Source organism: Pipistrellus kuhlii, unplaced genomic scaffold, assembly GCF_014108245.1.
Source record: "Pipistrellus kuhlii isolate mPipKuh1 unplaced genomic scaffold, mPipKuh1.p scaffold_m20_p_5, whole genome shotgun sequence".
In the NCBI taxonomy this organism is placed as follows: domain Eukaryota; kingdom Metazoa; phylum Chordata; class Mammalia; order Chiroptera; family Vespertilionidae; genus Pipistrellus; species Pipistrellus kuhlii.
This window is the reverse complement of record NW_023425551.1, coordinates 46,236,851-46,381,029: the sequence shown is the minus strand read 5'-3', so window position 1 is coordinate 46,381,029 and position 144,179 is coordinate 46,236,851. Positions and strand designations below refer to the sequence as shown.

The 144,179-nt window shown below is 41.3% G+C and overlaps 2 protein-coding genes and 1 long non-coding RNA gene across 13 annotated transcripts; 1 reads left to right on the top strand and 2 right to left on the bottom strand.

The window, feature by feature from the left end:
• The first annotated feature begins 26,310 nt into the window (after positions 1-26,310).
• On the top strand, positions 26,311-70,953 carry NT5E (5'-nucleotidase ecto). The gene is made up of 9 exons (XM_036413904.2): positions 26,311-26,721; positions 47,745-47,967; positions 50,485-50,673; positions 60,272-60,469; positions 61,960-62,114; positions 63,644-63,749; positions 64,859-65,008; positions 66,837-67,037; positions 70,508-70,953. Exons 1-9 carry the CDS (start codon positions 26,383-26,385, stop codon positions 70,669-70,671), a joined length of 1,725 nt encoding a protein of 574 aa, XP_036269797.1. The 5' UTR covers positions 26,311-26,382; the 3' UTR covers positions 70,672-70,953.
• Positions 58,698-59,371, bottom strand: LOC123651408. Its single transcript, XR_006740089.1, has 2 exons — positions 59,099-59,371; positions 58,698-59,058 (listed from the first exon to the last, which is right to left on the bottom strand). It is a non-coding gene; the product is annotated as an uncharacterized LOC123651408 (long non-coding RNA).
• A 7,918-nt stretch (positions 70,954-78,871) lies between the features above and the next one.
• On the bottom strand, positions 78,872-139,509 carry SNX14 (sorting nexin 14). 11 transcript variants are annotated; one of them, XM_036413884.2, is made up of 29 exons: positions 139,214-139,509; positions 131,352-131,472; positions 130,169-130,245; positions 130,010-130,088; positions 124,328-124,389; positions 120,988-121,075; positions 118,940-119,024; positions 113,055-113,067; positions 111,259-111,334; positions 110,221-110,265; positions 110,037-110,117; positions 109,827-109,941; positions 108,827-108,982; positions 108,378-108,502; positions 107,258-107,316; positions 104,823-104,849; positions 102,735-102,867; positions 99,998-100,199; positions 96,524-96,607; positions 94,460-94,560; positions 92,262-92,373; positions 86,751-86,791; positions 86,489-86,608; positions 84,317-84,440; positions 83,885-84,049; positions 83,619-83,714; positions 81,417-81,508; positions 80,474-80,530; positions 78,872-79,085 (listed from the first exon to the last, which is right to left on the bottom strand). In XM_036413884.2, exons 1-29 carry the CDS (start codon positions 139,408-139,410, stop codon positions 79,047-79,049), a joined length of 2,772 nt encoding a protein of 923 aa, XP_036269777.1. In that variant the 5' UTR covers positions 139,411-139,509; the 3' UTR covers positions 78,872-79,046. The 11 variants fall into 11 exon arrangements, with proteins under 11 accessions (XP_036269777.1, XP_036269771.1, XP_036269770.1 ...); XM_036413878.2 differs by having other exon boundaries at positions 113,055-113,211; positions 130,169-130,242; XM_036413877.2 differs by having other exon boundaries at positions 113,055-113,211; positions 139,214-139,508.
• Between the last annotated feature and the right edge of the window lie 4,670 nt (positions 139,510-144,179).

The window sequence follows — 144,179 nt, the reverse complement described above, 5'->3', positions numbered from 1 at the left end:
AATGAGTTTGCCCACCACTGGCCTAGATTAAAGGGAGGTAAGAGCAACTAGAAAAGACCCCAGCCCTTTTTTTTTTTCTTTTTTTTTTCAAGTAGCTCAATGGGAGACAGCAAGACCTACGAGACCTATTAGGAAATAGGTGACCAAATAATATTCAGCCAATGAGGAACTGGAGGAGGGTCTAAATAAATAGGCTATGTCCTCTGCCCACCTGAGTGTCATTAAGTCTCATTGTCACCGTGTTTTCTGTTTTCTAGTCCATCACTTGAAATTTGGAGAGGTGAGCTATTTCTTGCAAAAGTTACTAATTATGTGAGAGTTGCACATCAAACCAACAATGAGGTATGACTCACACCTGTCAGAATGGCTATCATCAAAAAATCAACAAACGACAAGTGTTGGTGAGGATGTGGAGAAAAAGGAACCCCCTTGCACTGCTGGTGGGAATGCAGACTGGTGCAGCCACTGTGGGTTATAGTATGGCGTTCCCTCAAAAAAATAAAAATGGGACTCCTATTTGGCCCAGTAATCCCACTTCTAGGAATATATCCCAAGAAAACAGAAACACCAATCAGAAATAACGTATGGACCCCTATGTTAGAGCAATGCACTAAGGGCAACCCCTCTGCACCTGGAAATGCTTCATATCGTATAATTGCTAATTGTATGCTTTCCCAAGCTGGAGCAGAGATTTTGTCTATCGTTGTTTATTTACAGCACCTAGAACATTTCCAGGAACCTAATAGTTCAACAAATATTGTCTGAACGAAGGCAGGAAGAAAGCCTCCTAATCCTTCTTATAATCACTATTAAGTTATATGTACCTCCACGTTAGAGAGGCCAGGGAAATTTGAAACTGAAGCTCACATGGGTCTGTGTCATTTTGCCTTTCAGAAATTTCAAATGCTTCTGTGCTTCTAACTGGCTTGCTATAAATGCTATCGTCAACCTCTTGAACAGGTAGTGGGGAAGTATCCTTGATTCTTCCCTGTTTGCATGCCGATCCTATATTTTGCCATTTCTGCTGTCATATTTTACCCTTCCTCTGAGTCTCTGTTTACCCTGTTCCCCTGCACCCTTCCCCACTCTCATCTCCCTCCTATTCATTTACCCTTTGACGGTTTCCTCAGATCTTACGTCTTCTATCCATTCTCGCTTGTCACCTGACCCCTACCAGGTTTGGGAACATGTTCTAGGCTTTGGGACAAGGTATGGGGAACTTAAATATGCGGGCAAGTTGTAAGGGTAGGGATTCGGGTATGAGAAATAAGGGACCCTTAACACTGAGAGGAGGAGGAATCGCAGGGCAAGGGGTCAAAGAGATCCCAGCAGCAAGTTTGGTTTTCATCTTCTATTCTCATTTATCCATTATAATTTTGACAGCAGTTCTGTGTAAATTTTTTAGTGGTTTCTTTAGAGGTTATAAATGCATTCTTAACTTTTCACAATCTATCTATGAGCAATACTTCGTCACTTCAATTAGAATAGAGAAACCTTAAAAACATAAAGTTCTACTCTAACCTGTTTGGCTCAGTGGATAGAGCATCGGCCTATGGACTGAAGGGTCCCAGGTTTGATTCCAGTCAAGGGCATGTACCTTGGTTGCAGGCACATACCCAGGATGTGCAGGAGGCTGACAATCAATGTTTCTCTCTCATCGATGCTTGACTCTATCCTTCTTCCTTCCTCCGTAAAAATCAATAAAATACATTTTTTAAAACACACACACATAAAGTTTCCCTTACCTTGCCTTTTTTTTTTATGTTAGAGATATTTTTCACATTTATGTATACCAAAAACTTCATCAGACAATATTATGCTTTTGTTTTCAACCATAAGAGATCACTGAGGAGAAGAATAGTCTATTGTAATTACCCCAATATTTACCAATTCTGCTGCTCTTTCTTTATTTTGATGTTCCAGGTTTCTTTCTGGTATTATTTCCCTTTCATTTTAGAATTCCCTTTTGATTTTATCCTATTTTGGGTTTGCTCCACTTCTAAAGTAGGTCTGTTGGGTACAAATTCTCTTAGCTTTTCTTCATTTGAGGATGTTTTTATTTCTGAAAGACATTTTTGCTGTATACAGAATTCTGGGCTGACAGTTCTTTTTTCTTTTTTTTTTTTTTCAAACCTTGAAAAATGTTGTTCTACTTCCTTTTGACCTCTACAGTTTTATTTATTTTTTAATCCTCACCCAAGGAGGTGCTTTAAGAAAGGAAGAAGTCAGGGGAGAGTGAAAGAGAAATATCAATGTGAAAGTTGCAAGAGAGAAACATCATCGGTTGCCTTCCATACATGCCCCAAATGGGGACTGAGCTCACAACCTAGGTATGTGCTCTGACTAGGATTCGAACCAATAACCTTTCAGTGCCTGGGATGACACTCCAACCAATGAAGCCACTCTGGGGGGCTGATCTCTGCAGTTTCTAATGAGAGAATCATTGTCACCAAATCGTTATTTTCCTAAAGACAATGCATTGTTTCTCTCTAACTGTTTCAATAATTTTTCTTTGTCATGGTTTGGAAGTTTGAGTATGATGTGTTTGGGCATGGGTTTATTTTATTTTATCCTATTTGGGGTTTGCTCCACTTCTAAAATTTATAGATATCTGTCTTTCTCCAAAGATGTTGTTTTCAGCTATCATTTTTACAGGTTTTTTCCTAGCATCACCTGCCTTCTTCTCTCCTTCTGGGAGTCTGATGACACAAATATTAGACCTTTAGTCGTCCCATAGGACCTTCAGGTTCTATTATTTTGGGGGGTTTTTTCCCCAATTTTTCTTTTCTCTCTTGTTCAAGTCGAATAATTTCCATTAATCTTGCATCAAGTTTACTATTATTTCTTTTTTTCTGTCATCTTCATTCTGCTATTGAGTCCTTCCAATTAATTTTTCAATTTGGTTAATGTGTTTTGGTAAAATTTCTTTTTTGGTTCATCTTTTTATCTTCTATTTTAACTTTTTATTTTAATCTTATTTCAAAAAAAATATTTATAATTTTTCCTTTGAGGATTTTTGTAATATCTGTTTTAAAGTCTTTGTCAAATAATTCCAACATCTGTGGTCTATCTCATCATTGGCATCTATTGATTATCTTTTGAGAATTTTATAGCTCTTCAAATGCCAAGTAATTTTGGATTGTGTCCTGGAAATTTTGAATATCACTTTATGAGACTTGGGATCTTGTTTAAATCCGAGAGAATGTTTATGTTTTTATCTTAGCCAGCACTTGACCTGGCTAGATTTAAGCAATAAGTTCCAACTCACTTTTTGTGTGCTGTGGTAAACGTCAGTTCAAGTTTCAAAGGCTTTAAATGATGTTCAGATCTGTCCCCTGAGTGTGTCACCTAGTGATAATCTGAGACCTGGTAAGAGGTCTATCTTTTAGCTCAGTTCTATAGTCTTTGGAATGCTAATTAGGAGCAGATCCATCATGATAGGTTCGAGAGTAGCCCAGATGTTCCCAAACAGATTTACAGGATCCATTTCCTAATCTCTTCCTTCTCACCTATCTCCCTGGTACTTTCTGGTTCCTTGGGCCTCCTTTATTCAGTCCATCAGCCCAAACCACTCACTTCAGTGATTAAGTCACATCTGGGGCCCAAATGTTTAATGACAGAAAAAGGGAGGGTGGGAGCTTGGAGAGAGTTGTTTGGCTCTGCCTCTTGGAACTGCAGCTACACCAAATGAAAAATGAAAAATTACCTCAGAATTTTGGCTTCTGTGGTTTTCTTTCTTTCTTTCTTTTTTAAATTATTTTTTTCTTTCTTTTTTTAAAATTTCTTTATCAACTAAGGTGTTACATATTTGTCCTCATCCCCCCATTCCCATCCCAAACCCTCCCCATGCATGCCCCCACCCCCCTGTTGTCTGTGACCACTGGTTAGGTTTATATGTTATATGCATGCATACAAGTCCTTTGGTTGATCTCTCTCCCCCACCCCTCACCCTACCCTACCCTCCTTCTGAGGCCTGACAGTCTGATCGATGCTTCCCTATCTCTGGGTCTGCTAGCTGCTTTGCTGCCACTACTTCCAGCATAAGATCCTAATGTGAAAGTGAATGAAAAAAAGGGAAAGGGAGGGGAATACAAAACCCAGGATGATTCCCTCAATCTCTGAGCTTTAAGAGTTCTCATTTCTGCTCCTCAAGTCAAAACTAAAGGGATTTTTCTGGGTCTCTGTCAGTTTTACAGGGTTGACTTCCAGATTTTGACTATGTTGAGATCAAATTGGAGATATCTGAAGAAGAAAAAATACGGTAAATTCCCTGCTACTTTGGTGGCACTTCAAATTCTGATATTCTTTCCCAATCTGCCTACTACTGCAGTAGCGCCATCTTTTGAAGAAACTAGCTACTTGGTGGCAATTTGATTACTCAATTCCTCCATCCTCAAGGGGGTGGCAATTCTTCCTGATTCTAGCCTTCCTTTTGTAAATCTCCCAGGCGCACAGAACAATCGAATCCTAGAGAAGCTCTCCCCAGAGCATATCAATCAAAGAAAATAGACTCACATAGACCAAGGATAAAATGCAATGTGTGTTGTGATATGCTGCCCAGATCCCCACACTTTGAGACTGTCCTCCGGCTGGCTGCTGGGAGTTTTGATGATGGATGGCTCTCATCTGAATCCCTCTCTAGGAACCACCCTGGAACCACCCTGGACAGGAAGAGCCAAAGACAGCAAACTTGCTCCAGGCCACACGGTCTTCCTGCAGGCAGCTCACATCCAGTGACCGGTCCAGGTGGAGGTGTGAAGCTGGGCAGTCTTAAGACGAGAAAGGACAGCTCTGACAGGGCATCACAGCTCCAGTGTTCCCTATGGAACTGACTACGTTTTTAACTCTGTCCTTTGTCCAGTGCTACCTCCTTCATTCCCCGACAAGTGTGGATTGCAAAGCATTTTCCAATAAACCTCATGCACACAAATTGTCTCAGAGTTTGCTTTCCGGGGAACACACCCTAAGATAACAGGGCCTAAGCATGGCACTCTCCCTGTGGCAGGACATGGTTCAGAAATGGGCAAATGACTCAATTCAGGGCACATGACTTGTTCTGGAAATTTTTCCTGGAACCAAAGAGAACCATAGGAAAAAATGGTCGCTCTTTCAAATTTTTTATAAACCTGAGCAGGACTCCCATGGCTCCAATTGCTACTGACAGGCATATTTTGACCCCCAAGAGCAGCCAGCCTTAAAACAAAGTTCATACTGTGATTAGCAGAACGGTGAGATGGAAAGAACTTGAGTCCCCCATGACATCATCGAATCACAAGAGTAATGCGCCTGAAGGCCACACCGCTTTCAGATTCCTTATGATGGGAGCCAATAAATTTTATCATTTAAAGTGGTCTGGAGGTTTATTTTTTTACTTGTTTCTGCTCCTTGCAGCCAAAACATCTAATACAAATGTGGATCTACTGACTTTTCCTTCACTGCTCCTGAAAAAGACTTTCATAAACATTGGAAAGAGCTTGAAAAAAATCACAATCTAAATAATTGGTCAAAATAATAAACTGTGACTAAGTTTAAGTGGTTGATGATTTTTTTAATCTTTTTCCTTCTTTCCTTTCCTCCTTCCTTTTTATAGGGAACAGAAGATATATTTTTTAACTAAAGAGAGAGAGAGAGAGAGAGAGAGAGAGAGAGAGAGAGAGAGAGAGACCTGTAGAACAAATATATTTTATGTACAAAAATAAAACCACAGCAATGTTTGTAACTTGCTTGAGAAAAATTACCTTAAATTCTATTTTTAAGATCCAAGTACAATCTAGGCCATGATCTGAAATTTGGTATAGTGGGAACTTCTGAAAACTCCCTCTGTAATAGACAGGTTAAGACAGACACCTAGTCATTGCAAGAGTTATTTATATGCCTGTGGAGGAGGAAGAGCGAGATTTTTGCAAAATTACTTCAGAAGGAGAATGCCTGTTTAAAAAAAAAAAAAAAAAAAAAAAAAAAAAAAAAAAAAAAAAAAAAAACCAGTTCCAAAAGTGTTCAGTTTGCAATTTATAAAACAACTAATCCATTACTGCAATCCAAGAAAAAGTTTCCTATCCCCAAACACATAGTGTCTTGACTCAAACTCTGAAGGTCAAAAGCCTATGATTTTGGAAGACCAGAAAGGAAAGAGTTTTTAAGAAACAAAGCACGCGGCCCTTCCACAGAAATTGCCACATTTGTCATGTTGGAAGGTTTAAAGATATGGGAGCAGAACATGCTTCTCATTTCAACACATTGCGGGTGGATCACAAGCATCCTCATGTTTTCATATTACACAGTGTTCCACATAAATGTTAAAGGCACGCCTTAAAATTAAACACCCAATGCATTTTGAAGTTATTTATTACATGTTCTTACAAGCTAATATCTTTTTAAAGCATGATACTTTGTAAAACGTTTTTTGTACTCATTCAATAGAGACTTACCTGGCCACTGGGTAAAGCTAGCAATAACACTTCTGGTTTGCAATGTGTTAACTATGAGAGATTCTCGAATCTGCTGAATTAATCTTCTCCTCCAGCATTCGCCATTTCACACTGTTTTCCCAGGCATCTAAATGCAAAGGCTAGCTGAAACCAGTTTGGCTCAGTGGATAGAGCGTCGGCCTGCGGACTGAAAGGTCCCGGTTCAATTCCGGTCACGGGCATATACCTTGGTTGCGGGCACATCCCCTGTAGGGAGTGTGCAAGAGGCAGCTGATTGATGACTCTCTCTCATCGATGTTTCTAACTCTCTATCCCTCTCTCTCCCTCTCTGTGAAAAATCAATAAAATATATTATTTTTAAAATACTAATAATTAATAAATAAATAAATAAATAAATAAATAAATAAATAAAATGCAAAGGCTAGTGATTCCATATTTGTAGATAACAGAGAAAAACACAGAGCTGAGGACGAGCTTAAGTCTCAGGTCTGCCCACCAACCAGCTGGAGTCATTGGGCAAATCACCTCTCCCTGGGGCTCATTTCCTCATCTGCCAAATGATCCCTCTGCCTCCACCAGTACAGATTCCTGGGGAAATCAGAGGACCTGTGTAAATGCTGGGAGGCTTGTGGCCATGACAGCCCAGTTTCCTGTCCTCTCCACCCACCCAACATTTCACAACTCACAGTCTGAGCCAGCCCTGCTTACAGCCCACAGTGTGAGAATCCGTTACTGTCACGCCAAAGGGGGAGAAAGTTTCCTCACATGTACTTAAGCCAGAAACAACAAATCCTCTTCCACATCTGTGTTCACCCCCTACTGTACCTTCGGTGCCTTGAGAAGGAGCCCACAGTATCACTGCAGATCAAAACTGAATCAAATGCCCCTGTTCCTTTTCTGCTTCACGTTTTAGACATGGTCCAGAGGTCGAGGTGTAGGAAACATGACTGATTTTTGTAGTAAACCTAGGTTAAGGAGGATAGGGAACAGGGTTTGAGTGACCCTGGAGTCCTTTGGAGGCATATCTGTACAAAGACTTAACCTTAGTTCACACCCAGGGCCTTGGACTCATAAGACCCGGGCAAGAAGGGCTGACTAAGAAGTACAACTCAACAAAGAAACGATAACCGAAACAAAGTACCTGCAGGGAGTCTGGCCTAAGCATGTCAAAGATTCTCTAAGGAAGAACACAGGGCCAAGGGGAGGCGGCTACAAAGTCTGTGAAAGAAAAAGCAGACAGCCTGCTGGGTGTGGCTGTGTGGTTGACGGTCAGCCTATGAACCAGGAGGTCACAGTTTGATTCCCGGTCAGGGCAGCGTTGCTGGCTCGATCCCCATTGTGGGATGCGCAAGAGGAAGCCAAAATGATTCTTTCTCATCATTGATGTTCCCTCTCTTTTCCTCTCTGAAATCAATAAAAATATTTTTTTTTAAATACAAACAACAGCAAGCAAGTGTAATGCATTAACCTTGACTCTGACAACATTCTGGAAACAATTTAGAAAATTTACTTATTGACTGTGTGTTGGAAATAAATTATGTTCCCTTGGTTATGGAAATATTAGGATTATTGAATAGGAAAGTGAAAAATGTCTTTGTGCCCTGATGGTGCCCTCAGTGATTAGAGCGTAGGCCTGTGCACCAGAGGTTCTCGGGATTGATTCTCAATTAAGGGCACATACCTTGGTTGCAGGTTTGATCCCTCCCCCTGGTCAGGGTGTGTGTGGGAGGCAACCATTTGATGTGTCTCTCTCCTGTTGATGTTTCTCTCTCCTCTCTATCCCCTCTCCTTTCCACTCTCTCAAAAATTACAATGAAAAAATATTCTAAATATCCTCATTCTTTGGATGAGAATTTTTAAAAATGTCTTTACTTATGCATTATTTAGAATCATATGGAAGTGAAGTGTTGTGATGCCAACATATTATTTGCAGATGGCATATAAAACTAAAGTGTGTGCGTGGCTGAAACCGGTTTGGCTCAGTGGTAGAGTGTCGGTCTGCGGACTGAGAGGTCCCGGGTTCGATTCCAGTCAAGGGCATGTACATTGGTTGTGGGCACATCCCCAGTAGGGGTGTGCAAGAGGCAGCTGGTCGATGTTTCTCTCTCATTGACGTTTCTAGTTCTCTATCTCTCTCCCTCTCTGTAAAAAATCAATAAAATATTTTTTTAAATAAAATTAAATTTAAAAAATAAAATAGTGTGTGTGTGTGTGTGTGTGTGTGTGTGTACGCTCGCATGCACACTAATAGCTGGTGAGTCTGGAAGTACAATATTTGCATGTTAATTATTCTGTTCTTTCAACTTTCCTGAGGTTTGAATTTTTTAATTTAAGAATATGTTCAAAGAACATGGGGCTCCAGGGAGGTCTCTCAGCTACAGGCCCTTGGGATGTTTCCCTTTTCAGGAGCCACGTGGCTTCCTGGGCTGCTAGCAAACATAATCACTGACACTTGTCATGACCAACCACATATGTTACCATTGCTAAGGAAAGGTCCACGGGGGAATATTATAATCCCCATTTAACAACGGAGAAAACTGAAGTGCATTCAAGTTAGTGAACTTATGAGAAGTCACGGCAGCAGCCATACCGACATCCTCCCTAGACTCCTGATTCTGTTTCCTTCCTTCCCAACAGCTCACCTGCAACCTTCCTCAGAAGTCAGCCCTTGGTTACCAACACCCTTCACCTGGATGCCATATCGGAGAGTTTATGTCCCTCCAAGTGACTCATAGCAATGGCCGCCTCATCCATAGCAGGAGACTAGGAATTCCTTCCATTTCAGTTTCATCCCAGAAGGTAAAACCTCCCTTCATTGTGCTATGTACTTATAAAGCTCAACTGCTTATTCCTGAAATCAAACCATTTCCCTCCCAGCATCCTGATATCCCCACACATGCTTGTCATTTCATCCCATGTCCTCTTGGTTGCCATGGAGGAGCAATGCTCCCGGATAAAGGCCCATAATTACAGGCTGACTCTGTATTGAGTTGACTCTCGCAGCCACCAGATGTCTAAACAGAGGCCTTAAGGTAGCACCTGGCTTTATACTTATTTAGCTCCTACGTATTTCATGTGACATACTAGGTATGTGGAAGAATTTGTTATGTTGACTAATTTTTAAATATCATTTGCTTGGAAAGGGCCTTGGAAGTCGTTCAAGTCTGCTTCAAGTGACAGGAAGCTCACACTTCAGCAAGAGAGCTGGGTCCATGGTAATCATCTGTCACGAAGTTCTTCCTTCAGAGGAAAGCGTGTGATCATTGGTGCCTGAACTTCGTGGAATCTGTTCTTGCTGTTCGGAGATTTCTTGTGCTTCCTTCACAGATCTTGGCTGAATTTCAGAACTAAGATTGGCTGGATAACCATGTACTCTCTGAGTTAAGTGCTTTTTTTTTAGGAGGAGGGAGGAGGAGGAGGAGGTAGCAATCAAAATAATGTAATAACTGGCAGGGGTGACCAACTAAGCAGAATGGGTACAGGCAGAGGTACATCAAAGAAGTACTCATCTTCTTTTGTCAGCTATGCCAGGTATGAACCCTGGATTGGGAGAGATCTGGGGGATCTGTTGGCACAGAGGAGCACTCAGGTGGGGTTTGTGGCAACAGTTATTTGTCATCAGATGCAGAGCATTTCTGTATTTGACAATCATCACAGCCATACCTCTGTAGACTGCCTGACCATTCGTTCTGATGGTGTTTTAATGGCAGGAGTAACAAAAAAAAAATTACACTGAACTAGGTAAAGGAGAGTGGGAATGAATGGATGAATGGATGGGTGAACAAATGAATGAATTAATGAATAAATGAATGAATGAAAATAGATTATAGAAGACAGAACCAGCACACAGACATTGTTCTTCCTCTTTCTCTCTCTCCTTCTCTCTCTCACAAACACACACACACACAATCAGAAAACAAGTGAAACTCTACATCCATGGCAACAAGAATTAGTGGTCAAACCCTTTTTGCACTCAGCTTTGAACATCAGTCTCCCCAATTATCTTTTAAAGACTTTCCGTGAAAAGGCTATTTTGGTGCTTTCTAGTTGCTAAGGTTCCTGGCCAGTGAGCCAGGCAATGACCTCAGGAAAATGTGAGACATAGTCAGCAAACAAGGAGGAAACTGGTCAAAGCAGGGAGGGGAGCGCTAAAGACAAGCAATAATATTATTCAGGAGAATTCCCAAGGGAGGAAGCAACCCTGGGCAAGGTAAGCAAGGTGAAATCCAGAGGTCTAAGAGAACACAGCATTCCCGATTCCCGTCCAGGTTATCCAGGCAGTTTTCCGAGTCCTTGGGCCCTAAAATCATCCTTGGTCAACAGAGTCTACGCTGACCAACCCAACACCTTCCTCCTTAGCCAGCAGCTATACAAACAAAGCAGCTCTGAGGGACCAAAAGGAAAAAGGACATAGACTGTGAGAGACAAACTCAATCAAGCTTCTCGATTTCCTCTAATAAAGAGTTGTACGTTGCTGCTCACTCCCAGGGAATTTGAAATCCATTTACAGCGAGAGAGTAGAATGACCTTTCTGGTCTTGAAGTAGAAAATTGCTGCAAATTACAAGCGGAGATTTCTTACCCACTAATCAACACAGAACTCAAACCCAGCCAAGTGGGAAGCTCGAAAATTGCATAGAGTGAGAAAGTTAACTTTTTCCTTCCATGACTCTGCATCACACCATCCATTCGCACGGATTTAAGGTTTATCTCTAACAGAACTTGTCACCAGATATTGTCCTGATTTGCTTATGATGCTAGTAGGATAAATAAATAAATAAATAAATAAATAACTGTTACAAAATATATTTATTTTTCTCAGATGACCTCAGAGGCAGGAAAAATAGCAAGTGCAGATAACAAAATGTGTACTTAGGGTAGATCACATTAACAGAGATGACCCTAAAACAAACTCAACTGACCAGTAGTTACATGTGTCAGTAGACAACCTGGAGAGGATAAGTGTTGGGAAAACAGTCATGGAAATATGATGAAAAGTGGGAGTGCTTAACCTTCTAGCCTTCTCTTCCTTTCAGGAAGGCGAAGTGAAGTTCATGCGTGAGGAAGCAAATCAATTGTCAAATCAAAGCCAATTAAAGCTGGGCTGAGAAGAAGAAAGGGCAAGGCCTTTCAACCTGGGCCAGTCCTATGACGAAGGGGTTGTGCCAAGACTTACACCGACGGGCAAAAGCTGATAATTGGCTTTTGGGGAAACTTCTCACAGCCCTGCTGATAATGAGATCAGACTTTAAATCAGCTATCATAAACACATTCATGGAACCAAAGAAAATCATGTCTAAGAAACTGAAAGAACATGAGAACAATATCTCAACAGATAAGTAATACCAATAATGAGAAATTATTTAAAATAAATAAATGAAAGAACCAAACAGAAATTCTGAAGTTGAAAGGGACAATAACTAAAAAGAAAAGTCAATAGAAATGAATTACAATTATGACCATATATGCCATAAGTACAGAACCTAAAAATTCATGAAGTAAAAACTAACAGAATTGCAAGGAGAAATGGCCAATTCACCAATCACAATTAGAAACTTCTATATTTTGCTTTCAATAATGGATAAAATCACTAGGAAGAAGATTAAAAAAGAAATAGAAGACATGAACAGCACTATAAATTGACTAGCCAAAATAGATATCTAAATAGCATTCCACCCAACTGCTACAGAATATAAATTCTTTTTTAGGTTTATGAATAACATTCTCTAGACAGGCAATTACTAGACCACAAAACAAACAGATTTAAATTATACAAAGATTTAAATTATACAATTATACATTGAATTGGCCATTTCTCCTTACAATTCTGTTAGTTTTTACTTCAGGAATTTTTAGATTCTGTACTTATGGCATATATGGTCATAATTGTAATTCATTTCTATTGATTTTTCTTTTTGATTATTGTCCCTTTCAACTTCAGAATTTCTGTTTGGTTCTTTCATTTATTTATTTTAAATAATCCTATCTAATAAAGAGGGAATATGCTAATTGACTGCACCGCCCTCAAAGATGGTGGTGCCCACAGCCACAGATGGTGGCGTCCAGACCCCTCAACCCAGTTGAGGTGGCAGGCATGCAGCAAGACCAGGCCCACCCCCAGGCGGGCCCAGCTGCTCTATGCACTTGCCTCATGAGTACCCTAGTCCCCTCAGCCTCCCAGCCACCCAGGCCACCTGAAGCACAGGTAACCACAGCCGGCCAAGGCTTGAGCTGTCAGCAGTGGCAACAGCAGAGGTGTGATGGAGCACTGCCTTCCCCTGATCTCCCTGTCACCTCCTGCCCCTGAGAGCTCCCGGATTGTGAGAGGGAGCAGGCCCAGTTGAGGAACCCCTCCTCTAGTGCATGAATTTTCATGCAACAGGCTGCTAATAATGAAATAAAATTAGAAATAAATAAATGAGGAAAATGTGGGGAAATTAACAAATATGTGGAAATCAAGCATTACAGCCTTATAGAAATCACAAGAGAAATTAAAAAGTACTCTGAGATGAATGAAAATGGGACATTCTAAAAATGGGATTAGTAAAAGCTGCATTTAGAGGAAATTATACCTGTAAATGATTGTATTAAGTCAACAATCTAATCTTTCAACTCAAGAAACTAGAAAAATAAGAGCAGACTAAACTTAAAGCAAGCAGAAAAAAGATAATGAAGAGTAGAGTAGAAAGAAATAAAATACAGAATAGAAAGAAAATTGTTCATTGATTCTTTTAAAAAATCAACAAAATTTTCAAACTATTGATCAAGGAAAAAAAGACATATTAAATACTTAAATCTGAAATGAAAGAGGAGACATTACTACCAATCTTCTACCCAAATAAAAGAGAAACATGCAAATTGACAGTACCTTCACTATGCCCACAAGCCACACCCACCAGCCAATCAGGAGTGACTATGCAAATAGACCCAACAAATATGGCAGCAGCCACCGAGCTGGAGTGAGCAGGAAGCTTGGGTTGACCAGACAATGGAAGAAGCCAAGCTTCCCACCCAACCTGGCCAGTGCTGGCCTCTGCTCAAGGCTACAAAGTTTCAATTATAGATAATAAATCCCAGAAACTTTCTTCCAGCAGGCCCTGGCCTCCGCTCAAGGAGGCACTGAAAAAAAGAAAAAGAAAAAAGGAGGGGCTGGGAGCTTGGGTCACCAGGGGTTGATCAGGCCAGGAAGGGATAGCAGTTGTGGGTGATCAGGTTGGTTGGGTAAGCAGACCAGCAGGGGGGCCAGTTGGGGGCAATCAGGACATCAGTGGGGGTCAGTAGGAAGTGATCAGGACAGCGGGGTGGGGCAGTTTGGAGTGAGCAGGCCAGCAGGGGGGCAGTTGTGGGTGAGCAAGCCAGTGGGGAGGAAAGGTGGGGGTGACCAGGCCTGCAGGCAGAATGGTTAGAGATAATCAGGCAGGCAGGCAGGCAGGTGAGCGGCTGGAGCCAGTAATCCCATATTGTGAGAGGGATGTTCGACTGCTGGTTTAGGCCCAATCCCTGTAAACCAGCAGTAGGACATATTTCCAAGGGTCCCAGATCAGAGAGGGTGCAGGCTGGGCTGAGGAAAAATTCCCCTCCCCCCCACCCACCCACCTCCATGCACAAATTTCATGCACTGGGCCACTAGTATAAAAATAAAAGAATTATAAAGGCATACTATGAACAATTTTATGTCAATAAATTAGATACCGAGATGAAATAATAAATTCCTAGTAAGGCACAAACTACTGAAACAAATTCAAGGGGAAAAAAATCTGAATAGACCTATAAGAAATAAAGAGATTGAATTTATAATCCAAAATCTTCACTGGTCAGTTCTACCAAATGTTTAACGGAGGAATTAACAACAAACTCCCACAAACACTTCTAAAAAGTAAAAGAGGGAAGAAGAAAGACTTCTCAGTTCAATCTAAAAGATGGATATCTCAACCAGGCAAAGACATGACAAAATAAGAAAACTGCAAATAAATATCCCTTATGAATATAGACATCAAAATTCTCAACAAAATGCTATCAAAAAGAATCCAAAAAGAATTATGCAGCATGACCCAGTGGGTTGTGTCACACTTTTTTAAGGCCTGAGTTGACAGGAACAATGAAAATATAACTCTTTTGGAGGTTAGTTCTGGGTGAGATTGAAGGTTAAAGGGCTGAGACAATAAAATCAGGTTAACCTCACGTTAGTAATTCTGATGAAAATGGGGTTGCGTTCCTGACCTACTTAAGCTTCTCAACCTGGAAGTCTCTCAGCTAAGTGAAATCCAGGGCTCACAATCCTGTAAAAACACAAAAGCCTATGGAAGTGGTACAAATAGATTAGTGATTAAAAGCAGGATTATTCTTTATCTACCAGCTCTATGATCTTGAGCAAGAAACTTGCACTCTCAAATGTAAAACAAAGACAACAAAAGTATTTACTTTGTAGGGTTGTTGTGATAATTAAATGAGATTTAAAAGATTGGTCTGCAATTCTAGGCACAGGGAAAGGATTTGATGGACACTGGCTGCTACTGGCTGCCCTTGAAGATTCAGTAACTACCAGTACTCTGCAAAGGGAAGGGGCAGCTTGTACATTCTAATGTCAGTCTTCCCTACCTTATCAGTCTGGTGCTCTTTAATGGGAGTGAATGGGCCTCTGCTCCCCGCAGAAATGACCTCCAGTTACTACCTACCACTTACTCTGCCATCCCCCTGTCAATCAGATTGGTTGTGGTTCCCCAGCGCTCCCACTGTCCTACAAGGAAGCACAGGCTTGCATTAGGTGGCCGGTTTGTCTCTGGAACACTGGATTCCTGACCCTGTCTCCAGGACAAGTGGAATTCTTATTTTTCTACAAGAGCTTTGGGCCGACCAAACCTGTGAACTTCTTTTTAAATAATTACTGAGTCTGTTATGGAGAATTTTAAATTTGTTAGGCACCGTCACTACCCACATGTGTTCTTGGAATAGCACAGTACACTGTGACTTGCTGGCTTCTAAAGAACTCATACAATATCCCACCCAGCACGATGACTTAAGCTTTCTGAAATCTCTGTGTGTCCTGGGGAAAAGCCTAGAAACAGTGCTGTCAAACACGTGATGTTGTTCTTTTAAACACTGAAAGCATATCGTTGAGGAACTGGCAACCTCGAGCTTCCCCTTCAGCAGGCAACTGGTAGACACGACAGGCTGTTGCCTTAGCATTGCCATCTCCTTGTTTTGTTCATCCTGTGCTTGCTCATACCAACAGAGAAAAACGCTTACACCTTTTCTCAGTCCTTTTTAAGAACTACAAAAACTGGATTTTTTTTAAAGTATATTTTATTGATTGTTTTTACAGAGAGGAGGAGCTAGAAACGTCGATGAGAGAGAAACATTGACCAGCTGCCTCTTGCACACCCCCTACAGGGGATGTGCCCGCAACCAATGTACATGCCCTTCACCGGAATCGAACCTGGGACCTTTCAGTCCGCAGACCGACGCTCTACCGCTGAGCCAAACCGGTTTCGGAAAAACTGGATTTTTTTAAATGATTTTTTTTTAATAAAGAAAAGAAGAAGAAAAATTGCCCAACAGAACTTTGTCTGAAAAGAAACTCATCTTATTCTCCGCACAGGGAGAAGTCCTGCCTCGCTTTGTCGCACATCTGTGTCTGCGTTCCTGAAGGAACCTCCCTGAGTCAGCATCACTCTTGCTCGCTACACAGATGGCACTGGAACCGAGACTCCTCACCTAACCCTGAACAAGTTTTCCCACAGCCACAGAGGCGGCAGCCTCATCAGAAGCAGATCTCTGGAACATGGCTCTTTTTTTAAAATTTTGGTTTAAAAAAAATTGGAACATCTTGGAGAGTACTTCTCTGCCACTCAGAAGAGGGAAATCTTTGAAAGTACATGGAATTATGAGCAGACTTACTCTCTTAGCAGCTTTCAAATATGCAATACAGTTTTAACTATAGTCACTATGTTGTACATTACATCCTCACGACTTAGTTTATAACTGGAAGTTTGTGCCTTTTGACCCCCTTCGCTCATTTTGCCCAAACCCCCACCCTGCTCCCCTCTGGCAAGGCACCAACTATTCTCTGCGTTTGTGGGCTTGGTTTATTGTTGTTTTTGTTTGTTTTTTAGAGTCCCCATATAAGTAAGATTATACAATATTTTTCTTTCTCTGCCTGACTTATTTCAATTAGCATAATGCCCTCAAGTTTCATCCACATTGTAAAGATTCTTTTTTTTTAATCTTTTTTTTAATATATATTTTATTGATTTTTTACAGAGAGGAGGAGAGAAGGTAGAGAGCTAGAAATGTTGATGAGAGAAAAACATCGACCAGCTGCCTCTTGCACACCCCCTACCGAAGATGTGCCCGCAACCAATGTGCATGCCCTTGACTGGAATCGAACCTGGGACCTTTCAGTCCGCAGACCGACGCTCTACCACTGAGCCAAACCGGTTTCGGCAACATTGTAAAGTTTCGAATGGCAAGACTCTATTCTTCTTATGACTTTCCTTGAGGCCCAGTGCATGAAATTCGTGGATGGAGAGGTGTGTCCCTCAGCCCAGCCTGCAGCCTCTCCAATCTGGGACCCCTCGAGAGATGCCCAACTGCTTACCAGGATAGGGCCTAAAAGGGCAGTTGGACATCCCTCTCACAATCCAGGACTGCTGGCTCCCAACAGCTCGCCTGCCTGCCTACCTGATTGCCCCTAACTGCTTCTGCCTGCCAACCTGATCACTCCCTATCCACTCTCCTGCCAGCCTAATCGACACCTTAACTGCTCCCCTGCAGGCCCAATTGCCCCCAACTGTCCTCCCCTGCCTGCCTGGTTGCCCCTAACTGCCCACCCCTGCTGACCTGGTCACCCCCAACTGCCCTCTCCTATTGGCCATCTTGTAGCAGCCATCTTGTGTCCACATCGGACTTTGGTCAATTTGTATATTACTTCTTTTTTAGATAGGATAATGTTCCATTTACATTTAATGTTGTTTCCATATAGTGGCCATTGTAAATAACATTGCTATGAACATGGGGTACATCTATCTATTTGAATTCATGTTTTCATTTTTTTTTTTAGGTAAATTCCACAGAAGTGGAATTGCTGGATCATATGATAATTCCATGTTTTAAATTTTTCAGGACCTTTCAGACTATTTCCATAGTGGCTGTACCAATTTACATTCCCACTCACAGAACACAAGAGTTTTCTTTTCTTCACATTTTCAGCAACACTTGTTATTTCTTGTCTGTTTTTATGATAGCCATTCCCACAGGTGTAAAGTGACATCTCATTGTTGTTTTGATTTTCATTTCCCTAGTGATTAATGATGTTGAACATCTTTTCCATTGCTTGTTGTTCACCTGTAGAGCTCCTTTGGAAAAATGTCTGTTCAGGTCTTCTGCCCATTTTTTAAATTAAATTATTTGGCTTTTTGCTATTGAGTTGTATGAGCATTTTTAATTACAATTGAAATATCATATTTTATCACATTTGCATAAACTTTAGCTATTTTTATTGTTATTCAGAAATCCAAATTCTTGCCATGCCCCAAGTTCACAATTTTATACTTTGTAATAACTGCATGTATCAGCAGAGTATGAAACACAGAATTATGTTCTTTAAAATCAAGGTAAATCCAAATATTTTCCAGTTTTATTGCATATTTTGAAATTTAAAAGATATTTAATACAAAATTCCAAAATTTAGAAAATATATATTTAGCAAAACTATAAATATCATTTAAAAATGATCACAGCCTTGGCCAGAGTGGCTCAGTGGATTGGAGCATTGTCCTGTGCACCAAAAGGTCAGTGGTCCGATTCCTAGTCGACTCCTGGTCTGAGCACATACCCAGGTTGCAGGTTTGATGCCTTGTTGGGCCAAGTGCGGGAGGCAACAGATCAATGTTTCTCTGTCACATAGATGTTTCTCTCTCTCCCCCTCTCCTTTCCTCTCTCTCAAAAATCAATAAAATAAAAAAAAATATTAAAAATGAGAATATTTTTTAAATGAACATATTACTAAAGAAAAGATTTTTTTGTGGCCCTGGCCATGTAACTCCGTTGATTAGAGAGTCCTCCAGATTAACCAAGGTTGTGGGTTTGATCCCTGGTCAGAGTCAACCAATGAATGCATAAATAAGTGGAACAATAAAAAATCTCTCTCTCTCTCTCCCCCGCCCCCCATTTTCTCTTTCTCTAAGATCAGTGAATAAAAATTAAAAAACAAACACAAAACAGAAAAAGAAAAGATTTGTTCATACTTTCTGCCACTCTCCAGAATCTAGACATTTTGTCCGTGAAAGGCCCTGGCCTCCAGACAAACTTCTTATCAATTCTTTGGCTTCTTCTTATGATCCCAAACACAAATTTCCTTCTTTTTTTATTTTTAATATATTTTATTGATTTTGTACAGAGAGGAAGGGAGAGAGATAGAGAGTTAGAAACATCAATGAGAGAGAGTCATCAATCAGCTGCCTCTTGCACACCGCCTACCGGGGATATGGCCGCAACCAAGGTATCAATACATGCCCTTGTCTGGAATCAAACCCGGGACCATTTAGTCCCCAAGCCGACGCTCTATCCATTGAGCCAAACTGGTTTCGGCACAAATTTCCTTCTTGATCTTTAAACTCAGCTAGTGAAATATTAATAAAAAGAAAGGAAGTATTGCTTTTAACAACAGTTTAAGTCACATAACATTTATAATTTCTTTCACAGACTTTCTGGCTAAAAATCAGCAAGTCCATGAAATCAAAATGGCCCATCCACGGTTTCCATCCCACAGCAGCTCCACGTGGCCTGGGTGGCATCCGGAGCAAACCAGTGGGAGGGCAGCTGGATGAGGCCAAGTGCTCAGCGTGAGAGTCCCCACCGCTAACCTTCACATCCTCCTCCGTACCTTCCCTCTGCTGCCAAGGATCCGAGGCCTTGCTCCAGCTGTAAGGCATTCCAGTTGATGAAGCCTCTATCCTGTCAGGAAAAACAAATTAGGAAAGGGAAGAACGAGTCCCCTTCTATGGTTTAAAAACATAAAAAGAAGCTCTCTGTGCCTGTGCCAGCTGGCGAGGCCTTGGGTCTTGTCTCTCCTTTATCTTCTCCTTACAAGGGCCCATAACAAGGCTTCTGCTCACCCCTTCAGCATCACATACATGTGCCCATACAGCAGGGTCTCAAATAACAGTTTTGCTCAATGTCATTTTGTTAGGATGTTGATGCAGAAGCGGGGCGGGAGTGAGGGTGCGGTGAGAACTGATTCCAGGCTGGGCCACTGTCTATTGAGTTTGCAGGTTCTCCCCAGGTCTGTATGGGTGTTCTCTGGATACTCAGGTCCCAAAGATACCCACGAGAGATGCACTGGCATGGCTTAACTGTCCCCGTCGGAGTGAGTGTGAGTGGGGGTGTGAGTGGTCCTGCGATGGATGGCGGTCTGTACAGGGTGGGTCTCACCTTGAGCCTGAGCTGAGCTGCTCAGAGAAGCTCCAGCCACCCACAACCCTGAACGGAATGAGTGGGTTGGAAAAGAATTATCTTACTTGTTTATATGAACTTTTTTTTAAATGTACGCATAGGTCACATTTATTTCAATGTTTAATATTAAATGTGTTGCTCAGCTGGTTCAGCCTGTGGACTGAAAGGTCTCAGGTTCAATTGTGGTCAAGGTCTGGTCATGACCGGTTGTGGGCTCAATCCCAATAGGGAGCGTGGAGGAAGCAGCCTATCAAGGATTCTCTTTCGTCACTGATGTTTCTATCTTTCTCTCTCCCTATCCCTTCCTCTCTAGAATCAATAAAAGTGTATTAAAATATACATATATTACTAATAAATGTGTTTTAGGTCATTATTTAGAAGTTTGGTGATCATTTTGTGACCAGAAATATGCCAAAGGAACTTCAGTCTTTTATATATATATATATATATATATATATATATATATATATATATATATATATATCAATTAGCCCGTGGTGAAATTGGTCTTATTATACATCACTTTGCTTAAAATCACCTTTTCCAAGAACCTATGGATGACGTCACCCAGCTTTGTGACTGCTTCGTTTTGCCTTCATCTGTTACTTTCCTGGGGCTCTCGTAACAAAATACCACAAACTTGGTGACTTAAATAACAGAAATTTACTGGCTCAGAGGTCTGGGGGCTAGAAGAAGGAGGTTTCAGCAGGGTTAGTTCTAAGGGCTGTGCTGAAATTTTTTGTTTCTCGTTTCTGATGGTTTGCTGGCAATCTTTGGCATTCCTTGATAGCGTTCCTTGATAGCTGCCTTCAAGTGACAGGATGTTCTCCCTGTGTGTGTCTTGTTAAGAAACAAATTCAACTGAGTACATTTCAAAGACCGCAGTGTCTTTATTCAAAGATTCATGATCCAAGCAGCATTCAATCTAGCAGCTAGAAAGGAGCTCAAAGAGATATACAAAGCAAGAGATTTTATACCCAGAAGAGGGCAGGAGTAAAGAAGTTGGCTTAAGAAAAAAAAAAAAGAAAAAAAAAAAGCAAGCAGATTGGTTATTGAAAGGTTACTTCTCTTAAAGGGACTGGCAGGGATCTATCAACAGATTGCCCATCTTATGCTGATCAGGTGATTCTTGATTGACTGGTCTAAGACTGCATTTCTCTTTATGTCTATCTCTGTGTCCAAATTCCCCTTGAGTCATACTGGATGAGGGCATATTCTAATGATTTCACTTTATCTTGATTACCTCTGTAGAGACCCTATTTCCAAATAAGGCCATATTCTGAGGCATCCGGTGTTAGGACTTCAACATATCTTGTTGCTAGGACACAATTCAACCTGTAAACACTTTGGCTTCCTCTTAACGGTAAGAGCTTTAAGGACAGGTCTGTTGTCACCCATTTTAGCCCCAGAGCCTTACTGAATGTCCCCCAGAGAGTAAGTATTCTTTTGAGGAAAATGAGACATTTGAGGGGGGGGGGGGGGGGACTAGCAATCTGAATCTGTGCCAGTAACCTAATGCACATTCTTGTTAGCCTATAGTCTAGTCACTGCCCCTTTAATCATCTGGTCTTGCAAGACTTGTCTACCTAAGTACAACTCCCATTTTAGAGAAGCCATATCAACATTGGCGTCAGGCCAGGCCTTTAGATATGGTCTCACGACCCCCACCCCAACACATAGGGCTTTTTACAAACCCTTTAAAGGTCCGGAAGGCCTGTACCATATTTGGGGGACAAAGAAACCAAAGAGGTATAAAAGGAAAGCTTCCTCCATATTGGCTCACACAGGATTTGAGAGAAACAGCCTCCCCTGAGTCCTCCATTTGTACATGAGAACATCTGAAAATATTGATAAATGGGGTTTTCCTGTATTCCTGAATATTATTAGGTCACCTGGTAAGTTCTAGAACAGTTCAAATATTTGCTTAATAAACGAACATTGATTATTTGCTTAGTAAATATGAACTGTGTACATACTACAGACAAAGCACTAAATGATTTTATTTGTTATTCAATGACGTGAACAATTCTCCCTAATTTTCTTTTAATATATTTTATTAATTTTCCACAGAGAGGAAGAAAGAGGATAGAGAGCTAGAAATGTCGATGAGAGAGAAAAATCGACCAGCTGCCTCCTGCACACCCCCTGCCAGGGATGTGCCCGCAACCAATGTACATGCCCTTGACTGGAATCGAACCTGGGACCTTTCAGTCCGCAGACTGACGCTCTATCCACCGAGCCAAACCGGTTTCAGTAATTCTCCCTAATTCTAAAGCAGAGGGCCTGCATACTTAGGAAACAGACACCAATGTATGTTCAAGAATTTGGAACAAAATATAACTTTTAACTCAGCATGTTAAAGATTTTGTGTGAAAGTAAGCACCTTGGAAGTTTTTCTGAACAGCTAGGGTATTAATATCTAGGGCTCATGGTAAATGGAAACTGCTGAGCAAGAGCAGAGCTTGAGTGCTCCCTGCGAACCAGAGAACAAGGCTCTGGAGTCTCCCCTTTGAGAATCACAGTAGCTCTCTTGTTGACCCTCCAGTAGAAACTGGAGTAAGGACTTACCTAGTTTTCTGTGCATCTTTCTTTTTCTTGCTGGTGGTTGGTGGGATCCAACAGAATAATGTATTTGAATTCTTGGACTTAGAACCCAGCAACATGGCTCCATCGTGTGATGGCAGAAAGGGGTTAGAAGTGACATACAGTAGGTCCTCCTGCCTGTGAGAAGCATCACCATCTCACCTGGAGGGAGGGAGACCCAAATGTCACCCTGATGAGGCTGGGAGGAGGATGGGCCTCCACTGTGTGAAGGGGGCAAGGCCTGATTTGCGTAGATGGGGACATGCTGCTGCTACTGCTGCTGGGTAGTTGAGTGGCTGTGACCCAGGCTGCAGACTGAACTTCTGTCTGCCCCAGGGGCGGAGCAGGTGGGTCTGAGCTGAGGCAGCAGAGTGGATGAGTGGGTAAGAGGACCTGTCTCCACACATTCCATACATTCTACGTGTTCCCACTAACTCAGACCCAACCCTCTCTGTTAGGTTTGGTTTATGAAAGGGGCAGACATACACTGATTTTTCTGCTGTGGTCACAAGAAGACTGTGGCAAAAGTTGTGAGAGAGGATACCAAGCTTCTTGAGTCTCCTCGGAAATCCCCAGACCAAGAACCGCTCCCGTCAAATATGTTAAAATGGCAAGAGGAAGGGCAGCAAGGTGTAAACATTGTGAGTGAGCAGAGAACTTGTGTGAAATATTACATGTGCTCTGACCAGTGTGGCTCAGTTGGTTGGAGCATCGTCCCCTACACCAAAAGGTCGTGGGTTCAATTCCCAGTCAGGGCACATACCCAGGTTACAGGTTCGATCACCAATTTGGTCATGTGAGAGGTGACCAATGTCTCTCTCTCTCTCTCTCTCTCTCTCTCTCTCTCGCTCTCGCTCTCGCTCTCGCTCTCGCTCTCGCTCTCGCTCTTGTCAATTAAGAAAAATGAAGAAAGAAAGAAATATGGTTACATGTATAAAAGAGGGGGAACCTGTTTGCCTGTGAAATCTTGGACAATTAATTTAACACCTGGAACCTCAGTTTTATTACAATAAAAGGGGACTAATAACTTCTACCCCTTTACACTTTCATGAGGACTTAATAATTTAACACGAGTGTTGGGATTCAGTTGTATTCAAAATCTGCCTTCCACTTACCAAGAGTTGAATGCTCTTGGATAAATTACTTAGCCAGGTTAACTATCATGTTAAGTGTTCTCATCAATAAAACAAAAATACACTGTGAACTGGGTAACCCAATTGTGGCAGGATGCCTACGGGCAAATAGATTTCTCCTGTTTTCACCTCAAAGCAGGTCTCAGATTTTTAATTCAGTTCACCTAAATAAGCGTGTTTAAAAAAAAAAAGTATAACATCAGATTTGGCAATGATTTACCAGATATGACACTAAACCATAGGCAACGAGATGAAAATAGATAAATTGCACTTCATCAAAATATAAAGAAGTTTGGGCACACTCTCCTCTTGGGAACACACCTGGCCTTCCCTCCCCTTCATCCCACCAGGGTGTATGACCTTTGCCTTCCTCTCTCCTAAGCTCCGAAGGTCCTTCTTTTGCTTTTGTAACAAATTAAAAAGACAGTTGTACACCATGTTCAAGTAGCATTATTTACAATAGCCAATGCTCACCGATGAACAAACAAGATATGATATATACATACAAAGTAATGTTATTTGGCCTTTAAAAGAAAGGAAAGTCTGCTCTGGCCAAGATTTCAGGTTCAACCCCAGTCAGGGCACAGGCACATACAAGAATCAACCAATGAATACATAAATAAGTAGAACAACAGATCCATTTCTCTCTCTCTCTCTCTCTCTCTCTTTCTATCTATCTATCTCTATCTCTCCTTTCCCACCCTAACTCACTTCTATCAATATATCGATCCAAAAATAAAAATTTCAAAAAACTGCTATTTGAATTAAATAAAAAGTAGGAACTTCTGACATGATACAATGTGGATGAATCTTGAGGACATTATGCAAAGTGAAGACAAATATTGTATGAGGAACCTAAAGTGCTCAAATTCATAGAGACGGAGTACCGTGGTGGCTGCCAAGGTCTGAGGGAAAGGGTGAAGGGGGCGTTATTGTTTAATAGCTACAGAGTTTCAGGCTGGGAAGATGAAAAAGTTCTGGAGATGGATGGTGGTGACGGTTGTAAAACAAAGTGAATAAACTTAACACCACTAAGTTGTCCACTTAAAACTGATTAAAATAGTAAATCTTATGTATATTTCATCCTAAAATGCTTCCTTAAAAAAGCTGGATGCATTTGGACACTTGTAAGGACTACATCTGCTGTTCTGTAAACGATGGGACACCTAGCAGGGACTCCAAACTAATTCCCTTCTTCCCTTCCCACAGTGGCTACATTATATTTTTAATTATAGTTGGTATTCAATATTATATTGATGTTCAACATAGTGACAGTCACTTATATACCTTGTGAAGTAATCACCACGACACACATCTGACACTCTACAGAGTTACTACAATATTATTGACTATATTCCCTATGCTGTGCTCGACATCCCCTCACTGATTTTATAACTGGCAGTTTGCACTTCTTAATCCCCTTCACCTTTTTCACCCACCCACCCCAATCCTGCAACCCAAGCCGCTAGATTGCTGATTGCACAAAGAAATCAATCTGCTCAACAGAGGGGAATACTGCCATTTTTTTAAATATATTTTATTGATTTTTCACAGAGAGGAAGAGAGAGGGATAGAGAGCTAGAAACATCGAGGAGAGAGAATCATCATCAGCTGCCTCCCGCACACCCCCCACTGGGGATGTGCCCTCGACCTAGGTACATGCCCCTGACCGGAACCGGACCCAGGACCCTTCAGTCCGCAGGCCAATGCTCCATCCACTAAGCCAAACCGGCTTCGGCGAATACTGCCCTTTTTAATTCTAGTATAATGATGATTACTTTATTGTACGCATTCCTAGTACTTTCCTTGTCAAAAGCTTTGGCTTAAAACGCGCGCGCGTTCGCCATCCTTAACACATTCAACCCTCACAAGTAGGACAGACAGAGGAAGAATGCCTACAAAAGCAACACAAGGCGGCACCGCTCCCCTCGTGGCTACTAAGGTTTGCTCTGCTCAGGATTAGTTTTAACTGCCAGTCTACTGCACCGCACCGCTGCTGCCGTATCACTAGGGTTTTAATCACACATAACCCCGGACTGGATTCGAATGGTTTCTCAGCTTCTGAGATTGCGCGTCCTGGACTAAGTAGACTCTGAGTTCCCACGGTGACTGGAGAGGGAGCGCCGGGTGTCTCAAAATGCGTCTGTTGTTCCCACGCCCCAGCAAAGCGCTTCTCTCTGCTGCAGCTCGCCCCCTCTTCCCTTCCCCCCACCTCACTCCCCAAGTGCACCTCCTTTCTTTGCACCTCCTTTCTCACCCCTCTTTCCCTTCTTCCAGGGACCAGCTCGCACGGCCACAAGTCCAAAACACACACCGTGCAAGGTCTCTTCAGAAAAACTCGTGCCTCCCAGGAGGCGGGCACCGGCGAGGACGCAGCCGCGGGACGGACGCTCCCGCTCCCCGGGCAGCCGGATCGCTGGCGCCCGGGTTCTGGGTTCGGGCAGGGATCCCGGGATCGAGGCCGGCACTAGCTGCTCCTCGCCCGGAACAGCTTCCCCCTGTTCCTGGCGGAACGGGTGCCAGCCACTAGCGCCGCCCGGGCGCCCGGGAGCTGGGTCGGATCCGGTGACCGAGCGGGCGTGCGCCTGGCCGCGGGGCTGGGCTCCCGGCGGCCAGAGGGCCCGCCCCGTCCCGCCCCTCTCTCCAAAGAGCCTCACTCCGGCGCTCGCCCGCACTCCCGCCGCTCCTCTCCACTCCGATCCTCTCCTCTCCGCTCCTTTCCTCTCCGGGTCTCTCCTCTCCGCCCGCCCGCCCGGCTCGCCCGCGCCCGCTCCCCGCGCCGCAGCCATGTGTCCCCCGGCCGCGCGGGCGCTGGCACCGCGGCTCCTGGCGCTGGGCGCGCTGCTGTGGCCGGCGGCCGGCGCCTGGACGCTCACCATCCTGCACACCAACGACGTGCACAGCCGGCTGGAGCAGACCAGCGAGGACTCCAGCAAGTGTGTGAACGCCAGCCGCTGTGTGGGCGGCGTGGCGCGGCTGTACACCCAGGTGCAGCGCATCCGCAGCGCCGACCCCAACGTGCTGCTGCTCGACGCCGGCGACCAGTACCAGGGCACCATCTGGTTCAGCGTGTACAAGGGGGCGGAGGTGGCACACTTCATGAACGCCCTGGGCTACGACGCCATGGTAAGCGGAGGAGAGGAGTCCGAATCCCGGACCGAGAGGGAAGCCGGGGTGCAGGAGGAGCCCATGGCCTGGCCCCCGGGGTGGGGGTGGGGGGGCCGCCAGCACCTGGGAGCGAGGCGGGGAGAAAGGCCAGCGAGCCAAGTGAATACAGATGCACAGTGTTGATCTGTATGATGCGTCTAAACCTATTGAAGTGGGGGATCCCACCTTGGGATTTGGGTTATTTAGGGGAGCAGGAACCAGCCCTGCCTCTCAGAGGGATAAGCTTGGGGTGCATCCGGAGTTTGGCGACTCTCCAGGGCCAGGGACCCAAGTAGGCCTGTCTCATCCCGCTCATTGACTGCTCCGCTATCATAGAACGCTTTATCTCTGTTTTACTGGGAGGAAAACAGGAGGTCAAAGACGTTGAGTACATTATCCAGAGCACCAGCTCCAAAAGAGGAGACCTGTTATGTGTGGATTCTAGACTCTTTGACCCCAACTTGACCTTGATTACGGGTTAGGTTCTCGGCTCAGCTACCTTAAGTGTGCAAGCTATTGCCTCTATCCGTGCCTCAGTTCTGGCCGCTAGGAAGTGGGGATAAGAACTCTATGTACACAGATAATAATTTAATTTAAAAAAATTTTATAGGAAAAAAAAAGAACTCTATGTACCTCTCATGATTGCCTGGCACGTAGTACACAGGCTTCCATACATGTTAGCTCTTCTTCTTCTTCACTGCTGTGTAAATCTAAGAAGAGAAAGAAACTCCCACAGAGGACCAAAATGCTGAAGACTACTGGGGTTCCAAAGGACTTCAGTAAAATCAGTTTGGCAGCGGAGATGGGGGAAGCATCCAGCTTAAGAGAGGAGGGGCTCCTAGGACACATGCAAGAGCTTAAGGTCAAGTCCAAACCCCAAGTACTATGTTCAAGACGCTGTCTTATTTGTTGGACTGGATTTTGGAGAAGGAGCAGAGAGGGTTACATAGCAGTAAATAAGTATAACCAGTTTGCCTGTTTAAGCAGATCCCTCCCCCGAATTTTAACCCTGTGTAAAATCCTTGGGGGAGGAAGTGGGAACCAGAATGTGAAGAGAAAGAACAGAGGGAGGGTCACAGAAGGAGGGTGGGGCGATCTGTGAAGTCCTGGCTGGGGAAGGGAAGGAGAGGTGTGGACGAGTCTGGAGAACAGAGGCCTCACAAGATACTTTGTGTGAGAAGAGAACAGAGGTTGGCAAAGCACAGTGCTGCATTTTTTCCTGGAAACTTGGGAAAAGGAGGACAGGAAAAGATTAGAAGAGAGCACAATTGTTTCGTTTTGTTTTGCTTTCTCCCACAAGAAAGCTCGTTTTAGAGAGAGGAGAGAAGGGCGGCCAGCTCCTCTCCATTCTGATCACTGGGTTTAAGGTTATCAGAACCTCTCAAAGCAGCAGCAATTCAAAGGGATCCCCAGGCCCCAGAGTTTATGGGGTGCTCAGCCGAAAAATGGTGGGCCCCAAGAACTAACTCTGTGTGGTCTCGGCATTAGCTTCTCCACAACCCAACCTGCTGATGCTTAGGACACAGTAATGGCCGGATAAATATTTATCGAATGGAGTTGTTATTAGCCTACTTCTCCACTTCCCCTCCAGAGGGATAGAATAAACCTTACATGAGTTTGTTTTGATTTCACATATAAACCACAACTTTGTAAACTTTTCTTTCTGTGACACCCCTTTCCCCACAGTTGTGTAAACTCCTTTGGGGGTGGGGTCAAGAATTCCTAGTTTTCCCTAATAACACTCTTTTCCTCTTCAAGTCAGACTGAGCTCCTGGTGTTAACCATCTTATCGAGTGTTTATGACAGGACTCTGGGTGAGGCTGGGGCAGTCTTGCAAGTTCCAACCCATCCCCACCAGGAATGCTTTGAATGCTTTCTAGAACGTTGGATGGGATTATTTTATTTTTAAGTTTCGCTCAAAGTGACTAGGCTGGGGCTTGAGGCTACTGACATTGTTGGCAGGGGGTAGAGGGGAGGGGTGGGGAGAAAATGGGGTGGGGTTGGGGCTGGCTGAAAGCCACCTTCCTGATAGCATCTTATCAGAAGTTTGTGCAGTCCTGGGGTTTGACGAGCGTCATTGTTTGACCTGCATCAAATCCTAGTTCTCGTGGCCAAACACCACCATGTTCTTGTGTTACAGAGATTTTTCACTGTCCTTCTGTTTGTACTGCTCTCCGGGAATTTATGGATATTCCGCTGTAAAGGTTTCCCCGCCCGCCTGCCCGCCACCCTTTTCTTGAATCTCAGGAAGCCGGAGGTTCCGATCAGAGTGGAAAACAGCTGTGGAGGGGCAATCTCCAGTTCTCTAAAAACCAGACCTGGTCCGAGGAGCCACAGATACGGACTCAGGGCTGTGGGTGGCAAAGAGGAAGCTGCTGGAACCCAGCGAAACCCCAGGAGTTCCCTCCAGTAGAGTCTCTGAGCAGGCGTAGGCTTCCTGGACCTGCTGCAGCGGTGAGAGCTGCGGGAGCAGTTCTGAGAGCCCTGCAGGTCCCAGGATGAGACTGCGGACCTCCCCGGACAGGGACTGCTGCTGGCAGATAGCTCTAGAGCACATGTGTCAAACACAAGGCCCGCGGGCCAAATCCGTCCCGCCAGGCCTTGCAATGTGGCCCGCACCGAGCTGTCATCACTGCACTCCGCTGCGTTTCCATCACAATGACAGTTTATGACTGTTCAGTAAACCATTCGGCCCGCGATTTAGGCTGGATTTTAGATTTTGGCCCCTTCTCTGATTGAGTTCGACACCCCTACTCTAGAGGGAGGATGGCAGAGCAGGGGCCTGGTGCCCCCCGCAGCAGGAAGACAACGTGGATGCACTCACTCCCAGTGTGAGCGGAGCCAGGTTACTTTCTCAGGCCTCATGTTCCCTAACTGTAAAGCAGGAGGGCTAACCCCCACCCTGCAGGTGGCATTTTTGTGAACAAAGCATGTGATAAGTGCCATTAACTTCCCCAGTGCTCCATAGAGGTCCATTCCATGGGTTCTAAAAAAAAGAGAGAGCGAGAGCGAGAGCGAGAGCGAGAGCGAGAGAGAGAGAGAGAGAGAGAGAGAGAGAATGGGAAGGCTTGGGTTTTGCTACCATCCTTTTATCTGATTCTGACCACCTGGCACAGTCTACCTCCCTTCTCCATCCCTTCCACCATCTTTTCTTTTCTTTTTACTTTTTTTTTTTTAATATATTTTATTGATTTTGTACAGAGATGAAGGGAGAGAGATAGAGAGTTAGAAACATCGATGAGAGAGAGTCATCGACCAGCTGCCTCTTGCACACCCCTTACTGGGGATATGCCCGCAACCAAGGTACCTGCCCGTGACCGGAATCGAACCCAGGACCTTTCAGTCCCCAAGCCGACGCTCTATCCATTGAGCCAAACCGCTTTCGGCTCCACCATCTTTTCTAAGTCCTGTTGTCTAAACTATCCTTAATGTTTACTCGTTGGGCAAACTTATGAAAATCCCCCCATCCCCAAACACAAAGCTATACGAATTCATCTCTGCAAGTGAGATCATCTCTGCAAGGGAGAATCTGTCTCACCATGGAGGTGGGCGGGCTGTGAGGAAGACAGCTTCTTAGGGAAGGACAGCTTCCTCTCCAGCTGCCCCTGCTTCTTAGGCCTGGCCCCTGAGCCCACTTTCTGCCCCAAAGACTGCGGCCTTAGCCTCAACGAATTGCTCCAAGGAGCCTGAGCCAGCAGCTGGGGTGGCGACCATCTCCCCTGTCTGTAACTCGCCCAGGGGACCACTAGCCAGATACCCATGTCACGGGTAGGCAACCACTCTAATGTGTGAGGTGTTTATGTTTTGTTCCCGTGTGTACTTGCAGAACCTTGATTATTTGAGGTGCTTGTTTTTCTGGTCCTCACTTTTGTCCTAAACTGGCTGTGTGATCTGTCCCTGTCATTCTGTGTCTACTCTGCACATACATATATTGCGCATCATGCTCCACAGAGATCTCCATAGACTTTACCATCCTCCCCACCTCCATCCCACCCCCACCCCACCCCCAGTGATGGGTCCACAGAGATCACGCAAATGATGGTGCAATTCCACAAGTATGCTGCTCCCAGTAGCCTCCTACAAAATATCCGCTGGGAGCATTTCTTTGGGCAAGATTGCTGACCACAGGCACATATATATTGGCTTTGACCAAAGCCTGCTACATTGCTTCCTGAGTGCCAGAGCCCCCTCCCCTCACCCTCTTCCCCAGGAAGTTGTGAAGCCCATACCTTGCAGCGTTGTCCTGCTTTCCAGTAGGTGTCAAGTGACATGGCTGCTTGAGCTTGTATGTTTCTAATAAATAGTGAGTTTGATATATTTATTGATTTGGGGGGGGGGGCTTTCTCTTTCCTAATTGCATATTCACATTTGCTTTTTTTTTTTTTTTTTTTAATTGGGTTTGCTCTGTTTTTCTTGATTTCCAGAAGTTCTAGGTATTGGTCTGTGATCAATTTTAACCATTTGTATGCCATAAGCGTCTATAGGCAAGCAATGGACCTTTTTTAATTAAATTCAAATTATTGTGGCAGTTAACGGGTTATACTTTGAAAATATTTTTTATTATGTTATGTCCATTAACTTTGCCTATAGTGTCTTTAATTGAAGAGAAATCCTTCATTTGGTAAAATCAAATTAACCTTTCCTTTTGCCTTGAGATTTGTGCTTTTGAAAGTTTACATGACTCTATTCATTTGAAGCTTGTTATCCCCGGTACTTATCACCAGAAATTCAAAGCTCAAGTTGGATTATTATCTTTCTGCCTTTTGAGGATAATAATCTATACTCTGGGACTATGTCATTACCTCTCTGAGTCACTTAGTTCCTTATCCTATAAAATAAAAGGCTAACATGCAAATTGTCCCCTGGACAGGAAGTTTGCCTGGGAGTTCAACCAGGGGGCAGGGCCAACTGGTCAACCTCCCCTGTCCCCTTCTCCTGCCTGGCCCGATTGGCCATGATAGGGATGGAATGGCTGGACCCCACCGGTGTACAAGTTCGTGCACTAGGCCTTTACTCCTATATAATAAAAAGTTAATATGCAAATCAACCGAACAGCAGAATGACTGGTTGCTATGATGCACACTGACCACGAGGGGCAGATGTTCAATGCAGGAGCTGACCCCTGGTGGTCAGTGCACTCCCACAGGGGGAACACTGCTCAGCCAGAAACCAGCCTCAAGGCTGGTAAGCACAGCCATGATGGCAGGAGCCTCTCCCACCTACACAACAGCACTAAGGACCCCTAGGGGGATGTCCCCTAGGGAGTGGGCCTAAGCCAGCAGTTGGACATCCCCTAAAGCACTTGTGTCAAACACAAGGCCCGCGGGCCAAATCCGTCCTGCCAGGCCTTGCAATGTGGCCCTCACCGCGCTGTCATCACTGCACTCAGATGCGTTTCCATCACAATGACAGTTTATGACTGTTCAGTAAACCATTCAGCCCGCGATTTAGGCTGGATTTTAGATTTTGGCCCCTTCTCTGATTGAGTTTGACACCCCTACCCTAAAGGGTCCCGAACAGCAAGAGGATACAAGTCAACCTCCCCTGTCCCCTTCTCCTGCCTGGCTGAGGGACACACACACCCCCAGTGCACAAATGTCATGCACTGGGCCTCTAGTTCTATATAATTAAAGCCTAATATGCTAAGTGTCTGATTGACCCATCAGCCATTCAGTCAATCAAAGCATTATTATTAATCATATGTTAAGGTCACATATCAACCATTCTCTGTGATGTGCAGTGACCACCAGAGTGCTGACAGTCGACCAGTCACTATGGCGTGCCTGACCATCAGGGAGCAGATACTCCTATAGATTAGCTTGCTGCTAGGGTCCAGCTGATTGGGACTGAGCAAGATGGGCTGGACACACCGTGGATTCTTCCCTCAGTCCCTCCTGGGCTGACCAATCTCCCACATCTCTCCCCAGCCCTGATCATGCATAATGTGCACCAGTGGGGATCCCTCAGCCTGGCCTGCATCCTCTCACAATCTGGGACCCCTTGGGGGATGTCAGAGAGCCATTTTCAGCCCAATCCCACAGGCCAGGTTGAGGAACCCCACTGGTGCACAAATTCGTGCACCAGGCCTCTAGTATGTAAAATAAAAGATTTGAATCAGCTCATCTCTGAGGTTCCTTATATCTCTAAACAAATAGTGTCCTAAGAAATGTTTTGATTTAGTTAAAGGGCAGGAGGATGAGGCAAAGGGGCAGAGGCAGGAATCTACAAGGTGAACCAGCCTGGACTATGGCGAGTGCCAGCAATTATGAGAGGTGAGGTGCACAGTTTACAGGCATCTTGAAAAGTTTGGGATCACCTCTGTTGTCAGGGGAGCCACTGGAGGTTTCTGAGGAGAGCCTGACAGTAGTCTAATAAAAAAAATATTAAAAAAGAAATATTTGCTCTCTGTCCCAGTTTCTGAGAATGTCTTATATATGCTAATAAGATGACTGATGGCTGGGGACCCTTAGATAGTTTCAGAATGAGGGCTGGTGGCCAGAAAGGCCAATCTATGATTAGAGATTTGGAATTTTCAGCTTCCCTTCAACCTCCTGGGATGGGAGAGGGACCAGAGATTACGCTAGCCACCAAGGGCCAATGATTTAATCAACTGTGCCTTTGTAATGAACCTTCCATTAAAAACCACTAAGTGATGGAGCTCAGAGAGCTGCTGGGTCAGTGAACACATGGTGCTGGAAGGGTGGTGTGCCCGGAAAGGGCATGGAAACCTACACACGCCTCTTCCTCCCGCCATACCTTTCCCCATGCATGTCTCCCATTTGGCTGTTCCTGAGCTGGGTCCTCTGTAATACACCAGTAATAGTAATGAGAGCACTCTCCTGAGTTTCAGGAGTCATTCTAGTGAACTTTCAAACCTGTGGAGGTTTGATAGCTGATTCGTCAGTAGCACAGGTGGCCCAGGACAGGCAACGGGCATTGGAAGTGGGAGAGGGGGGCAGTCTGATAGGCCTGAGCCCCTATCTTATGGGATCCGATGTCTACACCAGGTAGGAAGTATCAGGATTGAACTGTCAAACACCCAGTTGGTATCTGCAGGGAACTGGTGAGAAAAACCTCTGAGCGACATCGAAGAGTCAGCGTTTGGGAAGATGAGCAGACGTGGATGGAAGGAGAAGGCGCCACAGAAGAGGCAGGGGGAAGAGGCAGGGCAGTAGTGTAGGTGTGAGATGCTAAGAACTGAACTCTGGAGATGGGGAAAGGAAGGCTGAATGGAGGAGAGCCAGCCTCGATAGGCCGGCAGCATGGCCTGTGGCTAAAAGGATGAATTCCCTGGTGATTCTGTCTGGAATCAAGTCCTCTCTCTGCCACTTAGAACCTATGGACTGTGAGCGGGTCATTTAATCTCATGACCCCTCCCTGCCACATGTGAAAGGTGGGTGTGGTGATAGTCTTCATTCCAGAGCTGGTTGTGGGGTTTAAAGGAGATGATGACGCATGTTAAGTGCTTTGCACCTTGCCGGCCCAAAGCAAGGGGTCATTAAGTGTTGACCATCTCTTGGCAGGAGTGGCTCAGGAGAGGGTGTGGTCAAGAGATGACTAAGAGGGTTCAAGCCAGGGGCAGCGGGAGAGTCAGCAGACTTTGACTCTACTACACAGGGGCACGGATTCTTCCACTTAAGCTCACCCCTGACAGCTAATGCCTGCTATTTGCAGCCCAGAGATGCGATCTGAAGGCTTTTTCTTGGGCTTACTGGACACGATTGGACACCTATGTGGCTGTGAGAGAGGAGCAGTGAGAAAGGATTTAAATGCCCAGGTTTACGGCAGCCTCTTCCAACTCATTGGTTGTGTGAGTTTGGGCAGCAGGTGGTCTGTTGCATGTCATTCCTCAGCATCTCAGCCCCTGCCTGCCCAGCCCTCTGTCTTGCTTCTAACCTGGCAACATAACGTGGTTTGTGCTGGGATGTCAGTGTGACACACAGGTCTAAGTTTGCTTGACAACTCTCTCATGTCTCCCTCACAGTTACTTCCATGGCAGGTGTTTCCTTGTGGGGAGGTGGTTTGGGTCTTCTCCCATTGCTTCCAGACGAAGAGGGTCCCGGACACTGAATGGAGTGTCAGAGAAAACGATGGCCTGAGGAAGGGGAGGAGGAGGAGGAGCCTAGCTCCAAGCCCAGGGTCCTTGCTGCTCATCTATCCATTCAGCCCGCAAACATTCACTAAGCGCGACCACGTGCCAGGCGCAGGGAGAAGGACTAAGAACAGTGAACAAGACCTGCTAGGGGCCTGGTCGGCAAACTGCGGCTCACGAGCCACATGTGGCCCTTTGGCCCCTTGAGTGTGGCTCTTCCACAAAAATACCACAATCTGGGCAAGTCTATTTTGAAGAAATGGCATTAGAAGTAAGTTTAAGTTTAAAAAATTTGGCTCTCAAAAGAAATTTCAGTCGTTGTACTGTTGATATTTGTCTCTGTTGGCTAATGAGTTTGCCGACCACTGTGCTAGGGCGAAGCTTACTGTTGAGTAGATGGAGGGGGCAGGGCCCACCTTTACCAAATGGAGGCTGCATAGGGCCTCTGAAGGATGGGGGTAAGCAAAGCAAAGCAAACCTGACTGACACTCTGGCACCTGTGCACAGGGATTGCGACAGTGAGCGTTTCCCTCCCCGCCCAGAAAACTAATCCCGAAAGTGAAGAGAAGTCACCTTAGAGTCAATTGCTTGCAAATAAAATTCTTACAAAGGAATGTGATATTGTCATATCAAGGAAACTCTCAGAGTTACTTATCTTCAATAACAACGCTGGGTTTACAGAAGGCCGATTAGCAAATTTTGTTTGGAAAGCCTGAAAGCAAGTGGTATTTTTTAAAAGGCAATGAAGGTTGTTATTGTTTTTAAAGCTCACACCTCAGGAGTTGCAAGTGTCTGGGGGTTATGGGTGCCCAAGCCTCAGTGACGTGATGCTGTATGTGTGGTCTGGGCCCTTGGGCTTCCTCTGTTCCATCCTGAAGTCCACACCAGGGCTGGGCTGGGAGGGGAGAGGGGTGGGGAGGGGATTGGCCTCACGAAAGCAAAAGCAGCCCCGGCCAGGTGGTTCCGTTGGCTGGAGGGCCAGCCCATACCCCAAACGGTTGAGGGTTTGATCCTCGTTTGGGGTTTGTGATGGAGACAACTAATAGATGTTTCTCTCTCTCTCCCTTCCTGTCTCTCTAAAGAACACAACAACAACAACAAAAAACATCGATAAAAACATATCCTCAGGTGAGGATTTAAAAAAAAGAAAGCAGCTCTAGCCGGTTTGGCTCACTGGATAGAGCATCGGCCTGGGGACTGAAGGGTCCCAGGTTCGATTTCGGTCAAGGGCATGTACCTTGGTTGCGGGCACATCACCAGTGGGGGGTGTGCAGGAGGCAGCTGATCGATGTTTCTCTCTCACTGATGTTTCTATTATAACTTTCTATCCCTCTTCCTTCCTCTCTGTAAATAAATAAATAAATAAACAAATAAATATAAAAATAATTTTAAAAAGAAAGCAAAGGCAACTTCTTGTCCTTGTTCTGGCATCTGTGTTTGCTTAACTGAAAATGGGAAAGCCAAACAAATCACAAACCAAATTGGCAGCTTTCCGTACTTCACTCACCAGTTCAGCTGTGTAAATCCCTCCCTCTATTTTCTTCAACCGCATGACTAGAATTTCTCTTGACACTTCTTTTCCCTCACTGGAGTAATTACTTCTGTACATGATACAAACATTAGCTGGAGCCCTCCAGCCCCTTAGAGGTGTAGTTAAACCTGCCTGAACCTCAATTAGTTGAGCAGGTAATTCTAAATGTAACATTGGCATGCATATTTTGCGGGTTATGGAGAGTTTGTAAAATTTCCCATCTGATATGGGAAATGTTGTCTGTTCAGTACTTTTTCATTGATTCATTCAACAAACACTGAAGTGCAGATGAGCTAGATCACATGTGTCAAACACAAGGCCCGCGGGCCAAATCCTTGATAGCATGTGAGTTGGTTAACAGCACTGTTGAGGAAAAGATTGTTCCACTCATTTTAAATTCACATTTCTGGTTAACATTGTCAGTTTATGACTGTTCAGTAAACCATTCGGCCCGCGATTTAGGCTGGATTTTAGATTTTGGCCCCTTCTCTGATTGAGTTCGACACCCCTAAGCTAGATAGAGGCCCCCCAACCCCCAATTATTCCTGCCATTCCACCAGAAGCCACATTGGAGGATGGAGCACACCCCAAAACCAAAAGTGGCCTCAATGCCAGAAACATATCAGCCAAACCAAACAGTTTATAATCCTCCCCTCCTAAGGTTATTGTTGAGTCTTGCTGGGTGATGAGGAACTGAGCCCTAACCCTCAGGTAGACTGCACCCTCCAGCCCTTAACGAGCGAGCTAGCATGCAGATGACTAACTCCTGTGTTGCAGATTTCTGACAAATGTCTTATTGGCATTATTACAATTGGTATCTGTGGATTAAACAAATTCTTTTCTTCTGCATCATGCAAATTGCACTGCTCTTAAATCAATTCTTCTCTCATTTGCTTTCCTTCTGACTTTGCGTTTAAGCCTCTTGTTCTACTTGGGGCATTTTTGACTGCCTTGGCACTCGTGTTTTCATCTCCTCATCTGTTTATACAGGTGATATCATTTGCCTGTGGGCTTCCTCTGATGGCGCAATGGAGGGGACGCTCACACTCTGAGCCCCTGCAGTCCTGAGCGGGCAGGATGTGCCTGCACCGCTGCCGGGCTGTCTCACACACGTCCCCACGCGTTTGATGTAGGCCTGGATGCGTGGATAGATGTGCTGTGTCTTACTCTATCCCTGCCTGCCCTGTCGACTTCCTGAGAACAGGGACCGGGGCCTCGTACTTGGCACTCTCGGACCCTGGAAGAAATGAATTATTGAAGGATCCCTATGCCTGCCCAGTGTTTACATCAGCGGCAGTTTTGCAGAGGGGTGAAGGCCCTGGATGCTGAAACCTCTCTACCCTTGTTCACTACCTTGCTCTGCGCCATGCTAGTGGTGTGAGCCCTATACCTCAGTTTCCCCATCTCTAAAAACAACAGTAGCCCGGCTGGCGTGGCTCAGTGGTTGAGCATCGACCTATGAACCAGGAGGTCACTGTTCAATTCCCGGTCAGGGCACATGCCTGGGTTTCGGGCTCGATACCCAGTGTAGGATGTGCAGGAGGCAGCCGATCAATGGTTCTCTCTCATCATTGATGTTGCTATCTCTCTCTCCCTCTACCTTCTGCTCTAAAACAAATAAAATAATACAATATAATATAAAAAGGAAAAATAATAGCATCTACCTCATTGCATCATAAGAATTAAATGAGTTAATATGTCAACAGGACCTAGCCATGTGGCAGGAAAGTGTTAACTATTAATATTTCTTTTGTCATGGTTGTTTTTCTTTTTTTAAAAAAAAAAGAAAGAAACACCTTCTCTTTCTTGACATTCCCTTATGCCAAGTTCACCGGTAATTTTTAGCAGTGAGACTTCTGGGAACAAAGCTGAGGCTATGACCTGCCCCCTTTCTAATTCAGATATAGGTGTCCTTTGACAGACCGAATAGTTGGTCCCTTAGCAGATTTCCATCAATAAGAGGCTTTCAAAATGTTTCATGTTCTCCCTGCCATCATGAAATCCAAATAATGTTCTCATGTGCACACACAAGACACACACTGAACAGTTCAAACTTTGTTTTTTAAAAATGAACTTATTTCATCCACAAACTAGTGCCAATGAGATATTAGTAGAAATATAAATAAAAATACAAGAATGAAGAGAACCGGGCCCGTTTCCATAATGGGCTGCCAGGGGCTCCGGCCTTGAATTGAGATGCAGGTGACTAAGCTTCTCACCAGCTTCCAAGCAACTTGGTTTTCTCTCATTTTACAACTAAGTTATTGCTTAACTAATTTACCAAGTTCGCTTTTTATGTCCTGCCTTCTTTTGAAAAATTTTAATGACTTACATACCAAATCACAGAGAAAAATTGAGGCTGGTGTGAATCCTGGCCAGTGTGGTTCAGTTGGTTGAGCATTGTCCCCTGCACCGAAAAGTTGCTGGTTTGATTCCCAGTCAGGGCACATGCCCTAGTGTTGGTCTCCATCCCCAGAGGGGGCATTCAGGAGGCAGTCAATGGATGTTCTGCTCTCACATCAATGTTTTTCTCTTTCCCTCTCCCTTTCTCTCTCTCTCTCTCTCTCTCTCAAAAAAAAAAAAAAAAAAAAAAAAAAAGATCAATTTTTAAAAATCTTTACAAGGAGCAGAGAAGTGGGTGGTTCTGTTATCCCTTCAGCAAACATCTGCTGGGCACTGGTCAGGCTCCCATCTGGTGTCACCAAAGCTACAGGGACAGTTGACAGCACTCCCAACCTCTGGGAGAAAGATGTGAGGACTGGCAACCACAACGAGGACAAACGCTGTCAAGAGACATGTGTGCCAGGCATGACTGACGCACGGAGACCGGCATCTACAGTGGAACTGGCACGCAGGCTTCTCATGGAAGTCACGCTTGAGCTGTGCCTAAAGCAGCTCACTGCATGGGAGCAGTTCAGTGTTCCTGAAACTCAGGGCCCCTGGAGCTTGGCAGAAAAGAATGGGGCAGCTCAGGGAGGCCAGGGAGGGGCTGTCCAGGGAGTCAGGACTGAAATTTTGGTGGGCAGTGGGCAGTGGGTGGTGGGCTGTGGACGGTGGGCGGTGGGCAGTGGGCTGTGGATGGTGGGTGGCAGACGGTGGGCAGTGGGCTGTGGATGGTGGGTGGTGGGCGGTGGGCAGTGGGCTGTGGATGGTGGGTGGTGGGCGGTGGGCAGTGGGCAATGGGCGGTGGGCAGTGGGCAATGAGCAGTGGGCAGTGGAAAGCCCCAGAGAGGCTTGCAGCAGGAAGCAGTTGGGTGTGTGGGGGAGGCAGCCTGGCGGCCTGCCGTGAATGGCTGGGAAGTGTGTGGGCCTGGGGGCCAGAGACCAGCTAGAAGGCTCTGCGAGGGCCCCGGGGAGCAGTGGTGAGTCAGAGTGGGGCAGTGGAGTGGGGTGGAGGAGGAGACCACTGGGGGATGAGGCAGGAGCAGAAGCAACAGGACTTCCAGGCTGGCTGGCCAGGAGGGAGGGCGGAGGGGAGAAGAGAGAGCTGCCGGCTGCTTCTGCAGGTTTCTCAGGGGTGGTGGAGGCTCCTTCCCAACCTCTGGGGCCACATGCATCCCAGCACGTGTCTCATTCCCAGGCGACCAGGAGTGAGAGCCCTTCTCCAGGTGCTCCAGCTGGCAGAGGGAGGAGGGGGAGCCTCGGGGAAGGGGGGGAACGCAGTCACCACCATCTCCCTCCCAGACAACTCCATCAGTGTCTCCTCCAGGCCTCTGACCCAGAGGCCCCTCCTGTGTCTGTAACCCACCTGGCCTGGTTTCAAGCGGGGCAGGCCTAAAATGAAGGGGAAAGGAGGGGGAGCTTTTCACAACTTGGAAAAATCTAAATGTCCCGGTAACACTTGGAATAAGACTTCTGCTGCAGGTCGAGGCAGACAAACCGAGGATGCTGCGATAACTAGGAACTGGTCGGAGCTGGGCCTCGGTGAGCGTCCCTCAGCCTCACTGATGGGGGGACACGTTTCCCAGCAGAGAATGCGGGCTCTGTCCTCGGTGAGGCCTCACCAGTCCTGGGCCTGTGAGGACTTTCCTGCTTTCAGGCCTGGCGGCTCGCGTGCCTTCTGTGGCCCGGTTTCCTGGTGAAATTATCCTTCTGTGGCTCCTGTGGCCATTCACTAGAGGTTTTCAAAGCAGCACTCTTCCCCGGTTTGGGCCAGAGACTGTGTCCTGTAGCCCTTTTCCGGCTGCAGCTCAGACGCGGGGACCCGGGCACAGAATCCCGGGTTCCTGGAAGAGGCTGTGGAGGGAACCGGCCTGGGGCTGAGGACCAACCAGCAACTCCAGCCTGGGGATTAGCTCTCTCCTTCTTTCTCCTGCTCGCCAGTTATTTATTGGCTTGTTTGTTCATTCAGTAAATATTTACCAGTAATTTCCCCTGCGCTACGTCCATTTTAAATGGATTTTGGAGGCCAGTTAATGAGTATGCCAGTGGCACGCTCCGGCCTCGGTCCCCCCTGCCTTAGCCACCACCCCTGACCCACTCCCACACCACGTGCTTTGTTTGTTCCCTTCCTCTCGCCCTGAGTGTCCTCGCTGTTTCTTCTGTTTACCCGTTTATCCAGTACCAGAGGGAGCATTTGTTTATGGGGGGAAGCAGGAAGTGAATGGAATGGCAGCTCCTCCTAGGAGGAGCCTTGAAAAAACATGCAAGTTGGCACGTAGCCTCGAGGACCGTGTGGTCAGGCAGCAGACTGGCTGAGCAACGACCGAGTTCGGTGGCAGGACCCATCCACACCATTCCTGGCACAAACATGGCAAAGACAGCGGAGTCAGAAACGATTCTTTCTTTCTTTTAAAAAAAAAATGTATTTTTTTTATTGTTTAAAGTTTTACATATGTGTCCTTTTTCCCCTGATTGAAGCCCCCCTCCCACCCCCGAGGACAAGCCCCACTGCCACAGCATCTGTGTCCATTGGTGATGCTAATATGCATGCATACAAGTCCTCTGGTTGCTCTCTAACTGCACCCCCACCCCTGCCATTTGTCCCTGGATCTATTTTTGTTCATCAGTTTATATTGATCATTATATCCCACACATGAGTGAGACCATGTGATATTTATCTTTCTCCGACTGGCTTATTTCACTTAGCATAATGCTCTCCAGTTCCATCCATGCTGTTGCAAATGGTTTCTTTCTTTTTTTATAGCAGCGTAGTATTCCATTGTTTAGATGTCCCACAGTTTTTTAATCCACTCATCTGCTGATGGGCACTTAGGCTGTTTCCAAATCTTAACTATGGTGAATTGTGCTGCTATGAACATAGCTGTGCATATGTTCTTTCTGATCGGTGTTTCTGGAAGGTGGGAGCCCTGGGCAGGGCTGTGGTGCGCAGGAGCAAAGAATTTTCAGGAACCACCAGAGGCTCACCCCAATGACAATGACCAGCGCCCTGCCTTGGTCTGGCGCCCTGCCTTGGTCTGGCGCCCCTGCTCACCTGCTCCACCATCCTACCCTGACCGACACCCACCATGTCCCACACATGCCCCCTGGCGGTCAGCGTACATCATAGTGACCAGCTGTTCGGTTGCTCATTTGTTCCGCCATTTGGTCTATTTGCTTATTAGGGCTTTATATTCTAGTATATAGATTAGGGGTGTCGAACTCAATCAGAGAAGGGGCCAAAATCTAAAATCCAGCCTAAATCGTGGGCCGAATGGTTTACTGAACAGTCATAAACTGTCATTGTGATGGAAACGCAGCGGAGTGCAGTGATGACAGCTCGGTGCGGGCCACATTGCAAGGCCTGGCGGGACGGATTTGGCCCGCGGGCCTTGTGTTTGACACATGTGGTATAGATGATTCTGGTGGAGATATTGCAGGTATGGGGCAGAGTGGCATTATGACATCGTGCATTTGTTTGCAGTACAATTTGGGTGGATATTAGATACCTTTCATTTAATTCGGTATCCAAAAGATGATAACTGAAGGTCAGTTTAAATTCTTTTTAGTGTACAGTGCATTGGATATAAATGATAGATGTGATCACCTCATAATTACCAGAAAATGTGTCATGGACAACAGTGTGGTGATTGCAGAGGAAGAGTGTGGGAGGAGTAGAGGTGGAAGAGGGGATAGAGGGGATAATGGTGATAGAAGAAAGAAAATTTAAAAATATATATACAATATATAAATTGCTTACTTTGGCCTGTGTCCAGAATTTGTAAAAATTTCAAACTAAAGTTTAGACACAAGCTATTCCTCCTTAACAGCAGGGTATTTCTTAGCATATTTTATTGATTTCAGAGAGGAAGGGGGCGGGAGAGAGAGATAGAAACATCAATAATCAGAGAGAATCATTGATCGGCTGCCTCCTGCATGCCCCACATTGGGGATCAAGCCCCACAACCCGGGCATGTGCCCTTGGCCGGAATTGAACCAGGACCCTTCAGTCCGCAGGCTGATGCTCTATCCATTGAGCCAAAACAGCTAGGGCTTTACGTGCCATGCTGGCACGGCCAAGAGTGAACTTGGGGGTAGGGGGAGGGGGGCTAAAAGGCTTAGAAAAGACAGACAAGAGAAGGAAAGCTGGGTCTCAGTGGGATGTTGCTTCCTGAGAGACAGCGCTGACGCCCACAAGCCATATCTTTATTTTATAGCAGATGCCGCCAGGCCAAATAAGGGCGAGGTCAAGATGTTTACAGCATTCTCGTGGGTTTGGATCCTAGTCAACTACATGCACCTGATCCAGCTTTGTTTATTTCCAGCCTTATCACGTAGGCACGTGGGACCATGTGTTCGGACCTTAGGTTCACGCTTACAACTGCAGCTGTTGGCTATAATTGTGCTGGGAGGACTCTGCCCTCCAAGCTGGGACTTGCACGTGGCCACGAGAGGACTGTGCCCCTCATCAGTCCAAGGCTTGAACCTGTCCAAACACTGTAGCTGCGCCTCACAGCTTCAATAATCAAAACAAGAAGTTTGGAGTCAGAAATCTTAGAATATCTTCATTCTTCCATCACTAATTCATATGACCTCAGGGGCCTGCTGGCCCTTACCCTTAGTCAACAGACAGTTTCTCCAACCCCACTAGACTCCCACCGATTATCCCATCAAATGTAAATACTGACAGCCGCCACAGAAGGTGCTAAAAAACATCAGACTGTATTCCCCAGAGTTTGATTAACAACAACAGTATATTGAGTCACAGCAGCAGCATATTTCCTCTTGTCCTTCCATGTTCATTAGTTTTTAGCTTTAAACAGCAGACAGCAGCTCAGGTGTGTGGGCGGTCCAATACCCTGCCCTGAGCTACCGTGTTTCCCCGAAAATAAGACATCCTCTGAAAATAAGACCTACTTACAGGTTTCCTTCTGAGTGAAATATAAGGCATCCCCCGAAAATAAGCCCCCCCCCCCCAGGCTAAACATGAGAGATTTGGTCCACTGATTCTGAAAGAAATGGAGTCACAAGAAATTCACCAGGAAATTCAGGAATTGGATTGTTATGATGGCGTTCCAGAAGATGATGACATGATTGTCATTGAATAAATGGGTAAATTCTTGATACTGTAGGATTCACAGTTTGTCTGGTTTGTGTTGACAACTACCGTACTACCGTACCGTATACAGGTAATAAATTTGCTTTATTTTCACTTAACAATAAATGTGTACTGTATTCTTCTTCATGGAAACATAAGACATCCCCTGAAAATAAAACCTAGCGCATCTTTGGGAGCAAAAATTAATATAAGACACTGCCTTATTTTCGGGGAAACAGGGTAGATGGAGAGTGTGGGAAGTTTCTTTCCTATAAAATCATCAGGCTTGGTTTTCGGTCGTATTTTGGGCTTCTGCACAAAGGAAGCAGTGGGGTTGAGAAGCTGGGTCTAGGCCAGAAGCTCGCATTATATTTCTTTGGTTCTGGTATCTAAAAGAGGGTAAGTAAATATTAAGTTAAATTCTTTTTAGCATACAGTATACTGGAAATAAATGATGAGAGATGTGATCACCTCATAATTACCTAAAAATGTGTCTAAGAAGGGAAAATGGGCTCAACTCTCTTTACAGGCAAGTGCATTGGCATCTGCCGTGGACAGAGGAAGGGGAAGGACAGTGAAATTTAGTGTTTATAGTAAAGTGACCAGACGTCCCGCTTTTGGCGGGACAGTCCCAATTTTTAACAATTTGTCCCGCGTCCCTCAGCAAAAAAATCAGGACTTTTTTAAAACGCCTTGGGACGCAGGACAAACTGTTAAAAATCGGGACTGTCCCGCCAAAAGCAGGACATCTGGTCACCTTAGTTTACAGTAAAAATATTCAAGGTTGTCATTGGGCTAGAATTAGTGAATGAACAGGATTAGTGGGCGAATGAACCCAACTGTAGAAATGAAATGTTTGGAAAAATAACAGAAGAGAGAAAAGGAGAACAATAGACTATGATTTAGCGTCAGGGAAATCACTTGCCTGATGTGAGGATTACAGCAGAGTGGCAAGTAATGGTTTAGATCCGATCAGGATTAGTGGCTAACGGCACGAGGGAAGCTGTGGGCAGAGCACCAAAAAATTGGCAGGCACTCACATACGGCAATTTTCAGAGGGCACAAAAAGGGCAGAGCGGTCCTGCGGTATGAATTTTTTAAACTCTCTAGTGCCTGTGCTACAAAAGCTGTTTGAGATGTAGAAGAACACGGGACAACGATTTGCTCTGTATATTCTACCTTTTATTGTTCAAGTTCTTCAACACATTTCTTGAGCTGCTGCTGCATGTCAGCAGGACAGGGTCGGGGAAAGGAGCCCAGTGTGCCAGGGTGAGGGACATGGTCCCCCTTCTGAAGCGCTTAGGCGTCATGGCATTCTAATATGTGCCAAGGAAGAGAGGCGAACAGGAGTCACGGTGGGGAAATGAAAATAGGAGCTGCTAAAAAAAAAAAAAAAAAAAAAAAAAAAATGGGTATTTGCAAAGAGATTTTCTGAATAGATAATTTTGTAGGAAAAATTAGTTGTGTGTGAAAGAAAGAAATGTGTTGGGGATACTTCTGCTTATTCATTTATTCATTCGATGGTGTGTCCCTGCTCTGCTCCAGGGTCTGTGCTGGGCATTGGGAGGCCAGCGGGCAGGTGCAGGGCCGGTGGGGGCTGCACAGAGGTGACCTCGGCAGAGGAAGGACATCTAACTCAGACAGGGAATGCAGCGAAGGGTTCTTGGGAAGTTGTCTTCCAGAAGGGGCATCAGACTTCAGGAGCCGAAGCCATTGTTGAACAAGGCTATTCTGTCCCGCCCATCTATAGGTCACTCATCATTTGTCATATACAAAGAAACAAAGATAAGTGAAGAGCGTAAAAAAAATTGCAAGCAGGATTTGGGTTTGAGTGCCCACTAGATACTAGGCCTTATACAACGCCCTTTACCTCCCAGCATCCAGTTTGGAGAAGGTTGGAGTCCAACAGAAGGGGCTCTAGCCCCAGCACCACTACGTACTCATGCTGTGAATTGAACAATTCCTGTAGTGCCTCCAGATCTCAGGTTTTCTCACCTGCAACGTGAGGATAGATGGAATACCATCCTCACAGCTGGAAACCAGGTTTTCGGTACAAAATCACTTTGCGCGATGCAGGTGTGTGGCAAGTGCTTAGATTAAAAAAAAAAAAAAAAAAATATATATATATATATATATATATATATATATATATATATATATATATGTGTGTGTGTGTGTGTGTGTGTGTGTGTGTGTGTGTGTGTATGTGTGTGTGTATATATATATATATATATATATATATATATTATACACACACACACACATATCGTGTTTATCGTGATTTTTGTGCTGTGATTTCAGCATCCTTCCGGGAGGAGCTGTGGTTTAAAAATGCGCCCAGGTCTCTGCTCGTGAGAGGAGGAGTCAGCCCTGCCTGGTTGCCTTGCACACCAAGGACTGGGAGTCAGAAATGAGGCTGGAGGGTGGGATGAGACCAGACCTCAAAGAGCCTGGTGGCCCACCCTGCTCAGGGTGTTGAATTTGATCCCAGAGGGAGCAGAGAGCCTCTGTAGGACCTGAAGGCTAAGATTGACAAGGTCAGACTTGCTGAGGTTGTTCTGGCTGCAACATGCAGGAGGGTTTAGAGATGGGATTGGCTGCCCCGAAAGCCCAGCGAGGAAGCTGTTTCTTTAGTCCAGAGAGGAGGCGAGGACTGAGGCGGGTAGCAGCAGTGGGATGGAATGAAGCCACGTTTAGGAGAAGGGGAGAGATACTGGTGGGGGGAGTGAGTGGGAAGGATTTGGCTGCACCAGGGTTTCTGGCTTTATTCACATTGGTAGCTTGGGCCAAGAGGGGAAAAATGAAAAATATAACGTCAGCTATTGCTGCAGTCCAGCCATATAATGCTGGTTAGTAAACTGCAAGGTGGCTGACACGTTGGATAGTCTTTCATGAAGAACCATAGAAACATTCGTTTTAAAAAAAACTTTACAGTTAAGCAAGATAGTTACTGAAATCTAACAGAGACATTTCACCATAGGAAGAAAGCATGAGTAATACGGTTACCGAAAACCGGGAGGAACTTTACGGCAAGGTCACCTTTTAAGAGGGAAATAATTGGGTAAGAGGAAGAGGTAATAGATTCTCAGAAATGGAGAAAAGCAAATTTAGAAATTCTGCATTTAATTGGGGAGACAGGTTGGTGGGAGAGTGAGGACACTGTTGCTTTCTCTGTGTAGAGGTGTACCCTGTAGGACATAATACACAGTTGTGCGAGCAGACAAACAGGGAATGCCTGTATGGCCAGCAAGGGGCTACAGGGTAGAGCAGGTGGACCCCACAAAGAGAAAACTGGGGAGGGAGGGTGCTAATTTAGACAAAGGGTCACCAGCCAGTACTTCTAGACCTGTTCCCAGATGACCTGCAAAGTGAAGCAAATCCGATGTGGTATTTAGAAATTCTGAGAGTCACTGGTTTGTTTATTTGTTTGTTTGTTTGTTTGTTTGTTTGTTTAAAACTAGAGGCCTGGTGCATGAATTCATACACAGATGGGGTCTGGCCCACCCACCCTGATAGGGACCAATCAGGGAAAGGACCAACCAATGGGAGGGGCCACAGACAGTAGGCCTGGTGAGCGCAGGCCCTGCCCAGATCCGGGTTGGCAGGACCATGGACGCCCAGCCCGCTTCCCGGTGGCTCCTGTGTTGCTGCCGCCTCCAGAGCAGGAGGTGGTGTGGGACCCAGGCAGCTGGTCTCAGACCAGCCCAAGGACCTGGATGTCCCTGGCCCAACTCCAGGACAACGGCGCACACCGCGGGCAGGAGGAGGGCAGAGGCCCCGGGAGTGGCCTCTGGGAGCCCTGCAGTGTTGGAGCCGCTGGGCTAATGCGTGATTCTTCAAAGTGTGCTTTCACTGGAATTGCCAGAGGACCTAATCCTTTTTCTCTTTTCTTTCCTTCCTAGGCCCTGGGAAATCACGAATTTGATAATGGTGCCGAAGGTCTGATCAATCCACTCCTCAAAGAGGCCCAATTTCCCATTTTGAGTGCAAACATTAAAGCAAAGGGGCCGCTAGCAACTCAAATGGCAAATCTTTATTGGCCGTATAAAATCCTTCCCGTTGGTGAGGAATCGGTGGGAATTGTTGGATACACCTCAAGAGAAACTCCTGTTCTCTCAAAACCAGGTACTTGCTACATTTATAGCACTCCTCGCTTGAAAATAGAGGCAGCAAGTCAGAGCTTGGCACTATTTTTGTGAGCTGTAGGGAGGAGGAGAAACCACATGAGGTGGGTGTATCTAGGATGGCACTGATGAAGCTTCGTAAGGACATCACTCTTCTGTTCCGTGAACTTCCTTGTTGACAGTGTCTCTGCTTAATTGGGTGCTTTTAATATTGGAGGAGAAGTCTACTTAACTCCAGGGCTAAACAGTTCAGAGTCATTTACTGGAGAATAAGAGCCACATCATCACTGCCCTTGTCCTGTGGAGTCAGGGTGCCTGGAGTGAGGGGACCACGTGGTTTACCTTACCTTTCCCTTCCTGGTGTGTTTCTTACATGGCCAGTTAACTCTTGTCTGCCTTGGCCTCATTCGTCTTTTGTAATTGAATGACTTTGCCCTATCTGGCTTTCTGGGAAATATGTATGGTCTGATGATATCTACATCCATATGTACACTGAGTGGCCAGATTATGATCTCTGAAAGCATAATAATCTGGTCACTCAGAGTGTGTGTGTGCGCGCGTGTGTGTGTGTGTGTGTGTGTGTGTGTGTGTGTGTGTGTATGAGGAAATGAGGCCCGGTGCATGAATTTGGGCATGGGTGAGGTCCGACTAGCCTGGCCAGGTGGAGAGGACATGGGCGGTTAGTTGGCTGGCCTACCTGCTGGTCGAACTCCTGGTCCAGAAGACAATTTGCATATTAGCCTTTTATTATATAGGATATACATTGAGTGGCCAGATTATTATGCATTCAGAAATCATAATAGTCTGGCCATTCAGTGTATGTTTTAAAAGACATATATCTGCCTATATCTATATATACATTTATACACAAGCTTTTATATATAACCCTAAGACCATTCAAGAAACATTTCTGAGCCACTTTTACAGGAAGGAACACTTTTCACAGAAACACTAACAATGAGAAATGACATTTTTTCTAAATTCTCCAAATTAATTTTCTTTCCATATTTGAAGAAAAAGGGGAAACTAGGGGTTATCAGAATCAAGGATTTCCATAAAGAATTTGCCAAAACTGGTTTGGCTTCATGGATAGAGCATCAGCCTGCGGACTGAAGGGTCCTAGGTTCGATTCCGGTCAAGGGCACGTACCTTGGTTGTGGGAACATCTCCAGTAGGGGATGTGCAGGAGGCAGCTGATTGGTGTTTCTCTCATCGATGTTTCTAACTCTCTGTCCCTCTCCCTTCCTCTCTGGAAAAAAAAATAAATAAATAAAAATAAATAAATAAATAAATAAAACCAATAAAATATATTTTTAAAAGAAAAAAAAAGAATTAATTGCTACACCTGTCAGAATGGCCATCATCAATAAATCAGCAAATAACCAATGTTGGCGTGTATGTGGAGTAATAGAAACCCCTGTGTACTCTCAATACCCAGATGGGACCCTTGTCTATGCAGAGCTCAATGATACTCTCATGCTGACCTTAGCCAGTGAGCAGAATGGAGTTGTCAGCCAGCGTGTTAAGATTGGCATACAAGCCGGGACCGGTTTAGTTCAATGGATAGAGCGTCAGCTTGGGGACTGAAGGGACCCGGGTTTGATTCCGGTCAAGGGCATGTACCTTGGTTGCGGGCATATCCCCAGTAGGGGGTGTGCAAGAGGCAACTGATCGATGACTCTCTCGATGTTTCTAACTCTCTATCTCTCTCCCTTCCTCTCTGTACAAAATCAATAAAATATATTTAAAAAAAAATTGGAGGCAGTGCAAAGCTATCCCAACTCCCCCGTACTGCCTTTATAAAAAAAAATAATAAATAAATAAATAAATAAATAAATAAATAAAGATTGGCATACAAGAACTAGTTGCTGACAGAGTTTTAAGTTTAAGACTATCCTAAACTTGCAAACCAAGTCTTAGAATTAATCATCTGTTTTGTACTTTACGCATATGTGCCCAGGCATTTTCTGCATTGGTGTAAAGGAAGTCTACATATGCAATTAGAACAGGAAAAAAAATAGGCTTAAGGTCTGAAACCTCCTCATAGTTTGAGCTTGAATCTTGAGGAACATAATATCATCTGAAACCTTAAACTAATGCAACATTAAGTGAATGTAACTGATAATCAATAACCTGGATGGGCAGAAGGTGGCTTTGTAGCAATTTTATATTTAATTTAAAAACTCACTGGTTTGACTCAATGGATAGAGCATCAACCTGCAGGCTGAAGAGTCCCAGATTCGATTCCGGTCAAGGGCACATGCCCAGGTTTCCAGCTTGATCCCCAGTAAGAGGCATCAGGAGGCAGCTGATGGATGTTTCTATCTGTCTCTCCCTCTCCCTTCCTTTCTGAAATCAATAAAAATATATTTTAAATAAATAAAATGTGTTAGCCTTAGTCATTTAAGAGCTTTAGCAGATTAAGATGGTTTTACCTAGCAAGTTAGTGTGTACAATAAGTAGTATAATAAAAAGTATTCTTAATACGTATCCATTGTATTTGTTTTGTTCCTTTTAGGGCCAAATTTAGAATTTGAAGATGAAATCGCTGCATTGCAACTGCAAGTAGATAAGCTAACAACTCTCAGTGTGAACAAAATTATTGCCCTGGGACACTCTGGTTTTGAAATAGATAAACTCATCGCTCAGAAAGTGAGGGGCGTGGACGTCGTGGTGGGAGGACACACCAACACGTTCCTTTACACAGGTAATTGCTTCAGAACGGTTATACCAGCCAGGGGGTCTACACAGTTTAGTCTCTTTTGCCTTTGCAACTGCTGTTATTATTTTTACTACTATTTAGCATATTACAGAAATTATATATGTAATGTATTATACATATGTAATACACATTGAAAGGTAATAGGTGTAAATCTTACTCAGAGACATTACAAAGACCAGTTTATTGCTTTCATGATTATGTCAGTTTCATGTATGTATATTGTAAATATATAAATGTACACACACACACACACACATATATACATATATATATATATATATATATATATACAAATATATATATATATATATATATATATATATATATATATATATATATATAAAGCCAGCGACCATACAGCCATAATGACTGGTGCTATGATGCCCACTGTGGCCAGCGAACCAGCCAATCAGAGGGTGGGGCTGGCTGGCCAACCTCACAACCCCTCCCCACTGCTGGCCTACTCCTGATCACACCCTCCCACCCCGATCAAGAGCTGGCCGCTGACCAAACGTACGTTCCCTCCTCAACACCCCCAGTTCCACCCCTGATCAGCCCATCCCACCATGATAGGCCTGCAGCCCCTCCCCACTGCTGGCCTGGTCCTGATCCCCCTCCCCCAACACCAATAGAGGGCAGGGCCAACCCACCAACCTCCTGCAGTCCCTCCCCCACCTGGTCCCACTCCAGATCAGCCCTCCACCCCATCAGGAGCATATAAATAAATAAATAAAATAAACCCAAATGCAAAGAAACTTGTATGGAGCACCCACAATGCACTCTGATCTCTTCTGTTCTACTGTTCCATTTTTCTAATAGCCGGTTACCACCCTTGATCTCTTCAGATGGTAGCTAGCCCATGTTTTGGAAAACTCAGCTTTAAGAGAGGTGTGACCCAAACAGAGCATGAGCAATCACTGCGCGAACCTCTCTGTTCGGAGGCCGAAGTCACTCCCGGTTCTGCGGGGCCTGTCGTTAAGGCCCCTCAGCGATGCCCTCCCACAGCCCACTGCCACCCCAGCCTTGGCGAGGCCTCTGTCAGCGATGCCCTCCCACAGCCTACTGCCACCCCAGCCTTGGCGAGGCCTCTGTCAGCAGCTGCTGGCTCTGCCTGGCTCCCCACTCCCTCTGCAGCCTGTCCCTTTGCCCCTGCCACTTTGTTCCAGCCCATGAAGTCCTGCAAAACACTGTGTGCCTTTGCTAAGTAGCCGAATTTAGTTAATGATGAATGACTGTGTGAGAGAAGGATGTATGGGTAAAAGTTATAAGCTGCTTATCCATAAATCTCTAGGTAGATAGTTAGCCTCCAAAAAACACTGCCTCTAAGAGTCTTAGTCATTCATTTCACATCTTCTGATTGCTTAGCAAGATTAAACTTGCTCTTGTGGAAATTTTTTATTTTGATGCTCATCGTTCTGAGGAATGAGCTGACAAAAGTAATAAGGGTATTCCAGACACAGTAAGGGATGAGGCATATTTCCTTGTTTAAGTACATTTTTTCAGCTTTAAAAAAAAAAAAAAAAAACACAAACCTTCACTGAATTATTTGAATTGCATTAGCATAAAGTTGTTAAATATTATTAGTTAATAAAAATATAGTTTTAAAATAATGCATCCTTGGAATTGTAAATCTTGCTGAGAATCATTTCAACACACATATAGGACCTGACACACACACACACACCATCACACACACACACACACACACACACCACACACAAACCATCTCACACACACACCATCTCACTCACACACCATCACACACATACACACACACCATCACACACACCATCTCACACACACACACACACACACACACACACCATACACAAACCATCTCACACACACACCATCTCACTCACACACCATCACACACACACACACACCATCACACACACCATCTCACACACACACACACACACACCATACACAAACCATCTCACACACACACCATCTCACACACACACCATCACACACACACACACACTCCATCTCAAACACACACCATCACACACAATCACATACACACACACACCATCACACACACACACACAAACCATAGTTTTATGAAACAAATGAAAAATAAAAACACAGTCATAAGAAACCAAGGCTCCTTAGGACTTTCCTTTTTTGTAAAGACCTTGCCGGGCTTTGGGAGCAGAGCTTGGGCCTTCCGTGCCAGACGATCTCCGGGTTCTCTTCATGTAAGATGTGCACTGCACACTCCCTTGCTCTCCCACCCAACCGAAAGGAGCGGTGGGAATCGGCTGACAAGACCCCTCACGGAGCCCAAACACAGCACTTCCCACTGGACCCCTGGATGTGACCGCAACCTGGGGATTGCGGTCTCCAGCTAAACACTGATTTTTTTTTCCCCCTAAAAGAAAATGTATCAGGTTTACATGAATTTGTGGTTGTGTGAACCTCCTTATTCATCTCCGGAAATGAGGTGTTGCTTCTGAGAAGAGCACTGTCAGTGAGTGGAGGACAGTTCGGAGGTGTTTCCTGGGTCCCTCTGTCTGGTCTCACGGGAAAGTAGCCAGGGGGACATTCCCCCTTAGGGACCAGGAACCGAGGCATAACTCAGGTTAAGATGTTATCGTTAGCCTGCCAGAGGTCCAGGCCTTGTGACCATTACTCAGCTGCGGGTATGGTCCCCTGCTGCCTCAGGAGCTGCTGACTATCCCGGAGAAAAGGTTAGGTTTCTGAGGGGTAAGGGCGTGGGGGCGGGGAATATGATTTCTAGAGCTAAGATCTAAAACTAAATGAAAGTCCTAAGGAGCCTTGGTTTCTTATAACTGTGTTCTTATGGCTCTCGTTTTTATTTTTCATTTGTTTCATAAAGCCCTGTTCTGTGATGTAAAAAAGGGAATGGGAAGTCTGGTGTCTGGATGGGTCCTAAGCCATGGGAAGGCTGGGTCCTACAGAAGGGAAGGCGGTATCCCTCCTTCCCTGCTCTGTTTCAGCAGCCTCTCCCGACCCACACAGAGGAAGCAGAGACCTCAGGCCTGGCCGGTGGGCAGGGGACCCCCACAGCTCTGGGCAGGTGTTGGAGCTCTGGGCAGGTTTTCGGGGTGATGGAGTGATGTGGTAGATCTCCCTGACTTGATGCTCCTATAACCAGTCAGGGTTGAGTGTAGCCTGGATTGGGCTTCAGGCCAGCTTCATCTAGGCCAGTGACTTTCAACCGTGTGCCAGAAGAATCTTAAAAACGTGCAATGCCTGACTAGTTAGTCAGAGGCACTGAGCTCTTTTCCCTTAGGTTGTCAAGAAATGACAACAGCCAACACAACAATAGCCGTCCAGTGTGAATGAATCAAAATTATACCTATTTTTTGTCAGATCAGCAAAAACTAGAATATATATATATATATTTTTTGATGTAGTGCAGAATTTTAGTAATTACTTTATGTGTACCATTAAATGAAAAAGGTTGACATTGCTGTTCTACTTCTCAGACAAAAAAATAATAATAATAAAGTCCATTACCACCAAGCCAGCATTTCAAGGAATGTTAGAGGGCCTACTTTAATAAGAAATAAAGGTATAAAGAATAAAATGGTAATAAATAAGTTATCCTATATAATAAAATTGTCCCTTGGAAGTTTAACTGACCGGGAGTTCGACTACTTGCTATGATGTGTGCTGACCACTAGGTGGTGGCGCAGAATGAAGGAAGACCCCGGCCAGCAGACAGGGGAAGAAAGGCCCCAATCAGCCCTGATTTCTGGCCAGGCTTTGGTACCCTACCCATGCACGAATTTCGTGCACCAGGCCTCTAGTCAATAATAACCTTAAATGTAATTGGATTAAATGCTCCAATCAAAAGACATGAATGGGTAAGAAAACATGACCATACATATGCTGTCTACAAGAGACCCATATCAGAACTAAACATGTACACAGATGAAAGTGAAGTGATGGGGGGAAAATTCCATGCACATGAAAATGGGGGGCAGGGGGGGAACAATAAGGTAAGGTAGCAATACTTATATCAGGCAAAATATACCATACTGTTTGTGTCTACATGTTACGTATATGGCTTTTTGCTTAATCCCTTCACCTTCTTTCATCTAGTCCCTCAATCTCCCTCCCCTCTGATAGCTGTCAGTCTGTTCCATGCATCCATGCCTCTGTTTCTATTTTGTTTGTCAGTTTATTTCATTCATTAGATTCCACACATAAGCCAGGGCAGAACCTAAAGCCAGACTTCACCTCACGCTTCATGACCTGAGCAGCCTGCTTTACGGGTCTCATTGCCACACAGTTTCCTGTGGGCAAAACATGCTCAGAGCTTTCAACAACAACAAAGAAACCCTAAACCACTTTTGGCTTAAAACACTAAACAAATCTCTGTAGATTTAGGAAATACATGTGGACTCCAGGAACTCCACGTCTCTCCCAAGATCATGAAACCAGATTGAAACTGAGTTTGCACCAAAATCCATTCTCTTGACTCCCCGCTCCTGATTCGCTTTGGGATCCCAAATGAGCTTTAGTTGAGGAAATTTAGTTGTGGGGAGTTGGCCTGGGCCCACAGGCATTGCCCTTCTCTACCAATGGATTTCACTACAGGAAAGGCATAAAAATCTTGTCTTATCTATGGAAAAGTGCTGGCTAAATTACTTAAGCTTGGTCATTCAACAAACATTTATCCACCACCTGACCTACTATGTATGTGCTAGGCAAATTCCAGAGATACAGCGGCTCTTACTAAACTCCACGGTGCTTGTGGGGTTTATTAAGGAATTTTACACGTGAGGGAGACACGTCTTGGACAGTGGCGAGATGATGTGGACGTCAGCGCAACGTGGCAGGTGCCAAGGGGTAGAGACAGGGCAGGATGCAAAAGGGCACTGGGGTGTGGCCTGCCCCAGATAAGGGGAAGGTGACTTGCAAACTTGCCTGAGGAGGGGTGACAGCCTGGGCCAGGAACCAGCATGCCGGGGGAGCAGAAGAGTGTCCGCCCGACAGCCTGGGGGTTCAGGAAGCAGTCTCTTCTGGCCTCATCCCAGGCAGCAGTCCCATCATGGAAGAGTCTCTTCTGCACACTGACCTTGATCCGATTCTTCTTAAAGTGGGCAAGTCAGTCAATCACGTCACATTTTAGGAGGGAGAGACTTTTACCTTCAAGGTTGTTTCAGCTGGTCTAATAATTAAATTATGGGACAGATTAACAAGAGGAACTAATCAAATTTAACTCACATACATACACATGGGAACCCCACCTACAGGAGAGAGTCAGCGACCCCACATACATGAACGGTTCACAGACACCAAGGAAACATGGGGAGACAGGACATTCTGAGTTAAGGATGACGTAAGGCGCCTGTGGGGGCGAAGGTCATTCTCCGGGCGACAGGAGAGTTCTGAGGAAATGACATTTGGACTAAGATCATCAAGGTGGCCAAGAGTTAGCTTGATACTGATTATCTTTCATCTTATTGAGCAATTACATACGTCAGCTTCGCTTGTTGCATTAACTTCTTTAATCCTCCCAACATCCCTGTAAGGCAGGTATTGTTTTTTCTTCATTTTACAGATGAATAAACCGAAGTAAAAGGATGTAATTCTCCTGGAGGTCTCTCGCTCCAGGTCTCAGTCCCTATTGGAAGGCTGTGGAGGTGGGTGTGGTCTAGGAGTGAAAGGACAGACAGCTGATGGGCAAGGCGGTTGGTCTAGAACAGCGGGTCGGCAGACTCATTCATCAACAGAGCCAAATATCAACAGTACAACGACTGAAATTTCTTTTGAGAGCCAAATTTTTTTAAACTTAAACTTCTTCTAACGCCACTTCCTCAAAATAGACTCGCCCAGGCCGTCGTATTTTATGGAAGAGCCACACTCAAGGGGCCAAAGAGCCGCATGTGGCTCTCGAGCCACAGTTTGCCGACCACTGGTCTAGAATGTAGATGAAGCTGGTAAAGAGAGAAGGAGCCACATCGTGTAGGTACAACAGTTTATGATATTCACGCCAAAAGTTGCATTGCTTTGCCGGGGGCCAGTAGGAAATATTGTAAACCAGGGAGCACCTGATGGAACTGTGTCTCAGAAAGGTCGCTCAGGCTGCTGTGGCCAGGCATCAGACAGAGGTGACCTTGCCTGAGGAGATGTAGAGAAGCAGACAGATAAAACAGAGTCTGCTGAAAGTTCACACTTCCAAATAATTTTTAAAAAAGACTGAAGTCCCTTAGAAACAATGATGTGAAATACGCTCATTGCCAATTATTTTTATCCAGTCCTTTATAGCAGTTTGGAAGTTCTTAAACCAATTTTTATATATATATATATATATATATATATATATATATATATATATATATATGAAAAACCATAGTATGTAAATGATGTGCTGTGGAATTGTGCACCCAAAAAAAAACTCTGTATGGTTTTGTTAACCAGAGTCACCCCAACAAATTCAATAAAAAGGAAAAAAGGACATAATATGGATGGCATTAAAATATTCTATAATTTGCCCTGGCTAGTGTGACTCAGTTGGTTGTAGTGCTGTCCTTTACACCAAAAGGTTGAGGGTTCAATTCCTGGTCAGGACACATATCTGGATTGCGAGTTCTATTTCCAGTTGGGGCAATTACTGGAAGACAACTGATCTCTTTTCTCTCTCTCTCTCTCTCTCTCTCTCTCTCTCTCTCTCTCTCTCTCTCTCTCTCTCCCCTTCTCCTCTCTCTAAAATCAATAAGCATGTTCTTGGATGAGGATTTTTTAAAAAAACACCTATAGCCCTATTCGGTTTGGCTCAGCAGATAGAGCATTGGGCTGTGGGCTGAAGAGTCCCAGCTTGTGGTCTCAATCCCCAGTGTGGGGCGTGCAGGGGGCAGCCAATCAATGATTCTCTCTCATCAATGATGTTTCTCTCTCTCTTCCTCTCTCTGAAATCAATAAAAATATTTCTTGAAACCACCTATAATTCATTCAGCCAATTGGAAACCATGTGAATGACCTGGCACCGGGGTCACCATGACCCACCTTCTCAGCCCTCCGGGCCTTGGAACCATCAGGGTCCTGAGGGGCTGCTGTGGCCAGGGCTCCAGGGTGGGGCGCTCCTGTTAGGGCCTCCCATGGTGCACCCACTCTGGGCTGGGAATGCCCCAGTGACCAGCTCTAACTGCCAGCCCACTACTTCCGCTCCTCCAAGTCGGACTCCCAGGTTATTTTTTTTTTTTTTTTTTTTTTTTGCCCGGAGCAGAGTTCTGGTCAATAACTTCTGCCAAGTGAGGAGCTGGCTTTCTACAGACAGACGTGTGGAGAGGATATTTTGGGTATGAACGTCTTTGGCAGAAAATAGAATGGTGTGGGAAATGGGGAGTCCGGGTTGTTTTCTCTGTGGTTTTCAGGAGGGGGAAGATGGGGTGGAGGGGAAAGTTCTGCCTGGAGGCAGGGATTCAGCACAGAGGAAGTGGCCTCCCAGTTCCTGATTAAGTCCAGGTAAGACACCGAGGACACGTGTCTTCTTCTAAGAAAAGGAACATCCTGGGCTTTCGGAGGTGGAGAATGCTCCCTGCCGGACGGGAGCTGGGGTTTGTAGCTCAGGTTTCTAACGTTAACATTCTGTTCCAGTTCAGCTGTGTCTGTGGAAGCCAGAAACATACAGGTAAACCCTTCTCTTGGGTTTCCAGGAAACTGCCAGGCGTCCTTTCCATTTAGTGCCGTTTCCTCCTGGACGTGTGTTTTGCGCCACCGTGTGGGGATATTGGGAACTGCGCCTCCCCAAGCTGCTCAGGGCTCAGAGAACCACCTCCTGTAACCCTCCCCAGCTGAGAAGGGAGGGGCCTGCCATAGCAGGTTCCAGGCTTGCCCAAAGGAGGACCAGCACAGAGCAGAATGTTCATCTTCCCCGCTACTGTGCTCTGCTCCAGGTCACCCACAACTGCCGGAGCCCATCAAACTACACGGCGGGCCGAGAGGGGACAAGGCCTGCACGGCTCACCTCAGGTGCTTTCGTCAGAATAAAGTGCTAAGACCTTCTTCTTTTTCTTTTTTCTTTTTTCCCAAAGGGGGCAGGAAAATGGGAAACGACGGTTGGCAGCAGCCCTTCCTGCTTGCGAAGTGCCGGCCTTTGCAGCACTTCTCTGAGGGTGCTGAGCTGAGAGGTGGGGGGTGAGGGGTGCCCTTCGCACAGGAGCAGAGCAGGGATGGGGTTTCCATCACACTCACTGCAGCTCCAGAAACAGCACAGGGCCTGAGGGGCCGCCAGGGCTTGCACCCAGCTCAGTGAGGGGCCTGTGGCAGCCAGCTCTTGTCGGCCGAAGGAGAACAGAGCAGCGTGGGCTGTGCTGGGCGTGGAGAGAACAGCGTCTCAGTGCCTCACAGCCTGCTTTCCAGTGTGCCCTTCACCTACCAGCCTGTGACCTTGGCCACTAGCCTGTGACCTTGGCCACGAGCCTGTGACCTTGGCCACGAGCCTGTGGCCATTGGCCTGCTGGTCTGTAAATGGGGATAACCATGGGGCCTACCTCATGAGATGCTTGGAGGATTACATGAGATACAGCCCCTGTGTGGCTCTTGGCTGCCTCCCAGGACTGGCCTGTGAGAGTAAGCAATGCCGGCTGACGTTCCCTGCACCCCTCACGTCTGGTGCGAAGGAGGGGGGTGATAGGAACAGTGGCAGGTCAAGGGCATCTGTTCCATCAGAACAGCCCAAAGGAGGTCGTTGTCTCTGAGGAGGGAGATGGAACTGCAGTGCCGGGAGGAGGGGTGAGGTTACAGAAGTAACAGGTGCCTGGGGATGCGAGCCTCCCTGTGCCAGGCTCCCCGCCCCCACGCAGGCTCATGCCCAGGAGGCACAGTGGGGGGATCAGTGGCCCCCCACGGCTCTCCCAGGGCCCCCTTTGAGACGGAAAGCCGCAGAACCGCCCTGTGAGGTCTGGCGAGTGGACAGGGAGGGTGCGTGCTGGTCAGCCAGAGGATGAACGTGGCTCTTCCCAAAGGCACCGGAGGGGACCCAGGATGTAGCAGCAAAACCTGAAGACAGCCCTTGGTCATTTCTGTTCACGTTCATTCACGATCCTGAGGTCTGGAGTGTGTGTCTGGCGTGTGTGCACGTGTGTGCGCGCGTGTGTGCGCGTGTGTGCGTGCATGTGTGTGTGTGTGTGTGTGTGTGTGTGTGTGTGTGTCTGTGTCTAGAGGCTGCCATCGCCTCACAAGAGAGGACGTTTGCATTTATTACCTGCCGTGTGCCAGCACCGGGCCAGGGCGGTCAGACACTGAGTCCGCGCCGAGCCCTGTGAGGCAGGACTCTGTCCCCGTTTTCGGGCGTGGAAACTCCAGCGCCGTGGGGAGCAGTGGCTGGTGAGAACAGAACAGGAGGGAGGGAGGGTCCTCTCGGCGGCGCATCGCATCTTGTCGTCCCGGCCTCGGGAAGAGCTCAGCGAGTGCCCGCCGCGGAGGACGGAAGGTCTGTGTGGCGGGGGCGCGGGGACCAGGGCAGGTGCCCGCGGGCTCTGAGGGGCCGCAGCGGCGGGCCAGGCAGCGGCTCAGGATTCACTGTCCTCCGCGGGGCCTGCGGGCCGGCAGCCAGCCCTGCACGAGGGCGGCCTTACCAGCTCTGGCCCCTCTGTTCCAGGCACCCCCCCTTCCAAAGAGGTGCCGGCGGGGAACTACCCCTTCATCGTCACCTCCGACGACGGCCGGGCGGTCCCCGTGGTCCAGGCCTACGCTTTCGGCAAATACTTGGGCTACCTGAAGGTTGAGTTTGATGACAAAGGAAACGTCGTCACGTCCCATGGAAACCCCATTCTTCTCAACAGCAGCATTCCTGAAGGTACGCGACACCCAGATCGGGTGGCCGGATTTCCCCTCCCCTTTCTTGTTAATGTGTCAGGACAAGACTGAAATACTTTTGTAGAGCTGGGCTTCTCCTAAATGTATCACTTATGTGGATAAAGAGACTTAAAACATGCCCCAATGCCACAGATCCCCGTTTGCTTTTTATTTATTTTATTTTTTTATTGACTTTTCACAGAGAGGAAGGTAGAGGGACAGAGAGTCAGAAATATGATCAGCTGCCTCCTGCACACCCCCTACTGGGAGTTTCCACACCCGAAAACGGGGACAGAGTCCTGCTTCACATGCCCTTGACCGGAATCAAACCTGGGACCCTACAGTCCTCAGACCGACGCTCTATCCACCGAGCCAAACCGGTTTCGGCCCCATTTGCCTTTTTTGAGTCCTTTTAGCATCAGACACTGTCCTGCTGCCTCTTGGGCATTTCAAACGTGGCCCTGGTGTGGGAAAGCCGCTCTCGGCACACGCCCAGAGGACAGCTGACGAGGGAAGCAAAGGGGTTCAGACCCGGCAGAGCAGGGCTCCAGCCCTGCCCCTGCCCCCCTCCCCCGTGTGTGTCTCCCTCCCCCCTCCCCACCCCCGCAGTAGTGTGCCTGGGCAAGTTGCCCAGCTCAGGGGCGTCAGCTGCATTACTTACCAAATGAAGGGCTGTCTTTCTTCCTCTTTGGCCTGGGACTCAGCATTAAAATACATTTTATGTCATCCATTTTCTTTTTTGTTTTCTTTTATTAATATATTTTATTGATTTTTTTTTTTTTTTACAGAGAGGAAGAGAGAGGGATAGAGAGTTAGAAACATCGATGAGAGAGAATCATCTATCAGCTGCCTCTTGCACACCCCCTACTGGGGATGTGCCCGCAACCAAGGTACATGCCCTTGGCCGGAATTGAACCCGGGACCTTTCAGTCTGCAGGCTGACGCTCTATCTACTGAGCCAAACCGGTTTCGGCTGTGTCATCCGTTTCCATCCAGTACACATAGACACACTCCTACACCTCTCACCTGCCATCTGCTGCTCAGCCTGATCAGCTCAAGGAAGGGACTGTGAGGGGCCACAGTGCCCACCACCCCCCCCCCCTCCAGCCACACAGACCTCCCAGCAGCCAGGGGAGGGGCCGGCCACGCAGACGGCCGCACCTCAGCAGCCTGTGTGCCTGGCCCTGGGCCTGCAGCGCCCACCAGGCCAGCAGTGCCAGCACGGGGGCCAGCAGGGACCCCGAGGGATGCACTGGTGTCTGGATGCTCCGCCCGTCGTCAAATAAAGGTCCATTCCAGGTCTGCGTACCGGGAAACAGGACGGAGGCTCCTGAGGAGACGGCACAGCCTAAGCAAAATGCCCATCAGCATGGGGAAGCGGAATGCGTTTGGTTCCTTCCTCACCAGGAGGCCAGTGTGAGCCCGGCTTTCACGACAGACTGATTTTTGTGTGTGTGTGTGTGTGTGTGATTTGTTTGTTTTTTCTTCCAGATCCGAAAATAAAAGCAGACATTAACAGATGGCGGGTAAAACTAGACAATTACTCTTCCCAGGAGTTGGGGGAAACCGTCGTCTACCTGAACGGCTCCAACGAGGCATGTCGCTTTGAGGAGTGCAACATGGGCAACCTGATCTGCGATGCCATGGTGAGGGCCAGCAGGGGCGCGGGCCCAGGCCCGGGAGGGGAGGAGGAGGAGGGGAGGGGGACAGCCCGGTGGTTATATTATAGAATGGAGCATCTAAAACAAAATCAGGGCCCAGACCAAAGCCGGGCGGGATTCACGCTGAGCACCTTGGGAAGGGGTGCGAGCGAGACCAGCTGACCATCGCAAGGACTGAAGCCTTTATGTAAGGTGTTCGTTTTGGGACGTCTGAACTTTGAGTGTTGCTTTTGTGGTAAGATGACTGGAATACGCAAACTCTGCTGCTCTGAGGAGGTAGACACAGTAGACAAAACACATCTGCTCAGGCCTACCTTGGAGACTGCCTTTCCCGGGTCTGACCTCTGGCTGCCCCCGGAACCTCCTTCCCAAGCAGACGGTGACAGCACACACTCACACTGACAAAAACCGCTCCTGTGGCTGAGCACCATGGCCCGTGGCGGGCACCCCTCTGCCCGCCCGCCCGCCCGCCCGCCCCCCTCGGTCTCACCCCCCTTCCTCCCGTCAGATGCAAAGCCCACACCCACGGGCCCTCTCAGTCTGTGCTCTGTACGTGCTCAGGACACAGCCAGGCCCAGTAAATGTCTGCCACGTCGCTGGCAGTGTTCTCGCTCTCCACGGTAAAACCAAGGCTGCCAGGAAGCAGCTGGAGAGACGCCGGTACCTGAGCTGCTTAGAGGAAGGTCCCGAAGGGAATGCCCCAGCCGTGAGCAGTGCTCACCTCTCCGCCAAGAGACTGGGGCCAGGGTGAGAAAACTCTCCGTGCTGCACTATTCCCCCCCCCCCCCCCGAAAATGAGAATATATTCACTTTATTTCTGGTCACTAAACATATATTTTGTAAAAAGGAAAGTAAGAATGCAACTGATTCTCCCCCGTTTCAGGAGGCTGTCCTTGGGCCTTCAAAATAGTTGCTTGGGCCCTGACCAGTTTGGCTCAGTGGGTAGAGCATCAGCCTGAGGACTGGAGGATCCCAGGTTCGATTCCGGTCAAGGGCACGTACCTTGGTTGCGCGCACATCCCCAGTAGAAGGTGTGCAGGAGGCAGCTGATCGGTGTTTCTCTCTCATCGATGTTTCTAACTCTCTATCCCTCTCCCTTCCTCTCTGTAAAAAAAAATCAATAAAATATATTCTTTTAAAAAAAAAAAATAGCTGCTTGGGAATTGGCAGGGGACCTGGATGTGGAGGCCAGGGTCCGTGTGGGCCTGAGGCCTGCAGCCGAAGGCCAGGGTTCATGCGGGGCAGCCCCGGAGGCCAGTCTGCACGGAGCCCGTCCGGCCCAGAGCCGTTCGCTCAGGCCCATGAAGAGCACGGGGATGAGGAGGGGCTCGGAGCTGGAGACGGGTCACCATGCCTTACTTTTGCTTCTCATTCTGATGACGCTTGAGAGCTCCCGGGAACACAGGAGCGGGGAGAAGCAGCTTCCTTTCCTCAGGCGAGCCAGCCACACTCCGGGACCGGATCCCCAGGAGGAAGGCCCAGAGTAACTCACCCAAACTCTGCTCCCGTTGCAGATCGACAACAACATCAGGCACTTGGATAAAACGTCCTGGAACCACGTGTCCATGTGCATTTTAAACGGCGGCGGCATCCGGTCTCCCATCAGTGAGGAGAATAACGGTATGCTCCCCAGGCTCGGCCCCGGGCTCGGGGTGGCCGCGCCCACGGGCAGCCCCAGCTGAGCTCTGCTGCTGCCTCGCACCACAGGGTCAGCTGGAGCTAACTGCTACTCAGTCCTGCCCTCCCAGACGCACACACACACACACACACACACACACACACACGAGTGTTCTCAGGTGTATTTGCATGTGGAGGCAGAAGACCGGGGCACGTGGACCCCACGCTTGATCTAAGCTTCCGGCTCACAAAGTTAAACGGGAATTGCCGCTGGTTCCTGCAAGATGCTGGCAGCCTCCACGCTGCCGTCTGGAAAGAGAAAGGCAGCGCCGTCTTCTGTGCTGGGAACATACCCCCGGGTGCAATCCTTTCCGTGCACTTACAGATCTCCAGGGTCATGTTCTAGGTAAAATACACCAGCCAGACAGCTGGGCAGACACCCTGGCTGCCTTGCCTGATGTGCTCTCAAGGCCAGTCCACTTTGGTGTAAGCCCCAAGCCCATCTCATTGTCTCGATCAGGGGCAGGCAAGTGAGGGCCTGAGGGAAGTGCTGTCTGTCTGCAGGACCTAAGCAATGTTTTTGTTTTTGTTTTTAATATATTTTATTGATTTTTCACAGAGAGAGAGATAGAGAGTTAGAAACATCGATGAGAGAGAATCATCAATCAGCTGCCTCTTACACACCCCCTACTGGGGATGTGCCCGCAACCAAGGTACATGCCCTCAATCGGAATCGAACCCGGGACCTTTCAGTCCGCAGACCAACGCTCTATCCACTGAGGCAAACCGGTCCCGGCGGACCTAAGCAAATGTTAACACTCACTACAGGTCCCACAACAGGCCAGGAGATCCAGGCAAGGCGCAGGCAGCCTGGGAACCACAGCCGGTCACAAACTCCTGCCATCTTAGAGCTCAGGTGGGGAGGGCACAGCCAAGGGCCTCTTGAGTCCATTCCCACCTGCGCTGTGTCAGGAGCCACTTAGACTCGGAGGGTGCTGGCCCGATGGTCTCCCATTCCCCTCCCCTCCCCCGCCAGCCCTAAAGGACACGGGTCTGGGGAATGCTTGTTCTCAAGGTGCGCTCCTTGTTGCCTCCTCCGTGGCCGCCCGCAGGCACAATTACGTGGGAGAAGCTGAATTCCGTCTTGCCCTTCGGGGGCACCTTCGACCTGGTCCAGCTGAAAGGCTCCACCCTGAGGAAGGCCTTCGAGCACAGCGTGCACCGCTACGGCAAGTCCTCCGGCGAGTTCCTGCAGGTGGGCGGTAAGTGGCCTCCGGGGGAGGTGGGGTTCCCCCCAGGGCTTCCTCTGCGGCCAGGCTTGTCCGCACAGTCTCCTAAAGGACGCGGACTCACAGACCACCAAGAGGAGTTCAAAGCCCCGAGGCCTGGAGAGGAGCATCGCCCAGTCCGACGTCAGGCGGGCCCCACGCAGGTGCAGCCCGCCGACCTCACACAGGCCAGCTGCCTTGAAGGCGTTTCTATTAACATCTTAGTTGTTCGAACACTCAATCCTCTTTGTAAAATAGAGTAAAATCCCTCCTGTGTCCTAGTCATAACCGTCTGGAACCCAGCAGAGGTTCAAACGCGTGCATATGAACACGGACGGTTTCCGGGAGGGGCGGTCTGCTGCGCAGACGCAGCGTGTGGCCTGGTGTGCTCTCAGAGCCAGTCCGCTTTGGTGTGAGCCCCAAGCCCATCTCTTTGTCTCAACCAGGGGCAGGTGGCAGGGACAGGCTGTCTGTCTGTCAGCCTGCCTGTCTGTCTGGAGGACCTAAGCAATGCTTAACACTCACTACCATGTTAGACTCACTACAGGTCCTGAGCAGCCGTCTTCATTGAAGGCGTTTCTATTAAAATCTCAGTTGTTCAGATATTCAGTATTCTTTATAAAATAAGTAAAAGCAAATAACCCCTTGATTACTGAAGCAAGGGGTTCGGAGTGGGCGGAGCATGTGTTCTGGCCGGGCTCCGGCCCTGGCCTCACACACACACACACACACACACACACACACACACACACACACCGTGGTCTGGCTCCGCGGTGACTGGGCAGGTCTCCACCGCCCCCGGAGGCAGAGGAAGCCCGCCCGCCCCACTCGTCTCAGGCGTCCCAGCGAACATCAATGAAGAGACATTCTTCGAAATGGCCGAGGACTTCTGAAACGCTTCTGTCGCCACTCCCACAGCCCGGTGCCTTCACCTGCAGACTGACATTTTTACTTGACCCTGAGAGCACATCCTGGCCTCGTTTTATTGTCCTGGACGTGGGGTGGCTGTTGCTGGCGCTCTCCCTCTGCAGAATACTTAGGACTGAGGGGCTGCCGAAGGCAGGGGGTGAGGGTCCGGTTCGGGCCTGCTGCCTGTGGGGTAACCCAAACGTCCTGCCTCTTTGCAGGAGAGCATGCAGGGAGCAGCGGGTTTGGATGCTCCAGCACACTGCTGGAAGTTGTATGATCTGTGGAAGTCGCTCACGTCCAAATGACTGCCATTTTGTGCTCTTCAGCATTGTCACAAATGGCCTGCCCTCTCATCTACTTCTCATTTTCCAAAGCTGCTGAGTCAACTCACTTGGGATTTTATTTTATTTTAAATATATTTTATTGATTTTTTTACAGAGAGGAGGAGAGAGGGATAGAGAGCTAGAAACATCGATGAGAGAGAATCATCGATCGGCTGCCTCTTGTACACCTCCCACTGGAGATATGCCCGCAACCAAGGTACATGCCCTTGACCGGAATCGAACCCGGGACCTTTCAGTCCCCAGGCTGACACTCTATCCACTGAGTCAAACCGGTTTTGGCATCACTTGGGATTTTAGGAAGGTGTAGTTTCTCCCCACAGAGGCAGTCCTGGCCCGTGTGGAGCCGGAGCCGGGTTTTCCTCCAGTGATTCTCAGACCTCCCAGAAGGACGCCCCCTAACCTGAAAGGGTATCGGCAACGTCACCACAACTCCTGCTGAATTTCACTCACGCTCAGACTCCGTGAGAACCGGGCCCAGGGCCCCAGCTCCCGGCTTTGGCCAACGCCTCTTTCTCAGAAAACAGAACCTTTGGGTCCAAAGAAAACGTGCAATTGCATTTCTTTTCTAGGAATCCACGTGGTGTATGATCTTTCCAGAAAACCTGGGGACAGAGTGGTCAAACTAGATGTTCTTTGCACCCGGTGCCGAGTGCCCAGCTACGAGCCTCTCAGGACGGACGAGGTGTATAAGGTGATCCTCCCGAGCTTCCTCGCCAACGGTGGAGATGGGTACCAGATGTTAAAAGAAGAACTATTACAGAATGACTCAGGTGAGCACAGGTGCCTGCCCCTCTCCACGCCCCATAGGAACTCGGGAACAGCAGTGCTGGTCTGAAGCCGGGAGCTACTCACGATGCCGGAGCGGCGAAGGCAGAGGCCAGAGCCTGCCCCTGTGGCCAACGCCCTCCCAGCACATACCCAGCCATCCACGCCAGGGAAAATGCATTTACAAATCACAACTGTTTTTAAAGCTCTTTTATGTGCCTGTTAGTAGCCCTGCGCACAAATCCGTGTGCCAGTAGGTCACTGCCGCCCTCCTGTAGCTTCTCCCAATCCCCTCATAGCTCGCTGCCCTGCCCCCTCCTGCTGCTTGTAGTTCGCAGCCCCACCCTTCTGCAGATCCATGATCTGGTCGTTTCATGGTGGGTCCTTACACCTCAGGGTGTGACGGATAAATAGCATATTCCTCTCTTATTATATAGGATAAACAGCTATTTAAATGTTGAAACATGGGTTTTGCACTTATAGAAAAAACATACCTCTAGGACTTTAGGTTGGCCATGGAAAATCATCATAGTCCATCATCTCAGCTTTCCGCAAGAAGCTTTGAGTGTGACGGGGCCAAGGGATGCGTGGGAGATGACCCCGCCCTCTCAGCAGAGCACGTTGGTGGCACATGCTATGGGAACCACACTTGAGCCAGTCAGTATTTCTGACAGCATTTAGGGCCATGAGACACCAGCCTTTTAAAAGTCCTTTTGAGAATCACATCGTGTGCATGAAGTCCACTAAGAGAACACACTACCCTCTTCTCCAGGGAGAAATCAGTGATCTTGCAAGACACGGGCACAGCCTCCCTGAATCTCTGGGATGCAGCTCAGCCAGCTTCCTCCGCAGCCCCCCTGCCATGGCAGAGCTGCCATTCCAGCTGCTGGCCCCAAGGAGGGAGAGAGCAATCCGGCAGAGGAGGCAGCCCTTCCTGGGGAAAGGCACTGGCAAATTCTGTGCACTCCACGCCAGAAAGTGCAAAGGCAAGCTTCACAAGGTGCTCTCTCAGCGCCATGAAGCAGAGGCTGGTGGCTGGGCAGCACCACACCCACCCTGGCCGATGGGAGTTGGAGAAGAGGAACTCAACCAGAAAACTGAGGGAGCCTGGGCCCTGAGGGTTCTCAACCCTGGCTACACACCAGAACCACTGGGGGAGCATTTTATTTATTTTTTTAAACATATTTTATTGATTTTTTACAAAGAGGAAGGGAGAGGGATAGAGAGTTAGAAATATCTATGAGAGAGAAACATCAATCAGCTGCCTCCTGCACACCTCCTACTGGGGATGTGCCCGCAAGCAAGGTACATGCCCTTGGCCGGAATCGAACCGGGGACCTTTCAGTGCCCAGGCTGACGCTCTATCCACTGAGCCAAACCGGTTTCGGCTGGGGGAGCATTTTAAATGAAATGCCAGTACCTTGGCCCCAACATTTAAGAGATTCTAATTCAATTGGGTATCGAGAAAAGTCTCTTTCAGTGAATCTAATAATGTATTCCCAGAGGTAAGAACCAGAGAGGAGTTCTTTTTTAAGTAATAGACACTCTATCCACTGATTTTTTTTAATTGAGATTGTATTGACATATAACATTAGTTTCTTTTCATTGAGATTGTATTGACATATAACATTAGTTTCAGGTGTACAACGTAATGACTTGATCCTTGCATACATTGTGAAATCACCTAAATAAGTCTAGTTAACATCCATCACCATACATAGTTACAAAAAATACTTTTTTTCTTGTGATGAGGACTTTCAAGATCTACTCTTGTAGCAATGCAGTATTAATATAGTCACCATACTGAGCTTTACATTCCCAACACTTACTTTATAATTGGAAGTCTGTACCATTTAATCCCCTTCACCCATTTCTCTCCCTACCCCCCGCCCCCCATACCCTCACTCCCCTGCCTCTGATAACCACCAGTCTGTTCTCAGTATCTGTTAGGTTGGTTTTGTTGTTGTTGAATTCCACATATAAGTAAAATCATATGATATTTATCTTTTTTTACTTATTTCATGAAGCATGATATCCTCAAGATCCATCTGTGTTGTCCCAAATGGCAAGATTTCTTTTTTTTTTTTCTCCCCCTTATGGCTGAATAATGTGGGGCAAAAGTAAGTTTAGTTGTATGTTTGAAATACAAAGTTATTCTTGTATTCTTATTATTGTATTGTTTTCCATGTGGACAACTATGAACCTACTTTTGCCCACCTATATATATATGTATGTCACAATTTCTTTATCCGTTCATCCACTGATGGATACGTAGGTTGCTTCTGTATCTTAGCTACTGAAAATAATATTGCAGTGTACATGAGGGTGTATGTATTTTATTTAGTGTTTTCATATTCTTTGGATAAATACTCATGAGTGTAATTGCTGGATCATATGGCAATTCCATTTTTAACTTTTTGAGGGACCTCCATAAGGTTTTCCATAGTGGCTGTGTGCATTTATATTCCTACCAACAATGTGCATCGTCACCAACACTTACTCCTTGTCTTTTTTTGTCTTTTTTTTTTCTTAACATATTTCATTGGTTTTTTACAGAGAGGAAGGGAGAGGAGAGGGATAGAAAGTTAGAAACATCAATGAGAGAGAAACATCAATCAGCTGCCTCCTGCACACCCCCCACTGGGGATGTGCCTGCAACCAAGGTACATGTCCTTGACCGGAATCACCTGGGACCCTTGAGTTCGCAGGCTGACACTCTATCCACTGAGCCAAACTGGTTTCGGCTCCTTGTCTTTTTGATGACAGCCATGTCCATAGGTGTGAGGGGATACCTCACTGTGGTTTTGATTTGCATTTCCATGATGATTAGTGATGTTGAGCATATTTTCTTATGTCTGTTGGCCATCTGTGTGACATTTGTGGGAAAATGTCTATTCAAACCCCCTGCCCAATTTTAACCAGATTTTTTTTTCCCTATGGAGTTGTATGACATATATATATGTGTGTGTGTGTGTGTGTGTGTGTGTGTGTGTGTGTGTATGTGTGTGTGTATTTTAACCATAAGCCTCTTATCAGATACATGATTTATAGAGTGGTATTTTTTAAACAAATTTTGCTGGGTTCCTAAGGGTTTGTTGCTGTAGGCAGTGAGCATTTCTTTATCAGCTCTCCTTTTGGAAATGAAGTCCCATTGCCTCTCCAGCAATTAGGTGGGAATGAATCTGGAGCAGGCTAGCAAAAGGAAGCCACTGTATGTCTCAACGCGTCTCTCTTGCCCAGTTCCCCAAGAGCTTTGAAGGCAATGATGTCCACAACCTCTCCCTGAGGTGCATTCACACCTGGAACAGGAAGAGGCCCCTGTGATCACGGCTCTTCTATTCTTCGGGACACTTTACCTCTAGGAGGAAAGGACTGTTCCCCAGTTACAGTTACAAAGGACTGCGAGAAATACATTGGTCGTCTCTTCTCTGTTGATACCTTTCCTGTCACTAAAATAATGTCCATATTTTTCTAGGTGACCAAGATATCACCGTGGTTTCTCAATACATCTCAAAAATGAAAGTCGTTTATCCAGCAGTTGAAGGTCGGATCAGGTTTTCTGCAGGAAGTCGTTACCATGGAAACTTTTATCTAATATCCCTCTCAATTTTGGCAGCTATCATTGTTTTATACCAATAGCCAAAAACCTCTCCTTGCCATTCATGTGTGAAACTGCCTTTAGGACCTTTCTTTATAATGGCCCAGGCCATCCTCACAGGCTCCTGGAAGCTGAGCTTGGAAGATGGTAAGTGAAGACATCACCACTCAGGATCAACAACTTAGTGAACACACAGGAAAAGAATTAAAAATGAGCCCCGAGAGAGGAAGACCACCATCTTCGGTTTGCATATGCAAATTTTAAGCTGTTCGGAATACTTAATGGACTCCTCACTTCTTCATGGATAACAAATCTCTGCTTTATTTCTGTCTCATTCCTTTTTAGCTCCTGTTATAGCATGTTTCATGGACTAAACAAGGGCAGCTTTCTTTCTTGTGCCTCTTACGTTCCTTTGATGAGTCAGGGAACAAATGATGCAGCAGATAATGGACAGGCCAAGTCAAGGGCTGAGGAGAAAGGGAAGGAAAGGAGGGGCACCCAGGACCGATTTCCATTGCAGGAGAGAGCTAAAGGACATACATTTCTTAAATAGATTATTTCCTGAGAGTAGCAGCCTAGTGCCTGACTCATGGTATTAACTGTTTATGAGAGTCCATCAGTTCTGCTTCTGTGCTCTTTCCTTTCTTCTTAATTTTAAGGTGTCATGAGAAGAGAACCTTCTTAGACCAGATGTAAGTCTAAACCTCCCCTAATCACACCACAAACATACACACTCCCTCCCCCAGTCATGGAAAATCTAAATGGGAGACAAGGGTTGATTTTTAAAAACAGTGTATAGCCCTAACTGGTTTGGCTCAGTGGATAGAGTGTCGGCCTGCTGACTGAAGGGTCCCAGATTTGATTCCAGTTGAGGGCATGTACCTTGATTATGGGCACATCCCCACTCAAGGGTGTGATGTTTCTCTCTCAATGATGTTTCTAACTCTCAGTTAAATATACTTTTTAAAAATAAAAACAGTGAGCCGAAACCAGTTTGTCTCAGTGGAAGAGCGTCGATCTGCGGACTGAAAGGTCCCGGGTTCAATTTCGGTCAAGGGCATGTACCTTGGTTGCAGGCACATCCCCAGTAGGAGGTGTGCAGGAGGCAGCTGGTCGATGTTTCTTTCTCATCAATGTTTCTAGCTCTCTATCCCTCTCCCTTCCTCTCTGTAAAAAATCAATAAAATATTTTAAAGAAATTAAAAAACATTAAAATAAAACCGGTGTACAACAGCAGTTTGAAATCAGCTCTGCCTCCAAATGGGAACAGTCACTCTTAAGTCATTCTCAAGTCTAGATATGAGTGCTCCTACCTGGGAGTAGGCCCCTCCGAGTGGGTGCTCAGGAAACACCCAGACTGAGGAGATGATTTTTGCCCAAAGGTGGTTGTGGGAGCATGTGAACTTGCTCACTGTTGCATGATCCAATGACAAAGGGAAACCTTCCCCTTAGAAAACAGTGAGCACCTAAGAAAGAGCACCTACAAAGAGGACAAAATAAAACCAAACAGAAGCTTGTGGACCAGAGGGAGTGTGGGAGGAGGTCCTGGGGTGCTACAGTATTCCGTGTCTGTCTGGTTGGTCACTCAGGCTTTTTCAGTGTGTGAAGTCCATTGAGCTGTACGTTTGTGATTCATACATTTCCAAATATTTTTATGCATATAAAAAAGTTTAAAAAAATAGTGAACACCAGCTAGAGGTTTGGAGAGGGAATATGTTTCTTAATGTTTACGAATATTAAGTACCCTTGGCATAGAATATACTTGTCATAACATCTGTATAAAGGTGGTGGCAGCAAAATAATGTCCTCAGTTCTATGTATATACACATCAGCTATAAATAATGTCAGTAAGATTGTAGGGAAAATTAGAGGTGCTTTTGGGTATATTTTTTCTGCTTGGCCTTGTAAAATAGGGTAAATTCTACTGGAGCACAAACTTTAAAGAACATTTTTACAACTTCTCTAAATATGTGTGTATAAGTTGTGCAGTGGTTTAAGAAATGACCTCAAAACTTTGCAATTGCAGATTCCAAACAATAAAATTGAAGATAGGCTCTTTGTCTTTGGTAGTTATTTCTTCTCTCAAGAACACCCAGACAATATGACTGACAGAAAACATGATTTATCACTGATATCATTTCCCTTGATCAAAGGCCACTTGCTATCGGTAACCCTCCCTGTCCCCCTTCTCGCCCCCAAAATGGAAAGAAAAGTACATGTAATTTTTAGGGAGGCGAGAAGAGTAAGTAAAGAATATTTTAAGTAAGACTACTACATTTAAGGGGGCGGGGGGCAATGTAAAATATGTACACAGATGATAATTAAAAAAAAAAAAAAAGACTACTACATTTTCTGGCTTTCATATGTAGAATCTGATGTAGAAACTGTTTTGAGGCCTGTAATGGTTTCCTAGAAATAAAAAAGGTCCACGTTAGTGTTGGGGATTTTAACTCATTTATCTGAACTGGTTGTGCATCTAAGAATCTTCAAGCAAATAGATGACACAATAGACTTTATCAGATACATTAAATCCATTGGGTTGCGGGCGCCTTCAGCAGCTTGAGATGGTGATCTGGCTTTCTTACAAGAGAACTTGGACTGCTAACAGCTGTCCTTTAGAAAAAGCTGCTCCCTCAGGGAGTATGCAGTCCCATGGATGTTTGGCTGGGTTTGCCTAAATTAGGAAAGGTCCCGGATTCATTTCATGGGGCTATTGTAACCACGTGCCACAAACCGGGTGGCTTAACCAGCAGATATTCATCTCTGTTCTAGAGGTTTAGTCTCAGATCAAGTCTCAGGGTTGGTTCCTTCTAAGGTTTTAAGAATCTGCTGCACATAAATTAAAACGACTTTCAGCACTTGGTACAATTCAACAGTCTGCAGTGCTTGGTAGTCCCATTCTCTAGTCCAGTGGCCATCAATCTCTCGGACCTCATGGACTACCAGTCGTCAGGGGACCACCAGTTGGCGACCGCTGCAAGCATGTCAAACTCTAAGGCTAACAGGGCCAAATAAACAGGTTTAAGTTTATGTGGGCCACAAAAAATAAAAGCTCTAATTTCCATAGAAACGTAGGTTTATTTCAATAGAGACATGCTGAATACGAAGGGCTGAGATTAGTAGTTGTTAACATAAAAGAACATTTTAATAAAAATTAATATTTTTCTTGAACATTAACTTATTAGACACTGAGTAACTGCACAAATTATTAAGTATAATGCAAATAAACCTATTTTTTTGTTCTCCAAAAGAGAAATATTTCCTGTTGCACAGACCAAACAAGTCAGTATAAGACTAAATCGGCTGCTAAAATATTCGCTGCTAGCATTAATATAGAGAAATGGTCCACTTGCACAGTAAGGGAAATGAATGCAACACGATTATAGTAATCAGTCGTTAGCAAACATTGTAGTTCATTATTAATAACTAGAGACCCGGTGCATGAAATTCATGCCTGAGGGGGGTGGTCCTCAGAGCAGCTTGCAACCTCTCCAATTTGGGACTGCCGTCAGACATCCCTCTCACAATCCTGGACTGCTGGCTCTAATCACTCACCTGCCTGCCTGCCTGATTGTCCCCCACTGCTAGCCAGATCGGCCCCAACTGCCCCCTCCCTGCCAGTCTGGTAGCTCCTAACTGCCCCCACCCCCACCGGCCTGGTCATCCTTTACTGTCTCCCCTCCACCCCGCCAGCCTGGTCGCCCCTCATGATCCCCCTGCCAGCCTGGTTGCCCCACGTAGCCTGCTTATTCAGTCGTTTGGTCGTCCCTCACTAAACCCCTGCCAGCATGGTCATAGGCAGCCATCTTGTGAGGGCATGAGGGTTAATTTGCATACTACCTCTTTATTATATTATAGGATTATATATATCAGGATATTGTAAAAATAAAGTTACAAAATTTTTATTAAAACATTTATTACATACCATTATATTGGCTGGGCCACAAAAATAGTCATTGTGGGCCACATGCAGCCTGTGGGCCATTAAGTTTGACATGCTTGACCTAGTCTGTCCCTCTGGTGTTCAGTTCGCCTGCCACCCTAAACTTATTTGTATCTTGTCTGTGTCCACACAGATGCATCTCTTATGCACTTAACTTCAATTATTCAACCTGCATTGCTGATTTCCCACCTCCTTCAGGTCTTTTCTTCAGTGTCCCATCCTATTATACACTATTTAAAATTGTAACCCTGTACCCATTCCACTCTATTTCCTTTCTCAGTTTATTTTCCTCTCAACACTTACTTTAGATCATATTATACTGTTTCTTCACTTATTATTTATTGTGCCCCCTCAGTTTGAATGTAGGCTTATAAATATAAAAATATATCCCTAGCATCTAAAACTGGAGCACAGTGAGTGCTAAATACACATTTGTTAATTGAATGAATCGTGCATAATTCCCTCTCAGACCTCTGTGCCACCCTCTTCACTCGGATGAAAAGCCACACAGTCCTTTTCTCCAGGATCATCTCCTCCAGAGAAAACAAAGGACATAATTTCTCTACCTAAAAACACAAACACTCTTCATTGTGCAGAGCAATTTGACTCCTTTTTATTCTAACCCTCCTAAAACCAAAAGACCAATGAACTCTTCCGCAAGAAGGATGGCTGACTTTTTCCAAATATTAAATATTGTAGCCTCTGTCTCCTACTCCTAAAATTAAGATTACGATTTTTCCAACAGTATTTCTTTTCCCTTCTCCCTTTTCTTCTACTTCAGGGATTAGCAAACTGCAGCCTACAGGCTAAACCCTGCCTGCTACTGCTGCATAAAAACAAGGTTTTTTTGGAATACAGCCACATCCATTACTTGGAATGAAACAATACTTGGAAATAAAAACACAATTTTTCACTAGATGTAACCATCTTCTAGGGGCCCAGAGGCTTCAGATTAAAGATCTCTCCTCTGTGTACCCAGCACTGTTTAAGATATTCTTAAATAAATAAAAGAAACCACACACTGACATGAAGTATGTACAGTATAGTGGACTAGCAAGATTTGTTTGCTCATTCAGCCATTATTATTCTAATGTTGACTGTATCTGAAATTATAACTTGTATATATAAGATTGGTTTGCTAAAAAGAAGAATGGCAAAATAGACTTCTGTTTATATTCTATTGTAAAATTTAATGTTTTTGCCCTAGCTGGTTTGGTGCTAAGTGGATAGACCATTGGCCTGAGGACTGAAGGGTCCCAGATTAGATTCCATTCAAGGGCACATGCTCAGGTTGCGGGCTCGATCCCCAGTTGGGGGGGGGGGGGTGTGCAGGAGGCAGCCAGTCAATGATTCTCTCTTATCATTGATGCTTCCATCTCCCTTTCCCTTCCTCTCTGAAATAAAAGAAGTTTTTTGTTTGTTTGTTTGTTTGTTTTTATTTTAATGGCTGAAATCGGTTTGGCTCAGTGGATAGAGCATCAGACTGCGGACTGAAAGGTCCCAGGTTCGATTCCGGTCAAGGGCACGAAACTTGGTTGCAGGCACATCCCCAGTGGGGGGCGTGCAGAAGGCAGCTGGTCGAAGTTTCTCTCTCATCAATGTTTCTAGTTCTCTATCCCTCTCTCCCTTCCTCTCTGTAAAAAAAAAATCAATAAAATATATTTTAAAAATAAAAATTTTAATGGTTTTTAGTAAGTTAATAAATGGTCATTTAAGCGCTTGCTTTCAACCATTTATCAGAATCTTCTGATATCTATAACTAAATTATTATACTTGTAACATATATTATTATAACTTTATAAATTTCAAAGTGCTTTCCATATGTTTAATTTCATTCTATGCCCCTAGTCAGAAATACCAATAACACATTTGAAAAATGTGAAAGCTCATGCAGTAGAGGACACTCTTAATATAAAGATGGATAGAAAGGAATGTGCCAAGTAAAATATTTGCAATACACCAGGGGAACATACTGTTTACAGGGATCCAGGAAGTGACTATTTTGGGAAATAAAAGCTCCTTTCATGGGGAAACACTGATAAGATCATGAAGACTAGAGAGACAGATCTAAGTCTAACTTCACCCCTCTCTCTGCTTTCAACATCCTCTCCTATAAGAGAAATGAGGCCATTTCACAGTTACTGTGTTAGATGATGAAATGTGATCAAGTATATAAAATGCCTGGCCAATGATACTGCATCTGGTTCCTTCCTTTTTATAATGTAAATGACTGATTTTAAATGTGAAAACTTTTATAACGTCACATTTTCTTTAAATAGAGTTCACCAATTGCTGCGGATTGAATTGTGTCCTCCTAGAATTTATATGTTGAAACCCTAAACCCCAATGTTATTATATCTGGGGATGAGGCTTTTAGAAAATAATTAAAGTTCAATGAGTCATAAGCGTAGGGCCGTATTCCAATAGGACTGGTGGAAGAAGTAGGAGAGAGGAAGGGGAAGAAGGAGAGAAGGAAGGAAAAGGAAGCAGCAAGAAGAGGAGGTGGGAAAGGGGAAGAAGGATACATCTTTTTATCTTTCTCTTCCCATACTCTGGCACACAGAAGTCATATAAGCACACCTACAGTGCTGGGACCCTGATCTTAGACTTCCCAATCTCCAGAACTGTAAAAATAAATTTCTGTTATTTAAGCCACCCACAGTCTATGGTATTTTTGTAATGGCAGGCCAAATAGACTTATACATGCATAACTTTTTTCTCATCTAAATAAACAGAATATCGCAATTTAGGAGTAGGTAAGGATGTCATGAATAGGGCTATAAAATATTTTATTTTTCCAGTTCTCAGTGACATTTTAAATAATGTTCAAAAATGTTATACATTTAAATGTGAAGAGGTAGCAACCTGATTAACTTTCTACCAGTCCTTGAGAAATTACTAAATATTTAAGGCTTAATATTAAAGCACTGATTCTCAGAAACTCATATATATTCTACAATTTTCAGGTAATAAAAAAATATAATAGGGCCCTGGCTAGGTGACTCAGTTGGTTAGAGTGTCATCCCAGTATGCCAAGGATGTGGATTCTTTACAAGGTCAGAGCCATACAAGAATTAACTAATAAACACTTAAATAAGTAGAACAACAAATCCATGTTTCTAGCTCTCTCCTTTCCTTTCTCTCTAAAAACAACTTTTTAATCAATCAATAAAATAAATATATATAGATAGATAGATAGATAGATAGATAAAATACTATAGATAAAACCTTTTCAAAAACTTACACCTGCCGGGACCGGTTTGGCTCAATGGATAGAGCGTTGGCTTAGGGACTGAAAGGTCCCGGGTTCGATTCCGGTCAAGGGCATGTACCTTGGTTGCGGGCATATCCCCAGTAGGGGGTGTGCAAGAGGCAGCTGATCGATGACTCTCTCTCATCGATGTTTCTAACTCTCTATCTCTCTCCCTTCCTCTCTGTATAAAAATCAATAAAATATATTAAAAAAAAACAAACAAAGAAACTTACACCTAATGACCATTTTATAAAACCTTTGAAAAAATGAGTGCATATCATTAAATGAGTTAATTTTCCAAATTACATTTCAGAATTCCCACATAACCCAGTTTAATGACTTATACATGGCTGAAACTCAATAAAAATATTCTGAATGAACACAACCACCAATAACCAAACACAAAATGCTCAATCTTTAAAGACAAATTTGTTTCAAGAAGAAAAGCATAGAATGAGAAAGAATTCTAAGTAGAATTCTAAACATTGAATTTCTAAAAATAATCACTTAAATTAACTTTCATCATGTAATAACAGTGAATTCTGCATTTTTCTTCTGGAGAGACAACTGACAACATAAACCAAAAATCTACTTAACTAAATTTCTTATACCTATAAGCTTTTGGAATATCGTTACATCCATTCTCTGAAATGTAGTTGTAATCACACAATTACAGATATCTCACTTTTCACCCCTAAGAGGTTTATAACCTGTCTCTCATCCAACAAGATCAAGAAGTCCCTTGTTTGCTCTGAAAAACTCATAAAGCATGTCTTCTTTTTAGATACACAATTAACTATGTAGAAAGAGAAGAAAAAGGGGAAACCTCCTAAAATATATTAACTCTAAATAAGAAAGCAAGTAAGATCTTACCCCTTTTTCTCCACACTAAACATATTATTTTCAAAATGATACAATACAAATGTTGTCAGCCTTATCTGTTTGCCTGAAGATTATGAATTATCTCTTAAAAAATGGCAACAAGTGACATATATTCTAATAGAATTTAGATAACAAATGTAAAACAAAAGGCTATGAAACCAAATCACTTTTAATCATAATTAAGTTTGTTAATCTTTATTAAAACAAAAAAAAAATCTCAGACACAGAATTACATGATATATACAAGAATATACAAAAGTAAAAGAAAAAACAGTATATTTCTACTACGTGAGCACAGCAAAAATTTTAACTGGTTATTCTATCCCAAATCCAAATTTTTACATCCAGGATGTCATAGAGGTAACTTCCTTTTGTACCTAAAGAAAAAATAAGTCCATTTAATAAAAGACAATAAGGTTCATTTATGAATTGCCTAACAGTTCCACAATTCCAGTGTATTAAATTTCTACCTAAGACACATATATTGCCCTCTCGCAATCCAGGCCCCCTCGGGGGATGTCAGACTGCCAGTTTCAGCCCCGTCTCCGCAGGCCAGGCCGAGGGATTCCACAAGTGCACGAATCCATGCACCAGGCCTCTAATATGTATGTAAGATCTTTGGTTAATCTTTTCCTGCCCTCCCCCTCCCCCTTTCTCTCTGAGATTCATCAGTCTGTTCCACGTGCACTGAGCATCTGCCCCCTGGTGGTCAGTGTGCGTCACAGCTACCGGACAAACGGTTACTTAGGCTTTTATATATATATAGATTAGGGGTGTCGAACTCAATCAGAGAAGGGGCCAAAATCTAAAATCCAGCCTAAATCGCAGGCCGAATGGTTTACTGAACAGTCATAAACTGTCATTGTGATGGAAACGCAGCGGAGTGCAGTGATGACAGCGCGGTGCGGGCCACATTGCAAGGCCTGGCGTGACGGATTTGGCCCGCGGGCCTTGTGTTTGACACATGTGATATAGATATAACAAAGAAATTAGCTGGCATATGCCTTATGTTTTAGAGATGAGAAAAATGGCAAGGTATAGGGACAGACCTTATAAAGTCTCAAATAGAGAGTTGAAGGTTTTCTGTACTGATTCCCATGTAAATTGAACATAAAATGTTCATAACTGTTATCCTGTTTTAATATACATATAATATTACTATATTGAAAGCTTAATAGGTAAATAGTTCACATCTGAATTCTTCTACTCTATGAAACTGGCATTTCAATGCTATACCAAAACCTTAAAGAGCAGTTATTTCATCTGACCAAAAGGGTTAGTCAGAAAAATAAAAACAGTAAAAAATAATAACTTAAATCTTTGTTCTAACCTCAAAATCCTCAGGAGTCAATATAACGATAATAATTATCATCCTTTTTTAAAATTGAGCTGCTTCAAAAACACTCAAGTCTGACTTACACAGCATTCAGTGTTGCTGATGACAGCCTGGAGAACGTGGCCATTCTAGGTTGGGACTTTACCTCACACTTTCCTCTGGAAAGACTCTATAGGGTATAGTGTCCCTTCCTGCTTTTAATTAGGAAGGAATGAAGTTAAGGCAAAGGCTATTCAGTTCCTGCCACCAAAATCCATTCTATGAGCACGTTGAATAAATAAAACACAAAGGTCCATTTGTTAAAGGTTAAGGTCGTTCATTTTTAAAAGGATCATAGTCAAGGACTTTCTTAATTTTTATAGCCCTATTAAAATAAATGTCAGAGCATATGATTAATAGCAAAGAATAAAATTGCTGCTTTTTAGTTACCTTATTGAGCTCTGGAAACAGTTCTTGTATCACAATGTCCAATAAAACGTAAGTCAGCTAAAGCACACAAAAAAATTTTGTAAGGCATTTTGTAGACAAACCCATAAAAATTGACAAACAAAAAATTCAGGGCTGTGGTTATTTCTAAATGGGAAGGCAGGGAGTAGAATGGACAATATAAAATTAGCACAAAAGTAGCTTCAATAGTACCAATAATGCTCTATTTTTTTAAATATATTTGTTATTGATTTCAGAGAGGAAGGGAGGGGGAGAGATAGAAACATCAATGATGAGAATGATTGACTGGCTGCCTCGCCCCCTATTGAGGATCAAGCCCACAACCTGGGCATGTGCCCTTGACCAAGATGGAATCTGGGATCCTTCAGTCTGCAGGCCAATGTTCTATCTGCTGAGCCAAACCGGCTTGGACGATAATGCTCTATTCTTAAGACCAGTGTTAGATACTCATGTGTTCACATGTGGACATTTTATTGTTATGCCTCATAATTCATTTTATGTTAGATATTTTATATGTAACAAACATTTTAAAGAAGCAGAATACAAAATTGTAACTGTATTAAGATGTCAATAGATATATATAGACTTTAAACATAAAAATATTAACTATTGTTATTCTGTTATCTGAAAGATGAAATTCTCAATTTTAAAATTTTTACTTTATTTCATGAATTTTCTGTGTACTCCAATTTTTCTACAATGAATAGTTTATTTTAAATCAAAACAAATCATGCTAAAAAAAAAAAAAACAATAATCACCTAAAAAGTGTAGCACAAACAAAACACACTTTTTTCTATTTGAATGTTTGAATTATGCTGCCTTGATTTAATATTGTGTCACTTCACAGTTAATAATATACCAAACCTCTACTGTGCCATTCACCAAACCCAGCCAACTCTAGTCAACCTGCTTTAATGAATTTACCTGCTTGTTGAGAACTGGCTGCTGTAAGCCATCAAATAGAAGCCTGATGCTTTCATACTTGGCTTCTTCACCAATACACTTGACAATCACATCTAAACAAGAAAGCTACATGTGAAACATTTTTATATTATAAAGTGACTCATCATTAACTGGATCATAACAGAAAATCTCCACCCTGTTTCCCAGGTAGTATGCAAACACTAAATTAAACCAGGGTTTCTGCAAGGGTTCTGTGGTCCAGTTGAGAAATGCAGTACTAGGTATCCTCCTTTTGGAGATCCATAATGCACAAAGCATACTGCAAGCATATGGATGTAAAGAAATCTGTCTATACTATTAAGGGATAAAAGACAGTTTTAAAATAATACATATTATATTATTCCATTCAGGGAAAACAAAATAAAATCCTAAAAGTATATCTATACATTTGTGCATACACACATAGAAATGCACAGAAAAATGTCTGTGAGAATTAACACCAACTGGTGCACATAGCTATTTCTGCACAGTGGAAAGAGGATGGCCTCTACTTTTAATCTATATATCAGAAAAAAGTTTTAATTTAATTTTTAACATACTAGTAGACTTTCCTAAATGAATATGGCCACTTTGATTCTGTACAAATTGCATAATTACTATTATCCATCCCATAGAACAATCCTTTTAGGAAATGTTTAAACATTAATTTAGGATCCAGGAAGTGTCATGTGTCACTTATTACTCAAGTGTCAGTCCTTATTAAAATATCTGCTGAATGTTTTCCCCAAAACAGGAAAAGAAAATCATTCATAAGTAAATAAGTTGCTCAAATATTTGTCCCATCCCCCAATCATCATGGAACTGTTAATGCTGCTCATAGAAAATTCTCAGTTCATGTTTGTTTCTATGAGGTAAATCTAACCCTAAGAGGCAAAGGCCAAATTTGATTTACAAGATGCATAGCAGATCCTTGATATTTTTAAGCTATGTAAGTAATCCAATATGGATGTTTTTTAGTCCTCTAATTCACCAATGCTAAATAGAATTTCCAAGTTAATATGCCTGGAGCATAATAGACAAAAATAAGTGATCCTTTCAGGTCCTTCAGAAGTCACTAAAAAATGAGGAGTAAAGGACAACAGAATAACATGCTAAGCTTACTCACTAGCTAAACTTCTCCTTCCCAAATGAAAATCTTCAAGTAGATGTGATTCAAATTGTGCCTCAGCAAAATAAGAAATTATTACATTCATTGGCTTTCCATGTTGTTCCTGAATAGCAAAACTAAAGACTGTTAAAACCATGAATGCTATATCATATTATGAAACAGGTAAGAAATTATTTCATCATTTACCTAGGAAGACTTACTCAAAAATAGCTTTCATTCACTTTTACATTCAGACCAGAGATTTAACTTAATTGTCTTCACACAGAGAAGCAGAACTACTATTCTGGGACTAACTTTTCAATAATGAGAATTCTGTAAGGTACAGTCCTAAGCTCTCTGAATCTTATTCTATATTTTCTCTCTAGGCATTATTATCCCTCACACATGACTACCACATCTCTTTCCTAGTCCCATCATTCCTCCAATTCCCAAACTTGGACAGCTAACCAGTGTCCTCTGCTCTGACCCCTTGACGTTTCTTCCTTGTATTTCCCATCTCAGTAAGAGGGACTATCATTCACTTACTTAGTGGCCTGAGCCTACCTCCTTTATGGGAGAGGTGATCATCCTCTCCCTTTAAGACATATGACTCTATTATCACATGTATGTTTTGACTGCATGTCTGTCTTCCTGCTAGACTTGAGAGCTATCCAAGTATAGTTTTTTATCCCTTGCCTTCTGCACAGTGTCTGGTGCATGGAAGGTGTTCAATAAATTTGGAATGAATCTTGACTTTCTAGTCATACACACTAGTATAGCTCTTCTCATGGTAAAGTGGACAGCAGGACTCTGTCTCACAAACATGTCACTGATTACTCTGATGATAAGATATTATTAAAAGAACCTATTTGCATGCATGGAAATAGCCTTGTCTTAAAGTTCTTAGTTCTATCATCATAAAACCAAATTTTATTTAACAAATGAATTAATTTTAATTGGCCCTTATAACTATTTCTAAAATGAAAACTCAGGGTAAAAATTAGCTTTAATAATAACTATACATTTCACTTCAAAGTGGTGTTTATCTATATTAAACTACTTCTTAAGTATTATACCTGGAATGTAATTCATCATTTCATCAAAAGTCTGTTTTGCTCGTTTTTGCTTGTCTTGGAGAGAGCGAGGTTCAGTGTTTTCACGAAATACAGCATCTGAGAAGAGAAAAATAAATGCTGGAATTTTCACTTATTTTACACCAAGTATGTATTTCCTCATAGAAGAAAAATTAATAAACCAAATAAAAACAAGACTTCTCCCTCTTTTAGATCTAATTGAAATCAAGAGCACACAAAACACAAAACAAACACGAGAAAATACAAACCTCTGAGAAGTGTTATAAGTGAGACCAAACGATGCTCCTGAAATAACTGTTCTAATTTACAGTGAATATAGTAGTCAGTATACATTTCCAGGGTGTTTTTAAAGAGGATTCGAGTGCCCATTAAGAGATGATGAAGCCAGTCAGGAACTTGGAAAACTACTCGTCCTGAAAGGATCACATGGAATACTTCATTTAAGATATATATTTTGACATTTTCCAATATAAAAAAACACAAATGACCTATATTTTATTTGTTAACACCAGTAAACTTTAATATGTCCAAGGCAAATTGTATTGAATTCTTAAAAGAAAGTAATTTTAATTTTTAAAAATATTATAATAGGCAATACTTAAGAGCATTAATTTGCATCATATAAGAAATATAATTCATGAATGAAAAACGTATTTTAAAAGTAATCACATCCGTCTTACCTACGTACATGAGGTAATCATAAACTCCTTCTACAGTCATCATCTCCATAAAGTAATTCTTATTTTGTTTTCTTTCTGTGTTCTCAGCACGATTTGCATTATTCTTAAACAGGTCATTGAAAAGCTAAAGTAAATGTTGAAATAATAAAGAGATAAGACTTTGATTAATGTGGGGGGGGGAAACAAAGATACAAAGAATTATGAATGAGGAAATTCTACTAAATATTAACTCTATTTACCCCCAAACTATGTAAAAGGTGTCTATTCTCAATAATAATAATCAAATAATAGATATTAAAAAACTAAAAAAAGTTAGAAAAGATCAACAAAGCCAAAGGACAAAACGTTAGGCATGACTGTTTAAAAAAAAAGATAAGAAAAAGAAGACACAAACAAAAGGGGACATAACTGATGATGTCATAGAGAATAAAAAGAGTATTATTGACAACTTTAGGCCAAAAGATTTTCAGTTTTAGATAAAATGGAAAATTCGTTGAAAAATATAACCTATCAAAAAGTAATTCATAAAATAATAAACCTAAAGATTATAATCATTAAAAAAATTAAATCTAGCTGTAAAAAAATGTTCCTATGAACAAAACTCAAGATCTAGATGACTTTACCAACAAATTCCATCAATTATTTAAAAAACTAAAAATTCTAATAACTCTACCAGCTAAAAGAAAAAGGTAAATCTAACTCAATACCAAAACCCAACAAGGGCTGAAACCGGTTTGGCTCAGTGGTTGAGCGTCGGTCTGCGGACTGAAAGGTCCCAGGTTCGATTCCGGTCAAGGGCATGTACATTGGTTACGGGCACATCCCCAGTAGGCGGTATGCAAGAGGCAGCTGGTTGATGTTTCTCTCTCATTGATGTTTCTAGCTCTCTATCTCTCTCCCTTCCTCTCTGTAAAAAATCAATAAAATATATATATATTTTTTAAAACCAACAAGGATAGGATAAACAAAAAGGTAAACTTCCTAAACCCCAATAAAGGATATCTATAAAAAAATGTACTATTTCATGGTAAAACAATAAAATCACTCCCTTTATATAGCAGGTCCTAGCCATAATTGAAATAAAATCTGCCATCATTTGCAGATAAGTTTGTAAATTTAAAACCATTAATAAATTTATTACTAAACTTAATACGAGTCTTGCAAAATTAATGAATTAAAAATCAAAACACAAAAATCAACTCTATTTCTTTTAACCAACAATAAAGTTATAATAACAACAAAAATGAAGGTGTTTTGGGAGAGAAGATGGTCCCCAGACTGGACCCTACTCTGATACTAAACTGAGCTACTTACAGATAGGGAATATCTATTCCCAGTGCCTAACACTCAATAGCAGGCACGCAATAAAATATTTGTTTAATGAATAGATAAGATACTTTATAAACTATTAACATTAGTAATACCATCAAATAAACATAAATACCTTCTAGCAAGTAATTTCTTGATCATTGGAAGTTGGTGATTTATAAACTCAGAAAACCATTTTTTAAAAATACATTTTATTGATTTTTTACAGAGAGGAATAAAGAGTTAGAAACATCAATGATGTTTCTATAAGAAAGAAACATCAATCAGCTCCATCCTGAACACCCCCTCTCTAAAATCAATAAATATATATATTTTTTAAAAGTCCCCCAGCCCTGACTGGTTGCTTAGTGGTTTACAACATCAGCCCTTGAACCAAAGGGTCATGGGTTCAATTCCCTGTTAAGGACACGTACCTCAGTTGCAGTTCATTCCCCAACCCCATTCATTCCCCAACCCCTTTAGAGGTGTGTGTGTGAGGCAACCAGTCAATGTGTCTCTCTCATAGCAATGTTTCTCTCTCTCTCTCTTTCTCTCTCCCCTCTCCTAATTTCCCCCACTTCCACTCTCTCTAGAAGTCAATGGAAAAAATAGCCTTGGGTGAGAATTAAAAAAACAAAACCCAAACATAGAAATGATAGAAGTTTGCAAATAAATATTTAACCTGTCAAAGAAATAACCAAGCAACTATTCACAATATCCTCCTTATACTGTACAACTGATCTCCATATAAAAAAAATTAAAAATACTATCCATTTCATTAACACAGGATTCTCCCTCTAATGGAAAAGTCATCTCAAGTAAGACAACTTCAAACTTAAGTCTCTTTAAGGTAATGTTCAGTACCTTCTTGTTGTTTTCTGAAGTAGGACTGAGAATGGTCAGTTCTGGTTTACATGGCTTAGGCTTTGGAGATTCACAGGAATTAATGAAATTCATGATGAAAGGTTCCAAATGCTGACCTTTCTGTGGTAATACAGAGATCGCAGTATGAAAATCAAAAATTAAGATTATGATTTTTAATATCACATAGCCCATTAAGATGTATTAATATTTAAATATGCTTTTAACTATTACATTATAGAAAACACATAAATTAGTTATTTACCTCTTTCATTAGTTTTCCAGGAACAGACTTTATAATTTTCCCTGCAATTAAAAATAAAATATTAATTGTTTATATGAATACTTCACTATGTAATTTTAAATACTCAGCTGTCAAGTAAAAAGTAAAATAATAAGAAATATTTATAATTGACCTCTTCACACTTAACAGAAATCTACAATAACTATGGTAAACTTAACTATTTATATATACAACATTTGGAATTCACTGTAAAATAATTTAATTGGATTCGGGGGTGGAGAAAAAGACAAAACAAGAAAAGTATTGATAACTGTTGGAATAAAATAGAGAGTGCCTTATTCAAATTTCTCTGCTTTTTGTATATTTTAAATTTTCCATAAAAAACATTTTCAGCCCTAACCAGTTTGGCTCAGTGGATAGAGCATCTGCCTGCAGACTGAAGGATCCCAGGTTCGATTCCGGTCAAGGGCATGTACCTTGGTTTCGGGCACATCCCCAGTCAGGGGTGAGCAGGAGACAATTGATTGATTTTCCTCTCTCATTGATGTTTCTCTCTAATCCTCGCCCTTCCTCTCTGTAAAAAATTCAATGAAATATGTCTTTTTTTAATGTTTCACCCTGGCCGGTTTGGCTCAGTGGATAGAGCATCAGACTGCAGACTAAAGTGTCCAGGTTAGATTCCAGTGAAGGACATGTACCTTGGTTTCAGGCACATTCCCAGTGGGGAGTGTGCAGGAGGCAGATGATTGATGTTTCTCTCTCATTGATGTTTCTAACTCTCTATCCCTCTCCTTTCCTCTCTGTAAAAAAAAAAATAAATAAATAAATAAATAAAATAAAATAAATCAATAAAATATATATTTTTTTAAATATTTTCAAAAGATTTTAAACAATGATGAATATATAAAGGTTAAATAAAAGTATATAAAAGGTCGTCAAAAGAAAAAAGTTTTAAAATCTACATTTAAATTAGCTATTTGAGTAATTTATATTCTATATTTTCAATTAAATACATTCTAATTCAAAATTTCTTCTTGATTTTATCTCTAGGTTCCCATGTTATAAAATGCCAAATTTCTTAAGATTTTCTCAACCATTTAGAAATGATTGCAAAAATAAATCAAAGTTGATAAATAGGACTTAAATTTCTTTCAATTTAGAAAAAAAAAAAGTAGACGTATGGCAATAGGGAGAGAGATAATAAATAGAAATTAAAAACTGAAATTGTTCTACAGTATGCAAACCATCCAATCAGGCTGTTTCTCTTTGGTAGCCCCATAAACTACTCCTCCCTCTTAGAATTTCCAAATGTCCTTAAATTACAGGGCTTCATTCTACACTTTTCTCTCTAGTACATGCTCTTTGTGAGCCAAATGATTTGCTCAATCTTATTTCAAATAACATTCAAATCTACTCCTTGCCTATCTCTTGGCCTCTCCTGACTTATAAGACATCAATTAAAATCTTATAAACTCAGCAAGTTCAGAACTGCTCTTAATTTATTCCCTGTATCAGCAAGTAACAGCATTCATCCAGTTGTTTAAATAGAGACCCGGTTCACTCTGAACATTTCTTCTCCTTCAATCAAACCTTCAGTAACCAGGTCTACCCAATTCTATCCCCTATCCCGTGGTCGGCAAACTACGGCTCGAGAGCCACATGTGGCTCTTTGGCCCCTTGAGTGTGGCTCTTCCACAAAATACCACAGTCTGGGTGAGTCTATTTTGAAGAAGTGGCGTTAGAAGAAGTTTAAGTTTAAAAAATTTGGCTCTCTCTAGCTGAAACCGGTTTGGCTCAGTGGATAGAGCGTCGGCCTGTGGGCTGAAAGGTCCCAGGTTCGATTCCAGTCAAGGGCATGTACCTTGGTTGCGGGCACATCCCCAGTGGGGGATGTGCAGGAGGCAGCTGATCGATGCTTCTCTCTCATAGATGTTTCTAGCTCTCTATCCCTCTCTCTTCTTCTCTATAAAAACTCAATAAAATATATATATTTTTTTTTTTAAATTGGCTCTCGCCAAAACCGATTTGGCTCAGTAGTAGAGCATCGGTCTGCGGACTGAAGGGTCTCAGGTTTGATTCCTGTCAAGGGCATGTCCATTGGTTGCGGGCACATGCCCGGTAGGGAGTGTGCAAGAGGCAGCTGGTCGATGTTTCTCTCTCATCGATGTTTCTAACTCTCTATCCCTCTCCCTTCCTCTCTGTAAAAAAATCAATAAAAATAAATAATAAATACAGTGGTGCCTCACACAACGAACTTAATTCGTTCCAGGAGCAGGTTTGTTATGCGAAAAGTTCGTTATGTGAAACGTGTTTCCCCATAACAATACATGTTAAAAAAAATAATTCGTTCTGTAGCATAAAATATGCTAAGATGACATAAAAAAAGATAAATTTTTTGTTATTATTTTTATTTAGATACATCTAAAAACATAATTTAAAAAAAAAAAAAACACACACATTTTTTTAATTTTAAGACAGACTAAGTAGAGTCTACCGAATCTTGCACATCTTCATCCATTTTCTGCTTTTTGGCCGATGGTTTCATGAAAAACCTGTCCAAAGTCGTTTGTTTTTCTCTTTTCTCCAACATCTGCCGGAAATAACGGACAAGAGTATCGGAGTAAAGATCGTTGATCCTGTTTGCTTCAGCTGAATCCGGATAGTGGGCATTGGTAAACTCCTGAACTGCTTTCCATTTGACCAGGATGTTCTTGATGTCAGCAGTTGGGATTGGTTGATTGTTTGATTGTTGCTCCTCGTTATCAGATGATGCTTCCCTTTGAGCATTGTCCTGTTGCTGGACCAGAAGTGCTTGGAGCTCTTCAGTTGTCAGCTCTTCTTCGTGTTCCTCAATAAGCTCCTCTACATCCTCTTCCTCTACCTCTAATTCCAACCTTTGGGCCACTGTGATGATGTCCTTCACCACTTCTGTGTCATCAACTACTGCATCTTCCTGGGTCCACGAAGGCACAAGCATCTTCCAAGCAGAAATGAGGGTCCTTTGTGACAATTCTTCCCAGGCCTTCTGTATAAGTCGTATTGCCATAAGGACATCAAATTTCTCCTTCCAAAACTTTCGGACAGTCATATTGTCTCCACCAAACTCGCATTCTTCAAACACCTTATTAAAGAGGGCTCTAGTGTAGAGTTTTTTAAAGTTCGCAATAACTTGCTGATCCATTGGCTGAAGAATGGATGTGGTGTTTGGTGGCAAATACTGCACCTTGATAAAAGGATAATTTTCCTGCAATATTTCCTCTAGGTCTTTTGGGTGAGAAGGGGCATTGTCAAGTATCAGAAGGGCTTTGAGCGGCAGTTCTTTTTCCAGCAAGAATTTCTTCACGGCAGGAGCAAAGGTTTCCAGAATCCATTCGTTGAAGATAACTTGGGTCACCCAGGCTTTTTGATTGGACTTCCAATGGACGGGCAGTTTGGACTTAATAACGTGATTTTTCTTGAAAATTCTTGGATTTTCAGAGTGATAAACCAATAGAGGTTTGATCTTGAGGTCTCCGCTGGCATTAGACGAAAACATAAGGGTAAGTCTGTCCTTCATGGCTTTGTGTCCTGGCAATTTCTTCTCCTCTTTTGTAATGAAGGTTCTGCTCGGCATTCTTTTCCAGAAAAGACCCGTTTCATCGGCATTGAACACTTGTTGTGGGCAGTATCCTTCATCCTTAATACATTTTTGAAAGTTAATAGAGAACTTTTCTGCTTCTTTCTTGTCAGCACTGCCAGCCTCACCATGCATAGTAACGCTGTGGATTCCACACCTTTTCTTAAATCTAAAAAACCACCCCCTGCTGGCTTTGAATTCTTCTTCATTATCTTGATTGCTGCTACTTCCAGGGACGTTTTTCTTTAGATCGTCATAAATTCTCTTGGCTTTGTGACAGATAATATCTTGGGTTGTTACATCACCTTTCACCTGCCTGTCCTTAATCCAAATCGCTAATAGCCTCTCCATTTCCTCGTGGATTGAAGACCTATGTTTTTCATGAAATAGTTTTGATACTCCTTTGGCTACTTTGGCTGATTTGATTGCATCCTTATTTGTCAAAATGGTGAAAATGGTGGTCTTGCTGAGGCCAAACTCTTTGACGAGGTCACACTGTTTTACCCCACATTCACTCCTTCTAATTATTTCCTGTTTCATTTCAACAGAAATCACCTTCCTGCTTTTTTTAGAAGCCATGATATAAAAAAAATATTGAGTTTAACTTAAAAGGATGACTGCCGTGATACGTGCGTGATTTAATTCGTAATGAAGAACGATTGCCGCGATACGTGCTTAAGTTAAGCGCAGTGACTAACGACTGCCTGCAGTGCCTGCGCGGAAGGATGCAATACATCGGCAGCGATCGTGGAAGCTCGGGCGAAGCAGTCGTGGAAGCTCGGGCAAAGCGGTCGTGGAAGCTCGGGCGACTTCGTTGTGTGAAACGAAGTTCGTTGTATGAATCATGAAACGAAGTTCGTTGTGTGCAGCGTTCGCTGTGCGAGGCGTTCTTTATGCGAGGCACCACTGTAATAAAAATTTGGCTCTCAAAAGAAATTTCAATCTTTGTACTGTTGATATTTAGCTCTGTTGACTAATGAGTTCGCCGACCACTGCCCTATACTATGCCCTCACATTTCCCCCTGATTAGAAGAAACCTCAAACACACACACATACTAAATATGTTGACTCAACTAAATATATTCATTTGAAGAGATAGAAATACAGATAAAAGCTAAATGCCTACTTGTAATATTTAACTAATTCTTTTAGGTCTATATAGACTTGATTAAATTAGCTAAAATATATTGAGAAATACTTCTTTTTTTCCATTAGTATCTTTAACAATTTTATTTAAACTTTTCCAGATTATATTAGCTTGGTTTATATTTAACTTTACATAAAAGAAGTCATGCTGTATATATTATTTTGTGTCTTGCTTCTTTAATTCAATGTTTTTAAAATTATCAACACTACTGCAACAAGCTACATGCTATAGGATCGCTGCTATAAGTATTAATTTTATGAATCTACCATAATTTATCTGTCCATTCTATTGCTGATGAACATTTGTATTATTTCCAGTTTGGGCTATTATAAACATTGCTGCTATGAACATTCTTAAATATGAATATACTGGAGGCCCAGTGCACAGATAGGGTCCTTAGAGCGATCAGGGCCAATCGGGGTCTTCCAGCTGCTCACCAGAGCCTTCCTTTGTTCCGCATCACCCCCTGGTGATCAGCGCATGTCATAGTGAACAATCGGTCTCCCGGTCAAACTTAGGCAGGAACAATTTGCATATTAGTCTTTTACCGTGTATATATATATATATAGATGGGTATATATATTGCACAAAGGAACTGCTGGGTCATTTAGTTTTATACCAAACTTTTTTCCAAGTGGTTTCTACCTTATATTCCTACTAACAGTGTATAAGAAGTCCTTCATTACATGAACCCTTTTTCTAAATTAACCTGAAAATGCTGATTCTTTTATGTTTATCCTCTTATATATGATTCTCTAATTCAACTTACCAAGATTTACATCTGGTAGTATCTTATCAAGAAATTGTGTTTCTCCACCATTGGGGGAGAGGAAATCTGCCAGAAGTTGACTATTGCTCAGCTCTGGATGCTGTAGAAGTTTCTTGAATGAATAAAATAAGAAAAAAGTTTAAATATCTAGAAGGATAATTAAAACTATTTTAAAATAATTTTTAAACCAAGAAAGCAATTTTAAATCCTCAAAAGCTATTTGATATTCAGAATAATAATAAAACTATGGCCCAGCTGGCATGGTTCTGTGGTTCAGCATCAACCTATGAACCAGGAGGTCACAGGTTCAATTCCTGGTCAGAGCACATGCCTGGGTTACAGGCTCAATTCCCAGCAGGGGGAGTGCAGGAGGTGGTCAATCCATGATTCTCTCTCTTCATGGATGTTTCTATCTCTCTCCCTCTCCCCACACCTCTCTGAAATCAATAAAAATATATTTAAAAATAATAATAATAAAACTATATTTATAGAAAGAACAGTCTCATCATATAGCAAATAAGCCCTCAACCTTACAGTCAGACATGAATGGGTTTTAATTCTGATTCTTCTATGTGATAGCTTGGTGTCCCTAGAAAAGTTCCTAGATTGCCTAAGAGTCAGTTATTGCAAGCATAAAATGCAAATAACACTACCTACTTTATAAGGTTATTGTATAAAGCATTTAGTGCCTACCTGATACATAGAAAGGAAAATTAAACATTAGCTAATATTATTTCTCTGTTTTTCAACTATAAAACAATTATTACAACATCATACAACTATCTTGATAATTAAAAGAAGTTGGCATAAGAAGTTAGCAAAAACTAAATGTGGAAATGTTGAATAACTTGGAAAATCTGTTGCCCAGACTTCCTATATTTTTACAAGACATACTGACTTGTAAGAATATAACCAAAACTTTAAAGCCAAACTAACCCAATCTTGCCTAATATTCAGTTTTGTAACAAAAGAGTCCCAAAACTTAATGAGCAGAAATCTATAGGGTTGGGCAAAAGCAGGTATACAGTTGTAAGTACACAAAACAGTTTATTGTTGTATTATTACTTATTAATTATTGTATCATTTTCCATAGAACTATAAACCTACTTTTACCCTACCTGTATTAGACAAACTACCAGTAATGTAAAATTTAACTCCATATTACCAGAAAGTATTTCTTCTAGAATTAGATACTCTAGAGTTCTCAGAAAGAAGTAATTGGTTCAAGTAATGGTTAATGATATCAGTAAAGACACAGGTTAACACTACTCTGTGTTGTGTTCAAATATCCTTGTAGTAAGTAATTAATTAATTCATATTCAATTTTTATACCACCAAAAGAATTATGTAAAAAAATGCTTTCTGAGTTAAAGTATTCAAAAGTTCAAATCAGAAAATAAAATTTAAATACCTCTTTATACTGTTGAATATTTTTACTTTATAAAGTACTTATTTTTGGCTATAAAGTAACCAAATTTAACTGGGTTAACACTTAATAAAAACGACAAAAGTGCATGTCCAAATAAAAAAGATGTTTTAAAAAAATAGAACAGAAATATTCACTCTGACACTATACACTTGATTAAAGAAAGATAGTTATTAATTTTAGAGAAATCTCAAGAAAGTAACTTTTAAGCTGAATGTACCAATAACGAAAAAATAGCAGTTGCATTGTTTACATAACACAATGATCACACAATGATCACACACTATTTACCACTTAGAAGTGGTAAATAGTGGAGAGTCAGGATATCCCAAGAAACTGGAAAAACATCTTCAAATTTAAAAAGAAAAAGAAGGAATAAACAGGAGGGAAGATTCTGAAGTTCAGAAGTGCTGAACAAAAAAAAAAATCAGAGAATAAGAGAAAAATACAAAAACTATTTAGTATTCTTAGAATATATTTAATCTTTTACACCAAAGTTTTTGTTTCTTTCTTTTAATTTCCCACACCAAAACTAAGCCTAACATAAGATTTTCTTTCTTCTAGGAAAATAACTGGTATTTCATTAGTTATAATTTTTTTTCAAATATACTCTTGACAATAATTTATCTTCACATAAAAAATTTAAATAAAACAATTTTAGAAATCGACATTGATGAGTATTTATAAAGCAAATACTCATTAAAAAAAAAAAAACCAAATCGGAGAATGCTGTGATTAGCAAGCAATGTTCTAAATTAAGTTAGTGCTCTACCTGTAAATATTCTTGAAATTCTTCTCTCTTTGACTTTAAGAACTCATAATTTTTAGGACCAATGATTCTCTTGGAAGGAAGCTGGGCATCAGGAAATGTGCCTGAAATTAATATATATGAAAGTTATTACTATATTCTGCTTCTACTTTAAAAACCTAATTTATAATATACTATAACCAGTTCATATCCACAATGCTGCCTTGTAGAGATGTGTCATTATCCTTTAAATAATCTTGGCACAACCAAAGAGCATAGGAATTCAAACCAAAGAACTTGAGTCTATTGATATCCAAAATATCACCACTCTTTTACTGACATAGATATATTTAACCTTCTATATTATATATTTTTTTAAAGCTTCAAAAAATTATCATGATATTATTTCAAAACCAGGGAGATTTTATTAGACAAAATCTTACTAAAGAAATACCTATTCTCTCATGGGAAAAAAAATTATATTGCCAATGCTATATAAGCTTAAAAACAAAAAAAATTTTTTAATATATTTTATTGATTTTTTTTACAGAGAGGAAGAGAGAGGGATAGTTAGAAACATCAATTTAGAGAGAAACATCAATCAGCTGCCTTTTGTACACCCCCCACTGGGGATGTGCCTGCAACTAGGGTACATGCCCTTGACCGGAATAAAACCCAGACCTTTCAGTCCGCAGGCTAACGCTCTATCCACTCAGCCAAACAGGTTTCAGCTTAAAAACAAAATTTAAAAACCATGGATGTACTTTCTCAGACAGGGCTGACTGGAAATTTTAGTACCGACAGGGAAGAATATTGTTGGGAATCCAACCAACTTTGATTAATCTGGGATTTTAAAGTATGAAGATATATGATCTTTTCTCAACTCTAAACTAAAGGAAAAGTTCTCAGAGAAAGAACAAGACAATGATAGCATTGCATGAGATTGGCAGAGACAAAGAGAAAATAATTTAAAGACAAATACAACATCAAAATGAAGGCAAAAGTATGGAGTGGAACCTTACATATTTTTAGCTTCCTATAATCTCTTTATCATGGGATTTGCTCTTATAGTAAGGTAAAGAAGGTTCCTTGCTCTTCTCAATTTTGAACCAACCTGATTTTGGATCAGTGGACATTACACAGAGCTTTTGTAAAATAAAAGGATTCAGAATATATAAATCAAACCCACCAACCTACATACAAAATGACTGGAAATACTTCATAATTATATCCCTGCTATTAACTAATATAAGTGGGTAGATAGGAGAGACTGGGAGGGGAAAAGAACAAAAAAGAAAAAGTGCTCTCCTTTTCTGATTGATCTATTCTCAAAAGAAACATTCATCTATAAGTTTGGTTTCCATATCTAAATATAAAAACTAAGTTAAAACATTTGCCAGATATTTGACCCTGGTTGGGTGGTTCAGTTGGTTGGAACATCATCCCTTACACCAAAAAACATTTGCCATGTCTACCAAGAAAGGTAATGGTAAAATAAGAGCAACTCTGAAATGTCTGGTTTAAATTATCCATACATCAAGTTTTAAAAAAAATCATATTGGAAAGAAAACCTTTTTAAAAATAGTTTAAAAATAGCTATATTTTACATTTTAATATTATTATTTGAAAAGCAATATATGTGTCCTATAAAAATTTATAAAATATCCCTAGCTGGTTTGGCTCAGTGGATAGAGTTACAGGTTTAATTCTGGCCAAGGGCATGTATCTTGGTTGCAGGCTCAATCCCTGGCCCTTGTGTGCAGGAGGCAACCAATTGATGAGTCTCTCTCACATCAATGTTTCTCTCTCTCTGTCTCTCCCCCTCCCTTCCATTCTCTCTAAAAATCAATTAGAAAAATATCCTCAGGTGAGGATTAACAAAAAAAATAACATAGCAACAACGAATTAATAAAATATAAACAAACAGAACTAAGATAAAAACAGAATGTCCTATTATCAAGTGTACATAGATGTCACTATTACAGTTCCTTGTTACTATTACTTAAAATTTAAAAATTAATCTGGCTCAACAACTTTCAAGAAAGCTAAGGCTGAAATGTAATGTTTTATACAAAAAGAACAACATACCATGAAATTCTGTTAGTTTTGATTCAAGTACATAGAATTCAAGATATCTTCTATAGACAGACCAATGTTCAGGCTCATGCCCAACTGTAAATTGAATGAACACACCCTGAGTAATAAATCATTTTATAAACCATTATTATTATTAATAGAATGCAGTATTTAAAACATTTAAGTATACAGAGCTGGAAATTATTCCAGTCTTAATAATTTATTATTTCTTGTTATCACTCTATTAATGTATTTTATCCCATATTTTAATTTTAAATTATTTAGAAAACTTTGATAAATTCACCTATTTATGAAGTTATCTCAATAATAAATATATTTTCTGCAACAGAATCATAGAGCTGACAGCAACTTCAAAAATTATTCAATTATAATTATTTTTTAAATTTCACAAAAATGATGTATTTCATAAAAAATTTGTAGTCAATTTTGAGTATACAGTACTAGAGGCCCAGTGCACAAAATTCATGCACTCGGGGGGGGGGGGGGGGGCCCTCAGCCCGTATTGCAAGAGTGCGCAGGCCAGGCCGAGGGACCCCATCAGTACACAATCGGGGCCAGGGAGAGATGTAGGAAGTTGAAAAGCCAGGGAGGCTGCGGGAGGGCTCCAGAAAGTGTCAGCCCGTTTCACTTAGTCCCAATTGGCCAGACCCCAGCAGCAAGCTAACTTACCAGTCAGAGCATTTGCCTCCTGGTGTTCAGTGCACATCATAGTAGCTGGTTAACCAATCAACTACTTGCACCCTGGTGGTCAGTGCACATCATAACAAGCACTTGAGTGGCCTTAGTATATCATTAGCATATTATGCTTTGATTGGTTGAATGGCCAACCAGACGTCCAAACGCTTAGCATATTAGGCTTTTATTATATAGGATAGAACCACACTATCCAATAGAATTCTGCAAATTCTGTAAATGTTCTATAATATCTGCACAAATACAGGAGCTATTAGCTATTGATCACTTAAAATATGGCTAAAATAAGTGAAGAACTGAAATTTTAATATAACCTAATTTTAACTGCCATATGTGAACAGTGGCTACCAAATTGGACAGTAAGAACTAATGATTTAAAGACTAAGAAAAAATTAATGAATAAATCAGGTCAGCCTGCCTATTCCAATTCCAGTTCCCCCATTTATTAACTACAATGTGAAACAAAAGTAGGATTATAAATGTTTGTATGAAAAATCCTATCTAATAAAAGAGTAATATGCAAATTAACCATCACTCCGCTACACTCAGAAGCCACACCCACAAATCACACCCACCAGCCAATCAGGAGTATATATGCAAATTAACCCAACCAAGATGGCTACAGTCACAGAGAGCAGGAAGGAGGCTTGGGTTTCCCATGCAATGGAGGAAGCCAAGCTTTCCGCCTTCCCTTGCCAGCCTAGGCCTCCACTCAAGGCCACAAAGTTTTAATTATAGAATATACATAATTATAGAATATAATTTTAATTATAAATGTATATGTATTTTTAATTATGTATATTTAATTATAGATGTATATGTATATTCTATAATTTTAATTATAGAATATACATAAACCCCAAATCCAAACAGAAATGGCGACAGCCACAGAGCTGGAAAGAGTGGGAGGCTAGGGTTGCCCTTGGCTATGGAGGAAGCCAAGCTTTCCACACACCCTGGCCTGCCCTGGCCTCCATTTAAGGCTACAAAGTTTCAATTATAGAATATACATAAACCCCAACAGAAATGGCTGCTGTCATGGAGTGAGCAGAAGGCTTGGCTCTGCTCCAAGCTACAAGTTTCAATTGTAGAAGATAAATAAACTCCAGGTACCAAGGCCTCTGCTTGGGTCACCAGGGGGCGTGGCTGGCCTGCAAACCACCACAGGCCCCTACCTAGGCCTTCTTTCATCACAGATAGTTTTTCTCTTCTTGAGTTCAACTTTATCTTTCTGTTCATCATTTCCAACTTTGACGTACTTTTGTTTATAAGAATGTCCCACCTCTTGGACAAAGGCTAGGGTGGGGACTGTTAAACTCCGTATGGATGCTATTTACTCAATATTAAAATCTACGTGTAAAACAACAACAACAAAAAAAGATAGCAAAACATGAACAAAACTTATAAAGTTGTGTTTAATCATATATTTTTATCAGTTCTATTTTGCCAACAACAATGGAGGAGAAATGTGATGTAATTAATTACACAGTTCTATTTTGCCAACAACAATGGAAGAGAAATGCTGTTTTAATTAAGTTGACATAATATCTGATATAGTGCTATGTGCATTAATAATAGCCAATTAAGTATAATGGCTAATGATGATGAGAGCAAAAACTGTTAAAAGAACATAATATAAAACTAGAGGCCCAGGGCATGAAATTTGTGCACGGGCAGGGTCCCTATGCCTGGCCTGCAACCAGGGCCAATCTTCCCTGGCTGTTGGCAGCCAGCCCCACACCCAGTTCCCTGTTCCCCATTGGACTATCAGAGCCTGCCAACCAGAGAGAGAAACCTAGAGGTTGATCAGTTCCTGCCCCTCACCAGACCTGCCACCCTCCGCCACCAATTATCCTCTATGTGTGGGGCGACTGGCGGGGGATCGGGGTCCCACTTGCTCCCACCCACCTTGGCCTAGCACTGCCCACATCCACCACCATACCCTGCCAGTTCCCCATTCCCCATCAGGCAATTCGAGCCTGCTAGCCAGGGGGAGGGACCAAAATATTAGCCAGCAGGTGGGCTGGGGGCAGCTCCTACATCAAGAGTCTGCCCCTTGGTGATCAGTGCACATCATAGCTACCAGTCATTCTGCCATCTGGTCAATTTGCATAGTATGCATATATATTCACATACATACAATATATCAATATATGCATATATTAGAGACCCAGTGCACGAATTCATGTATGGGTGGGGTCCCTCAGCTTGGCCAAGAATTGAAGCCTATCAGGGGGCCAGTCAGCCAGGAGGAGGGACTGCATGAGGTTGGCCATCCGGCCCCCCCAATCAGGGCCAATAGGAGAGCCAGCCGGCCAGGGGGAGGAGCCATGGAGGTTAGCCAGCTGCGGGGGGAGGCCATAAGAGGTTGGCCAGCCACAGGAGGTTGGCTGTGGGAATGCACTAACCACTAGGGGGCAGGTCCTACATTGAGCATCTGTCCCCTGGTGGTCAGTGCACATCATAGCAACTGGTTGACCAGTCGTTCCAGGCGTTCTGGTAACTAGGTTATAACAGTTGCTTAGGGTTTTATATAGAGAGAGATGCCTTGTTGGGTTGTTAGCTATCTTGCTGATTAAAATAATTAATTAATTAACTAGTAATAGAGATAACCTAGAAAATCCTAAGCTTTCATTCAATTTCCTGTTCTAGACAAATATCTTTTGGATATGTAGTCATATTCAATAGTTATAAATGACAAAATGTTTGTCATTCCTGATAAATACAGACTAACCAGAATCTTTTATGAAAGGTACTCATAAAGCTTCCTACCTGCTCTTCTATCATTCCTTTCAACATCAATACAAAACACAGGTATCCTTTCCTTTTTGTCCTTCCTTTCAGAGGAGGGATCTTCAAAAAAGTCTACATATGGAATACTAATTTTCCATGCAGCAAGATTTCGGGGAGTATTAGGTGTGCTCACAGCTTCCACTGGAGAATCATCTTCCATTACAACAATACCTTCTTCAATCTAGAAAAAAAACCACCAGGAAAAAAGTAATATTTCTAGGACTTTCAGACCTGAGATACAACTATAAAGTAATATATCCACATAAATTCTATAACTTTTAATAATTTTGAGATTAGATGATATCAAATTTTCTACTGAAAATATATACATAACAAATAACAAGTTAACAGCATCAACTCCATGTTTTATTACATCACCTATAAGTGAATATTCAATAGAAAATAGAAACTTCAGATTATTGGAAAAAATATTAAAAACACAAATATAGAAAAAATATTTTTGTAATAAAAAGTAAAAATTAATGTGCTAATACTTTTTAATTTAGGGATATAAAATTTTATAAATGTAAACAGCCATGTATGGAGGTTATACAGATAAATTGGATATGTGGTACATATTGCTGGTTACTAAATATACTGGCACAACCCTTCTAAAAAGCGTTTTTGACATTGTATATTTATAAAAAACCATAAAACAGTTTCAACCAAGTAATTTCATTTCTGGGAATTTTTTTCTAATAAAAGTATTTACTCCAAATAAATTTTTTAAACTGGGGAAAAGGCACAGGTACTTACTGCAGCATTAAATAATATAAAATTAGAGAAGAGGTCTGAAAGGGACCTACCTCTATAAAATTAAGATTGTTTTTTAATCTCCTGGTTTCTAAAATATTAACCAAAATTAAATGTTTAGAACAATAAATATTTTTATAATATTACTTGAAGAATAATTATTTTTTAAAAATAAATATGTTCTCAAAATATACACAAAGAAAGAAGGAAAAACTGTCTCTACCTTATTAAACTGAAAGAGAACCTCAGAAGTGGCCTAGTATATCTATTATACACCTGGTCACCAAGTTCTCTGACTCATGTTAAAGGGGGAAAAATATTATAGATAAACACACTTTTTAAGGCAATGAATCAAAGATGGTAATACTTAAGAAAATTCTAAATAGCCTAATCAGAGCAAACTGATGGTGGAAGTAAATTTATTTCCAGAATTCTAGCACCCTACCTTCACTCTCATGTCTATTCTCTTCCCACACCTCTCTTTTAAGTGATTCTTATCCTCCCCATACAATCCCTTAGCAATTAACCCTTTTTTTGTTCTTGTCCTAAAATGGCTTTCAATAATCTCCAATAAAACCATTGGTGATCTTGGGACTTTTTAATATTCTGTTGAAAACAAAAGTCCTCAAGACCTAAAAACATAAAACTATAAAGAGAGATAATAGATGTTGCTTTTTGAGATAGCATGTGTGGGGAAAATACCCAGTCTACTGTTTGGAACCTGATGTATGGGGGTAGCATTTTTTATTTTGTTCATGGATTTAGCTTCTGAGAAGAGAAAGTAAAATGAATCGGAAAATAATAGAAAATTTGTTTAACCAGCTAAAATGGAGCCAGTCACCCTTAGGTGCACAGGATGATGCTCAACCAACTGAGCCACACTAGCCAGGACCACCCCTTCCTTTCTTTTCAGAGTATTAGAGATTACTTTGCCCTCTTCTCCTACTTTCCATTATTACTATCTTTGGTTCTAATAAAAAATTTCCTGTGCCTCTATAAAAGAGAACTCACTCAGCTTTTTACAACTTGTATTTCAAGTAATCAGGAAGAACAAAAAATAAAAAGTACATCTTCCCCAACAAAAATTATGTGTTGAGAAGTTCACAGTAACATAGAAAAAATTTTTGTTATTGTATTAAATAGGGAGAGAGCAGGACAGCAAACTATATATATAATATAGCCTAATCAATGGCAGTAGAAAGGAATAGATCTTTTTTTTTACAAGAAAAATCACCAAAATGTTAATAAAAGTTATTGGGTGATAGGCTTATGGGTGGTATTTTAAATTTTTTCTACTTTTCTATATTAGTTTAAAAATTGAGATTGTACTAAAAATTAAAAAATATAAATAAACATTGTTTTGAAAAAAAGACTCCTTACTCTGTTATACTGTCTTTATTCTACCTACACACTTCTAAGGAAAAACAAGGCTTAAAGAAAGAAAAAAAAAATTCTGTATCTGGCCCTAACAGGTTTGGCTCAGTGGCTAGGCCATTGGCCTGCGGACAGAAAGGTCCCAGGTTCGATTCCGCTCAAGAGCATGTACCTTGGTTTCGGGCACATCCCCAGTGGGTGTGCAGGAGGCAGCTGATTGATGTTTCTCTCTCATCAATGTTTCTAACTCTCTATCCTTCTCCCTTCCTCTCTGTAAAAAATTAATAAAATATATATATTTTTAAAATTCTATATCTGGATTATCTAAAGCAGTGATTCTCAACCTTTCTAATGCAGTTCTCATGTTGTGGTGACCCCCAACCATAAAATTATTTTCATTGCTACTTCATAACTGTAATTTTGCTACTGTTAATGAATCGTAATGTAAATATCTGTGTTTTCTGATGGTCTTAGGTGACTCTGCTAACGGAGAATATAAAGGAAGTCTGAAGTAAGAAAGATAAAGAGGGAAAATAACAAGTAATCATATCCAATTTTTTATATTATTGTACGTCTGAAGTTTACTTACGAAATCATCTTCACCTTCAGCTAAACCATAATTAGGTAACATAGCTCCCTCCATGGTGGTGCTCTTGAATACTCCTTTAATTTTGCTACCTATTCTGCTGATTCCAAATGATTCTCCTCTTTTTTGTGTGCTCCTAAATATTAAACAAAAATGCATCAATCACAATCAAATTATCTCAACAGCCTAATGTACTATAAACAACAGTAAAGAAAAATAGTTGTGAAGGTATAGCTAACGTAACTTTTCGGAATTCTCAGTCATAGAGTGTCTTAACATCTCAAAGCAAAATTTTAGAGTTTAAAAATAGAAAGATAGCCCTAGCTGGTTTAGCTTAGCAAATAGAGTGGTGGCCTGTGAACTGAAGGGTCCAGGTTAGATTCCGGTCAAGGGCACATGCCTGGGTTTCGGGCACGATCCCCAGTAGGGGGCATGCAGAAGGCAGCCAATCAATTATTCTCTCTCATCACTGATGTTTCTATCTCTCCCTCCCTCTCCCTTCTTCTCTGAAATCAATAAAGATATATATTTTTAAATGTAAAGATAAATAAATGAAACAATTCATTAACAAACATTTGAAATGTATTTACTTATTTAACTCAATAAAATAATTAAAAGATGAGAGCCCCCTAGTGGTACATATTCTTATTGCCATACCTATTTTGAAATCTATATATATATATTTTTTAATGTGGAAGACAAAGTTCAAAGCAGAATATCTATACAGAACTGTACTGCTAAAATAATATTATGTAGAATAAAAAATATATAAACTATGACCCTCTCAGTTCATTTTAGACAGAACTTTACAAAAAAAATTAGGTCCTCTATGACTGAAAATGTTCATACAAAATTCAACATTATAATCATATTAATTCTCAAAAGAAAAATGTAGTATAAAATTAACCTTAATTATCTTCAAAGTAATAAAAAAAAGATAAAATGTCAAAGGAAGGGGATAGTAATGAATATATTATAAGAATAAAAGTAAATGTAGCCTAAGAAAGCAGCCTGCTCTGCCATACATATTACTATTAATAAACCAATATATATTGCTTTTGAAATTTTTTCAAAAATAAATTTTCTAAAAGTAGAAATAACTGGAAAACCACACAAAAAATAAGCCAAATTTTCTCCATTACAATCTACTGCTCCAGGTTTCAACAATTAAAAATATAACTTTTATCCAATTTAAAATTTGTGCTCACTATATATTACAGCCCTTAAAACAGATACCCAAGTAAAAATGACTATTTTAAAATCCATGAAATTTTATTTTGAATGCTAATGGATTACTACTATTTCTACAAGCAAAATTACAGAAAAAGAAGTAAATTGATCGAGTTTTAACTATACCAGGTATATAATGACATGTGTATGTTATACATGTCTAAGGAGCAAATAAAACTAATTTTAAACTGTAAAAATGTTAATACTAAATTAAATATTAAGTGGTAAAAAGGGTACTTACCCTAGATTATTTTATTTAAACAAGCATGCAATTAGTGTTTTTAAAAATTCAGAACTATAACCATAATTCTGATAGAAATGTTTCCAAAAACAAATATAAAAATGTTGACAAAATATTATTAAAATCTAAACATCTGGAATTTATTCTAGTCTCTACAATCTAGATAAATTATATAAAACAATTGGGCTTTTTGAAATATGACCTATCTCTAAAATATCTCATTTTAGTTTGTGCCCAGAAATACTGTACTTCCTGTTTAAAAAATACTTTCAACACAGATAATTCTAAAAGTAATTTAGCAAAATCAGTAACAAAACAGGGTCAATAAACTTGAAAAGTCAATAACCATATTTCTTAAATAATGGTTTTATCATTTTATTTTTATACTAACATTTTTATTTTATGATGACCTAAGGATATACTGCTATTTCAAACAGAGGATATCTATAACCAAAGTAGAGGTTAATTTTTAAAAGTCATCCCAATTAGCTAATATAAAGGCAGTAATAGCACAGTGGTTTATTATTTCCCTTTTCAGGTCTACTTAGATTGGTTTGGGTGCACTTTCTGGACTTAAATAACTTAGACAGAAAAGAATCACATGCTGTCCCAAGACTTACCGAAAGTCATCCAAACTTAGGCTACCTCTGCAATAACAGATATGTTAGATTATATAAGGAAAAGGGAGAGAAAGCCCAGATATTAAACAAGTTCCACTTTAGAATAAAAAACAAAATTTAAAAGCTTTAAAAGGTACACAGGTGGATAGCATTCACCTTTGCAAAGGAAAGGAATTCTTAAGAATAACATGCTAAAGATAGTAAAGAGTTCAAGGGTTGTTTGGGGCCGAGAGATACTTGGGAGTATGAATTCTAGATCATTAAAAAGTAGTTCTCAAAAACTCCGTATGTCAGAAAATATTTCTGTATTTTTTACCCTCATTTAGGCATACCATTTGTTTGACAATGGAAAGTATGCATTGGCTAAACCACCAAAATCTTAGCACAGAAAACAAACCTGATTTTCCAGCATGAAATTCATGTCCAGATTAGATATAATTATGCATGCTTCACATGTTTTTAGTTTGCTTATTTTTAAATGTATGTTTTAAGCTCTGAAGCAAGATTATCAAAAGATCTCTAAATATTTTTAAGTTGTGTATTAAGTATGGAATTAAATAACATAAATTAAAATTTTACTTTTAAGATACAAGGAAATAGAATGTAGATAAAAAAGATGAATATTTTACATATTTTAAGTCATTTAATAGCAAATTAGCAATGCTACTTTAAATTTTCAATGAAAGAATGCAAAGAAAGTCTTGCTTGGTTCCTGTGGCTCAGTGATTGAGCGGCAGCCCATAAACCAAGAGGTCATAGTTTGATTCCAGGTTAGGGCACATGCCCGGAATTGTGGGATCAATCCCCAGCAGGAGGCAGCGGATCAATGATTCTCATCATTGATGTTTCTATCCCTCTCTCCCTTTCCCTTCCTCTAAAATAAAATAAAAAAAACAGATACTTTTTTTTAAAAAGGGACCTTTTCTTATTCTATATAATCGGTAAATGAATCCTTAAGCATAAGACTGATAGTATTAGAGTTAGATCAATATCAAGAAAAACTTACTTTATTTCAGTGCTCAGAATGAAAAGAACCCATATTTTCTTCCTGTTTGCTTTATATTTTAAAGCCAGCAAAATGAGTGCATTAATAAGTTGAAGACACTAAGTGTTCTCAAAGTGGCAAAGAAAGCTTTCCATCCTGAAATTAAGATCCTGATCCAGACTTCGCTATTCAATGGGCTAATAAGACCAAAGAACCACTCCACCTTAAATGGTCCCATATAACAATTTCAGCAAGCTTATATCCTAGTATAGACCCCAAATATCCTAAGTCCATAAACAGGGTGAAACTTCACCTACTTCTCAAGTGATGCTGAGGAATTTGATAAAAGTTTAGAAAAAGTTTTCAAATGAAACAAGAGGCATGTGATTGAGTAAAGAATGCTATTTTAATTAGCATGGATGAGATTTCTGTTAAATAAAGTCAATGTTTCATGACTGTAAATATAAATTCTTAGGAAAGAGAAGTGATATCGTTACAAAGTGATATTTTCCACCTTTCAGAAAAACTATTACATGTATACTATTTGTATTGAAGCATTATGTAAGAATTAATATTCAACATTCTAAAAAATGCAATATATCTACAACCCTTGTCTATATAAAAAATGCCATATATATATAGGTGTGTGTGTGTGTATACATATATACACATATATATATATATGTGTGTGTGTGTGTATATATATATGGCATGGGTAAGATTTTCATATTTTTCTTTGTGCTATCTATAAAACTATTCCATTTTATATCTTTCTCTTTGTACCACATTTCCAATTTATTTATATATTTATTAATCCTTGCTCAGATAAACTAAAAGTGTTGAGCAATGTTATAATAAATTATAAATTATAGAAATAGGGATTTCATATCTGTGTCAATTTTGTATATACTCCAATTTAAGTACAAATCAAGACATTATTTAGTTTATAAATGGATAAAGCTTTTCTCTCTGTCATCTTTCTTTAGGTCATTTAACTGCACACTTACATTACTAGAGAGCAAGAAGGGAAAGGCAGGAAAAAAAAAAAAGGCCCCCTCTACTTTTCTAACCAGTAACTACTGTAATAAAAAGTACTCATTGCCGAGAGTTGAGGGGGTCTACTGTCTAAAATTGAGTTATCTGTGGATTTTATTAATGCATGCAGTTCATATTCACCAATAATGCAGATAATTAAATACTATTATATTAACTATGAGATTAACAAAGCAATGGTGTGTATCTTAGTAAAACTTTCTAAAAGAATTTCAGGCATTCTGTTGCATGTATATAGTATAACTCTACAGTTCCTTAGTCAAATGTCTTGTCTACTTATATAGCAACAAAACCACATACTCACATAAAAATAGCTAATAAAGAAAACCATGCTACCATAGAATGATTAGCATCAATAAGCACAAAAACAAACATACATGTGATTAAATATACCTACCTGTTGAATTTTGAATTGCGTGTTGGTGATTCTGCACCTCTTAAAAGTTGTCTGAAATACTTCAAAAATAATTGTGATTTATTAAACTGATATTTAATACTGAAAAATGCTACTTTACCATACTACTTTCCAGTATAAAGAAAATGTTATCTAAATCAAGTGAATACAACCACAGTCAAATAGAGTAAGGACTAAATATTGCAAATAGAGATAATTAGGCCATTTGATTTCCACAGGTCTACAAATAATTTATATCCATGAATGGCGTTTCCAGATAATAATTTAATAAAATTAATTCATTTAATTTAAAAAAAATAAATAGTTTGCTATGAAGTATAAACATGACTGCTGGGAAGAAAAGAAAAAAAAATGGTGTTTCTATTTCACAGAAGTATCACAAAGCTACTCAGACATTTGGCAAATCAGGAAGAGTACAACCTATCTGTGTGTGTGTGTGTGTGTGTGTATATATTTAATATCTCGTTTTGATATTAAAAATTGTTTTTAGGCCAGAGCCGGTTTGGCTCAGTGGATAGAGTATCGGCCTGTGGACTGGAAGGTCCCAGGTTCGATTCCAGTCAAGGGCATGAACCTTGGTTTCAGGCACATCCCCAGTAGGGGGTGTGCAGGAGGCAGCTGATCAATGTTTCTCTCTCATTGATGTTTCTAGCTCTCTATCCGTCTCCCTTTCTCTCTGTAAAAAATCAATAAAATATACATTTTTTTAAATTGTTTTTAGAATTAACTTATAATGTCCATTATGCAGTAAAAAAGAATATTCACTTATTATTTTTTTAATTGGTTTTTTTTACAGAGAGGAAGGGAGAGGGATAGAAAGTTAAAAACATCAAATCAGCTGCCTCCTGCACACCCCCCACTGGGGATGTGCCCGCAACCAAGGTACATGCCCTTGACCGGAATCGAACCTGGGACCGTTCAGTCCCCAGGCCGATGCTCTATCCACTGAGCCAAACTGGTTTAGGGCACAATATTCACTTTCTTAATTAATCATGTTTTACTTTTATTTATTTTGTTATTTGAATCACTCATCTAATCATATCAAAGCCACTACCTAAGTTTTATAGAAAAATTATCAAACGAGATTAATATTTTGACTTACCTCATCACTGTGGCAGAACATAGGAGTAAACACATTCTCCAACAGAGAAAGTACATGTTCATATGCTTCAAAAAGACATCTCATAGTTTGAAGTTTCACAACATCTATATAGGGGCCTTCAGCAACTATTTTAAAAAATGATATTATAGAAGTTGTTTATAGATAGCATAAATACATTATATATTAGTTTAAAATTCATGACAATGAGATAGCATACAAACATGTTTTGTGAAAAATCTACTGTAAGGTATAGAAATCACACTAGAATGAGGAATTAGAACAACCAAACTCCAGTCTGGCAAGTATTAGTTTCTTCATCAAAGCTTTCATCTAGTTAGTAAAGTAGGATGATGCCTGTGTATCTCACACAGTGTTATAATAATAAAGTATATGAGAAAACTCTGAAAACTAAAAAGCTATAAAATTCAGTCTCATCATCTTTAACTTACTTTTTTGAATCTCTTCTACAATGAAGGGATCAAATCGAATTTTGTCAATACTTTCATCCAAACAATATGTTTTATAAATTTTCTGCAACTCCTGATGAAGAGACAGCATTTCATCATTTGATAACTCTGGTCGCAAAATTCTATCATTGAATTCCTCTAGCAAATTAGGGAAGAGTAAGAAAAAAATGAATTATTTTAATATATAACTATTCATAAAAATTTCATGTTCCCAGTCTAATGGTAATCAATATTAAAAGCAGCAATTATAGCCAAAACCGGTTTGGCTCAGTGGATAGAGAGAGCATCGGCCTGTGAACTGAGGGGTCCCAGGTTCAATTTCAGTCAAGGGCATGTACATTGGTTATGGGCACATCTCCGTTAGGGGTGTGCGGGAGGCAGCTGGTCAATGATTCTCTCTCATTGACATTCTGGCTCTCTATCTCTCTCCCTTCCTCTCTGTAAAAATTCAATAAAATATTTTTTAAATAAAAAAGCAGCAATTATAAACAAAATGTTCATCATTTAAAATTTTTAAAAACACTTGAGAATAAAATCACTGCTCAGATGAAAGAAAAACTCAAATATTTTATAGACTAAGATAAAATCCTATCTAATAAAAGAGAAACATGCAAATTGACCATACCTTCGCTATGCCCATAGCCAATCAGAGCAAATATGCAAATTAACCCAACAAAGATGGGCAGCCTGAGTCCTGGAAACTAATGAAAACTATAACAGTACTATTCATATAGGCTAATGATTGAGTGTATTATTTTCATTGTACTTAATCTTTAGTAGTTTTTTTCTGCTAATATGATTTGGTTTAAGTCAGTTATAGATTATGTCCCAATCTAGAAAGAGTGGACACTTGAAAGGTAGCTCTTAGAATATCTAGTAAATAAAACTTGGTACCATGATAGATGACAACTACATCTTATCTGATCTCAATATTAAAAAAATCTTTAAAATGACTTTAGTAAAGTATGCAGGTAAGCCTCACCCACAGTCAGACAAATTTGCAAAACGTGTACTGCTCCTTCTTGTTTCAAAAAGTTCATGAAACGAAATAAGAGATCTTGCTGCTCTCTGATTTGCTTCAATTCTAATTTCAGCACCTAGATACAATATGGGAGAGAGATCAATTAAGGCTATGTAAATACGTAGTAAAATTGTATCCAAAGTAATATAAGTTATTGTTGAAAATACTTACAGATGGCTTTTTATTTCTAGGTTCTGCAAATTTTTGCAAGAATGGAACCAAAGGGGAAGGTGGTTCAGTGGCTTTTTCAGGCTTTGAAGAAAGAGAATTCATTCATTAAAACTGTCATTGATTTGACAGATATGAATCAAAATTCATGTGATGTGAAATGTTTGCTAAGATGTTAAATACTCACTGGACTGTCAACTATGAAGATGATAAGCAAATGATTCACAGTATCCTAATAAAAAATCATAAACACAAGTCAGAACAATTACATTACTAATTCTGCCTAGAATTCTCATAGCTTTTATCATATTACAAAAGTTTCTAGAAAATTAAGGAACAAATGAAGCAATAGCATAGTTTTATGTACTTATGTAATACAGAGGGACTTTTTTAAAAATCTGCAATGCATGATCTCACCTTTTGTGCAAATGGACAAAGAAAAGTTATTCTGACTTTGGCATTAAAAATGTTTATAAACATGAGTAGGGGGGTTGGGAAGATAATGGGGGGATGAAAATAAATATGTAATACCTTAATCAATAAGGAAATTAAAATGCAAAAAAATAAAAATAAAATAGATACAATGTTTATAAAATATCCCTGTTTCTTTATAATCTTACTATATCAAAAGAAAAAGCAACTAAAGTGTAAACAAGGAATGGATGAGTAAGCAAATATTTTCTTACAATGGACTATTACTCAGTCTTGAAAAGGAAGGAAATTTCTATATATGCTACAATATGGATGAACTTGAGGACATTATTAAGTGAAATAAACCAATTGAACCTGGGACCTTCCAGTCCGCAGGCTGACGCTCTATCCACTGAGCCAAACCGGTTTCGGCTAAACAATAATTCTTCATTTCTCCCTCCTTCTAGCCCCTGGTGACCTTATGTGACTTCCTATCTCTGAATTTGACTACTCCATATACCTCATAGCTCGCTCTCTCTCTCCCTTTCTCTCTATAAAAAATCAATAAGATATATTTTTTTTTTTAAAAAGAATTATTGTTTAATGGGTGTAGTTTGTTTTAGGAGATGAAAAAAGTTGTGGAAGTGGGTAGTAGTGAAATATTATGTACTTACTAACATTATGTACTTACTACCACTGCTGCTCAACATTATGTAGTCAATATTATGTACTTACTACCACTGCTGCATATATAAAAACATTCAAGATGATAAATTTTAAATGCAACTAAAGAAAAAAAATTTTTAAGACTTACTGGATCAGCTAGGAAATCCAAAGAAGGAAGAAACACAGAACCTGAGAGGATCTCTCTTAAAAGTAAGGTCAAGGATCTAGAAAAAGAAACAATTAGTGATTTACATCAGTCCTTATGTGGAAATCTTGCTAAAATGCAAGGATTCAGTAGGTCTGGGGTATGTCCCAAGATTCTGCATTTCTAACAGGCTCTCAGGTGATGCTTATGCTACTGGTTTACAGGCGGCAGTTGGAGTCCTTAATTGGCTAAAAGAGAATACTATTTAAGAAAAAAAAAGCATTTCCTTAGCAGGAAAGACTTAGGTAAGCATTAGACAACAATTTCTGCCTTGGAATATTATTTTATAATAATAAAACTTAGAGTAATATTATAAGTTAATCAATTTGAAATAAAAATATTTTAATTAAAATGTTAAAATAAATTTTTAAATTTATTAAAATGAAATGTTTTAATTAAATAAAGTAACATTTAAAGTACATCTGAAAAAATAAGCCATGGTTTCTACTCTAAGAATTATCAGAGTAAGATTAATGAGGTAATTTATAGAATAACCTAAATATTCTCATATCAGATCAAGGATGTATCAAATGACATCTAACTATTCTTCCTAGGTGGACACCTTAAAACCCAAATTTGTCTGTACAATTTGTTCAAATTGTTGCTCCTAGTGAGTCATAATATACATGTCTTTAAAAAGAAACATCAATCTCAGATATTTCTCATAGCAATTTTTTGTTCTGATATATCGCTTCAAGTAAGAAAAACAAAAGAAAAAATAAATGGGACCACATCAAACTAAAAAGTTTTTGCACAGCCAAAACCGGTTTGGCTCAGTGGTAGAGCATCGGTCTTCGGACTGAAAGGTCCCAGGTTCGATTCCAGTCAAGGGCATGTACCTGGGTTGCGAGCACATCCCCAGTAGGGGGCGTGCAAGAGGCAGCTGATCAATGACTCTCATGGATGTTTCTAACTCTGTATCTCTCTCCATTCCTCTCTGTGAAAAATCAATAAAATATATTTTTAAAAAAAAAAAAAAAGTTTTTGCACAGCCCTGGATGGTTTGCTCACTGGATAGAGCGTCGGCCTGTAGACTAAAGGTTCTTAGATTCGATTCTGGTCAAGGGCACATGCCCAGGTTGCAGGCTTGATTCCCAGTGGAAGGCTTGCAGGAGGCAGCCAATCAATGAGTCTCTCTCATCATTGATGTTTCTATCTCTCCCTTCCTCTCTGAAATCAATAAAAATATATTTTTTTAAAAAGATTCTGCACAGCAAAAGAAACCGTCAACAAAATAAAAAGACAACTCACTGAATGAGAGAATATATTGGCCAAAGATACATCTGGCAAGGGGTTCATATCCTAAATTTAAAAGAACTTATAAAACTCAACACCAAAAGAACAAATTAAAAAATGGGCATAGGACCTTATTGGTGTGGCTCAGTTAGTTGAGCATTGTCCCATGCACCAAAAGATCACAGGTTTGATTCCCAGTCAGAGCACATGCCCAAGGTGTGGGCTCCATTCCCAGTGAGGGGATGTGAAGGAGGGAGCCAGTAAGTGATTCTCTCTCATCATTCATGTTTCCATCTCTCTCTTCCTCTCTCTGAAGTCAATACCGGTAGAAATGTATTATCTGACATTTTAAATAAAAGACCTGATAAATTATATTTTTTAAAATAAAGTATTCATGTCATAAACTAACCTCAAGTTTCTGTGTATTCCTACTATGATTAAGAATAACAATATTCATATGGCATGGTTGCAAATAATGCTGACATTTTCCAGTCTATTTATACCTGCAGTCTGTTGCTTTAGGAGGCAAAACATAAGGGAAAAGTAGTTCAGTAAGTTTCCTTAAATAGTGTAATTCATCCCTTCGACTCCTCAAGGCCACATGAAGCTCTGGACCATATTCTTCTAATGCCGCTTGCTGTAAAAATTCTGTATTTTCCACTACAAATACAGATAAAAAATAAATATTGAAATAAGTTAAGCAGCATTAAATAACTTCAGCCATTTCCACTAACAAAAAATCATTTAATATAGTCATTCTTTTCCTAGTCATTCCTTTCCTATCCTTCCTTTCTTTCCATTATGTATTCTACTGAGAAATTGTTTTACAATCAGGATATAAAGAAGTAATTTTCCTTTTGGCTAGAAGTTTTTAAATTTTGCAGTAAAAAAAAACAAAAACAAAAAAGCCTTTCTCCTTGGCAAACAAGAATTTGAACTTTGTCATTACTATACAAGTCAGAGTAAACAAAAGCAAATGGGTTTTTTTTAAGGGGAAAAAAATTTTTTTTTAAATTTTAAAAAATTTCCAGCATACACAAAGCTTTTGTTATCAAATGTACATCCTCTGCAAATACAAAAAAAAAAAACAAACAAATAAAAAAAACACCTCCTTAGCCAAAACTGGTTTGGCTCAGTGGATAGAGCGTCAGTCTGTGGACTGAAAGGTCCCAGGTTCGATTCCGGTCAAGGGCATGTACATTGGTTGCGGGCACATCCCTGGTAGGGGGTGTGCAGGAGGCAGCTGGTCAATGTCTCTATCATCGATGTTTCTAGCTCTCTATCCCTCTCCCTTCCTCTCTGTAAAAAATCAATAAAATATATATTTTTTTTTTTAAACTCTCCTTAATATTCTTGTTGTCTCTGTTTTTACACCAGTCATTCAGATAATCCTTTAAAGTAATTATTGTATAGAAAACGGCTTCCTTGGTAAAATTCCATATCTTATGCCCAGAATATAAAGACACAAAAGTACAGAACTCTTTTAGGTGGACTCCATGAACAGATAGATTAGTTAATAAATATTAACAGATGATAAAAGCTATATTAAAATGAAGATTTCTTAAAAAGTCAAGCACTAAACCAATATTTTTTTAATATATTTTATTGATTTTTTTACAGAGAGGAAGGGAGAGAGATAGAGAGCTAGTAACGTCGATGAGAGAGAAACATCGACCAGCTGCCTCTTGCACACCCCCTACCAGGGATGTGCCCGCAACCAACGTACATGTCCCTGACTGGAATCGAACCTGGGACCTTTCAGTCCGCAGACCGACGCTCTACCACTGAACCAAACCAGTTTTGGCCAATATTTTAAAACTTAAAAGTAATTATATTGCTACTCCTTTTTACAGCACTCAAAAGCCTGGGAGAAAATGCATAATTATTACTGAATTAAAATTATACCAATGCTTCATATATAAAAACATTCCCAAGATCCATGGAAGTACTTACATAGAAAGAAAATGTCAATACAGAGTGGGGGGAAAGTAGGTTTATAATTGTGAGTATGTGAAACAGTTTATTTTTTTTATTATTATTTATTAACTAGAGGCCCAGTGCACAGATTCATACACCAGTGGGGTCCCTCATCCTGGCCTGCAAGGATTGGGCAGAAACTGGCTCTCCAACATCCCCCAAGGGGTCCCAGATTTCGAAAGGGCAAATCTCAGGTGATATACCCTGGAATCAGGCTCCCTCCTCTCTGGTCCTAGCATGTCACCTGAGAATCACAGTTGCCAAGTCACCGCAGCTTGGCAGCTCCTGTGTTGAGCATCTGCCCCCTGGTAGTCAGTGTGCATCATAGCTACCAGTCAGACGGTCAGTCAGTTACTTGGGGTTTTATATATATAAGTTATTGTATTATTTTCCATATGAACAACTGTAAACCTACTTTGCCCTACTCTGTGTAACCCTACTCTCAAAAGGCAAATTAAGGAGAAAACACCAAGAGAAGAGGATAAATATGGATGAAGAGGAAAACCTTTAATTATTCCCTAAGTTAACAACTGTGAGGCCAAAGATTTAAAGAACAAATTTATGCACTGAAGAAATGAAAAATCAAAAAACTAACAACCATTTTTGCAATTCTAATTTACTGAAATATTTAGAATACCAGGACCTTTAAATAAAATAACAGTCCTTATGAATTTCAGTAATTACAATGTTATCACTCCAATCTAGCATTTAATAGGGGTTTTTAATGTGTTTTTATTGATTTTGAGAGAGAGAGAGAGAGAGAGAGAGAGAGAGAGAGAGAGAGAGAGAGAGAGAGAGAGAAAGAAACACTGAACACTGATGGGTTGCCTACCACATTCACCTGACAGGAGAACCAACCTGCAACCCTGGCATATGCCCTGTCCGAGAATTGAATTGGCAACCTTTTGGTGCACAGTACAATGCTCAACCAATTGAGTCACACCATCCAGGGTGATTTTTTACATTGAGAACCACTTTTTACATGAATAGCAGCAAATTAGCAACCCCTATTATGCAAAGACTCAACAATAAATTTCAGTCATACTGGTGTGTCTATAAATGTAAAATATTTTCACAGAGATAAAATAATTTGAGGATTTTATTAAACTGATCAATTCAACTAAAAAGGACTCAATTTACTCATAGTCTGAGTTAAAAGTATTTGTCTTTAGAACAAAATAAAGACTATGTTAAAAACTTTTCCCATACAAAAATCTACACACAAATGTTTATAGCTCTATTCATAATTGCCAAAATTTGGAAGCAACCAAGATGTCTTTCAATAGATAGATAAACAAAATGTGGCATATCTATACAATGGAATGTTAGCAATAAAAATAAATGAGCTATCAAGCCATGAAAAGACATGAAGGGAAATTAAATGCATATTTGTAAATGAAAGCAGCAAGTCTGAAAGGCTACCTACGTAACTCCAGCTATATAATGTTCTGGAAAAGGCAAAACTGTAGTGACAGTAAAAAGATCAGTAGCCTTAGCCAATTTTGCCCAGTGGCTAGAGCACATGTGTCAAACACAAGGCCTGCGGGCCAAATCCGTCCCGCCAGGCCTTGCAATGTGGCCCGCACCGCGCTGTCATCACTGCACTCTGCTGCGTTTCCATCACAATGACAGTTTATGACTGTTCAGTAAACCATTCGGCCCACGATTTAGGCTGGATTTTAGATTTTGGCCCCTTCTCTGATTGAGTTCAATACCCCTAGGCTAGAGCATTAATCTTTGGACTGAAAGCTCCTGTGTTTGATTCCTGATCTGGGCACATACCCAAGTTGCAGGCTCAATCCCCAGTAGGGGGAGTGCAAGAGACTGCTGATCAATGACTCTGTCTCATCATTGATGTTTCTTTCTCTCTCCTCCCTCCCCCTCTCTCTTCTCCTCTCTCTAAAATCAATCTAAAAAAGAACAAACACTAATGAAAACTACAGACTTCAGTAAATAATTATGTATCAAAGTATATAAAAGTATATAAAAGCTTAAGCAACCATTTGACCAGTAGCTATGTTGCACACTGACCACCAGGGGGCAAACGCTCAACATACAGGCATGGAACAGAATGATGAGTCTCAGAGGGAAAAGGGGAGCGGGGAGGGCAGAGAGAGATAAACCAAAGATCTCACATGCATACTAGAGGCCTGGTGCACAGAACCGTGCTCTGGTGGGGTCCCTCAGCTTGGCCTGCAGGGACAGGGTAGAAACTAGCAATTTGACATCCCCCAAGGGGTCCTGGATTGTGAGAGGGCACAGGCTCAGCCAAGGGACCCCACCAGTACATAAATCCATGCATCAAGCCTCTCTACCAACATAATACAAGATGTTAATAAAGGGGAATAAAGGGGGTATATGGGAACTCTTTATACTTACTGCTCAAGTTTTTTGTAAATTTAAAACTTTTCAAAAAAAAATTAAGTTTACTAATGAAAAAAAGTCTTATTCTCTATATTCTATTTTTATAGAGGTTTCTTTCCTATGCTCTTTAGTAAAATAACTTAAACAAAATGGCTACAACAAAGTTACTATCTTCTAGTGTGTTTTTGCCAATTACAGGACAAGATTTTAAAAGTTAATTTTTTATTTAAGAATTACACTTATTCAAACTCTTCCAGTTTTTAACTATGTTGAAGTAAAACTATTTTTATTTGTTATAACATTGTAAGATAAACACAGAAAACATGTTTAAAAATATAATTTGAGCCCTAGCTGGCTTGGCTCAGTGGACAGAGCATTGGTTTATGGACTGAGGGGTCCCATGTTCGATTCCCAGTGAAGGGCACATGCCTGGGTTGTGGGACGTGTGGAAGGCAGCCAATTGATGATTCTCTATCATCATTGATGTTTCTATCTCTCTCTCTCCCTCTCCCTTCCTCTCTGAAATCAATAAAAAAAATAAAACACACACACACACACACACACACACAATTTGAAATGTTTCTCATACCTGAGGAATGATTCACACCAAAGAACAAATAAACTAATAATTTACTTTAATTTCAACTCTGCCTAGGACATAATTTCCTCAAATGTACTCTGACTATATTCACTGATATTCTAAGGAAGGAAATATGAGCTTCATGCTCAAATGAGTTTGGGATGCACTGCATTAAACAAAGTGAAAGCTATTTCCTTGCTGCAGGACTACTCAGAAACCTAGGAATGCTAGACTTTGGTATCCCTCACAGGGTATTTCCAGAAGAGGAATACAATATGTAGGAATTAACAGAAAATATGACCATGAAACCACTTCTACATGATCATCTTACATAGAATAGTATTCTGTAGAACATACTGAGAAAACACTGACAAAGAATACCAAATGCAAACAAAAATAAAATCAGTTTGGCAAAGAAGCAAGAATATAGCAAGAAACCATTTCATTTAAAAAGAAACATTTCAGCTTGACCTAAGAGCAAGAGAATTCCTAAGTGAAGATTTCATCCTTTCAACCAGAAAAAAAAGTTTGCTGAACATGTACTATGTGTAAATCATAACAGTATAAAGGCCAGGACACCCCATGAGAAACTGCAAATAGGTCATCCTGGCTAACGCACAAGCCTCCTATATAATAAAAGGCTAATATGCAAATTGATAGAATGGCAGAACAATTGGTAACTATGATGCGCACTGGCCACCAAGGGGCAAATGCTCAACACAGGAGCTGCTCCTGGGGGTCAGTGGACTCCCACAAGGGGGGGGGGGGGGGGGTTGGATTTGCAGCTCAGCCAGAAGCCGGGCTCACAGCTGGTGAGCGCAGCAGTGCTAAGGATGTCCAACTGCTGGCTTAGGACATTCCCCAAAGGTTCGCAGACTACAAGAGGGCGAAGGCCAGGCTGAGAAAACCCCTGCCACCAAGTGCATGAATTTCATGCACTGGGCCTCTAGTACACAATAAAAGACAAAAACAGATCAACATATTCAATGATATTTAAATATACAGTTTAGACTCTACAGCAATCATTAATTTTGGGTTAGTAGGGAGGTACCATATAAGAATAGTAAAGTTAACACAGTAGCAGTATATAGGATAGACAGCACATAGGGTGGGTAGTTTATAGGCTAAGTCAAAATTATGAAATCATTAAGAAGAAATGGTGAAAAGAAGGTGAGATATACCATAGAGGAAGCAATGAAGGCAACAAACAATTATCCTATATAACTCGAGAGTAATCAACCCTATATCTAAAAGTTAACTGTATTTTCATTTTCATAGATTGTTGAATTTTCACAATCACTTATATGATTAACCAACTATTAAAAATTATCTCAGGTTAAAAGAGTACTCTCGTAGCACTTGTGAATATGTATGTTAATGTATAAGTACTCATACTTAGATATTTAAGATGAAAGTTGATATATAAAAATAAAATCACTCAAACTTTATAATAAAAAATTATATTACCTTTCTGACTGGCTTTAACTATCACTTCTATATGCTTCATTGCTGCTTTTAATAGTTTCTTGGTTATAATAGACGGTATATCCACCTAGAAAAATTCAACATTAAAATAAAACTTTTAAAATAATTATCACTAAGTTACAATGACAAAAACACTATATATATTTAAGATAGGAACACATGGTCTTAAAAATAAGATGTTATTATTTGGAATCTTTCAAAAACTTAAAGAGCACTTTATATTCTTAGATCATAATAGCTATAGCTTTAGAAAATTTTTCTACCACAGTAATGAAACTATCTTAATATGCATGCCCTATATAATAAATTTTTCTCACAATATTTCTATTCATGGTTTATTTCTTTGATGTGTTTTAAATGCTTTCAAGGAAAAATCTTGAGGCTATAAACTTGTGTTTACTAAGGCTAACTGAAAATAAATTTTTCATTCTGGAAACTAGTAACTATGGTAGGTTAGTGGGAGAGGATTGAGAGCTTATATGAAAACACATAAAACAAAAAATAACTAAAAATAAATTGCAAATAAAATAAATCACCAAAAAGCAAGTTTCTGGACTTTGGCATTTGACAGGCTTTGTTTTCAAAATGGAAAAATGCCATATGTATTATTTTTCTAGCCCCTTTCACTTGACTACATGAGATAAACTCCCATGAAAATAAGTATTATTCTACAAAAGCATTTTTCATGGCTGAATTTGATTAATTAATGCTTGGATATCTTGGTTTGTGGCAGTTACTAATTAATCAAAATCTTAACGTTAAAAAAAGAGTTTTTCATTATACTGAAATGAATTCTTGACATACATTTTTATATAAACTCTGATTATTTCTTCAAAATATATTGTTGGAAAATTGAATTAAATTTGGGAGTATAAACATTATTAAATATTTTAACAAAGATTTCCAAACTGCCTTCTTGCATATGAGTTATACCAATTTGGACTCATACTTGCTTTGCCTGTTTCCCCACAATCATCATTTCTAGATATTATCACTCTTTTATCTTTCAGGGGTAATCAATCGATGTTTCTATCTCTCCCTTCTCCCTTTCTCTCTCTGAAATCAATAAAAATCTTTTTTAAAAGTCTATTATTTTAAATATATGTATATTAAGGTATAGTAAGGTATCTTATCAAAAAGCTAATTTGATGAGACAACGTAGTTTAAGTATTCATTGGCCATTTTATATTTTTTCTTTTGTAAACTGCTTATTCATATTTTTTGCATATCTTTTCGATAGTGGTTGACTGTATTGTTCATTTCTTAAATGTAGAGAATCATTCAACAAGATTTATCTTTATTTTATACTAGTAGAGACTCAGTGCATGAAATTCGTGCATGGGAGGAGGAAGGGTCCCTCAACCCGGTCTGTACCCTCTCCAATCTGGGACCCCTCGGGGGATGTCTGACTGCCGGTTTAGGCCCAATTCCACCTTGGGCTGGCACTGGACAGCGGTAGGCGCCATCCACAGCTTGCCTAAGGCTCAGGCAGCCACTGCAGCTTTGTCAAGAAGGACATCAGATGATCATCCAGAAGATGTCTGCCCTAATTAGCATATTAACCATTTTATTAGTATAGATACTAATGGGAGAGATATTATATACTAATTTATTGTCAATATATTAAATTCTACAGTAGACAAGTATGTGTGTCTACAACTAACACACTATAAGAATATATCTGTAGGCAAAGACCCAAACATATACAAAATATGGCTCAAATGCCTTTTTAAAAAGTAGGTCATAATAATTACCATTTACACAGTAAATTCATCAAACTGGAACATGACTTTTTCCTATAGTTGTCTTTTCATTTCTAACTGCCACAAACCAAGATATCCAAGCATTAAAGTAAAACTTATCAATGAATCTTAAGTGATCCATTCATTTTTTGAATCTAAAAAAATGAAAAGTGAAAAAAGAAAACACAAATATATACAGTATAGGATAAAGTAAATATAAGATTTTTAAAACTCTCTTTAGTAATCTTAAGGCCTCAAATTCCCAAATTTCTCATTATAAACATGTACCTTGTGAATCCTTCGAATTAAGACAGATGCAAAAAAACGTAGAGTTATCCTCAGTTCATCAACAAAGGACTCATCATCTGTTACATCCCTTCAATTGAAGAGAAAAACAAGAATTTAGAAGTCCAGAGAAATATACAGTTTCACTTTCTAGAAAGCAAAGAGAGTCTAGAGCTTCCTGGGTTTTTCCATTTACTTATGTTATTTTTCTTTTGTTTCTTAACAAATAACACAGTACATTACAGAATAAAAGACAAATATATATATATATATGAAAATAAACATCTCCCATAATTCTAGTACCAAAACAATCACTATTAACTAAATTGAAGTATATATTTCCCTGTAGACATCCATAATGTACAGTCATATTTTTACAGAACCAAGATAATTTTCTAAGCAGCATCAAAAATTTTCTAAGAAGCAAAACCGGTTTGGCTCAGTGGATAGAACGTTGGCCTGCAAACTCAAGAGTCCCAGGTTCGATTCCCGTCAAGGGCATGTACCTTGGTTGCGGGCACATCCCCAGTAGGGGGTGTGCAAGAAGCAGTTGATCAATGACTCTCTCTCATTGATGTTTCTAACTCACTATCTCTCTCCCTTCCTCTCTGTAAAAAATCAATAAAATATATATATTATTTTTTAATTTTTCTAAGAGCCCTAGCCGATTTGGCTCAGAGGGTAGAGCATTGGCCTGCAGACTGAAGGGTCTCAGGTTCGATTCCAGCCAAGGGCACACGCCCAGGTTGTGGGCTCAATCCCCAATAGGGCACATGCAAGAGGCAGCCAATCAATGATTCTCTCTCATCATTGATGTTTCTATCTCTCTCTCCCTCTCCCTTCCTCTTTGAAATCAATAAAAATATACTTTAAAAAAAAAAAAAAGATAAACAATCAAATCAAAAAATGGGCAAAGACCTAAACAGACAGTTCTCAAAAGCAAACATACAGAAGGCCAAGAGACATATGAAAAAATGCTCAAAGTCGCCAAAACCGGTTTGGCTCAGTGGATAGAGTGTCGGCCTGTGGATAGAAAGGTCCCAGGTTTGATTCCGGTCAAGGGCATGTACCTTGGTTGCGGGCACATCCCCAGTAGGGGTGTGCAAGAGGCAGCTGATCGATAATTCTCTCTCATCGATGTTTCTAGCTCTTTATCCCTCTCTCTCTCTCTCTGTAAAAAAATAATAAAATATATTTTTTTAAAAGAAAATGCTCAAAGTCACTAATCATACAAGATATGCAAATCAAAATAACAATGAAGTACCATCTCACACCTGACAGAAAGGCCATCATCAACAAATCAACAAAAGACAATTGCTGGTAAGGATACGGAGAAAAAGGAGCCCTCATGCACTGTTGGTGGGAATGCAGACTGGTGCAGACACTATGGAAAAGTATGGAGTTTCCCAAAAAATTCAAAATGGAACTCCTATTTGACCAATAATCCCACTTCTAGGAATATATCTCAAGAAATCAGAACTACCAATCAGGAAGAATATATGCACCCCTATGTTCATAGTAGCACAATTTACAATAGCTAAGATTTGGAAACAGCCTAAGTGCCCATCAGCAGATGAGTGGATTTAAAAACTGTGGTGCTTCTTACACAATGGAATATTACACTGCTGTAAAAAAAGAAAAAGAAAAACTTTTACCATTTGCAACAACATGGATGGAACTGGAGAGCATTATGCTAAGTGAAATAAGCCAGTCGGAGAAAGATAAATATCACATGATCATACTCATATGTGGAATATAATGAACAACATAAACTGATAAACAAAAATAGATACAGAGACATAGAAGCATCAAACAAAACGACAAACCTCAGAGGGAAGGCGGGAATGGGGGAGTGGGGGGAGGATAAGAGATCAACCAAAGGACTTGTATTTATGCATATAAGCATAACCAATGGACACAGACAGTAGTGGGGTGAGGGCATGTGTTGGGGGATGGGAGCAGGTAGGAGGAGGTTAATGGGGGGAGGGGGGGCGGGGAGAAGAAAACATATATAATACTTTCAACAATAAAGAATTTTTTAAAAAATATCCCAGGGAAAGGAATATTACAGCATCAATAGCTATACTAAGGAAAAATACATACTTTAACATTTAGAAATACAGATATATTTTATGTCTAAAGAGCCATAACATGATAGGTTGGGGAGAGGAAATTTTTACAACAGGATTTATTTTATAAAAGGACTCTCACCATTAGCTTTACTTAAATAGCAAATGCCTCATACTTAAGACAGAATCCAACATAAAAATTAATTTACAGAGCTTTTCAGAAAAATATAAAACATAAACTGGGTGTTAAATTTGTTTTAACACAAATTTATGTTAAATACTATAGATCAATTTAACCACTAGCATTTTTAATTAGAAAATTCAAAATACATTAAATCAATATAAAATTAGGGTAGGTGTCATTAAATATTACATCTATAAGTCTTATAGGTATAACTGTTCAATATATAACTAAATATCTGGTGCTTCTGTAAGAAAACATGTATTCATTTTTTAGATCTAGACTATTTTCTATCGATATATTCTGCAAGATATAGAACACTTATACATCTATGGCACATATGAAAAATTAAGTTACTTTTAAAAAGTCTTACTATTATAGGAAAATTATCTTTCAATTTAATGAAACATGAATATAATTTTTTCTTCTAAATATATAATTATTTCAAATATAAAAAGTATTAAATCATGTATTATATTTAAGAGTAATAAAAAATTCAACAAGTTACTTTTCTTTCAAAAAGTGGCCTAAGATTTTTTCCTCTTTGCTATCACTAAATATTTTTTTAAATATATTTTATTGATTTTTTCAGAGAGGAAGAGAGAAGGCTAAAGAGTTAGAAACATCGATCAGCTGCCTCCTGCACACCTCCTATTGGGAACGTGCCCACAACCAAGGTACATGCTCTTGACCAGAATCGAAACTGGGACCTTTCAGGCCACAGGCCAACTGAGCCAAACCAGCCAGGGCACTGGCACTAAGTATTAATTGACTTCCTACATCAGTGGTTATTAACTGGGGCCAATTATGTCTCCCAGGGTAAGACTTGGCAATCTCTAAAGGTATTTTTGGTGGTTACAACTAGAAGGAGGAGGGAGGGCTACTAGTATCTGGTGGAAAAGACCAGGGATTCTACTAAATATCCTTTAATGCACACACAGTACAGCACCTCACAACAAAGAATGTCTTGGCCTAAAATGTCAATAGTGCCAAAATTGAGAAATCCTGGCCCACGCTAAAATACATCATTAGCACATTTCACTTAATGGTCTTTACTATACTGAAGGGAAAAGGTATTATAGAAAGAACATACCTGTACCACGGATAAACAAAGTTTTCCAACACTAATTCAAGAACCTGCATAAAAATAAAAATCTGCATAAAAATTATGTTCTAAAGAAAAATTAAGTAAATTCTGGGAAAATAAGCTACTAATATATATTGAGAACCAATTTTGTTAGCCCAATTATTAATATCATATACATGACAAAATGCCTATGTCAACCTTACATGGTGGTTGTGATGATCAAAGAGAACATGAGAAAACACTTTGAAAACCATAAAACTCCATAAAAAAGAGAGCTCTTATTAGAATGACATACACATTTCTAAATATTCCCATAATGAAAAATTTATTTTAAAAAACTTTAAATTGGCCCTAGCCGGTTTGGCTTCAGTGGGCAGAGCATCAGCCTGCGAACTGAAAGATCAAGGGCACATGCCTGGGTTGTGGGCTCAATCCCCACTGATAGACTGCAGGAGGCAGCCGATCCATGATTCTCTCTCATCATGAATGTTTCTACCTCTCTCTCCCTCTTCCTTGTTCTCTGAAACCAATAAAAATATTTTTTTTAAAAAAACAAAAAAACTTTAAAATTGTTCCTGAATCTGAAGCTTCACTGAACCAAGAAAGATCTTTGGAAAGAAGGAAAATAATAAGCTACTTTTTTGTATTTTTTAAAATATATTTTATTGCGTTTTTACAGAGAGAAAGATAGTTAAAAACACGATGAGAGAGAAACATCGATCAGCTGCATCTTGCACACCCCCTACTGGGGATGTGCCGCAACCAAGGTGCATGCCCTTGAAGGGAATTGAACCTGGGATCTTCCAGTCCACAGGGCGAAGCTCTATTCACTGAACCGGTTTCAGCTGTTTTTTTTTTTTTTTTTTTAAATATATTTTATTGATTTTGTACAGAGAGGAAAAGAGAGAGATAGAGAGTTAGAAACATCGATGAGAGAGAGTCATCGATCAGCTGCCTCTTGCACACCCCCTACTGGGGATATGCCCGCAACCAAGGTACATGCCCTTGACCGGAATCGAACCCAGGACCCTTCAGTCCCCAAGCCGATGCTCTATCCATTGAGCCAAACCGGTTTTGGCTGTATTTTTTTTTTTTTTTTTGGCTGTATTTTTTTAATATATATTTCTATTGATCTCAGAGAGAACACAGAGGGAGAGAGATAGAAACATCAAGATGACAGAGAGTCATTGTTTGGCTGCCTCCTGCCCATCAAGCCGCAACCCAGGCATATGCCCTTGATCAGAATCAAACCCATGACCCTTCAGTCTGCAGGCCAACACTCTAGCCCCTGAGCCAAACTAGCCAGGGCCTTTTTTGTGTTCTTAACTCTCTCTGTAAATCAGTATCCCTAGAATAAAATGAAGTAACAGGTAAATAACTTATTGGACCACTCATCTGCTGATGGGCACTTAAAGGGGTCAAAATTAGGTGTCAGTGATTCCTTTGAAGTGAGGATAGTGACTAGAAGGGAGCAAGAAGAAACTTGTAAGTTGCCCAATGCTGATTACACAGATATATTTACTTTGTAAAAAATTTAGCTGCACAAGTTATATTGAAAAAGTAACATAACAAACCCTGTATATTAAACCTTCCATTTTTTGACCTGCAGCAGTGGGCAGTAACTTTAAAAAGCAGCAGGGAGGGAATGAAACAATGTGCCCAATCTGACTATCTATAATTATAAAAGCCTAAGTGACTGTTAGACTGTTTGACAGTGTATGATGCACACTGACCACCAGGGGACAGGCACTCCAACCAGTAGGTTTAACTTGCTGCTGGGGTCTGGCCAATCGGGACTGGGCAAGACGGGACATACACACCCTGGAGCCCTCCTGTGGTCCCTCCCCAGTCAGAGGCCTCGATCGGCCCCAATTGGGACTGGGCAAAATGGCCCCAGTCAGCAGCCAGATCAGGGGACTGGGTGAGATGGGCCGGATATGCCCTGGAGCCCTCCTGTGGTCCCTCCCTGGCCCCGATCATGCACCTGTGGAGCCCCTCGGCCTAGCCTGTGCCCTTTCACAATCCAGGACCCCTTGGGGGGATGTCTGTAGGCCAGATCGAGAGACCCCATTGGTGCACAAATCCATGCACCAGGCCTCTAGTAAATCTATATACCTTCGTTGACAGCAGTAATGAAGGTTGTGGAATCTCTAAATATTAAGACAACCAGATTTGAATTATTTTACTACAAGAACTGAACATTGGTGATATCAGTTGGAATATAAACTGAGATAGGACACAGAGAGGAAATTACAAAATTTACCATTAAATATTTAGTTTTACTCTCTTTCCCAAGTAAGACCAACCACCAAATCCCACAGATTTTACATCCTAAGCAGCTCTTTTCAGGTCCTCATCTCACCCCTATATGTAGCAATAGCCTCTAAACTGGTCTCCCTCCTTACAGGCTAGCTCCCATCCCCAAACCCCATAGAGCTGCCAAAGTGACCTAAAACATATATTTGACCACATCACTTCCCTGCATGAAACCCTCAATATACGAAACCACAATACATCAAAGCAAGAAAAGAAGCTACACTGGTTTTTGAAGAGACAGAGAAAGCTGCATACCAGCAATAGTTATCATTTATTTCCTTTTTACCTCCACTGCATCCTATAAGTCACATCTAAAAATTCTAGTTGAAAGTCACTGGCTTCCATGATCAATTAAACTTCTCCAGCATGGCCCTTTAAGTCTTTTGATTATCTTATTTCTAAATGGTTATATAAAAACTGGTAAGACCCTAGCCAGTTTGGGTCAGTGTCAGCCTGCGGACTAAAGGGTCCTGGGTTTGATCCCAGTCAAGAATACCTGCCTCGGTTGCCAGCTTGCTCCCCAGCCTTTAGTTAGGGTAGGTGGGGGAGACAACCAATCAATATGTCTCTCTCCCATATCAATGTTTCTCTCTCTCTGTCTCTCCACCTCCAGTTTACTTTCTCTAAAAAATCAGTGGAAAAATATTCTCAGGTAAGGATTAACAGAAAACAAAAACTAGTCAAAAACTAAGCCAGACCTCAGTTTTAGAATGAGTTCTGCTACCAACCAGCTATGAAACTTGAGAAAATCACTTAAACTCTCGAAACCTCAGTTTTGGTTAAATAATCTATTAATAGCACCTACTTCATAGGTTGTGTGATTACATGAAATAATGCAAGTACAGTGATTAGCACAATGCCTATATAGTAAATTATCAATAAATATTAACTATTAGAATATTATCTCTCTTGCCTAGCGGTTTGGCTCATTGGACAGAGTGTCCGCCTGTAGACCGAAGGGTCCCAGGTTCGATTCCAGTCAAGGGCACGTACCTCGGTTGCAGGCTCCTCCCTGGCCCAGGCCCTGGTCAGGGCACGTGCAGGAAACAACCAACTGATGTGTTTCTCTCACATCGATATTTCTCTTTGTCTTTCCCTCTCTCTTCCACTCTCTCTAAAAATCAACAGAAAAATATCCTCAGGTGAGAATTTTAAAAAAAAAAAAAGATATTTGTCTCTTTATTGTCCACATCATGCTTCACATTTTACCCTCCAGTTTATTGAACATTGTTTCAAAGCCTCTCTTTCCTTTCAAAAGCTCTTCCCAAACCCTGAAATACCTTTTCCTACACTATCAGTCTGGAAAACTTCTAATCAGACTTCCTGACTGCCCTTCTCAACACTTTATGCACTTCTTCCCCTGTACTAATAATACACTTTACACATTTGTTCCACTATTCCCTGCATTACATTATACTGTAATTACCTGTTTATATGGGGAACTCCCCTCCTAGACTGAAGTTCCTAAAAGAAAGGAACCATACCTTATTTCTCTTTTCATTCGTATGGCCTAGTCCAGCTTCTGCCTATATAAAAACATCTTAAAATATGTTTTTTAAATTTCAAGCTAATGTCCTGACTGGTTTGTCTCAGTGGATAGAATGTCAGCCTGTAGAATGAAAGGTCCCAGGTTCAATGGCCTGTACCTTGGTTGCGGGCACATCCTCAGTAGGAGGTGTGCAGGAGGCAGCTGATCGATGTTTCTCATCAATGTCTCTAACTCTCTATTCTTTTCCCTTCCTCTCTGTAAAAAAATCAATAAAATATTAAAATATATTTTAAAAAATAAATAAATTTTGAGTTAATATTTATCAAACACCAGTAAGTGCCAGACACTAGGTAAAGAGCTCTGCTAAGTTTCCTCTTTTTTTTTTTTAATAAAGAAATAAATGAAATGTCAAAGACATAAAAAATACTCTTGCTAGAAGTCTTGTCTTCAACATACTTCAAATCAGCAATCTCCAACAGAAATATAATGTGAACCACATATATTGTTTTATTTTATTTTTTAATCCTCACCCGAAGATATTTTTCCAATGATTTTTAGAGACAGTGGAAGAGAGAGGGAAAGACAGAAACATCGATGTGAGAGAAACACATCGATTAGTTGCCTCCTGGCCCAGGCCAGCGAGGACCATGCAACCAAGGTACCTGCCCTTGACCAGAATCGAACCCTTTAGTCCACAGGCCTACACTCTATCCACTGAGCCAAACTGGCTAGGGCAGCGACATATATAATTTTAAATCTTCTATTAGCTGCATTTTAAAAACAAAACAGTTAATTCAGTTAATGATATATTTATTTAACCCAGTATATCCAAATTTTATGATATATTTATTTAACCCAGTATATCCAAATTTTATCATTTCAACTTATAATCAATAAATTTTTCATTCTTTTTTTCCTTACTAAGTCCTCAAAATCCAGTATCTATTTTACACATACAGTACATTCCAATCATTCCAAGTGTTTATTGGTAGTCACATGTGGCTAGTAGCTACCATATGGGATAGCACAGTCTTAAAAGTGCTGGAAAAAACTTTACAGTGGAAAAAGTCACCAATATCACCCCAATACATTTAATTTTAAAAAAGATCTTACAGAAGAAATAGAAGGGGGAAAAAAAAACGCCAGGAGTTTGGCATTTATGCAGCAAACTTTCAGCCATAGCAGGATAAAAAACTGGGATAAAGGATAATTAGGCAGGATTCAAATATCTAAAGCTATTCTTCAATTATCATTCAATTTAATTCAGCTACCAACAATGTATCTGGCCCTGCACTTGGTGCTGGGAACAAATAAGACCCAATTGCCTGCCTTCAAGGACTTGACTGCTTCCTCAGATCAATGAAGAAACATGTCTTTAAAATAAATAGCTAAAATATATAATATGGTCCCAAAAAGGTACATATAAAATGTTGGCTTGAAGCAAGATAAGAGAACACGCTTTCTATTCCCAAATTATGCAGAAACAGTGAAAAATATCCCCTCTTCTCTATCCTTGAGCTAGTCAAAACTAAGGTCATAATTCAGTAACATACACAATTTCCTCCCTGTTGCTCAGGTCCCTCATTTTTAAATTGCAATTGCTTATTTCTACTGCCCTATCCTAAAAACGACTGTTTATAAAAGTAAAGCAATAACTAGGTTAAATAGTACATTTTTTTGGCTAAAATGTCCATTTAAATTAGACATGGGATCCAAAAACATTTCTAGCTTATCATTCAAGCCCAAAATTTCATAATAATCAACTACCTAGCCAGGGATTGATTAGGTAGAATATATACTGAGATGTTCCATAATTAAATTTTCCATAGGAATTTAATATTTTCTCCTTGAGTATATGTGACAATGTTAATTAAATCAGTTACCTCTGAGAGAGATGCATCAACCTTGGAAGAAATTTTCATGTCTATCCATGGCTGGTAGTTTTCAAGGAGCAAGGAAGGCCTAAAGAAAATCATACGATTTAATTGCTTGCAATCCAAAATGTAACTGGAAAGAGCAAGAAATAAAAATATTTAACTTACCTATGTCGTTTACATTTCACTTTACCACAAACAGCACAGCTGCGACCTTGAGGAAATAATTCTTGAAGTCCTAACTGCTAAAAAAAAGGAAAATTTGGAAAGGGGAAGAGGAAGACGGAAATTTGTCTTTACTTCACTTATCATCTTGACAAAAGAGAATCCATTTTTCCAAATCTTATTAATTATTGTATGAATTCAGAGGGCTTTTTTTTTTTATTATTATCTGCTTTAACACTAAAACCATTCTTTATAATAAATACTACATGCTAACCTAAATAGACAACAGAGAAAAAACACCTTTATAATACTTAAGCCTAGTTCCCAAGGTTATAATTCAAGTTAATTTTTAAGATCACTTATAAAAAAAATCAATCTATATTTAAAAATAATAGTCTATGGCAAAAAGTATAAAAAAAAACTATTTTCTATGTGATAACTATTAAGGTTACAAAGCACCTCTTTCAGCTGTTTTCTCTGCATATAAATACCAATATACCCGAGATGAGGAACTGCATCAACTTGAAGAATTATCAAGTAAGACTTCAAGATATTCCACTAAATCCTAATCTACATACTAGGGACTTTGTCTACCAGAGATAGATTTAATACACTACTATCTTTATCAAATTTCAGAAATACAAATTATTTTGGTTAAGCAAACTGACTAATTATTTCACTGTTTGTTTCTATGAAACAAATATTTAGTAAATTAATGGGGTTGAATTAATTGTGCCTGTGCCTCAGAATCACCTTGAAAACTTTTTAAACAAGTATTGATTATAAGGCTATTATAGAACTATTCAATCAAAATCTATAGGGCATAGTAATCTTTATTCTTAAGGATTTCCCAGGTGACTCTACAATACAAACAACTTTGGGAACCTCTGTTTTTATTTATTGTCCTTATAGTTAATATGCAGTTAGAGAACACGCTGAAATTGCAAATCTCAACTTTCTGAAAATTTTGTATTTTCTTTTTATAGTTCCTCTTAAGAGAACTGTAGACTTTTAAAAAATAGACATATGTAAATTTCATTTTGAAAATATTCTGATATCTTCCATTATGTAGCAAATATATATATATATGTTTTTAATTACCACTTTAACATGTTTTCAATAATAATATCAAACAGCATAGGATCAGACATACTGACTTTTATAAATAAGAACACATAAATTTTACCTTGGGTTTGTATTTTATTGTGAAGAGCATATTCGGTAAGAGAGAATCAGGTCCTAATGAGCAGTAGAAAGTGACAACTCCAGCAACAAAGGACCAGAAGATCATTAAAATATGAAGATACCTTAGAAATAAATAAAAATAATTATTAGAACCAAAAAAAATAAAATAACACTACGTCGTCCCTTCATTGATTTAACAAGTATTTATTAAGCACCTGTTATATTAGATTGAAGCAATTTCTCTAATCATGATTTTCAGGATTGTATTTGTCAGCTATAAGAATCACAAAATGTATGCTATCAAAAGAAAATTTCATTCAAAGTATAAAGAAGCATATTTTTAAAGTATATAAATGTCTAATCACTACGTTATACAACTGAAACCAATATACTGTATTGTCAATTGTAATTAAAAATAAACTTTAGCCGAAACTGGTTTGGCTCAGTGGGTAGAGCATCAGCCTGCGGACTGAAGGGTCCAGGGTTCGATTCCGGTCAAGGGCATGTGCCTTGGTTGCGGGCACATCCCCAGTAGGCAGTGTGCAGGAGGCAGCTGATCGATGATTCTCTCTCATCGATATTTCTAACTCTCTATCCCTCTTCCTTCCTCTCTGTAAAAAATCAATAAAATATATTTTTTTAAAATAAAATAAAAATAAACTTTAAAAATAAATAAATAAAATGGAGGAAAAGCTTAAAAAATAAAGTATAAGGAAGTATGAATTCTCACTATTTCATAATTTGGTACCTAAGTTGTCATGTTTAACTAGCCTATACTACATTCTTCCAGAATACCTTCTAATAATATTTTACTATTCATATCCCACCAAAATTCTGATTTTGCATTAAATAAAAAAAGTAACTTATGGAGTACCTACTTTATTCCACCTAGTACTAGGCCCTGGGGCTATAGTAGGAAACAGAAGTGCCATGGTATGTATTTGCATGGAAAATGCTGTGTAATATGTGAAACAAGTGAGTGAGTGCAATATAATGTGATCATGAGTTTTATATTATGACAGAGAAAGTACGCATGATATCGGAACAACTCAGGCAGAAGACACAGCCCAAAACTGAAAGGACAGAAAATTCTTTCAGTGAAAGAAAGTAATGTCTATGGAAAAACTAAGAGTGAGTAGTAGAAAAACAACAGAAGAGCATAGGGTTAGAGAAATGAGGGTGTGGACATGAAGTAGGGGGATTCAAAAGAGATAACTAAGTATGCTAAGCACAGTTATAAGGAAGAAACTGCTTTAAGATGAATCTAAAAAAAAAAACAAGCAGAAGCCAGATGATAATGTCATAAAATAAGTCATGTTAAGGTCTCAATACAGGCAGACCTCACACTGCGTAGTTCTGATACAGTATTCATGAATTTCAGTTACCATGATTTTATGAAACACCAGCCCCTAACAACATAGTTCAAATTCTAATTATCATATTATGTTTAACTATGAGTAAATGCATTAAGTACAAACTTTTGTGCTGGCTCTTCAGTCCACAAATCATTAAGTAGTGAGAAGAGAATGAAAGCTAGTCCACAGAGAGAAGAAAAAGGAAAGTGAACAGCCACTGCATCATCTAAGTGCTCTCTCACTCAGCATTTAAAACATAAACAGCGTTACCACCCACTCAAAAAACAGACATGGCTTAATGAAATACAAACCCCTCAGACTTTTTCTTTTTTTATGAAGCACTCAGAACAGTGTCTGGCACATGTGTCTTTGGTTTTTTTGTTTGTTTGTTTTAATATATTTTATTAATTTTTTATAGAGAGGAAGAGAGAGGGATAGAGAGCTAGAAACGTCGATGAGAGAGAAATATCGACCAGCTGCCTCTTGCACACCCCCTCCCGGGGATGTGCCCGCAACCAACGTACATGCCCCCGACTGGAATCGAACCTGGGACCCTGCAGTCCGCAGACCGAAGCTCTACCACTGAGCCAAACCGGTTTCAGCGAAACCCCTCAGACTTTAATGGTCCCTTTCTTTCTGGTCACAATTCACCCTTATACCTTATTTTTCTCCCACTCCTTTATAAAAGCTTCACTCTAACCAAAACAGCTTTCTTGACATCAAGCTATTTAAAACAAAACAAAACAAAAAACAGTAACCATCATGCTGTTGTCTGTATTTGTGAGTTTTTGTCTTTCTCATGTCATCTCAATAAATTTATGTCTGGAAACTAACTCAAGTTACAGAGGCATTCACAGAGAAAATAATGAAATGCATGTCCACAGCTGCTTATCGAAAATCATTTTGAGCCAGACAGATACAACTCAGAATTCTTACTTTTTAGGATTCTTAAACAGTGCTATACTTCATATTTCATATAACACCTCTATAAGATCTGATTCAGTACTCCATAATCAGATATTAATATTTTGCCATAAAACATTAGCAATAAGAAAAAAGTTGGAAATAAAAACTGTAAGTAGTCTCATGTCTGTTTAGGTCAAGTTTTGTCATTAAATGTAATTAATTGGTACCAAACTTAGGGAAAAAGTTACATCTTCAGAGCTTTTTTGATTTCAGAATTACAGATTAGGAATTGTAGACCTGCATTGGATAATAAACACTGCATGCAAAGTATGTGGGCTATAAGTAAGACAAGCAATAACTAAGGCATTATTCAAAAAGGAAACCTATAGCTTTAAAAGCATTAACCCTGTGGTTCTCAAGTAATGGTGATTTTTCCCCTCCAGGGGACAAGTGAGACATTTTTTATTGTCACAACTATGGGGAGTGAAATTAGGGTGGGGATGCACTACTGACATCAAGTAACTAGAGGCCAAAGCTGCTGTTAAATATCTTATAACAGGACAGTCCCCACAACAAAGAAGTATCTGACCCAAATCCAACAGTGTTGAGATTGAGAAACACTGCATTAATCAGAAACCAAAAAAATACTGAAACCCAACAACCTTAGCATTCAGAATATGTGTGTGTGTCTGGGAGGGAGGACAAATTCAAACTCATAAAAAGAAAAGGAAAAGGAAAGAGAAGAACAAATCAACAAAGTAGGTAACAGTGACAAGAGATAATAAAAAGTAGGTTGGTTCTTTGGAAGAATTAATAAAATATGCAAGCATCTAACTAGATCCTACTGGAAGTTATTAGGTCACCAATTATTCTAAACAGTGGTAATTAAAACAGTAAGAATTTATCCTGCTTTTCCAATTTGAGCTGCCCTTCATTGTAACTAAACAGACCTATTAGTTGGAGTAAAGCAATTCTAGTTTTAAAAAGAATTCAAATTTAAAAGTATAGAAGGAATGAAAGAATGAGAAAATCATGTTGCAACCTATAATAAAGTAACTGATTTATGATATAAATAAGTTGTAAAGCGAAATAAAAAGTTTGTTTTGGTTTTTGAAAGTTTGTTTGACCCTGACTGGAGTGGCTCATTTTGTTGGAGCACCATCCCATGCACTGGAAGGTCAACGGTTCAATTCCTGATCAGTTCTGTACCCAGTCATGGCGCATACATTGGCAACCAACTGATGTATCTTTCTCACATTGATGTTTTTCTCTCCTTTCCTCCCTCTTTAAAATCAATAAAAATAAAAATTGTTTTATAAAAAAAAAGAACATTTGTTTGACAACCTACCTTTAAAGGTATTAGCTACCACTACCTGAATCCACAAAAAGTGCGGCTACTCCCGCTTATGTGGAGTAATCCTCTGATGTGACATAATAGAATGTACACAGCCTAGCTGAAGTATTCTTGCATCCCACCAAAAACATCTACATCTAATTGAGTCTACAGATCTAACACACTGTCTACAAAACATATGAAGGTGAAAATAAAAAAATAAGACAACCTAAGAAAACCATCAGCAAAATACAGAGAGTGAACAAAATGACCCAGTTTCTTCAACAAGTCAATGTCGGAGGGGGGGGGGGGGGGGGGGGGGAAGCATGTGAGAAAGAATGTGGAGGAATGTTCTAAATCAGGTTAACAAACTATGGCTTGTGGGCCAAATGCCACCTGCTTTGATACAACCCTTGAGCTAAGAAAGTTTTTACATTTTTAAAGGGTTCTTTAAAAAAGAATATGACTCTAGCTGGTATGGCTCAGTGGACAGAGTATCAGCCTGTGGACTGAAGGGTCCCAGGTTCAATTCCAGTCAAGGGCACATGCCCGGGGTGTGGGCTCAATTCCCAGTATGTGGTGTGCAGGAGGCAGCCGATCAGTGATTCTCTCACATCATTGATGTTTCTCTCTCTCCCTCTCCCTTCCTCTCTGAAATCAATATATATTTTTTTAAAAAGAATATAGAACAGAGACTTCATGTAGGCCACAAAGCATAAAATACTTACTGACACTACATAAAGTTTGCCAACTCTTGTTCTAGATTATGAGATTCACAAACGTTTAAGAGATGTAGCAACCACATAAAATGAATCTAGTTTAAATCCTGATACAACTGCACTTTTCTCTAAGTTATATATAAAAAAAATTGAAGCTAAATCATAGCACCAATTTTACAGTATTGTAATGATATATGAAAGAAAAATAACTACTAGCATTTAATAAAAGCACGCTCTATGTATGGAGCACCATTCTAAGCACTTTCCATCTTTCCATGTATTAATCTACTTAATCATCAAAATAACCATGTAATGTAGGTACTAGCATTACCCCATTTTACAGATAGGGAGACTATGACAGAGAAAAGCTAGATTACTATCCAAAGTCATGTAACTGGTGAGTAGAAGGAGTCGGAATCAAATTCTCACAGTCAAGCTTCAGTCAGAACTTTCAAACACAATTTATTGTGTTGAGACAATTTGAAGCTTGGGAGGGAGGAAGGTAATACAAAAAGGACCGTGTGCCTAAATGCTATATTTGCCGTATGTATTATTAGACATTTGTGATCTTTTGCCTAGTACATGTTGTCTCAAAATGAATGTGCCTCCTTTGGTGCACAGCTTAAGGATGAGGAGGATAAGCTAGTCCTTCTTTTAAGTAGATACCTCAGTCAATTTAATGACTTTCGATTTTTTAAAAAATCATTTATTGAAAGTATGTACTGAGCAGATCTTTCTATTTCTTTTATTTCTATTGTTATGCCCAAATGTTTTTGTTTTTGTTTTCTGAGTAGATTTGCCTAGCACTTTTCCACTCTCAGAAGAGGCCATATTTTCTTTATAACAATCTTTCAAAAATGGTCTAAGCATACATGTTTGTATGTATATGTGAATAAACACATATTTTTTAAAGAAAAGCAAACAATACGCTGAAAAGCTCCAGCCAGTGTGAACTCAGTGGTTGAGCATTGACCTACGAACCGGGAGGAAACGATTTGATTCCCAATCAGGGCACATGCCCAGGTTGCAGACTTGACCTCCAGTGGGGGGGGTGCAGGAGACGGCCACTCAATGATTCTCTCTCATCATTGATGTTTTCTCTCTCTCCTTCTCCCTTCCTCTCTGAAATCAATAAAAATATATTTTAAAAAATAATAATACACTGAAAAGTACACTATATGCACTTCCTGCACCTTCCAAAAGCTTTTTCCTGGAAAAGAGATACCTTAATCATTCTTTTAGACAAGACTAATGTTTAAAATCACTTTTGCTGATTACAAGGACAACAAATGGAAAATACCAAAAAGTGTATGCAAAATCAATTTCAGTCAAAAACCCAACCACTCAGAGATAACATTAGTTCCTTCTTCCTTTGCATAATACAAACAATGATACAGGGTACAGATTATATGGTATGAAAATCAGATCGTATCCTAGGACTTCTTAACATAGAACACTATGTATAAGTAGACACCTCAGAAATCTAGTTCAACTTGCTCCTATGTGGTTGTCCTACAGTGAAGATCAAAAACGACCTGACTCCAAAGGATATAAAAGGTAAATGAATCACTGGACAGCCAGCCAGAGTGGCTCAGTGATTGAGCATGCACCCAGGAGACCACAGTGGAATTCCTGGTCAGGGCACATGCTCAGGTCTCAGGCTCCATGTCCAGTAAGGGGCAAGCAGAAGGCAGCCAATCAATGGTTCTCTGTCATTATTGATGTTCCTCTCTCTCCCTCTCCCTTCATCTCTGAAATCAAAAAAGATTAAAAAAAAAATTATTTTTTAAAGATGGAAAAAGGGGAATAAATGGTGATGGAAGGAGACCATCTGTGTGTAATAGAATTGTGCACCTGAAACCTATAAAATTTTATTAACCATAAAGAGTACAGTTGATTGCATGTTCAAAACAGAGAAAACATCGTGCACATGCTGTCGCTGACAACTCTCAGACTCCTTTCCACCAAAAGCATTCTGGACCTAATTTTAAAGGAAAAGTTCTCCTCTCCTGCCTATTTCATCGCTACCGTTTCTAGAAAAAGCAAAATGACAGAAATCTACACGTTCATTTCAGGGGCAGGACCTTCCAATTTCAAAACGTCAACTGAATTTAGCAATTTTAACTCTCGGCCTTCTCTTGAGAAACATTCTAGAGATGTTGAGATGGGAAACTAATTTGCTTCCTGACTGCAGATCAACAAATCTTTGTACCCAGCAGCAGAGATCAGCTGTAAGAGGTGTGTGTGTGTCCCAATGCACAATGACAGCTCGGGAATCTGTAAGGGGTGTGGGTGGTGGTTGGGTGGGTGGGTGTGTGTGTGTGTGTGTGTGTGTGTCTCCGGTGTGCAGTGACAGCCCGGGAATCTGTAAGGGGTGTGTGTGTGTGTGTGTGTGTGTGTGTGTGTCTGTGTCCCGGTGCGCAGCGACAGCCCAGGAATCTGGAAGGGGTGTGTGAATGTGTGTCTGTGTCTGTGTGTCTGGGTCTGTGTGTATGTGTGTGTGTGTGTGTCCCGGTGAGCAGTGACAGCCCGGGGGGGGAGGGGGGGGGGGTGTCTGCCTGTGTCCGGGTGCATAGTGACAGCCCGGGAATCTGCCTGGGTGGGTGTGTGTGTGTGTGTGTGTGTGTGTCTGTGTCCAGGTGCGCAGTGACAGCCCAGGAATCTGGAAGAGGCGTGTATGTGTGTCTGTGTCCCGGTGCCCAGTGACAGCCCAGGAATCTGGAAGAGGCGTGTATGTGTGTCTGTGTCCCGGTGCCCAGTGACAGCCCAGGAATCTGGAAGAGGCGTGTATGTGTGTCTGTGTCCCGGTGCCCAGTGACAGCCCAGGAATCTGGAAGAGGTGTGTGTGTGTGTGTCTGTGTGTCTGTGTGTCTGTGTCCCGGTGAGCAGTGACAGCCCAGGAATCTGGAAGGGGTGTGTGTGTGTGTGTCTGTGTGTCTGGGTCTGTGTGTATGTGTGTGTGTGTGTGTCCCGGTGAGCAGTGACAGCCCAGGAATCTGGAAGGGGTGTGTGTGTGTATGTGTGTCTGTGTCTGTATGTATGTGTGTCTGTGTCCCGGTGAGCAGTGACAGCCCCGGGGGGGGGGGGGGGGGGGGGTCTGCCTGTGTCCGGGTGCACAGTGACAGCCCGGGAATCTGCCTGGGTGTGTGCATGTGTGTGTGTGTGTGTGTGTGTGTGTGTGTGTGTCTGTGTCCAGGTGCGCAGTGACAGCCCAGGAATCTGCGACCGGACCTTGAACCCTCCGCGTCAGCTGACTGCACCGCCTCGGCGCGGTCTCCCTCCGGCCGGAGTTCCCGGTTTCCCCCCTCGGGAAAGCGTCGAAGACGAACCAGGTTTTAAGAAGTGAGAGACCAGATAGGAATCGATCGGACCGGCTGGCCTTGGAGACGGGGCCTGGGGAACCGGCACTTGAGCAGAGCCCTCGCCCGCACTTCCGGGCCCCGCCGCCCGGCCGGGCTCCCCGCGGCGGCCGCCCCCAGAGGCCTCGCAGCCGCCCGGGTCCCTCACTACGCAGCCTGCGGCCCCGGGCCCGGGGGCACCGCGGCGTTACCTGTTGAGGAGCAGGGAGGCGGCGCTGAGGCAGAGCAGCAGGAAGCAGAAGAGCGGGTACTGGCGGCAGATCTCGCGCCCCACGTCCAGCCGAAGCCGCTGCCTCAGCTTCTCCGCCATGGCCCGAATCCAGGGCACCATCGCCACCGGCGGCGTTGGGGCTGAGCTGCTACAGACTGAGGTCGAGGCGACCCCCATTCACCTCCGCGCCTCCGCCCGCCCGGCTGCCGGCCCGCCGGCCGACTCCCACCGCCGCCGACCGGCGGACAGTCCCGGGGCTGCGGATGCCCAGGCCCCGCCCAGGGGCCCTGCTGCGCGTGCGCGGCCGCCGGCCAAGCGCAGGCGCACCACGTGCCCCAGGGCGTCCCCCGCGCCTGCCCCCGCGCGTGTCGCCGCTCCGCCCTCGCCGGCCTCCCAAAGGGGATCCCGCACCTCCGCGGCCGGCCCGGAGGAACTGCAGCCCCCCGCAGCCACCCGGCCCTGCCTGCGGGATACCTGGAGCTCGCGGGGAGGCTGGGAGCTGTAGTCTTTGTGACGCGAACCCGCGGAGGGGTGGGGCGCAGGGTGGCCCCGCAGGTCCGCGTACTCCCCGCAGGCTCAGCGCTGCGGTGGAGACAGGTGTGAGCTTTGCGCGACGACCTAGGGGGAGAGAAGAGGGGCGCTTGGGAACCCTAGTTTTGCGTGGGGCGCGGGTAATTCCGGCCTGGATTACGGAAGAGTCACACCCACTGGTTTTAAAACCAGCTCCACTTTCTACAGGAAATGCTAATTTGATCTCTCTCAACACCTAGATCCTCCACTCTAACACAGAAATATCTTCTTGGAAACTGACTATTAAAGGTCTCTCTACAATGCTTAATGCAAAAGGTTTCTTATTTTGTGGGTTTATGAGCATGACAAAAACCAGCCAAACCAATTAGCTTGATTTGGATTATAATCTAAAATGACAATGATGGGAAGTCAAAGTTACCTTACAGGAAACTGAGGACTTCAATGGCTGTTCTGAAGTTCAAACCTGCAGTGTCCAATAAAGTAGCTAAGCCGAAACTGGTTTGGCTCAGTGGCACACAAGGCCCGAGGGCCAAATCCGTCCCGCCAGGCCTTGCAATGTGGCCCGCACAGCACTGTCATCACTGCACCCCGCTGCGTTTCCATCACAATGACAGTTTATGACTGTTCAGTAAACCATTCGGCCCGCGATTTAGGCTGGATTTTAGATTCTGGCCCCTTCTCTGATTGAGTTCGACACCCCTAGGATAGAGCGTCGGCCTGCAGATTGAAAGGTCCCAGGTTCGATTCGGTCAAGGGCATATATCTTGATTGGGGGCACCTCCCCAGTAGGAGATGTGCTAGAGGCAGCTGGTCAATGATTCTCTCATTGATGTTTCTAACTCTCTATCCCTCTCCCTTCCTCTCTGTGAAAAATCAATAAAATATATATTTTTTAAAAAGTAGCTAATAGCCACGATCTGGCTGTTGAATGTTTGAAATGTGACTAGTTTAAATAGACATATGTTATACCTATAAAATACACACCAGATTTTGAAAATGGCATGAAAACAATATAAACTATCTCAATTTTTATTTTTATTTTTTTATTTTTTTTAAATATATTTTATTGATTTTTTACAGAGAGGAAGGGAAAGAGATAGAAAGCTAGAAACGTTGATGAGAGAGAAACATCGATCAGCTGCCTCTTGCACACCCCCTACTGGGGATGTGCCCGCAACTCAGGTACATGCCCTTGACCGGAATCGAACCTGGGACCTTTCAGTCCGCAGACCGATGCTCTACCACTGAGCCAAACCGGTTTCGGCACTATCTCAATTTTTAAAACTTGATTACATGTTAAATGACATTTTGGAAATATTGGCTAAAAAATATTAACCGCCTGTTTCTTCTATAATGTGGCAACTAAAACTTTTAAATTACATATGTAGCTTGCACTGTGTATATCTACTAGACAGTACTGGTTCAGACTAATGTTAGCTGTGGAGAGTTAGCACAATTAAATACATAAATTTTTCATAAATCTTACAATTATCATGTGTGTTAAGGATACATTTTCAAATTATAAAAAGTAAAAAATGGTTAATGCATTGACCTAAGGGGCTCATAAACATCAAACTGCAATCCAATAATATCTCCTATATTGGATATTTATTGAATATTTATAGAATTAGCAGATATAAAGCACTGTGCTAAAGGTGGTAGTAGGTACAATGATTTAGTTGAATTTTTCTGACCTCCAAAGGAGACATGTCACACGTCACATATGAAAATGTATAATAGAGGGCATATATATATATATACCAGAGGCCCGGTGCACGAAATTCATGCATGGGGAGGGGGATAGTGGTCCCCTCAGCCCACTCTGCACTCTTTCCAATCCAGGATCACTCTCAAAATCCAGGACCATTGGCTCCTAACTGCTCACTGCCTGCCTTCCCGATCAACCCTAACTGCCACCCCCTGCTGACCTGGTCACCCCTAACTGCTCCCCCTACCTGCCTAGTTGCTCCCAACTGCCCCCCGTGCCCCACTGGCCTCATCGCCCCTAACTGCCCCTCCTGCCCGCCTGGTTTCCCCACACAGCTTGCTGCTCAGTTATTTGGTCACTCCTCACTGACCCCCCTGCCAGCCTGGTCACCCCATACAGCCTGTTCGGTCATCTGTTCAGTTGCAATGGTCTTTGGCTTTTATATATAGAGATAAGGACTGTAGTAGTTTTCTGCTATTGTTGTTTTAATGACAGATGATGGCAAAGGGAAACTTTCAACTGATGAGGATTAGAAAAGGCTTCTGAAAAGATAATTTGAGCAAAGACTAGAATTTCTTGATTTACTTTCAGTTAATTTTCAGAAGTCATGCAGCACTAGGCAATGTTAACTATTTAAAATGCTTTTAAATAATTAAATCTGACTTCCCCCACCCCACCAGCAAATTCTACAAATTGCTTTCTATATTAGTAGAGGAATATGAAAAGAGTGTTAAATACCAGTACTCAGACCTCCTTAACTCTGATGACCCTGAATAAACACCAATTTGTTGAGGGTCATTATTTGTGTGGGCTGAGTGTCAGGAAGAGGATAAATGAATACACAACTATCCCTAGAAGCCATTTCAGTTCCTATTTTTCATAAATCCCTCCTATATAATCTTGGAGCATGCTCTCCTATCACAGGATTAGCTGTTTTTCTCCCCTATGTCTCAAAGCATGGAAGTTCGTTCATATTTTACCTTTTGTGGCACTGTTATCTTTAGTCTTAACTTTACATCTCATAACCCTCTTCTCCCCACAACCTACCTTCTGTATCAACCTCTAGAAATTAAGCATCCATTAAAGAAACCACTGAACTGATTTTTTTACTCCATGAAATATTCCTTTCCTAGGTTTTCAAAATAGTAACTCTTTACAATGGAGACTATGTAATTCAAGAAAGAGCATCAAGGGATTTTTATGAATAGTTTTTAATATGTTCAAAATGTACATATTAATATATTCAAATGGATAGATCTGAAGGATTACAATGTTATACAATCCCTTGGCTCTAATAGATACTCTCTGGGTAAAAGCTGTTTTGACCATGAAATTGTGGGTGGTCTCAGCACCAAAAAGTTAAGCATTTAATATTTGTCATCTTGTTTCTAAGATATGATGGAATAAGCCTCTTCTCAAACCTCACTTTCATGGAAATAGGTAGTTGGTTATAACTTCAGAAAATGTAAATTATTTAGTAACTGATTAGAAACTGAAAATAGCTGAAACCGGTTTGGCTCAATGGATAGAGCTTCGGCTTGGGGACTGAGAGGTCCCGGGTTCGATTCTGGTCAAGGGCATGTACCTTGGTTGCGGGCATATCCCCGGTAGGGGGTGTGCAAGAGGCAGCTGATCGATGACTCTCTCTCATCGATGTTTCTAGCTCTCTATCTCTCTCCCTTACTCTCTGTACAAAATCAATAAAAATATTTTTTTTAAAAAAACTGAAAATAATGTTCACCTGCCTGTTGATAAATATTAAAGATTGATTAGAAAGGCACTTATAACCTGTCACCACTGTTCATCTTATATAAGATGGCCAATGTTTTTCTTAACTATTTTTAAAAGTTACTCTTTAAATAAAACATTACACTCTTTTTTTTTTCAACCTGGACACATGCCCTGACCAGGAATAACTGTGATCTCCTGGTTCATGGACCAATGTTCAATCACTGAACCACACCAGCTGGACTATTTCTTGTTAACTAAAGATTTAAAAAAAAAAAAAAAAAAAAAAAGTCTTAACAATATTCAGTTGTTTATAGTTTCACCCGACTCCAATAACTTCTAAAAATATTTTGGAAAGGCTTTGCAATCCTTCCTCCTCTTACCTCTTGATAAGCTATATCCTAAAATATAAAAACAAAAGTACTTTCATGCGGTACATATAAACGATCATGGAATTAGGTACACTTCAGATACCATGAAAATCACTAACATTGATACTTCAATTCCAACTCTAGTAAGGTTACTACCAAATATTTAAAATCAATTTTTATATTCACTAACTTTTCCTATTTTGATAAGCTCATCCCATCTATGATAAACTCAGTATGCTATATCCAAGGAGAAATCTTAAATGAGAAAATTATGGAAATTTTGTAAAAAATATATTTTGATTTCTTACAGAGAGTAAGGGAGAGGGATAGAGTTAGAAACATTGATGAGAAACATCAATCAGCTGCCTCCTGAACAACTCCCACTGGAAATGTGCCTGCAACCAAGGTATGTGCCTTTAACCGGAATTGAACCTGGGACCTCTCAGTCCCCAGACCAATGCTCTATCCACTGAGCCAAACCGGTTTGGGCTAGAAATTCTTATTGAAAATGTTTTTAACAAATTTGAGGGCACCCAAGAAAGAACCCTACTATTTTTTATTTTTATTTATGTATTTTTATTGTTTTCAGAGAGAAAGGGAGAGGGAGA

Excerpts from the sequence above, each read along its gene's own strand:
- NT5E (XM_036413904.2), top strand. The coding sequence starts at position 26,383 with ATGTGTCCCCCGGCCGCGCGGGCGCTGGCACCGCGGCTCCTGGCGCTG. Across the intron at positions 47,968-50,484 it reads TCCTGTTCTCTCAAAACCAG|GGCCAAATTTAGAATTTGAA; the intron begins GTACTTGCTACA and ends TGTTCCTTTTAG. Across the intron at positions 63,750-64,858 it reads CATCAGTGAGGAGAATAACG|GCACAATTACGTGGGAGAAG; the intron begins GTATGCTCCCCA and ends GGCCGCCCGCAG.
- SNX14 (XM_036413877.2), bottom strand. The coding sequence starts at position 139,410 with ATGGGGGTCGCCTCGACCTCAGTCTGTAGCAGCTCAGCCCCAACGCCG. Across the intron at positions 109,942-110,036 it reads CTAGAAATAAAAAGCCATCT|GTGCTGAAATTAGAATTGAA; the intron begins GTAAGTATTTTC and ends TATTGTATCTAG. Across the intron at positions 102,868-104,822 it reads CTAAGTTTGGATGACTTTCG|GAGCACACAAAAAAGAGGAG; the intron begins GTAAGTCTTGGG and ends TTTAATATTTAG.